We start from the raw sequence: 144,179 nt of genomic DNA, 5'->3' as shown, positions 1-144,179 counted from the left end.
TGAACCAGAGGGGAACCAGTGTATTGGGGAGAGGTAGTTATGAATATAGGTGGGGAGAGACAGAAAGCCCCAATTAATATTAAAAGTAGGCACTGTAAAAGACCTACCCTTTGCAGTCTATACTTAAAGGCTAGGAGTATTAGAAACAAAATTCATGATTTAGAGGCTTTAATTTCTCCAGACTCTCATGACATTATAGGAATAACAGAAACATGGATCAGTGACAATGATGGTGAGGAATATAATATGATGGTTACACATTGTTCCGTAGAGACCAGATAGGCAAGAAGGGAGGTGGTGTTGCAGTATACATAAAAGAAAACATGCAGGCAAGGGAGCTCACTTATAATAAATAAAAGTACAGAAGCTGTATGGGTAAAACTAGATGCTAAAAACTCAAATGGCCTAATTGTCGGTGTTTGTTTTAGAGCACCTGATGTAGCTGCAGAGGAAAGCAGAATGTTATATGACAATATCAGGATTATGAGTAATAAAAATGATGTGGTGGTTATGGGTGATTTTAATTTACCTGGGATACAGTGGGACATAGTCTCTGGCTCTTCTGTAAATGAACTTGAGATGGTGGAATTAGTACAGGATTGTTTTTTTACTCAGTTTGTTAATACTCCTACCAGGGGAGAAGCCCTTCTTGATCTTGTTTTCTCTAACAACCAGGATAGGATTGGAAAATTAGAGGTTTTAGACCCATTGTACGGTAGTGATCATAACATGGTTAAATTCGAGGTTAATTTTAGTGTCCGAAGAGCAAAGTCGAAATTAAAAGTATACAATGTTAGGAAGGCTAACTTTAATGGTATGAGACGGAAATTAGAAACTGTAAACTGGACAGAGTTAAATAGCAAAACAGTTGAAGAGGCATGGGAATTTTTCAAAAGCACATTGTTGCAAGTGCAAGAGGACTCCATACCGGTTTCCAGCAAAACTAAATCTAGGAAACTGCACCCAAGGTGGTTTACTATGGAAATTAAGAATAAAGTCAGGAGGAAAAGGGCTCTCTTCCACAAATGGAAATTAACTAGCAATTTCAAAATAAAGCAGGACTATCCAAGTCTACTGGTTCAGTTAAAAAATAACATTAGACTCGCCAAGAGGAATGTAGAAAGGCAGATTGCATTGGAGGCTAAGGATAACATTAAAAGTTTCTTCCAATATTTTAATTCCAAATGAGCTCTAAAGGCTGAAATCACCAATCTGCAGGATAGTTAGGGTATTATAATTGAAAATGAAATTGATATAGTAAATGAGTTTAATGATTATTTTACACAGGTGTTCACAGTAGAGAACACAAGTAACTTGCCACCATTTAGTACAAGTACAGCGTTCTCTATGACCAATATATGTATAACTGAGGCTGATGTGATACAAAGCCTAGCTAAGCTCAAAATAAATAAATCGCAGGGCCCTGATGGCATCTTACCTATAGTTTTAAAAGAGATGAGGGATATTATTAGCCAACCTTTAACATTACTATTTCAGAAATCCTTATCTACTGGTGTGTGATAAGGGTAGTTATTAGAGGCACAATGTCACAGTGGGCCTCCGTTCATAGTGGGGTACCGCAGGGTTCAATTTTAGGACCACTATTGTTCCTAAATTACATTAATGATATTGACACCAATACATACAGTAAACTGCTTAAATTTGCAGACGACACCAAGGTGGGTGGTGAAGCAGATACTAAACTAGCAGTACTGAGGCTACAACGGGATCTTGATTTAATTAGCAACTGGGCTGATACCTGGTGGATGAAATTTAACACAGATAAATGTAAGGTAATCCATACAGGGAACAGAAATTTAATGTACTGATATTTTATGGGTTCCATTGAAATAAAGGTAGCTGATTATGAGAAAGACCTCAGTGTGTGTATGTTGATGCTTCCATGTCCCACTCGCGCCAGTGTGGGAAAGCAATTAAAAAGGCCAATAAGATGTTGGGTTGCATCTCTAGGTGTGTGGAGTTTAAGTCAAGGGAGGTGATGCTTCGATTATACAATTCTTTAGTAAGACCCCACCTAGAATATTGTGTGCAGGTTTGGTCACCATACCTTAAAAAGGACATTGCTGCCTTGGAAAAGGTTCAATGTAGGGATACAAGAATGACTCTTGGTCTTAGAGGAATGAGGAGAGGTTAGCTGAGCTGAATCTGTTCAGCCTCATGCAAAGGAAATTAAGGGGGGGCATGATACAGGTATATAAGGTTCTAACAGGTCTCGATGCTGTTCAGTCAAATGGCTACTTCAATATTAGTATAAATACTAGAACTCATGGCCATACGTGGAAATTAGCAGGAGAACATTTTAAACTGAATTTCAGAAAACACTTCTTTACACAGCATGTAGTTAGAGTATGGAATAGTCTTCCTGCTAGTGCAAGCTAAAACCCTGAGTTCCTTTAAATCAGAGCTAGATAAGATTTTAATTCTAAGTTATTAGTTAAGTTCTCCCCAAACAAGCTTGATGGGCCAAATGGCCTCCTTTCGTTTGTAAATTTCTTATGTTCTTATCTTATATGGGATTGTGAGACCCTATATGACACTCCATTTCATTAATGCTACGGCTGCTCATATTAAACCTGGAATCACTTCTGACGGTTTGCGTATAGTTGCATATTAAATTATCAGTTAGTCAATCAATTTTTTCACTTGTGTAAATGACAAAGTAATGTAGTCAATATGGGAAGTAAATTTTTCTTAAGTAGTTATTTATACACATCAGCACAATAATACTGAATTCTAACTATTATTGCACAGTGTCATACGCATAAACTGAATAACTTTTAAAAATCTGACTAACGTTAACATGTTAAGTTGTTTTTTGACAAAAACTAGTAACAACACGGACTTTTTAAAGTAAGATTGGTATCTTAAAATCCTGTGTCGTTATTAAATTACATTTTTGGGTATTTATGGTTACCAGGTGGTTCCACAGTTTTACTGGATCTCTGACATTTGATTCCTTCCACTTCACTGAACTGAGAGCCTGCTGCTCTTTGCAGGGAGCTGTTGAGTCTGTCCATTCACCAAACGGTGTGAAACACATGCTCACTGAGCTTCTGCCTAGCTAGTAGGGGACCCTACAGCTCAATCACTATCAGTCAGCATGTCCGTGTGCATTGGATTGAGTTACAGTGTAGGAAAAAACTCAGCAGGGTGCACAGTGTAAAGGTGTGTAAAGAAAGGACACTGGGCTCTCCCATTACATAAATAATATGTGTATTTAACAAATAAAATCATTGACAGTAACACAATTAGTTGGTGCTTAATGTTAATGCTATATACAGCATATTAGTGTTTATGTGGGGGGCTCCCTGTGTAAGATGGAATAGACTCAGTTTAGTAGTGCAGTTAGTGTAATTCTCAACAAATTCCCTTACAATAAATATTTTTTTATTGTATTATATGACCAAGTAATAAAACAACAACTTTAACTAAATAGCAAAGCAGAGATAAGACAAACAAGGAATGACAAGAAAATAGAACAAAACAGTGAAATGCATAAACTAAGAAGTAGTTATATAATTATAATATAAATAAGTTATACTGAGTAAATTGAATATTTGAGGTGTAGTCATAACAGGCTGCTCAAATGATTAAAAAAATCTAAAAAAAAATAAGAACAAAATTAACTTTCATGGTAGCAATGAGTGAATTTAATACTGAATATTATGTGATGACAGTAGGGAGAAGTCAAATCTAAATATTTTTGTTCAGGTTGTATATCAAACACCAAGGACTAATTTGTAAAATTCCATGAAAGTTCCATGAAATTCTATTTGGATGCAGAGGTAAAACAATTTTCACCAAACATCAAATAGTTCCTTAATACAATGTAGATGAGTACCCAGGTAATAATATTATTAGTAGTATTTATATTGCAAGGAATTCAAGGGTATTGCATGATTTCCGCATATCCAATGGTTCAAATAAATCCAAATGTGAGAAATTTTTGATAAAGGAGCTCTACAAAATTCAGTTTGTTGCTTGCAAAAGTATGACTATTTACAAAAGGTATGAATATTTACATTATGTATAAGGGGATTTCTGTTTAGTTACATAGCAAACCCTTTTATCGAAGTAAAGTTATTTTATCTTTGAAAAATGTATGCATATAAAATATTTTTGTCAACAGTAACACCACTACGGGAACTTGAAACTGAGATTGATTTGATTACAAGGCTTATTTTTTAATCATTACACAACCTACTGCTCCTTACTATCTGCAAGAGTGGATGTTAAAGTATATAAGTGAATCACCAGTGTTGTGCTCAATGCTACAATGACAAATTATTGTCATTACAAATTTGCCTCCAGGGCATTGCTGGTACAGATGTGGCAAAAGAGGCCTCAGACATCATCCTGACAGATGACAACTTTACTAGCATCGTCAAGGCAGTCATGTGGGGCCGCAATGTCTACGACAGTATCTCGAAGTTCCTTCAGTTTCAGCTTACAGTCAATGTGGTTGCAGTCATTGTAGCCTTCACTGGTGCCTGCATCACCCAGGTACTGCTCCTTTGCACACAATTCTGATTCTCAAAGGTATAAATGTAGCATCTCTCTTGGAACTGATAATTATGCTGTTTTTCTTTTGTTGATATCAAGAGAACTAAATCAATACTGGCTCAGTAACTTGGATTTTGTAATGGCTTATAACTGGTTTGGATTTTGTAATGAAGCCAACGAGACTTCTTGAAGGAAACATCAATTCAGTTTTGAAACTAACTGCTTCGGTTGCCTTAAAGCACAGTGTTTACTTCAAACATGGTCTTGTCTAGGACTCCCCTCTGAAGGCAGTGCAGATGCTCTGGGTGAACCTGATTATGGATACCCTGGCCTCCCTGGCTCTGGCTACAGAGCCTCCCACAGAGTCACTACTTCTAAGGAAGCCATATGGTCGTGACAAGCCACTCATCTCCCGGACTATGATGAAGAATATCCTGGGCCATGCTGTCTACCAGCTGACCATCATCTTCACTCTGCTTTTTGCTGGTAAGGAGGACATAGGACATATGATTAAAGTACATGGCTTTTTTTCCCTGACCATGCTTAGTAAGTTTGTCTGGAGCAGAGGAAGCATGTGTTTAAAAATGCTCTTTTTTAAACATTTAATAGGATGTTCAATCTTGGGAAACATTGCCCTCTGTCTTATCATTTAATCGTTTTTATCCCTCTCCATCCACAGGAGAGAAGTTATTTGACATTGACAGTGGACGCAATTCTCCCCTTCATGCCCCACCATCAGAACATTACACTATTGTCTTCAATGTCTTTGTCATGATGCAGCTGTTCAATGAGATAAATGCCCGTAAAATCCATGGCGAGAGGAATGTCTTTGAGGGTGTTTATCGCAATCCAATCTTCTGTAGTGTTGTTCTAGGCACATTTTTTCTGCAGGTATCTGCCCTTTATATTATATTATTTATTGTACCATGTTATTATTCTTAATATCCAGACCAATAGTGGGTCAAAGCAAAGACAAAACAACCTAAAATATAGCACTAAAAAATAAATGACCATTTCATTGATCTGCAGTGTTATCATTTTATTGTATTTTGATAAGTTTGACTTTTCTGACTTGCTTGTTGTGCTGTGTATTTCAGATCATCATTGTGCAGTTTGGAGGGAAGCCATTCTCATGCACTGCCCTGAAAATTGACCAGTGGTTGTGGTGTATCTTCATTGGTGTGGGGGAGTTGCTCTGGGGTCAGGTGAGCACAATGGTTTAAGACAGGGGCCACATTAGTTCTCAAGTAAATACCAGGAGCAGGTGTGGCTCATCAGAAGCCAGGTAGGATAGAAAACCTACTGGATAGTAGCCCTCCAGGACCGGAGTTGGTGACCCCTGGTTTAAGAGAATAGCATGGTAGTATGAGATTCATGATTTATAGTTCAAAACAGTAGCATTTTTAGATCTCAAGGGCACCATTTCCAATATTATAATTAATCCTCACCTACACTGTGTGTCTTGTGAAAGCAGACATTTAAAAATTGGTTGTTGAGTGTAAATTTGTTCACTTATCAGGTGCTGTCCTCTGCAGAGCTGTAAAATGAAAGTTTTACATTGATGTAATATGTTAATATCTAAAATGCTAAAAATTGCCCAGCTTTAGCTTCACTTTGACAATGAGCGCAAGTCTCTGTGCATCGGGTGGTACAGTGTTAACATGTTCACATGGTAGCCAGCAGGCTCTGTTCACCTATAAGCTCTGTCTGCTTACAACCCCTGCCCTGCCCTTGGTCAACTGTGTCTGTCAGCCTCTATCTCTGTAATTAGCTGTGAAAGCAGTCAATATTAGTTATTAGACAAAATGATGTACAGCTGGACAGAACAGCTGTCCCAAAAATGCATAAGACCTTCAAAATGATTTTGTGAGAATACCTCCAGATTACCAAGATTATGTTATTAGCTGATTGTTTGGCATCTTTTTATCAGTGAAGGTAATTTTTCAGCCGAAACAAAAGAGCAGAAAACCAGCAACAAACCCCAATAAAACCCAAAGTTATGTCCGGACTTCTCCAAAGATGGATATCAAGTTATACACATACTATTGAAAATACTGTGTAACAAAAGTGCAAAAAACTTTACAGTTAGTCATAGTTCTTTTCTACATAGCAGTAGGAGAATGAAGCTCAGGATTCCAGTGATCTTCCTTTCTCTTCACAGTTCATCTCTGCCATCCCAACGCACCGATTGAAGTTTTTGAAGGAAGCTGGTCATGGTATCCCCAAGGAGGAGATCCCGGAAGAGGAGCTGACAGAGGGGGTGGATGAGATCGATCATGCTGAGATGGAGCTCCGCCGCGGGCAGATTCTATGGTTTCGTGGTCTGAACCGTATCCAGACTCAGGTAAAATCCATCTTAGGCTCTTGCCGAGCATGTCTGTGGAATTCCCCCACTGTTTCGATGCCTCCTTTGTATCTTGCTGAGGCGTTAGCTGGAGCTTGTGTTCTGTCCTTTACTGGCCAAAGCCTGTCTGTCCCATTGTCTAGGAAATACTGCCATGGGAACATTCTGGTTGTTCTGTGACAGCTGATCTGTTTTTCAGATAAATCTTTGCATTGTTAGTTATTGTAATTTTCTGTAAAGAAGAAAGTTGTTTGGACAAGTAGAACAGTTTGCCCTCATAGTGTCCTCAATAGACTCTTGGTCTGATACAAACATTGTATCAGGAGGTAAAAAAGATCTGAGAAAAAACAAGGACCAATTTCTTATTTCTGCTTATTTTCACATGCATTGAGATATACAGTTGCCTGTACCACACATATGGATCTGTTTGTATTGTAAAACAAATGGCAAAATTTGGGTGAATGAACCATTTCTGCGCACAGAATTTCTTACTTCTCATCTTTGTTCTTGGAGTTTTGAAACAAGCAGGGATTGTAAAAATCTAACCACCATTTTTTTGTTTTCTCAAGGAGAGTTATGGGAGTGTCCCTTTAGAATGTATGTTTCAATCATATAACATAAACTGAACATATTTTTTCAAAACATGCTGTCTGCATTTATATATTTATAAATAAAAATATAATAATATTTATTGTTATATTTATTCATGATTCTTTGGTATGTACTTTAAGTATGGCTAAGAATGTTTTAGTAAGTATAATGCACCTTTAACTGAGTTTCTCACTTGAAGCCTAGCGTTCCAATAAACTATTTAGTTTCTGAAATTAATGTATTCTGGATACAGTTCATGCAGAATTCTTTTATGTATCAGTATATTGTGATCTATTTTTTGGTCTACTTATGGGTTTTATGAAGCGTTTATCTTAGTTTTGCAGATCCCAGCTGGATCCATGTTATGCTCTATTAATTCCAATTGATTTGCATATTCTAGGTAAAAGACACCTGTAAGGTCACAGCAAACTGACGAAACAACCATTATAATGCTGTTATTTAATTTATTAATAATTAGATTGAAATATATTTCTATATAATGCACAGATAAGAGAAAATTTCAGGCATGTTTTTTCACTTATGCAGGATTTTGAAAAGTTTACAATCCCTGTGTGTACTTTTATTTCTCATTTTTATACAGTATTAACTAAAAGCACAAAAAAATCCCTTATGTTGTAATTAGGCTACTATGGAAGTTTAGACATTTGACCATTTTAAAAAGTACATTTCCACAGGCTTAAATTTACCGTGATCTTAGCCATGAATTCATCAGTGACCTCTTCCCAACAAGTGTCACTTGTGCCTTCAGTTCTTCAATCAACAAGAGCTTCCCGCGAGCAAGATCTGCTTAAATACCAGATATTATCTCCTTTTTCTGTTGCTACCAATTTGTTTACCAATTAATGAAAAAATTACTTTTGTATTTATTGTGTTTTTTTTATTATTCTGTTGTTGTGGATTGCAGTCTGTCATCCCCTACCATAGCGATCATAATTAAGGAACAAGTGACAGTTGTGTAGTCTTACAATATTGCTGCTTATCCAAATTCAAAGTTATTCTGAATGAACAGATGTATTTTAATCATATTTAATCAGTGAAAGTTATCCATATCACAAAATAAAAGGTTTATACAAGAAATTTGGAGAATTTGCGTACGGTTATAATTTTACTGCAGAAGTACACAAATGGATTTTGTCAACTTTTTTGATGTTTACAATTTTTATAAATTAAGGGTCTTGCTTTCATTGACTTTGGCACATCAGCATCCATAGGACACAACTAATTTCTCACGCTGCTCTGATTTGATTTTGTTCCACTCGTCACCCAGTTTCTTCTACAATTTATTAACTAGTAGGTTTGTTTGCCATAACTTAGTTGCCAATTACCTTCCAGATATTTTTTTGATAGGGTTCCAATCAGGAAATTGGTCGGCCATTTCATAAGCTTGATGTTCTCACTTTTAAGGAATTGATTTAGCTGTTTTGTAGTGTGACAAGGTCTATTGAGTTGTACAGAAATGGCGTGTCAGCCTTCATCTGAACAACCTGATGTCACAGGGTTTCAGTCACCTTGGAAAGGCCCATTATCTCGCAGAATGCCTGCCAAATAGATTGCCTTTCTAAATAGTTTGGGGCTGCCAGACATTTCAAAATATTTCAGATTAGAAATGAAAACTGAAAGCATAACCTATACTTCTCTAATTTTGATCGCAGACCATCTTTGAATTTCTTGTTTAAACATCTTGTTTTTTGTTGTGCAATCAATTTTTACTGATTAAATATGATTAAAACGTATCTTTCCTATTCATGTCAGAGTAACTTTGAATTCAGATAGGCAGCAGCTCTGTAGATTACAAAAATGTCACTCGTTGTCTAATTGTGATCCTACTGTTTAATGTCCACTAATGGGTTTTTCCTCAAGTCTTAGCTCCATTTGATTTTATTGTCCTTTTGCTGTATCATTCCCATTTTCGTCATATCCTCTTCTCTAAAATATAGAGTCAAATCCCTGGAGTAGTAGGAGTTAGAGGCCTTGCCCAAGGGATTAGTAGTGATATAAATTCTCTGCTGGCCACAGGACTTGAATTTGCAACTTCCAGTCATGAACACAGATCCCTAACCACCGAGCTACACATCACATTCATACTTTTTCCTCCAATCCCAAGAGCTGGCCACAAAGTAGTCATGGTAGTACTTAGCTCTTTGCCACCCTGTGGTTTTGCATTATACATGGGGAGTCACAGTAAAAAGAAATAAATAAATAAACCGGGTATAGCCAATAGGAACCAAGGCCTCATCTCAGCAACTTTTTCTCCCCACTTAATGTCAGATTCTCCTCTTTTTTCTCAAAGCTATTTCCCTTATTGTCTTGCCTTTTAAATCACCCTGAGTCTCTCTAATGCTGTTCTCTTTTTTTCTCAATCAACCTGCCCAAAGTCTGTTCCATCTTGCACTGAATTTTGGTCTTTCTCCTGTCTCTGTTTTACGCTCACTTTCTCTCTCTCTCTCTTCTCACTTTCTCTCTTTACCAGTTGCTCCCTCTTACACTACACCCTCAATCTCTGACTCTTGCTGTTCTTTGCAGATGGACGTGGTTTATACATTCCAGATGGGCCAAACTGCAGTGCCGGGGGCCCTGCGCCGGCAGCCCTCAGTGGTCAGCCAGCACAACGACGCAAAAACTGTTTCTAGTCCCACCCATGTAGGGATTTCCTCTTCCTCGTTGTCTGCCAATTCTGCCATGGCTGCTCCGCCCACCTCTGCCTCCGCTTCCTCTTCTGCTGCAGGCAGTGAGTGTGCAGCCTCTCTACAACCAGTGCTGCATGTAATAAATGACTTCATGGGCAATACTCACTGATAATAATCACTCCTCTTTTTATTGTCTCATTCTCCCATTCTCCAAATGTCCTTTCCTCTGCTGTTATGCAAAGAAACTTTTCCTTTTCCAGCTTGGCATTCTTCTCTAAATATTGCTGGCTAAACACCCACTTCATAGTTTAACCCTTATGTGAATCTTAAGGATATACTGAACAATATTCAGTTTGCAAAGCATCATTGATTTGAACTCAACTGTTATTGTCTTAATTGATTAAAAAATATTGCTGTTGGTTCTGGCTGTTTTTGGGCCAAATTTGATAAAGGTATCGTTTAAGGGTTAATAGCTGAGGGTGCCTACATTTTTTATGTGCTTACGTATGTATTTATGTGTGTGGGTTTGTTACACTTTCCCTCTTCTCAAACTGATTTGCTTAACATGGTAAACCATTGATTAAGCAGAATCCAGTGTACTGACATTTAACAAAGGCAGAAAGAAAAGAAGCTAGAGTGTTTGCCATTACAACTGCGAGTGACCTTGTTTGTGCTGTGTATAGAGCCCCTGCTTGGACAGTATGCTGCCTGTCCCTTTGTCCTGAAAACGGCTGCTGCTGCTCTGCCTGCTAACAGAGCCTTGAGAGAGATGTTCACTTTGAAGTCTCAGACTTCATGGAGAGCTGGCAGCTGCTGGAAACACCTCTCTTTCACACACTTGATTTCAGTGAAGTCCCCCTCCTCCACTCATGTATCTGCTCCCATTAATGGCATTTACTCTCTTTACATTCTGTTCCTTATCCTGCCTTTTCAAAAGAAGTTGTGCAGTTATGTGAACATGTATACACAGTATATTGAACCCCTATACCTCAGCATATATCCTTCAGTAATGCAAATGGTCTGTGTAATAGCATTAATAGCTTTGACAGATGGGAAATCAGAAAAAAATGCGATGCTTTTAAAAAGGCATATATATGCAAAGCTTTCACAGTAAAATTTACACTTCTACCCCTGCAAAGGAGTAATATTATATTTATTAATCAACTTCAAATTTACTCTGGGGCATCAGAATTCCAGTCTTCTTCATATGCTTTGTCTGCTGAATGAATGATGTTGGAGCCCAACCACCTGACACAGTCTGAGTTAAGTTTAGCCAATTCCATCATTCTGTCTCTGCCTTTTTGTCCCTGTCCTTCCTCTCCCCATTCTATTTGGTTGGAGTCTGGCAGATACATTCTGCACCTCACCTCTTGATTGTGTTTTTTTTTTTTTACTTTATTGAAAACATCTTTATCACATACTCATGTGAGTTTTGTGTCTTAGCTTTGAAAACTAATGCTGAAAAAATATTTCAAGGGCAGATGGGCTTCTGGTTAGGGGTACTGAAAGCAGTGTTTATGTATCATTTCATTTTAGGCACCAAGAATAAGTCAGCATGTAAATTAAATCGGAAAGTTCCCAAAATGCAAGAAATAATGATGTTGTCATTATCATGTTATGTTTTGGAAGACTTGGAGACATAGGGAAGTTTTCCACATCTAATTGCCACTGCTGTAATGGCGTACACTTCTGTTACTTTTCAACCATTGAGTTTATTGTGTTACCATTTTTCATTTTGTCTTATGTAATCATTTCAAATGTATTTTTTCTAGAGGAGAATTTTCATTTTTAATATTGCTGGCATTTTCAGAGGTTGCACATGACAGATATGCCAAACTAGGTATGACAATGCCTAGTTTGGTTAATGGAGATGCAACAGGCATTAGAAACCAGATGTCTGGTGCTACCCCAGATGAGTAATAGTAGATTGCCCTTCAGGTGACACTCTATGGCTGCTGAGGTAGAGATAACTCCCATAAAAACAGTACCTTTCAGATGAATTTGTATGACTCATTGTAAAAAAAAAAAAAAAAATCCAAACAACTAAAAGATTTTCTCAAGTAAGATCCCTCTAAGGATAGTGTAGGTGTTTCTCCAACATGCTGGTCTTTCTCACTGAGCTAGAGGCCCACATTCTTATGGCTTTCTTTATTTCCCCTGCAATAATCTCCCACCAAAGGCAGTCAGATCATATATTTTCCTCCTCCTCCACCTCCAGCTCCTTCCACTCTGTGTGACTTCCTCAACAGTATTGTGTTGTGAGTGATACTGCAAAGTATCTCTGTCCTCCGTAGCATGCAACTGGATGAGTCAAAACTGGATACAAATGCTGCCCCCCTCAGGAGAACCAGTTGTTTGCCTTAATATAAGCTGACATGTCATTTTGAAATGTCAATAGTATTTTTTTCACAGCCCGCTTTTCCATGGAGTTGGCAAGCACTTCCAAAAAACTGTAAATCAAAACTTTTTAAAAGCAGTAAGCATTTACACAAAGAATATGAAATACAACCCTGTTTCCAAAAAAGCCATACTGTCTAAATAAAAACAGAGTGCAATGATTTGCAAATCATATAAACTCATATTTAACTGAAAATAGAACAAAGACAGCATATCAAATTTTGAAACAAATTTTATTGTTTTATGACAAATATATCACCTCTTCTTTTAACAACACTCTGTAAATGTTGCTGGAGGTTTGAAAGTGAAATGTCCCATCTTGAGTGATACAGGATTTCAACAGCTCAACAATACGGAGTCTCCTTTGTCGTATTTCATGATGTGCCAAATGTTTTCAGTGCGTGACAGGTCTGGACTGCAGGCAGGCCAGTCTGGCACCCGGACTTTTATATTGCGGAGCATGCTGTTGTAATATGCACAGAATGCAGTTTGACATTGTCTTGCTGAAATATACAAGGCCTTCTCAGAAAAAGACGCTGTCTGGGTGTTAGTATATGTTGCTCCAATACCTGTATATATCATACAGCATTAATGGTGTCTTACCAGATGTGCAAGCTACCCAAGCTATGGGCACTATTGCACCCCCATACCATCACAGCAGCTGGGTTTTGAACTGTCTGCTGATAATAAGCTGAATGGTCCCATTCCTCATTAGTTGGGAGGATACAGCGTCTATGACTTCCAAAATGTATTTGAAATTTGGATCTGTCAGGACAGTTTTCCATTTTGCCTCTGTTCATCTTAAATGTGCTCGGTCCAAGACAAGTCAGCAGCATTTCTGGATGATGTTTAGGTATGGTTTCTTTGCATGATAGTTTCATCCTGCATTTTTGGATACAGACAGTGGTTTTTAGTAGTGTTCCTGGGTCCATGCAGTGATTTCCACTCTAGAAACAAGTTGAGGATCTGATAATCACTGCTATCCAATATTTGTTTTTGGCCTTGCCCCTTGCGATTCTCTTAATCTTTTCATAATATTATGTACTACAGATTATGAAAATTCCAAATTCTTTGCAATACTAAGTATGTTCTGTAACCATTTATTTGGTAGTGGGGTAGAATTGCAGATGTGTTGATCTTTGATGCCATCTACTGGTAGTTTGGGGATTGGCAGCCATGTCTGTTGGTATCTGTCTTTAATGATGTCATCAGCAAGCATCCTCGGTTGTTCGGATGAGCCAGCATTGTTGTCTCCCACATTTTCAACTACTCTAATTTTCATGCCAGTTTTAGGAGGCACCGTTGGTATGTCATTTACTTTACAATGCATATTTATGTTAATTAGAAGCATTACCCAAAAGCGTTTGACGTGAATGTTTCTAAAAGGAACTAATTAGGAAAATCTTGGTGAATGTAAATTATCAGTAATGTAAAGGTGAAAACTAATCATTGTTTATTTGCTTCTAATGGCGTCATATGTTTATTTTTTAGTTTTACCCTACTTCAAATGGCTACGATAAAGAGTGAACTTGGGATCACTTGTCTGCGTGGTATTTGGAGAGGAGTTATTCTAGCTGTCGACTTCAGCAAGGCGTTGGGGTAGAGGACAGCATAAACTACATTGTTCTTAAAATGTTGCACTATTTGCCTTTCACAGAGTGGTGAACCTTCACTGCACAGAGATGACTGACCTGTTGCCAGTGAACCTAATTAGTTGTGAGATATTCAACCAGGTGTTTTGTTTTAGCATTACACATCTTTTCCAGTCTTTTATTGTCCCTGTCCCAGCTTTTTTGAAATGTGTTGCTGGCATCCAATTCGAATTGAGCATGTATTTCTCAGTTTCAACATTTGATATGTTGTCTTAGTTCTATTTTCAATTAAATATGGGTTTATATGATTTACAAATCATTCCTTTCTGTTTTTATTTACATTTCACACAGTGACCGAACTTTTTTTTTTAAATGAGGTTGTAGATATATCAGTTTCTATGACATAAAATGTATGGAATAATACTGAGGATTGGGCATTGCTCCAATTGCTTTTCAATGTTAGGACTTGCAAGTGCCTGTATGTCTGCTGTTTTTTTTTTTTTTCCTTCTCCCTCATTGTGTTTATATATGTCTGTTTGGGGGCGTGTCTGGTATTTATACAGAAGGACTGACAACTAATTTCTGGCTTCATATCGAAATAGTTTTGAGCAAGATTGTTATTCTTGAATTAGAATAAAATACAAATGGAAATAAGAACGTAAATCTCAAACGAACAAACAATGATGCCTCATACTTGTAGTTGTGATGGAACTCTGATGGAACTGAGAAGAATGTCCTTTTCGGCACATACAGTCCCCTTTGAGAGTGTTCTGTGCTTGGTTATATATTAATGCAGCCCTTAAACAAACTATTTTTCAGGAAAATCAGTGAGAATTACTGCAATGTACCTTACAACAAATTTATATTGAAAATAATTTAAGTGAACTGAATCTGTAAGTTTTGTTTAAGTATTCAAAATGCAAAAGCATTTGTTACTGATCTACCACTATCTGTCACTGTCTTGAAGGTCCACACACGCCCCTTTAAATGGTATCATTCACCATTTCCGGCTGGTTTATTTGTTGTTTGCACAAATCATTGGGGACAATGAGATTCGTAAGGCTAAAGGCAATATCTTTTCAGCAATGCTGCTAAAAAAATCTTTCCTTTTTTCAAATATAAATGTCATTTTCTGTTTTTATTTTCATTTACAACCTTCCTGTTGATACTTCCACATTCTATGAATGTTGTTTTTGTTCCTCTCCATTTAGGCAAACAGGTAAGTGTGTTACAAGGCATCCTTCATAGTTAATATACAGTGTAAATGTATTCTGTACATGCTGTTTTGCAAGAGGTACAATTTCTAAGTGTGTGCTGGTACCTGATGCCTACACTGGTAGGAACTGAAAGTTTGTCAGACACATCACTCAGATGAGTGATGTGTCTGACAAGTTGTGGCACCACAGAGACTGAGTTAATTGGATCTAAAAGTTGGCATTTTGTATTTGTACTATTGTCACTCTAATTTAATGTGTATGTAATGGTGTGCCACACGTTTTTTTTTTTTTTTTTTAAAACAATGTCATTCCCTTTCACCCGTCTTTTTCCTCTCTCTGTATGTTTATGTTGACTCCAATAGCCAGAGAATTGTGTATTTTTACGCACTTTGATGGCTTTCTTTCTAGACAGGTAAAGAAAAGATGTTGCCTTTAAAAGTAGTGAGAATGTTTTTGCACGGGGTGTTCATGTATTAATTTATGCAAGATATAGTGATCCAAAATGTAATTCACACTTAATTTTCACATGGTCCTGGGATGTTTTGTTTTCTTAACATATTTCATTTGATTGGTTTATTTTTCCTTGCATTTCACTTTTTTTCCAGCAATACCTTTTTCAATCATGGTGCACATTTTATGGTTACATTTTAGTTTTTCCTGATTTTTCAGTGTGTTGTACTGTGTGTTGCTTTCTAAAAAATGCAAGTATAACCAAGGCTACAGTGATTGTAGTCATTTACAGCAATTGGTCATTCTTTTTCTGCAGATATAGCAACCCACCCCTCATTGCAAAGCAAAGTACACAGTAAAACTGTAAAAATCATCTGATACTAATTTTGCCTTTTTCTCTTTTTCTCTCCATATACTACGAATTCCACCTATCTGCGGATGCAACCGGCCACAGATTAAAGTGGTTAATGCATTCCGTAGTTCCCTTTATGAAGGTCTCAAGAAACCAGAATCCAAAAGTTCCATCCATAACTTCATGTCCCATCCAGAGTTTGTCCCAATATCTGAAGAGGCGGTTACAGTCCCTGTAGTTGAGGAGAGCACTGCTGAAGCTGAGATTGAGACTCTCCCCAGTTTCTCTAAAGAAAGACAAAACTTCCTCTAACCACCTCTGTAGTTTTCTGGTCTGTTCCACTGCCACCAACACTCTAGTAATCCTGATCCCTATTCTACGTCTTGGACACCGCATTCAGAAAATCTCTCTAGTGGACTTTTGGACATTCTGCAGCAACCAACTGTCTGCGACACTTTCCTCTATGAAGCAGGCAAAGACCCCCCCTCCCCCAGAGTGTGTATACTGTAAGTACTGGTGGTTGCATTACACAGTGTACACTAAGAGGTGGGAATGTCATCTTGGGCTGCATCTTCCACCTCACCCAAACACCACACAAACTCCATTCCTGTCTTTATTTTATTTCTCGTATAATCTATTTATTTTGTTTTTGTTTTTACCTAAAACTTTTTTTCTACACATTTTTTTCTACCTAGTAAAATGTGTTTTTAGATTTTTGTATTCACGTATATACTATATGCATACATAAACCTAAATAATTACATGTGTATATGTATGTATGTGTATATATTGTGCATGCATATGTCTTTATATTTCACAGTAAACCATAATGCTAATTGGCAGGTATGTGCTATACAATTAGGTGCTGTTATTCAATAGTTCTGTCACTGAAACATTTATGTAATTTTATTTGTGTTAAGACAAGAATGAGTCTCTAGCTGTGCTACTCCTTCAAGTGAATAAGTCAGTCAGTAAGTATATAAATAAATGTCCATAACAGTTCAAAGTCAATGAGCACCAATCTGCAGCTTAAAGTTAAGGTAAGGTTCAAATAAATCCTCCAAAATACTAAGTCAGGATATAGACTAGTGAAAAATCCAGTATGAATTCATGTTTGTCATGGAGATTTATAGTCTATCACAAACACGTTGTCTGCTTGCAACAATTTATCTAGATGAATATAATATTAAATATTATTTATTCATGATAGAACTTACTCTTTCATGCCTTTTAATTTAGGGAGAAAGTAAAATGGCACATTTTACCTTGGAATAAAATTGTGCTAAAATATTTCTGTTCAGGGCCTGTAAATGATGTATTGCAATTTTTAATTCCTGATGTAAAGAATCCTTTTATTTAGAAAAAGAAATGACATAAGAACTGAATAAACACACACTATCACCACTATGAAACATACCATAAGAAGCCTAATGATATAGCACACCTGTGCATGGTTAAATGTAAATTTAAGTAATACTTACCAAGCATTCGTATGCAACAAATGATCTTTGTTCAGTCCTGTAACTCTTCTGTTAGCCAACAGCTGCATAAATACTCTGGTCTCCTGGTTTGATGAAAATGTTCCTGAATGATGTTTTCTTATGGTTACCAATACTGCAGCACTGCCATGTTTAAACCATGCTTTTTATCTACCTATTGTTCTGTGAAAACTACTACTACTGTACTATTTAGTCATTAGCCATATTTTCAAATTAATTTGTATCCCATTCACTTAGATTTCTTCTTTCTCATCTTCCAAGCCGGCCAAAACAAAAATTGTTTCACTGCCCTCAGATGGATCACTGTTGTTTTTCAGACAAAGCAAAATGTAATGATTGACTTCTCTAAGAACATGTTGAGAAAAGATTTTTGTCTTTTTATTTTTTATTTTTTTTGTGCAATTTTTGCGAAACCTCTTGGATTTCATATAAACAAATTAACCGTTTAAAAATGTTCTGTATTTTTATATTTAGTATTTTTAATAATATTCTCTCTCATATACACATACATACACACAAAGCTTAGGTCACATTTAATAAATGAGATAAATGAGGAATACCAAAAAAAAATAAATTTAGCATATTACCCTATGGTTTGAAACTGTTCTTGATGTTTACCCCATTTGACATGACACTGGGCAGATTTCTTGAATTAGCACCATCCAACAAGTATACTATGACTGCATAACTTGCAGTACTATATTAATCTTTATTTATGTTGCTATTGCACCAACTTCCTACTATAAAGTATATGTGCGATATATATTACTTTCATAGAAACGTTACTGATTTTCTTTTTCTGCAATACATTAGTGAGTAGTTATCAATGGAATATAAAGCAAGAAACAGAACTTCATCAATATGGAATACTTTTGAAGTATTTTTATATATATATATTCTATATTTTTCTGTTATGATTGAATTATCAGCAGGTATAATTTACTGAGTAAGAGGAATGGTGCTTCAGATTACTGTTTTTGTTACCTTGTTTAGCAAAAAAATCTTTGATGTTGCCAATTATTAAATATTCCTAGAAAATACATTTTAAATGAGAGAACACCAAGGCAGTTTTTCACTGATGTACTTTGAAAGTAAAGTGTTACTGCCATAAGAGGGTGTAAAGCACACAAGAATCCATTTGGTGATTACAGTTACAGGCGTTAGAGATGTTATTCAGTGGGCCATTTGAAACAGAAACTAGCTTATAGTTCTATGAAAGCCTTAGATACGCAAAACTTTTCAAAATGACTCTTGCACATCCAACTTACTGTAAATAATGAAAGCGATTGTGATTTGCAGGTAAATTGTGAGTAATCAAATGTCAGGGACCACCAGCAAAGCTTTAGGAATGTTCTGCCAAAGTGTTGTGTACAGTCAAAGCTTTCTTTTTCCATTTTCTCTAACAAATTGCTATATATACTAATATTACTTGTGCTCCCTTTATTGTTTGCATTGTTGAAGTGTTGTTGATATAATCTTGTTTAAAGGCCTCCTTTTTAAAGGTTTTCAATGCGCTGCTGTGATCTGTTTTGACTTGATTGCCCTTCAAATATCATTGTTTAAATAATTTCTTTATTTGTAATCCCCACTAGGTGGACAGTATAACAGGAGTTACTTTTCAGGAAAGATGCGCAACAGTCAAATAAGTAAACTATGGTGAAAGCAAGGTATTGTTTGGTCTGCTTAGATGCCCTTGACAGCTGTTACACTTTTTCGCACAGATAATAGTTCTCTCTATTGTATAAAAATGCTTAAAGGTGTTCTGCAATAACTATTGAATGATGGTTACATATAAGAGCTAAATTTCTGTTCAGAGCATGACTCTGCTGATCTTTTATTTTTTTTTAAATTTCCCAATTTTTATTGAATTTGGTGGCATACTGGGGAACAAGATGCAACGGCTGTAAATAATATCATAATTTAAAATCAAAAATCCGTTGTTTAATTCATATTTACTTAAAACAGGTTGGCATAATTTACATCCTGTTTAAAATATATTTTAACATAATGTTTCTTGTGGGGGAAAAAAAGGATAACTTAGCAGTCAGAACATTTTAGTGATTTATAAGAAATAATAAGCACTGGTGTTTGTTTAAATCTTATATCATTTGTGTGGCATGCATGATAAAAATTTGATGGGTCAAAGCAATATATACACCTGGTGCAATTGGTGTTTTAGTGTCCTGTGTTGCCTATACCATGCTATGTATATATTAAAAAAAACTTTTTTGGGGGGGAAAAAGAAAACTAGAAAGGACTAACTGGTTAATATACAATATATTTTGTGTGTTTGTGTGTGTGTGTGTATACACACACACATGTATATTAGGGGTGTAACCGTTCAGTATGTGTCACGGTTTTAGGACCATGGTAACAGTTCGGTTTCGGAATCTTTGTATTTATCTTTATCTTTATATTTATGAAGAAAATAAAAACACATCACCCTAATTAATTTAATTAAACAGTGAACTCTGTTTCAATATAACAACTCTTCATTCAGAAAAATGGCAGCATGACTAACTAGGCACAGTTTGTGTCTGTACTGTATAAAATTAAGGAGAGAAAAGCATTAAAATTATAAGTGCTTCTAAACTTTAATAATCTGTAAGTACTTTTTATTTGAAGAGAATTTATATGAAGCTAAATGTGTCACTGTTAAAAAGCAAACACAAGCAGTTGCAACACAGTAAGTGTAGATGGATAATCAATATTACTCCACAACCCAAGAGAGCGTGTGTTTTTGATATGGTACACCCACATAAAGAGGACAAAAAAAAAATATTGCTCCGAGTTGTTGAGTAATTATAATAAAGAAGATGACAGCTGTTTTAAAACAAAATACTGTATTAACAGGCTTAGTAATAGCAATGGCACAACAAGGAAACCAAGAGTTTACATGACACGATTACACGCTAACAAAATGCACACATTCCACAGCAAATATTACACAGTTAAGACATTTGCAATTAACACAAATACACACTTTAATATACATCATTTAAAAAGTAGTGCAGTTCTGTACAAAGTATGCAGGCTGCTGACCAACCCCACGGCATTACTTTGTGTCAGCCATTTGTCAACAATGGGTGAGATCATTGCTCATACAACGTTGTATTGCTGAAATGACATAGAATATGAATATACAGCTACCTTTAGCCAGGAGGAAGATGACCCCACTTTTTATTAGTATTTTTGGGGAAAAAAAAACGTCTTACATTTGCGACAATACATGTAGGAAAATGACAGGCATATAGTAATACCACGGTTAATGTGTGTGTATTGAACCGTCGGGGCGTACCAGACAGTTTAATAATATGATAATATACCGTGTACTGTTACTACCCAAATGTGTATACACACACACACACACACACACAACTCTAGAACAAATTGACACCACTCCATTGTTTTTTTTTTTTTATTTGCATTGTTAAATTCTCATAAAATTTTACACAGAAGCATACCCATAAATTGAGAAATGAGTGAAACTAAAAATGTTGCTTTGGTCTCTTAATTTTTTCCAGAGCTCTCTCTGTGTATGTGAATGTGTGTGTGCATGCGTGCGTGTGTAAATATACAGATACACACTCACTGTCTGTCTGTGTTAAATGTTTGCTATGGAGTGAGACGCAACAAAGAGATGTACACATGTACATAAGTACACTTTAGGTATAGTTTTATATAGGGATACCTTCTAACAAGGTCTGTTTTGAAGCTTTTAATTTTACATGGCAACTTGAAGATATGTTTTTTTGGAAGTTTTAGTGGGATTTAAATCTTTGTTTCAAAGATTTAATGCCAAATGTTGTCTGAGATATGATGACAACTGAAATGTCTACTAAATTTCTTAATTAAAGGAAAACCTGCAAAATGGATGGGCTCGTCCATCTTCTGAGATGCACACATTCATCTGATTAACAGGCAGGCTTTGTACAGCCTCCTCCTTGTAGACTGTGCATTCCAGACGCACAGACAGAGAGCTATTCCCTGCTCGGGAGAAACCCACACTGCCAAGATGCTGTATGGGAGTTGGCAGCTGCATCCAATTTTAAAAGAGCAAGTAAAGTTTAAAGCTTTCCTTTTAAAATGTTCTCTGTAGAGATGCTTGTTTTGTACATTTCTTTGCTAAAATTCCATTCCTTCTTCCTTAAACTCTTCTTAGAGCTGCTGTCAATTATCATTTTTTCTGGTTGCAGGGAACAGTGTTTGTATTCATTTATATTATTGTGTCTAAAATTAATTTTCATAGAAGTAGGCATCATAGTTCTGTAGTATATTTGCTTTCAAAACATTCCTTTTAAACAAAATCTAGTGATGGGTTACAGATTACGTATTTTACATACGATTATTTTATTACCCTTAACCTCTCAATAACATGTAGTTTGCATAGAAAGTATTTGCTAAGTTTCATAGACGGATTTTCAAAGCCAGATGCTTTACAAGTTACAGAATTGGATGTAGGCTGTAAATTAGTGGTTCTCAACCTTTTTTGCACTGCTACTCAGTTTTTACCATGCCAGCTCAGTCGTGGCCCTATATCAGGTATACTGTAGGTTTAAATTAACCTTATGATCAAGCACGCAGTGCACTCTGCAATTTATGCCAATCAATGCCTATCGCACAATTATGATTGGATGTGCTATGGAATTTTAAATTAAGCATCTGTAGTTTGGTTTCTTGGATTGGTTGAATGTTCACTAGTTTTGCTCTAACCATTTGCAGACCCAAGACCCATTTCTGAAGGTTAGTCCTAGGATTGGGACTGGGAAATCTGATCGTGGATCAGCATAGGATTTTGCTGGTTTTAAAATGCTTACTTTTCCAACTCTGCTTGCAACCCTTTCATAACTTGCCGAGACCCAAATTTTGGTTGTGACCCATGTGTTGAGAATCCCTGCTTTAAATAATTGTTCTAAAGTTGGTGTGAGTATAAGTCCGCTTGGCAAAGGTTATAACAGTTATATTACTTTCTATCATAACATTAAACCATAGTTATTTACAGATTTACTAAAATGCTTTAAATGATGTAAATAACCCTAACAAAAGATTTTTTGTGGATAAAAGATTATCCACACATTAAACTTATAAAGATACATTGTCCCTGACGTAGTTATTGCATGTATGAAAACCTTTGAAAAGTGCAAAATATCTCTATATGATATACAAAACTAGGAGAACACTTGTTTAATCTTTTTTTTTTTTTAAATATACATGAAGGTTTACAAAAAGCTGCCTTTCATATTGGTTCCTGGCCTAATCTGAAGTGACAGCTTATTTGTGACTATGATGAGTATTGATGTACACAATGAAACTTTCAAAAAGCTATTGTGCTTTCCTGTTTGTGTCCACTGTTTACAATCACTGCCAATGCAGAGTGATGCCATAGGTATGGAAAAATAAGTGGGGCATCCATGTGTATGATTCAAATTTTGTTTGAGTGCTTTAGCATTTTAAGACATTTGATTTACCTAGTGAAAAATAAGGATTGTTCCCTCCCTGTTAACATACAATATACAATTCTGTGTTTCTTTCCATGCCAGATGTATGTGATGATGTTGCTTGAACTGCCAGCTGTCTGATATGGCATAGACTGATCTAGGTGTTAAAAAATGCTGTTTGACCTATAAGTTATAGATTAAAGATCTTGAAAGGGAATATAATTAAGGTGCTTTAGTAATATATGTACCCGTATAAAGGGTAAATAAGCTATGTTAAGGATTGAACTTGACACTGGTAGCATTAGAACTGCCAGGATAAAACTGTCATCCTCAGATGTAGATATCTTAATAAAGAGAACATGTTAGTAACCAGTTAGTAATCAAACCCGTCTTAAATACTTCTCATTTAATTTTAATAGTCAGTGTGAGAAAAGACTATAAATCACAGTGATCGTGCAGTCTTCATCATTTGAAAAACAGTGGGAAGTGAATGAGTATGCCATTGAAGAAATTTTAATTTCACAATGAGTTTTTTTCTTTTGTAACCATTTTATTCTAATTTGAATATTCCAGTGACAAGCCAAGGGAAAATAGTTTTACAACATTGCATTTTCTAGTTGCTGGATATATAGGTAGCCCCCTAAATGTCAAATTTGATTGACAGAATTAATGCTTTTTAAAAATGTCTTTTAATTATTGACTACAATGCTCTTCCTATAGCTGGATATTGAACTATTTTTGAGTAAGCAGTAATTAGACATAGGCAGTTCTTAAAGCAGCATTTACAGTCAGTGTGTGTCTCAACTTACAAAAGTATACTCAAACTAAATGTTGTCCTTTTGTAAATGCAATTCATCACCATGCCAAAAGGTCTGTCCTGTTTGCTTTTAACTATGCAACAAATTGCTTTGATATGTAAAAAACATTTATGAATTGTTCTTTGTCTTTGTGTGCTTATCCTTCCTTCTCAGAATATGCTATCATTCCCATCATTATCTTATTTATACTCAAAAAAAAAACAAAAAAAGTATCATTTATGTGTGTGTATAACGAAAATTCACAAATTTGTTTTTTTCTCTATCTTTTGTAATGTATCATGTGGAATGCTTGTTCGTTATGTCCTGTCATTTAAATTTAAGCAGAAGAAAAAAAAGTGATAATCCAAGCAATGATGATAATTATATATAAATCTATATCAATCAATATTAATAAAGCCATTTGGATTTAATTTTTTCTAGGTGTCTCATTGTACTGGTGTTGTAGTAAATGCATATTACAGTGCTCAAAGAACACCAACAAAACATACAATGTAATATAGTAGTATATCATTATGTTTTTGATTGTTGGGGTTAGATGCAATGGTTCCCAAATCTCCGAAACAGGAACTCTCCTAGGATTTTCACATACTACAGTGTTAGATTAGAGAGGAGGGTGTGATAAGTTCTGTTGGCAAAGACCTTTGAAAAGCATTTCTCAATGCAAAATCTTCAAACCCTGAGGAAGAGTTCACTTCTGGGATGAAGTTTTCTTGATCAGGTGATTACCAAAATGGACTGGTTCCAGGAATGTGACAGCGAGTTGAGTTCACTCCAAAATTGCCTACAGAAGTTTACGTACATATCTCAACCCAACAAAACATGCTATTGAGTCAGCATGAATCATGGTGAATGCTTTCAGCACCATGTTGAACCCATCTCTCAAAGAGTCCAGGCTGTACTGAAGGCATAAGCAGGTCTTGTATGTCCATCCATTTTCCGTAACCACTTATCCCATTCAGGATCACAGGGGTCCAGACTCTATGGCCACAAGGCAGGGAACAAACCAGGATGGGGCATCAACCCAAAACAGGGCACACTCACGTATGCACACCTATGGGTTATTAGGTAACACAAATCAATCTTTGAATTTTTTTGGACTGTGGGAGAGAAACTGGAGTACCCAGAGGAAGCCCCACAATGACATGGGGAGATCATGCAAACTCCACACACACACACACAGAGCTATAGCAGAGACTTGAACCTTGGTCCCAGAGATGTGAGGCTACAGTGGTGTGTTAGTGTGTGTGTGCACTTGCATGCATGCATGTATGAAGAGGACAATAAACGGTCTGAAAACGGAATATTTTTCTTCTGGTGTACATATACATAGATACTAGGGCTGTCAAATGATTAAAATTTTTAATCAGAATTTTCAGTGGATTAATCAGGATTAATCACTATTTGCGACTACACCTGAATCCTAACCATTTTTTTTTTCTGAAATGCATACCAAAAGATAAATAACAGGACACAGATACATAATTTTCATATTATGTCTGTTTATTAACACAGCCAAATAATGGTGGTTTAAATCAAGCTGAAACATACTACACATCATAATATTTGTATTTGCAATGTCCCACCGCTTCCTCTTTGGCATTCCTCTTAACCAGGATGTACAATTTACAGTATTCAATTGAACAGAAAGCAATAAATGTAGTCAAATCATAACAGTGGCCTACCACATTTTTATCATGCACAATTTGAGTCATCTGTTGTGTTTTTGTGTGGAAAAAAATATTTTCAATAAAACTTTTGAATCAAACCAAAAGAACAATCTTTTACCTTTACCTCCATTCTTTAATCCAGTTGCTCAAGCAAGCCTAACTACTATAACATGTTGCACTGAAACTGGTCTTTTTGTTTGCACATCACCTTTCAAATCTACTGAGCTTTATCATCTTTCAGCCAGTTGCTGAGGCAAACTAACTTGTTCACATTTTCCGAAAGTAAAGCTGACCTTTTCTTGTTCACAATGTGACCTGCAACTGAGAAAAGTCGTTCACAGGGAACAGTGGTTGCAGGAGAGGCTAGATATTTGTGAGCTAGTGAGGTCAGCTTCTCATGGGCTCCTGAATGAGATGCCCACCACCTCAAGGGGCAGTCCTCCAATTTAATGGTGGGCTCTGCTCTGTACCTGTGTATGGCAGGTTGGACCTCTTCATCTTCTGGTTCTGAATCTGAGCACATTTGCAGAAGGCTGATTTTCTATCTGGGTGGCCCATCATCATGTGTCTGTGAAGACTTTCTGGGTGATTCTTGTTGCAGCATTCCTTCAAGTGTGGTCCACACCTGTTCCCTGTCTGTCTTGGGCAGGCATTTCAAGTCTTTGAAACGAGGATCCAATACTGTAGCAATCTGGAGCCATGCATTGTTGAGCTGTTCTTGACGGGATGCTAGGTCCTCCTTGAACTTGGTCTTGAATCTCACCACATATGCAGGGTCCTCATCACAGGCTTCCATCTTGAGACGCAAGTGGCAGAGAGAAGGTAGTACCACAGAACAGGAGACATAGGCCTCCCCACCCAGGAGCTCAGTTACATACCTACACACACACACACACACACAGACAGAGACAGTGTAATATTAGAACAGAGGTTAGCAACATATACATATTATTATTATTAACATTATTTTTTTACATACATACTGTCACACCCAACTCCGTCCAATCCTCGTGTGTGCCACGCCCACCTCGTTACCTCGTGTTAATCCCGAATTGTCATCACCTGTGTCCTGTTCCTTTTGATTTGTCTGGTGTATATTAGTCCGCGTCTCCCACTGTCTCCCAGATCCGTCATTGTATTGTGATGTTTCGTGATGCTAGTTGGTGTGTGTTCATTGTCTGCCCTGCTAGTCCTATTAAACCCCGTTTGCCCATATCACCGACTGTGCTCGCCTGTTTCCCCGCTCGCCTGTCAGCACGCAACGTGACACATACATGTTATTGATATTTAACTTGGTTTAATTTATTCCAGAAAATAATCAAGGCAATGTTATTTGATAGGCTACAGACTGATTTACCTGCATGACTCTAGAAGTGTCTCCAGCTTCTGCAGTTTATCCCACTCTGCTGCGGTCGGCAAAACGAGTTTGTGCTCCTGATTGTCCTGGGCTGCGATGACAGCCTCTTTATTGCTGCTCAAGCGCTTGACCATTTCCAGCGTCGAATTCCAACGTGTTGGAACATCCTGGATCAATGGCTCTTGCTTCTTTCCCAGGCTGACTTGTTGTGCTTGAAGCTCCGCAGCATTTTCTGGGCTGTGCTTAAAATGACCGACAACTTTGCGAGCCTTGACCAAAGTTTTCACAAAGCCGCTGTCAGCAAGACTCACGGTGACACTTCTCTGCAGCATGTGAGCGACACAGTTCATGTGTTCATAGCGTGTAAGTCGAATTGCGGCAACCATGTTGCGTGCACTGTCAGTCCCAATGGTTGTCGTTTTGCCCTCGATGTCCCACTTATGTGCAACAGACAGGAACTGTCCTTTACAAGCCTCCGCAAAATGACGCTCCTCAGTTTTTAATATAGTCAGCGCAAAAGACTTCAGTTCCCACGTGTCACTGATGTAATGTGCAGTTACACCGAGGTAATTGTTGTTACTCACTGATGTCCAATGGTCTCCTGTCAGGGCGATATAATTTACTTGAGCCAAGACCTCTTTCCTTTTTTCTTTTTCGTTTTCATAGAGCTCGTGGATTTTCGTCATAACTGTGGCTCTTGACGGTGGCTTATAGGATGAGTCTTGACACGCCACTTGCAAAACATCCATGAAGCCATGCTACAATGCTAATGGGTCTACAATCCTTTGCAATCCATTTTGCTATTGTGTCGGTCAAATTATCTGAGGTTGATTTTGTTAATGGCCTGCGAAAATCCAGCGTGGTCTGGCGCAAACCACTTGCTGAACTTGATGGCCCAGCAAACGCATGTTTGGCGTTTACATGGTACCTCAAGCTTGAACAGCTCCGGTGAAATTGAAACTCCTTGTTACAAATCTTGCAAAAAACCTTGTACTTGTTAACTGTACCATTATCATTCTTTTTATATTTGAATCCGTCCATAGGCCCACCTTGCTCCATCTCGCCTTTAGCTCCCCAACCACTTTCCTGACAAATTATTCGTCACACTGCGCATGCGTGAAATGCATTAAAAAAATTGACGTAATTAACAACAAAAAAATAATTAACGTCGTTAACGCGTTATTTTTGACAGCCCTAATAGATACATAAAGAATAAACATAATGGAGGTGCTAAGTCCCGTTTCCCTCGCCCGGACTAGGGTCACCGGGGCCCCACCCTGGAGCCAGGCCTGGGGGAGGGGCCCGTTGGCGAGCGCCTGTTGGCCGGGCCTTGGCCCGTGGGGCCCGGCCGGGCATAGCCCGAAAGAGGCAAGCGGGACTGTCCCCAGGTGGGCCTACCACCCGCAGGGGGAATGTCAGGGGTTCGGATTAGCACCTCCAAGTCCGAGACCATGGTTCTCAGCCGGAAACGGGTGGTTTGCCCTCTTCGGGTTGGGGAAGACGTACTGCCTCAAGTGGAGGAGTTTAAGTATCTCGGGGTCTTGTTCACGAGTGAGGGTAGGCGAGATCGGGAGCTGGATAGACGAATCGGATCGGCGTCTACAGTTTTGCAGGCGCTTAACCGGTCCGTCGTGGCTAAGAAAGAACTAAGCCAAAAAGCAAAACTTTCGATCTATTGGTCCATCTTTGTCCCTACCCTCACCTATGGTCATGAGCTATGGGTAATGACCGAAAGAATGAGATCGCGAATACAGGCGGCCGAAATGAGGTTTCTTCGCAGAGTGTCTGGGCTCTCCCTTAGGGATAGGGTGAGAAGTTCGGACATCCGGGAGGGCCTCAGAGTAGAACCGCTGCGTCTTCACGTCGAAAGGAGCCAGTTGAGGTTTTCCGTGCATGTCCTACAGGGAGGAGGCCCCGGGGCAGACCCAGGACTCGCTGGAGGGATTATATCTCTCGGCTGGCCTGGGAACGCCTCGGTGTCCCCCCCGAGGAGCTGGTGGAGGTAGCTGGGGAGAGGGAGGTCTGGGTGCCTCTCCTGAAGCTGCTGCCCCCGCGACCCGAACCCTGGACAAGCGGTAGATGATGGATGGATGGATGTTTGAAACAAAAGAATTATGGCAAAAAATAGTTCTATTATGAACAACAGGGTCTATTTTCCCATGCGCAGGAATCAATAAAGGATGTAGCCGCCCTTAACTTCAACTGACTGACACTGAGTGCATCCACTTGTTTCCTGGTGGATCATGAAATGTTCCATTTTGTACCAATACAGAACATGATTTGTCCTGTATTTTCAAACCGATTGTTCCATAAATACACTGTCGGGGGCCCCTAACATAACATATAATTTGCCTAATTGGTAACAATTCTACGCTCATTGGTTTAGATATGTCAGTTTTTAGTGACAGTATGTAGCAACTGGTTTGGAATAATACATCGCAGCCTATGCTGTAGCACATAAGTTTCTTTGGACTATGCACTTGATTGCATTATTATTTTATCAGCACTGCATTCTAAAGTCTAAGCTACAGTCTATACTTTAGAAACATATTTACACCATATCTATTGTCTATTGCATATTTGATTTAAGAGTAAAAGAAGAAAGTTGATGGCCAAAAAGTATATGAATTTGTTTGTGGCTAACTTTGAATATCGGCAAAGATTAATAATAATTGATACTAGGGATGAGCGAGTACAGCATTATCTGTATCTGTTAACCATATGAATTATCTGTATCTGTATCTGTACTCGGAATGGGCGGGGCCTAACCCGGAAGTGGGCGGGGTTTGACCTGGAAGTGGGTCGGGTTGTCTTTAAATGGGTGGGGCTTTAACCGGTATGTTATTTTAAGCATGCAATTGATATGGGTTGATCAGAAATTGTTATATTTATTGCTGATTAGAAAACTATTTACATGACAGCATCAGCATTGAGCTTCAGATCAGTGGTTTTGATCACGATAACAAACGAACTATATACAGAACAAGTTTTGCAACAATGAATACAACACATGCGGTTGCAATTATGAAGTAAAATGTAATGAACAAGAGTTTTCATCTCAACATAACTTTCTTTTTTTAACTTTTAATTTTTTTATGATCAGTGTGATTTCTTTTTTTTTGGTTCTTTTTTATTTTTTTTATTTCCACACCAGGTATGTGTGAGTGTGTGTGAGTGAGTGAGTAAGAGAGAGACAGAGAGAGAGAGAGAGAGAGTGTGTGTGTGTGTTTGTGTGTGTAGCTTAATTTGTAATATTAATTATACCACAACTACCTTTATTTTTTTTTTATAAAATACAGCAAGAAAGTGTCAGACACTCAGTGCGTGAAGTAAAAAAAAACTGGCTAGAGCCAGCTGACGGTTAAAAAAGAAAAAAAAAACTCCGACAGGCAGAGATGCGAGTCGCATTCTACAAACAAACCTGAAGCTAAAGAAACCCTAAACGTTAACGGGAAAAAACCCGCGATCCTGAGTGACTGAGGGAGCGACAGAGAGAGAGAGAGCGCTGTTCTCTTCTCTTCTCAGTGTTCTGTGTGTGAGTGAGCAGAGCGGGACACAGCAACACAATAAATCTGTATGTGTGTAGGGGAGGGGCGCTGTGACTAGTCTATCACAGAACGCAGACACAGTCAGCTACCCAATGAGAATTTTTATTCAATCCGAGCACAGATATTGACTTGTATTACTCGTATGATACTCGTACTCGTCAAAAGTGCTTTATCCGTACCGGATACTCGTTTCAGCCGAGTATCCGGCTCAACTTTAATTGATACTGTATTAATCCCCGTGGGGGAATTGTGTTTATGCCTCCCTCAACTTGCTCTTGGGAGTTGGGGTTTAAAGGCCTTGCTCAAGGACCTGCAGACGTGCTGAGGCTGGGTTTGAACCGGTGACCTTCTGATTACAGGCACAGCCCACTGAGCCACACGCCGCCCCCCAAGTTCTTTGCAGCCTTTGTCGATTTTCATAAAGCATTTCACTCAGTTGATCGTGTTGCCCTGTGGGACATCCTGAGACTTCGCGGGATGCCCCTGAAGTTACTGGACATCTGGGATTGCAGGTGTAGTGGATAAAGACCAAGATCCAAGCATTTAATGACTTCTTGGGCACAGCCATCAGTAGTGTGTCTTTCTGCGGGGAGAATGTCGACCTTGTTGAGAGATTTACCTACCTCAGCAGTGACATTCATGTCTCTGGTGACTCTACCTATGAACTCAGCAGATGGTTTGGAAGAGCATGGGGGTCATGAAGTCACTGAAATGGGGTGTGTGGCATTCCTGAAATCTTTGCAAGAGGATGAAGGTCCATGTCTTTAGAGTCCTGGTGCTCCTTGTCTTGCTGTATGGCTGTGAGACATGGACACTATCCAGTGAGCTGAGACAAAGAATGAACTCCTTTGGTACTGTGTCTCTTCTGAGAATCCTTGGGTACCGCTGGTTTGACTTTGTGTCGAATGAGCGGTTGCTAGAGGAGTCCCGAATGAGGCACATAACCTGCATTGTGAGGGAGTGTCAGTTACATGGCCATGTGGCGCGTTTCCCTGAGGGTGATCCGGCTCGCAGAATCCTCATTGCTGAGGACCCAAGTGGCTGGACCAGGTCAAGGGCAGATGGATGGTCATTTCCAGAGGGTGGGACTGGATCGTGTATCAGCCTGGGGGATCGTCAGCCGGGATCATGAGGAGTTTCACTGTGTGGTGGGTGTGGCAACGTGCTGCATCAGCGCATGCTCTCCAACTTAACCTGACCTGACCTGACCTTTATGCTCTGCTCCAGCAAAACACCAAAACTCAAATCAACTGGGAGCTTGCATTTTAGTTAAATTATACTTTTAGGTTCAACTCAAGTAAAACACCCACATTCTAATAAGTTATTCAAGAAGTTAATGAAGAAAAACAAGCATCTTGGTTTCAACCACCTGTTTCTATGTTACGGTTATTAATATAAAACATTTTCTCATCTTATTTTCAGTCAAAATTATCAAAAGACAAATGGTGACAATGAAGAAAACTGATAAAAACTAATTCATTTACATTTACAATAGTTCTGTGTGTAGCACGTTTATTTTACTCTGTTTATGGATATCGTCGCGACTGGTGTCCGTACATACAACCGCCAGACACTTTTCTACCTAAACAACCCGGTTAACGACATCCACGATGGGCTGCGGGAAAAGCTACGCGACCTCGGCTTGCTGCGTGTACCAGGCCTCAAAGCCTTGGCGTTCCCTGATGCCGGAGGAAGGAGAAGGGGACATCGGAAACGGTGCGCGAGGAAGCGGAAGCGCGGCAAGCAGGCGGGAATCTGTGCTAGGCTAAAAACAAACCCAAGCCGGCTGACTCTCCTGTCCATCATCTTATCCAACGTCTGCTCCCTGGACAATAAACTGGACTACATCCGACTCCAGCAGGCTTCACAGAGTGAGGTTAGAGACTGCTGTGTCTTTGTTTTCACGGAGACATGGCTCAGCGACAGAGTACCGGATGCCGCTATTCAGCTAGACGGGCTAGCCTCGTTTCGCGCCGACAGAAATGCGGCTCTGTGCGGTAAGACTCGCGGTGGCGGCTTGTGTGTTTACATCAACACGAAATGGTGCAAGAACTCTGTGCTAGTTTCTAGTTATTGCTCATCGCTGGTGGAGTTTGTGACTGTTAGATGCAGACCTTTTTATTTACCATGGGAATTCACCACTGTTTTCATTATTGGAGTGTACATTCCACCTAGCGCTAATGCTAAGGAAGCGCTATGGGAACTGCATACAAAGATCAGTGAACTGCAAAATACACACCCGGATGGACTGTTTATTGTTGCTGGAGATTTCAACCATGCAAATCTCAAGTCAGTGCTTCCTAGATTCCATCAATATGTGGACTTTGCAACAAAAGGGGAAAACACGCTGGATCTTGTTTACACAAACATCCCCGGCGCATATCGGGCAGAGCCCCACCCCCACCTCGGCTACTCAGACCACATCTCTGTTATGCTAATTCCAGCATACAGACCACTCGTCAGGCGTTCAAAACCGGTTCTGAAGCAGGTGAAAACCTGGCCAGCAGGAGCCATCTCTGCTCTTCAGGACTGTTTTGAGAACACTGACTGGAACATGTTTAGGGTGGCTGCAACTTACGGCGACTTCACCGACTTCGAGGAGTACACGTCATCAGTGACCAGCTACATCAACAAGTGCACCGATGACGTCACTGTCTCCAAGAGCATCATCTCAAGACCCAATCAGAAACCGTGGATTACTGCGGAAGTGCGTGCACTTCTGAGGACCCGAGACTCTGCCTTCAAAGCGGGAGACAAGGTGGCCCTTAGAAGAGCAAGGGCCAAACTTTCTCGGGCCATCAGAGAGGCGAAGCGCTGTATTAGGATAAATTCACAGACGATTACGTCACCCACGTGATATGGAATTAATCCTTTTACTATAATATTAAGTTATAATTATGAATTAATTCTGATCGCGTGTGGACTAATCATCCTGAAATTTGGATCAATCGTCCATGATTCACCCCAAATGTCACTACACTGCACGAACAAGTTATTTACCGATCCCCTGTAAAACCTAATTTTGCCGTAAATAACTTGGGCTCATAAAAGAAGCCAGGATGCTCATCTGGGCCATTAGATCGGCATGCAGGATGCTTATCTTGGTTTCGGGAGATAGGGTGGGGGGTCGGTATACAGCACCCTATATTGCCTTTAGGGGGGAACAGGGAGGCGTTGCGCAAAGATACCTGGCGCCAGGACGCCCATTGTATTGTATTATCGCAAGCAGAATCACTCGGACTAAAGGGGGAATTGGAGCACCATATATTGCCTGGGGGGAAGGGGTGAGCCTGGCCAGCTTACCCCCTGCCCACACGCAACTCTAAATTTAGTATAAAGGAAGGGGGAGAACCCAGTACTGACCGGAGTTCAGCCGTGGGATAGAGCGCTCATCGCCCGGTACTTTCTCGGAACTCACGTGTTGGTCTCCTGCCAGGACTGAAAGGGCTCCCCAGTCCATGAAGGTGGGTGATGATGGCACGTCCGAGTGTAAATAGCTTTGCAACTGCTTATGCTTTCCCTTAATTGTTGCGAGTAAATTATCGCCGCTTGTGATAATATTTTGTAACTTTTTATGTTTCCTTGCTTCTTGTATATGTAATTGCTTCTTTTCTATATATATTCATACCTTTGCACCTAATACTATTAGCTATAAGATGTATATTATTTGATATTCGTTGTAGTACGAGATATTTTGCATTGCCTTCAATATGATAGCTCAGTATTGGTGTTAATGTGAGATCATTTTGTATTACTTATTAAAGTGTATTTGAGTGAACCTAAGCGTGCCTGTTTGTTCCTTGGAGAGCCGCCCTATATCCCTCTCTCATCCATTTTAAGACAAGCGCGCACACGCCCAGAGAATCCACAACCACTTCATAGACAGTGACACACGGCGCATGTGGCAGGGCTTACAAGCCATCACTCACTACAGGACGACATCACCTACCTGTGACGGTGACGGCTCCCTCCCAGATGCACTGAACAACTTCTACGCTCGATTCGACAGGCAGAACGACGTGGCGGCAAGGAAGTCCACCCCTCCTCCGAACGACCAGGTGCTGTGTCTCACTACAGCTGATGTGAGGAATACTCTACGCAGAGTCAACCCACGTAAAGCTGCTGGACCAGACAACATCCCAGGCAGAGTGCTCAGAGAATGTGCAGAACAGCTGGCAGATGTTCTCACCGACATTTTCAACATCTCTCTGAGCAGTGCCGTTGTTCCCACATGCTTCAAGGCCACTACCATCGTCCCCGTTCCCAAGAAGTCTACTGTGTCCTGTCTCAATGACTACCGTCCCATTGCACTTACACCCATCATCATGAAGTGCTTCGAGCGGCTCATCATGAGACACATCAAGAGCCTGCTGCCCCCCTCACTGGACCCACTGCAATTTGCGTACTGTCCTAACCGCTCAACGGACGATGCCATCTCCACTACACTCCATCTTGCCCTTACACAGTTGGACAAGAAGGACACTTACGTTCGAATGCTGTACATAGATTTCAGCTCAGCATTCAACACTATCATCCCCCAACAACTGATCGGGAAGCTGAGCCTGTTGGGCCTGAACACCTCCCTCGGCAACTGGATCCTGGACTTTCTGTCCGGAAGGCCTCAGTCAGTACGGATCGGGAACTGCACCTCCAGCACCACCACACTGAGCACTAGGGCCCCACAAGGCTGTGTGCTCAGTCCCCTGCTGTTCACACTGCTGACTCATGACTGTGTAGCAACACACAGTTCGAATCACATCATTAAGTTCGCTGATGACACGACCGTGGTGGGTCTCATTAGCAAGAACGATGAGTCAGCGTACAGGGAGGAAGTGCAGAGGCTAACGGACTGGTGTAAAGACAACAACCTGTCTCTGAATGTTGACAAGACAAAGGAGATGGTTGTTGACTTTAGGAGGACACGAGGCGACCACTCTCCACTGAGCATCAATGGCTCCTCTGTGGAGATCGTCAAAAGCACCAAATTCCTGGGTGTCCACCTGGAGAAGGATCTCAGCTGGTCCCTCAACACCAGCTCCCTACACAAGAAAGCCCAACAGCGTCTCTTCTTTTTGAGAAGACTGAGGAAGGCCCAGCTTCCACCACCGATCCTGACCACCTTCTATAGAGGAACTATCGAGACCATCCTGAGCGGCAGCATCATGGTCTGGTTTGGGAATTGTGCTATATTGGACTGCAAGACCCTACAGCGGATAGTGAGGACAGCAGAGAAGATCATCGGGGTCTCTCTCCCCTCTATTGGAGACATCTACACCACACGCTGCATCCGCAAAGCCACCATCATTGTGGCTGATCGGACACACCCCTCTCACACACACTTCACACTCCTGCCATCTGGAAAAAGGTACCGAAGCATTCGGGCACACACATCCAGACTGTGTAACAGTTTTTTTCCACAAGCCATCCGTCTTCTCAACAAAAAGGGACTGGACTAATAAAGGCACACACACACACAAACATTATTACTCAGCTCACCTCATCTACCTCAAAACATTGAGACTGGACTGACTAATCAACACAAGCGCAAACACACTGACCTACACTACCAAACTATCGTACACACCAACCTGTAAATGCTCTTTAGCACAATATTCAATACTGGATTACTTTTTGCACTAATTCCTAAATTCTTGCTGCTACGTTAAGGAACGTCTACTGTTTCTCCACTACCTCAACTCATCACCTCAACACCATATTATTATGTTATGTTATGTCGTGTTTATCGCACTTTTGTTGTTGCTCTTGTTTGCACATTCGCACGTACACTTTATTCTATGTTGGAAAATTATGTTGTCAATCTGTCTTGTCTCTGCTAGCCAGCTAACTAGGCCTCTTAGCTAGTTTTAGTTTTTCTGTTAATTTATGTTGTAAATTTATGTTGCATGTAGCACCTTGGTCCTGGAGGAACGTTGTTTCGTTTCACTGTGTACTACCTGTATATGGTTCAATAAAGCCTACTGACTGACAATATAATGCACTGCATCCACAAAGCAGTATTTCCTTGGTTCCCATGTCCGAAATTGTCAAATAAGAGCAGTGAAAAGTGACATTCTTTACATTTGGCTTATCTGGCTATTGCATCCAAATTTCAGTCAGTATACAGTTGCTTCCATAATCCGTACTTTCAGAATTGAGAACAGGTAAAGCACTTTAACTTTATGAGAATTAGCAGACTTACATTGCATAATTACAGGGGAAGTTCATATTACAACAATAAACTACACATAAATTATTCTGTACTTAGATCTCAAACCATGTTTTTTGTACACTGGATACAATATTAATGTTCATTGTGTTTGTTTTATCAACTGTCTGTATTTTTGGGGGTCAATAAAGCTCTATTTTCTTTAGTAAAACTCCTGTGTTTGTGCTGCCTTGGTGTTTGGTCCCTCACACTCTTAATGGCCAGAAATTCCAAATCCTACTGGGAGCGCTCTCAGTATATGCTGGGTCTGATCTAGGGGCTCCACCCAGTATAACATGTCCAGAACACTCCCTTAGGAGTCAACTAGATGCCATCACTGTATGAAATTATAACTGATCATTTACATTACATTTACATTTACAGCATTTGGCAGACGCCCTTAGCCAGAGCGACTTACATAAGTGCTTTAAGACTCCACAATGAATTTTTCCGGATACTAGCTCAGTAAAAACCAAGGCTATGAATACCATCGATTTAAGTAATGCAATTTTAATGCCAGAAGTGCTAATTCAGGTATTTCTGGAAAAGGTGTGTTTTAAGTCATCTTTTGAAGACATTCAGAGACTCAGCTGTTCGGACATCTAGGGGGAGTTCATTCCACCAACTTGGTGCCAGAACAGAGAAGAGTCGGGAGGTGTGTCTTCCTTGTGCCTTGAGGGGTGGTGGGACCAGTCGAGCAGTGCTGGAGGATCGGAGAGATCGTGGTGCAGTGCGGGGTGTGATGAGGTCTTTTAGGTAGGATGGAGCCAGATCATTTTTGGCTTTGTATGCGAGCATCAGTGTTTTGAATCTGATGCGGGCAGCCACAGGAAGCCAGTGTAGGGAGCGCAGCAAAGGAGTGGTGTGGGTGAACTTGGGAAGGTTGAAAACAAGTCGAGCAGCTGCATTCTGAAGCAGTTGGAGGGGACGAATGATGCTCAGTGGTAAACCCGCTAGGAGCGAGTTGCAGTAGTCAAGGCGGGAGATGACGAGGGACTGAACGAGTATCTGGGTAGCCTGTGTGGAAAGAAATGGACGTATCCTTCTGATATTAAAACAGAAGAAACCGACAAGAGCGGGAACGTTGGCGATATGAGAGGAAAAGGATAGACGATTGTCCATGGTAACCCCAAGGTTGCGAGCAGAAACCGAAGGACGGATCAGGGAGTTGTTGAGGGAGATCGCAAGGTCCAGGAGGGGGGATGAGTCAGCAGGGATGTACAGCAGTTCCGTTTTACTAGGGTTGAGTTTCAGTTGGTGAGCGGTCATCCAAGATGAGATATCAGCTAGACATGCAGATATCTTAGTGGAGACATGAGTGTCTGAAGGAGGGAACGAGAGGATGAGTTGAGTGTCATCTGCATAGCAGTGGTATGAGAAGCCATGAGAGGATATGACCTCACCAAGAGATTTGGTATAGAGGGAGAACAGGAGTGGGCCAAGAACTGAGCCCTGAGGGACGCCAGTGAAGAGACTACGTGGGGTAGATGTGAGTCCTTTCCATGTCACTTTGTATGATCGGCCTTCGAGGTAGGATGCAAGCCATTGCCAAGCCAAACCACCAATGCCAAGACTCCTAAGGATGGATAGGAGAGTCTTGTGGTTAACCGTGTCAAATGCTGCTGATAGGTCAAGAAGGATGAGGACAGATGACAGCTTAGCTGACCTAGCAGCATGCAGCTTCTCAGTTACTGCTAAGAGGGCAGTCTCTGTGGAGTGAGCTGCTTTGAAGCCAGACTGATTAGGATCCTGGAGGTTGTTCTGAGAGAGGTAAAGAGAGAGCTGGTTGTAGACTGTGCGTTCGAGGATTTTTGAAAGGAAGGAAAGAAGAGATACTGGTCGGTAGTTGCAAGTGTCCGAGGGATTTAGAGTGGGTTTTTTCAAGATGGGAATGACCCTGGCTATTTTGAATGCTGTTGGTACATGACCGGAAGTTATGGAGCCATTAATGATAGTGGTGATGAAGGGGAGAAGGTCCAGAGAGATTGTCTGGAGCAATGTGGAAGGGATTGGATCCAGTGGGCAGGTGGTAGGGTTGGAAGATGATGACTTTCATGATCTCATCAACTGTAAGACTGGTAAACTGGGTCAGTAAGGGGGAAGGGAAATCCTGGGTGTGTAGTGTAGTGGATGGGGAGGGAGAGAATGTCTGGCAGATTTCCCCAATCCTTTCGTAAAAGAAGGTGGCAAAGTCTTCAGCAGTCAAGCAGGATGGAGCAGGAGGAGTTGGAGGGTTGAGTAGTGATGAAAAGATATTATGGAGTTTACGGGGATCATGTGAGGATAGCTCAAGTTTTTCCTTATAAAAGGCAGTTTTAGCTGCAGTCACATCCGAAGAGAATTTGGATAGAAGAGTACGGTAGGAAGACAGATCTGCATCAAGTTTAGATTTCTTCCATGTCCTCTCTGCTACCCGCAATTCCCTTCGGTTGCTGCGCAATGCAGCTGAAAGCCAAGGAGCAGGGCGATTTTTCTTGGGGTTAAGAGACAGTGGGCAGAGGTGATCAATGGATGAGGAAAGTGAGGAGAGAAGAGTATCAGTTGCAGGTTCCAGTGCAAGGGAGGAAAAGGAGTTAAGGTCAGGAAGATAGGACAGGGTGCAGGAAGCAACAGATGAAGGGGAGACAGAGTGGAGGTTTGGTCTAGTGGGTGAGAAATGTTGAAAGCCAGGATTGGGTAAGACAGGAAGGGTGATGGTAAAGGATACTAAGTGGTGATCAGAAATGTGAAGAGGAGTAATGGTGATGTCGGTGGCTGGAGAGGGGCGGCTGAAAACCAGGTCGAGAACATTACCTCCTTTGTGTGTTGGAGAGCAGTTGTTGGATGTCAGAGAAAAGGAATAGAGAAAAGGGAGGAGACCAGAAGAAAGGAGCTTGTCATGGGGGAGATTGAAGTCACCAAGGAGAATGAGAGAGGAGCTGTCAGTGGGGAAGAGACTGAGGAGAGTATCCAGCTCCTCTAGAAAGTGGCCTAGGGGGCCAGGAGGGCGGTAGACAACAATGATAAGAATATTGAATGGAGAGGAAACTGCAACTCCATGGAATTCAAAGGATGAAATGTTGAGCTGGGGGAGAGAGAGGGGTGTGAAGCACCAGTTCCGAGGTAGTAACAGACCTGTGCCACCGCCCCTGCCAGTCTGGCGTGGAGAGTGAGAGAAAGCATAAGCAGAGGAGAGAGCAGCTGGTGTAGCCGAGTTCTCTGGGGATATCCAGGTCTCAGTTAGAGCCAGAAAGTCAAAAGAATGGTGGGAAGCAAAGGCGGAAATGAAATCAGCCTTCTTTACAGCAGACTGGCAATTCCAGAGACCGCCCAACACCCGACGTTGGGACTGGGATGACAGGGGAGGGTAGATAAGATTACTGGATGTGCGGCGCCTGGATGTTGGATGGGATCTTCTAGATCTAAGAGATAGGTGGACTGGGATAGGTCTGAGGCACATGTCTGCAGTGATGGTGTGAGTTCGCAAAATTGAGAATAGAATAGAAAAGGATAGAATGAGTAGTAACAGATTAACTGCGTTTGTCTCTAACCGCCACAGACACGTGTGTCTGTGGCGGACTCACCTTCAATATAACTCAGTTAGCCCCACCCCTAATTTACACCTTCAGCGAGACCGAAACTACACTTGATTGGCTACCTGAAACTACTGATTAACAGAAACTAGCAGACACTACAACAGTTTCAACTGAGTCCAAGACAGAAAGTAAACAAAGACAGAGTCCTACCTTACTAGCAGAGAAGAAATCCAAATCAGAGCTTGAAGCACACTATTCACAGATATTCTTTTTTTTAATCGAGATTAAACACAATTGACTTGTTTCCACCAAATCACCACACCAACCATGCTGCTCTTGACACTTGAGGCTGGAGTGCACCTTAGTCAAGATGCCACTCCTCTGCAGGGTACACATACGCTCATAAACACAAACACATTAAAAGCAATTTTCTTAAATGTGGTTTTTGTACTGTCAGAGAAACCCAATAAGCACAACACACAGACAGCAGGAATGATTCATCAAATACAGGTAATAAAAGTGAATTTGTGACAATTTAAGCAAGCAGCATAGGGTTGGAGTACACCCTGGACAAGATGTCTCACGTCTAAAACATAAACATCTGTATTTATTCTATACATGAACCACATTGACAACTGTAAGTAACAAATAATTTACAATTAACCAGCTGTATTGTAATCTCATGGAAACATATATTTATTTCTAATGGAATAGTTAAATGTGAATATTTACAACACAAAAAAACAGAAAAAAGCCAAATTTGACATCATTTCACATAAAACTCAAAATGGGCTGGACAAAATTATTGGCACCTTTTCAAAATTGCGGGTAAATCGTTTTATTTCAATCATATGATGCTCGTTTGAACTCACCTCTGGCAAGAAACAGGTGCTGGCAATATAGCAATCACACATGAAGCCAGTTAAAATGGAGAAAAGTTGACTCAACCTTTCTGTTGTGTGTGTGCCACACTAAGCATGGACAACAGAAAGAAGAGCAGAGAATTGTCTGAAGACTTGAGAACAAAAATTCTGGAAAAATACATCAACAATCTCAAGACTACAAGTCCATCTCCAGAGATCGTCATGTTCCTTTGTCCACTATGTGCAACATAATCAAGAAGTTCACAACATACGTCTTGTGGACAGATGAGATCAAGGTAGAGCTTTTTGGTAAAGCTCATCATTCTACTGTTTACAGAAAGCGGAATGAGGTCTACAAAGAAAAGACCACAGTACCTACAGTCAAACATGGTGGAGGTTCTAAGATGTTTTGGGGATGTTTTGCTACCTCTGGCACTGGATGCCTTGACTGTGTGCAAGGCATCATGAAATCTGAAGACTACCAAAAGATTTTGGGGCGCAATGTAGGGCCCAGTGTCAGAAAGCTGGGTCTGCGTCAGAGGTCATGGGTGTTACAGCAGGACAAAAACCCCAAACATACCTCTAAAAGCACCCAGAAATGGTTGAAGACAAAGTGCTGGAGAGTTCTGAAGTGGCCAACAATGAGTCCAGATCTAAATCCGATTGAACACTTATGGAGAGATCTCAAAATTGCTGTTGGGAGAAGGCACCCTTCAAATCTGAGAGACCTTGAGCAGTTTGCAAAAGAAGAGTCGTCGAAAGTTCCAGTTGAGACGTGTAACAAGCTTGTTGATGGTTATAGGAAGCAAATGATTTCAGTTATTCTTTCCAAAGGGCGTGCAACTAAATATTAAGTTGAGGGTGCCAATAATTTTGTCTGGCCCAGTTTTTGAGTTTTGTGTAAAATTATTTGTGTATTAATTATGTTTTCCCGTTTTTTTTTGCGTCGTTCCAATGCACATAAAGGAAGTAAACGTGTATACAAAAATACTTGTAATTGGAGCAATTTTCTGGGAGAAATGGTGCGTTTTCTGGAAAAATTCCAGGGGTGCCAATAATTTCGGCCAGGACTGCATAAGGACTGAATTGGTGAGCAAATCTATCCTTTTCAGTCTGTAAAATCAGCCCCCATTACGTATTAGTAATATAATGTAATTAGTACTCCTCTTAGTAAGAATTACTAATGGAGACCATGTACTGTATTCCAATGTAAATATATAAAACTAAATTCATTTACTGTACCTTTCCACATTTGCAATTTTTATTATTGCAACTGAAACCATATAAAACATCCTGTTTACTACCATTACTGTTTAATTTTTATCATTAGTATTCTTAAAAAAATAATTTTATTTATTTTGCAACCCTGCATCAAAAGTTGCAAAACTTGCTAACCACAAGGATAGCAGGGCAGTAAAAATAATTCAATAACAATCAAATGACTGTATTACATCATTGCTGTAATAACCAAACAAAATGACAGCAACAGAAGAAGAAAAGGTCATGTCATGCATGAACATCACAAACACCTCCCAGTAGGCCCCCATGGCTGTGCTATGTTAAATGGATGCCATCTTGCAGAACAGGGTGTCAAAACAAACCACTTGCTGGTGGAGATCCCTAACAACTACAAAGACATGCCTCATGAGTGGTAAACAATCTATTATATAACCTCAGTAACTGAAAGAATTAAAATTCAATCCCTGTCTTCTTGTTATCTGACTCATTCAGTGATACAGTAATACAACAGATTAAATTATTGACACAGTAATTACATTATTTTTAAACTATTATGATAATTCTAATACAGATTTACATAGCACAAATTGAAAGTGGTATGGACAGATAAATGAAAAGAGCAGATTAAAGTTTTCAGTGCAGATGTCAGTTGGAGAGGGACAAGATGGCAGAAGGAGAGCTGGAATAGTAGGTAGCAGAGTTAAAATGATATAGTAGCAATAAAAGGAGATGCATGGGGTTAATGAAACTGCAGAATGGCATCCTGTCATTTGCCATCCCACCCCCCAAAATATTGTGAATTATATAACAAAAGGTTAATGGTTGCTGTTTATTTGATTCCCACCCAAGTCTGTGGCCTCTTAGTTTTCATGTTTCATTATTATACCAATTGACAGTAGAACAGCAATTACAACCAAACTAGTATTCAGTTCCTAGTATTTCATTCTGACCACCAATGCTGTGATAATCAATTTAATTTTCACAACAAAGTTATTAGCATCATTGGCGGAGCGGGGGGGTGGCTTACTGGGCTTAAGCCCGGGTTGTTGTTTCAGAAGCCCAGGGTCTTTTGGAGTGTAATTTGTTTCATAATTAGATGCCTGACTGACAACTGTATAAAACAAAAACTACACACAATATTCGAAGCACATAGCGCACAGTCGTAAATTCCCCCTAATTTTGGTATGATCCGAGCTCAGGCACTAGGCGACTGAGCACAGCACTTACGCATGTGAGCGAGGGGGGAGAAGCTGCTGCCTGCGAGTTTGCTGTAGGAGAAGTGCAGACAGGCAGACAGAGGAGAGCTTAAGTTTGACCAGGTACCAAAGCAAATCATTCGTACTGTACAAATAATGTAAATATGACGGTGTATCACAAAAGATTGATATCAAACTGATCACTTGACCCATATTACGTTACTTGCTGTTCGAGTGAATCAACAAATGGAGTCTTTGCTTACATGTGTGTTTATTTCATATTTTCAGTTGTTACCCTCCACGGCTAAATAAAGCACTCTAAATTGGTTTCAGTTATGTACTGATGTACACAACAATGGACATAAGGGGCTTCTTTCAAAGAAAAAACTCAGGTAAATGTTATTTTATATATTATGCTTTGTATGTTATTCAATATATTTCTATGCAAAACAAGAGGAATTTCAATACACAGCAGTATATTCACAGTTGAAATCAGATATTTACAACATACACTTTAGGGAAAAAACATTTTTTTTTACTGTTAATCATCAAACTGTTTTGTTTTAGATAAATAAATATTGAAATATCTTTTGAATTAGTTAAATGTCAGAATAGAGAGAGAGAGAGATGTCTATTTTCTATCACTTTCATCAAATTTAGGAGTATATATACACTACGTTTATTGTGTCTTTAATTAATAAGAAAACTCCAGACGATTCCATTCTGAGCTTAAGAAGCTTCTGATAGGTTAGTAGAGTCACAGCCTAATAAATCTTCAACTTCACAGCATGTTTTTCAGTCATTTCTAACCGCCCCCCCGCCCCAATTCCACATGCATACTACCCTTTGGGGCTAAGCCCCGGGTGTATAAAATGTCTGGCTCCGCCTCTGATTAGCATATTAGCAAACCTATAAATGACAAAAAAAGGAAAAAAAATACTTGTTTGAAATACCACATAGATTCAACTACACTGTGTCACCAAAAGGGTGTGATTTTTTTTTACACTTTTACTCATGAACGATGTTCAATTTACCATTTTCAATATATAAGAACACAGTGTTGAGTTGTAACATTTTCCCATGGTCTAATATACAGCTAAGTACTAATATACAGTTCAGTTCTAATGAAACATACAAAAACACTTTAAAGTGTTTTAAATTGTTTTATGATAGGCCTGTTTTATATATTTGCCCACCAAAAAAAATAAAATAAATAAACACATCGAGAAAGCGGCCTTAAATTTCATAAGTCCATCGTGTAGATCCGAGACCGTGACACAGACACGTTGCTGAGAGTGAGTTTCTGCCCAATCACCGCCAGGCATTTCAAAAATGACCCGGAAGATTTTATCTACCATCTTGAATACTAATGTTCGAGCGCCGTTTTTCCTAGGCAGACTCGAACTACGCATGACATTTATAGTTAGGTGGTTGTTCCTGTACCTCTAATCATTTGCATAAATTTAAACAGTTTCCAGACGGATTGGTGTTACAATGTAGTAGAAATGCGATTTTAATCATGTAAGTCACTGTCTTAAAGATCAGACGGCTTAGTACGCTGAAATTACTATTATTTTTTCAAGTTCTCATGTCTGTAACTATATAGCAGCGAACTAGGATATCAGTTATTTTAGCAAATGAAATGAACGTTTATTGAAAAATTCTGTATGCTAAAGTAATATACTCAAACGTATACAATAATATGAACGTTGTTTTATTGTTGTTTTGTGTGATGTTCCACGAATGTTACCTCTGCAGCGCCCTTCCAAAGGGCAATAGAGGTGGAAAATAAGGGCGATTTACGTTGACTAAATCACGTCACTTATAGCAACGGAATGGTCCTCGTACAATGAATACATTTTTTGGTTTGTTATTTAACTTTATAATGCATATGTGTGAATTGCATAAGGTGCAAAATTTGTGTAACATTGTATACTACGTTCGTTACGTCTAAAGCAGGGGTGGCCAATCTTATCCAGAAAGGGCCGTTGTCTATGCAGGTATTGCCTGCTGGTCCCTAATTAGATTACTAATTAGAGAATTGATTGGCTAAAGAGTCCTCACGCATAGGCTTGAACAGCTGACCTAAAGGCTATCCCAAAAACCTGCATACACAGACTCTTTGTGGATAAGCTTGGCCACCCCTGCTATAAAGTGTTGCAATGATGACATCCGTCTTACCAGTATTGAGCAGCGCGGAAATAGTTGAAATTGATATAGAAACTTTTTGTTTCGCTGTAAGTGGTCGCACCATTTGTATATCGTATGGTATAAAATAACGATAAGTACAAGCCGACTGGTTAGCTTATTTATTTATTTGTTAATTAAACCATCAGTCAACGTGGCGTAAGATACAGCTCGAATCACGAATTACACCCATTACAGACTGGTAGCAGTATGCTGCTAAAGGTACGTAACTACCTGATACTCAGTTGTTCATAAAAACACAAAATTGGTATTTAATAACTTTAGTTTCTCGTAGTTTGTGTTTAGAAACTGAAACCATAATATTTCATAATAATCACGTTTTAGACATGATTGTCAAGTTGCCATTTCAAGTGCAGTTAATCTACTGGTTACAGTGGTACCCTTTTTTGAATTCGATAAATGGTTATAGCTACAATGATACCTATTTAACCATTTTTTCCCCCTTTTTATGTATTTTCCAGAGCTATCTCACTGCCCAATATGACCACACTATCAAACGCATCCCAGTATCCAGGATCAAGTTTGACATGCAGGCTACTACCAGGAGATGGGACACAGGTAAAAAAAGAAAAAAAAAAAAAAAAAGTAATTTTGCATTGTCATTAAGTGTAATTTTCCTGAGCATACTCTACTGAGTATTAATTGTGACTGCTGTTTTTTGTGTTTGGTGCTGTTAAAAGCAACACTAGCTCAGTAGTTTGAAATCTAACACGTAGTATATGTAAAAAAGCCAATCATAATAATTTGAGTCATAAATTTGGCCGGTCACGTCTAATAAGAGACGTGGGCTCATATCGATTATAGGTACTGGAGTCGAGAGTACCATCAAAACTGTGAAGACCAGATCATTGAGTGTATTTGCCACTAAATTTTCCCCAGACCTGGAAGCAGAGACGCTTGCCTTGTATCTTATAGGTAAACTTAACAAGGAGGTCACCTGCCAGAAAATCGACAATGTACGCAGCAGGGTTGGCTCTTTTAAAGGGACTGCTGAATGTAATGACGTTGGTGAAATGTACACTCCTGACCTCTGGCCTGAAGGGGCTCTGGTCTGGTGTTATTATGAACCACGTAAGGCCAGTACTGTTGGATTGAATACTGTGCCTCCCATAAGGGAGGTAAATGTTCCCTCTGGTGCTAATGTATTGGTTTAATAATGTCAATTAGGGTACTGTCTTACAACTGCCGTGGCCTGCATTTAGGGCAGAGTGCAAGGGATAAAGCTCGGTGTTCTGTTGTGGACAATTTGCTGACAGAATGTGACATCTTATGTTTGCAAGACACATTTTTAGCTAAACAAGACTTAGAAAAATTTTACTGTTTTGATCAAAACTTCCTGGGTGTGGGGGAGTCAAAGATTGATCTTAGTGAGACGATAGAGGTAGAATTCTAGGAGGGGTAGCTGTGCTCTGGGATAAAAAGCTTGATGGTGTGATAAAGCCGATTAGGCTCGATGTAGATTGGTGTATTGGTATACAATATACTCATGAATATAATAATTTTGTCATTCTAAATGTATATATGCCATATGAGTCTCGTGAAAATGAGGATGAATATCTCAATAAGCTGGCTTTTATTAATGCTTTTTTACAAGACAATAGCACCTGCAGTGTATATGTGGTGGGGGACATGAATGCTGATATTACAGATAGAAACTCTCAGTTTGCTAGTCATTTGATCAACTTTTGTAGAGAGAATTTTATTCTTTCAAGTAAAGTGTTGCTGCCCTCAGACAGTTAGACATACAGTTACGTGCAAAATAATAGCAGTCTAACATTACTAATGTGTTTAAGTACTGATTTTGGCCGAAATTATGATACAACATGGGAACAAAAAATGACTAGGTGTAGCAGAGTAATGGCCAACCAGCAGACTTAACAGACATGACATGCATGCTGCTAATTGGGGGTAATTGACTCATTTAATGAAAGGGGTGTGTTCAAATTAATAGCAGTGTGGAGTTAGGGGGGTCATTCAATCTGTGAAGAAATGGGTGTCAATTATGGCCCTTATTTAATGAAGGAAGGCAGCAGATGTTGTACCTGCTGGTTTTAGCCCTTGCGTAAAATTGGTCGTTCCAGACATTGCACTGATGGAGAAAGAACTTTGATCAAAAAGTTGATTGGAGAGGGTAAACGTACAAAGAAGTGCAGAAAATAATTGGCTGCTCAGCTAAAAAGATCTCAAATGCTTTGAAATGGGGAAAGAGAACCCGAAACACGTGGTAGAAAAAGGAATACTACCTAGATCATAGAATAATAAGAATGGCAAAGAAGCATCCAATGATCAGCTCCAGAGAGATCAAAGAAGATCTCCATTTACCTGTGAGTACTTCAACAATCAGAGTGAGTGACCTAAAAAATTCTGTTTTTGATGCAAAACCCAAGAATGCCAAAGATCTGTGGAATGTAGTCCAGTCAGCTTGGGCTGCAATTTCTGTTTGCAGGTGTCAAATGTTAGTTGACTCCATGCCACACAGATGTAAAGCAGTGATCAGAAATAATGGTTATACAACTAAATATTAGTTCAGTGCTTAAAGGAAAAGCTAAATCTTCATTTCATTTTCAGTTTATACTGTCAATATACTGTTTGTAAGTTATTTTATAAGTTGTAAATGAAAATGCAGACACTGCTATTTTTTTGAACAACCTAATATTCTTTTTCTTCATTTTCAGTAAAAAAAGAAGAAAAAAATGTTCATGTTTTCATTTGGAACAAGCCTTTGTATATATGGAAATAAATGCTATTAGGAACATGGAACTTTTCCTCTGTTTTAACCCCCTGGGTTCGGCGGTCCCACCGGCGGGATCTGACAAAAATTTCGCAAAACCGTCTAAATAACTCAGAGTTTTTGTCATATACACATTTTAAAAATACTCTCAGAAACCTTGGACGGTCTACTTTTCAAATATATATAGGTAGAGACTAGGGGTGGAGCCGAACCCGAATACGGTATTCGGAAAGGCACAAATAATGTGTTTTTTACGAATACTTATTTCGAACAAATACTTTAAAAAATATTTGTATTCGGGAACAAGAAAAACTTTATATCAAAAAGCTGCGTTTCCTCTTGAGACCGCAGTGCATGCCCGGATGAGTGAGTGAGTGAGTGAGTTCAGGAGTCGGGGGGGGGGGGGAGTAAAAGAGGTGACTGACACAGGCTGCTCCACACAGCAACAGAGAAGGCTCGGCTGAGCGAAAAAAGACTTAACTGTATCACTGTTTTTGTTGAATAGATTTTTGTACCTTAACTGGGTTCCGGAGGCAGTTTATAACTTTCGGGAAGCGGAGTTTGATCGGGAGATTATTCCATTACGCTGCATTATTGACGTCTGCAGTCAGGTGCTCTCATGTTCGCTCTATTTACGTAGCTCTGTTAGCTCGGTAATTTAGACAATAGGCTGTTGACAGAGTAACGTTAACGTTTGGTTAAAAAGGTTAAAACAATGCTTGTGTAGTTGTGTCGAATTGGATGCACTTGTAGGAGTTATATGGTACGTTTAAGTTACTCTGTCTACTGCATATCCATAATTATTATAATGGATATAATTAAAGAATACTTACACTATAACGTAAATTAGAAGTGCAACGCAAAAAAACTGGATTTTTACGCCTATTTTGAATTTTACTCGAATACGAATACAAATACAAATACTTTTCCCCCCTCAACAAATACAAATACAGATACAAATACCGGCTGCTTTGCACACCCCTAGTAGAGACTAAATATATTTTTACAGCTTCGTGATACGAATTGAAAGAACAAGAGTGACTGACTTAAGCGTCTGCGTCTCGAAGCGGCTCTGATCGCCCACCCACTTGCAAATCGCGCTATTCGCATGATAATAACATGATAATCCGACAGTTAGTATTGGGTAAAGAAATATGTGAATACGCCCATTGTGACCGAAATAAACAAGAGCACATGTCTGGGTAGTGTTTACACTGATCGGCTACAATATAGCACACGGATACGTCTCTGCCGCTGAAGCCAGTGTTGGCACTTTCAGCAGCGAAGCTCATACCTGCATTCATGTCTCAGTGGGCTAAGCCCATGTGCCTGCAATCACGTGGTCGCCGATTCAAACGCAGCGTATTTAGAACGTGAATAGCGATCTTCCGCTGAGAGCGGTCCTAAACGCTCGCGATACAAGTAAAACAAAGAAAGGTGACACGATTTGCTTTTTTGCCTATTTAACCTAATTTTAAAAACTTTAATACTTCTGACAATGGAAGTTTTGAAAAGAAGACAGATAACGGATTTAGTCGGTGTTTTTTTCATGATTTTACATAATGATTTCAGCGAGATATAAACTGAAATACACGACAAAGATACGCGGTCGACGATGCCCTCGTCCCCAGAGCGTTAATAATAGTCACTGCATCATATTTATCGCTTTCTATATTTATATAGTAACAGTTTTTCATTTTTCATTCCATCTACCAATAAACTGTGAAAGGGATTTTATTGTTGCTACTTTTCTTGCGTTTCAAACTGCCTTTCCAAAGTGATGGGTGTGGGGTGCAGTGACATTCCAGACTGATGGGCCATTGACAGCATGCAAACTACTACAGGTGTGAGGACACCTATCTCATCAATATTCATTTTGAAGGCCACTGACTTTGAGAAAAAGAGTCACTCTAAAGTACTAACACTTTAGTAATCAAACTACATAAAATTTCAGAATGTCACTTTCACCTATGTGTAGCCAACCCCTGTGTCTATAAGTTTCAGAGCTCAAAAGTCTTACCTAGAAATGTGTATAATGTGATTTTTTACAATTTCTCAGCATGTCTGAAAATAGGTTTTTGAAAAGTATATGTTTAAAGTTGATTTTAACAAAAAATAGAATAATAACATTCTAAGAGGTCTCAGATTATTGGTGCTGAGTTTGTGCTGAATAAAAGCAAATGTATCACTTTGGGATAAATGTTTTTTAGATAGGTGAAATATTTTAAAATGTCAAGGCATGTCAGACTACCCCGAAAGTGGAAAAGAGGCCTCAGACCCCAGGGGGTTAAACACACTGCTATTATTTTGCACATAACTGTACATAAGTGAAGCCTGGCATACTACATCATGGCTTGACCATTGTTTTAGCATGGCAGATAGGCATGCAGCTTTAGGGAATATGTATATTGGGTATGGGCTAGCACTAACAGACCATATACCTTTTGGTTTTTCAATAAATGTTGAAAAATTGCCGTCAACAGCTGGTAATAACAATGCTTCCAGTGGTGTTGCCACTGCAAAATTAGATTGGTCAATTCTCACTAAAGAGGACTTCTCGGTTTATTATAGCAACAGATAAATATTTAAGTAATATTTATTTACCTAGAGTAGCTCTTTTGTGTAGGGATGTCAACTGTCAGGTTGAGGAGCACAAGAGAGATCTCTGTTGCATGTATGAGGATGTAGTGGCTGCTCTGTTTGATGGGGGTAAAATTTTTCACAAACAATATAAGGGTAGTAGGACGTATAACATTAGACCTGGTTGGAAGGAGCATGTTGCTCTATATCATGCTGAAGCTCGTGAAGCTTATTATCTCTGGGCCTTGGCTGGAAGACCAAGGCAAGGCCCGGAGTTTGACCGTAAAAAACTTTCCAATGCTAGATTTAAGTACGCTGTTCGGTTTACAGTGGTACCTCAGTTCTCGAACTCATTAGAACTCGAATTTAAGTTGAACCAGCCAGTTTGAAAAAAAATTACCTAGAGCTCGATCTGAATCTCAGAAGTCAAACCGTGAACGTCGACCTAAGATAACTTGTACGCGGGGGGAAATGAGTCACGCAGCACGTCTCTCAGCGGAAACAAAGGGTAAAGCTTCAGTCTCAGCCTCGCATTTGCTGTGATAGCATCATGCATGTTTACACTAGCTGAATACATATATTTAGACAGTAAAAATACATTTAGACAAGGACAGTAACAGTATTATATAAAAAAAAATACATTTAAAAATAAAGATTTTATTCATTATTTTAATATTAATATCCATCCATCCATTTTCTCCCGCTTATCTGAGGTCGAGTCGCGGGGGCAGCAGTCTCAGCAGGGAAACCCAGACTTCCCTCTCCCTGGCCACTTCATCCAGCTCCTCTGGGGGAATCCCGAGGCGTTCCCAGGCCAGCCGAGAGACATAGTCCCTCCAGCGTGTCCTGGGTCTTCCCCGGGGCCTCCTCCCAGTGGGACATGCCCGGAACACCTCACCAGGGAGGTGTCCAGGAGGCATCCTAATCAGATGCCCGAGCCACCTCATCTGACTCCTCTCAATGCAGAGGAGCAGCGGCTCTACTCTGAGTCCCTCCCGAATGACCGAGCCCCTCACCCTATCTCTAAGGGAGAGCCCAGCCACCCTGCGGAGGAAACTCATTTCGGCCACTTGCACTCGCGATCTCGTTCTTTCAGTCACTACCCACAGCTCGTGACCATAGGTGAGGGTAGGAATGTAGATCAACTGGTAAATCGAGAGCTTCGCCTTTTGGCTCAGCTCCTTCACCATGACAGACCGATGCAGCGCCCGCATCACTGCGGACGCCGCACCGATCCGCCTGTCGACCTCCCGCTCCATCATCCCCCCACTCGTGAACAAGACCCCGAGATACTTAAACTCCTCCACTTGGGGAAGGATCCCATCCCCGACCTGGAGAGAGCATTCTACCCTTTTCCGGCTGTGGACCTCGGATTTGGAGGTGCTGATTCTCATCCCAGCTGCTTCACACTCGGCTGCGAACTGTCCCAGCGAGAACTGAAGGTCACGGTCCGATGAGGCCAACAGGACCACATCATCTGCAAAAAGCAGAGACCTAATCCTGACGTCACCAAACCGGACACCCTCAACGCCCTGGCTGCGCCTAGAAATTCTGTCCATAAAAGTTATGAACAGAATCAGTGACAAAGGGCAGCCCTGACGGAGTCCAACCCTCACCGGAAACAAGTCCGACTTATTGCCGCCCATGCGGACCAGACTCTGGCACCGGTCATACAGGGACCGAACAGCCCTTAAAAGGAAGCCCGGCACCCCATACTCCCGGAGCACCCCCCACAGGACTCCCCGAGGGACACGGTCGAATGCCTTCTCCAAGTCCACATAACACATGTAGACTGGTTGGGCAAACTCCCATGAACCCTCCAGAACCCTGCGGAGAGTATAGAGCTGGTCCACTGTTCCACGGCCGGGGCGAAAACCACACTGCTCCTCCTGAATCCGAGGTTCGACAATCTGGCGGACCCTCCTCTCCAGAACCCCTGAATAGACCTTACCAGGGAGGCTGAGGAATGTGATCCCCCTATAGTTGGAGCACACCCTCTGGTTCCCCTTCTTAAAGAGGGGGACCACCACCCCGGTCTGCCAGTCCAGAAGCACTGCCCCCGATGTCCACGCGATGCTGCAGATGCGTGTTAACCAAGACAGCCCCATAGCATCCAGAGCCTTAAGGAACTCTGGGCGGATCTCATCCACCCCCGGGGCTCGGCCACCGAGGAGCTTTTTAACCACCTCAGTGACCTCCGCCCCCGAGATAGGGGAGTCCACACCCAAGTCCCCATACTCTGCTTCCACATCGGAAGGTGTGTCGGTGGGATTGAGGAGGTCTTCGAAGTACTCCTTCCACCGACCCAAAACGTCCCGGGTTGAGGTCAGCAGCACCCCATCCCCACCATAAACAGTGTTGATGTTGCACCGCTTTCCCACCCGGAGCCGCCGGATGGTGGACCAGAATCGCCTCGAAGCCGCCCGGAAGTCGTTTTCCATGGCCTCGCCAAACTCCTCCCAAACCTGAGTTTTTGCCTCAGCGACCGCCGAAGCTGCATCCCGCTTGGCCTGCCGGTACCCGTCAGCTGCCTCTGGAGTCCCACAGGCTAAATAGGCCCAATAGGACTCCTTCTTCAGCTTGATGGCATCCCTCACCACTGGTGTCCACCAGCGGGTTCGCAGATTGCCGCCGCAACAGGCACTGACCACCTTACGGCCACAGCTCCGGTCAGCCGCCTCCACAATGGAGGTGCGGAACATGGCCTGGGAAAAGTTCTGCCGGAGGTAGGAGTTGAAACTCCTCCTGACAGGGGATTCCGCCAGATGTTCCCAGCAGATCCTCACTATACGCTTGGGCCTGCCAGGCCTGGCCGGTTTCCTCCCCCACCAGCGGAGCCAACCCACCACCAGGTAGTGATCAGTTGACAGCTCCGCCCCTCTCTTCACCCGAGTGTCCAAGACATGCGGCCGCAAGTCCGATGACACTACAAAGTCGATCATCGAACTGCAGCCTAGGGTCTCCTGGTGCCAAGTGCACATATGAACACCCTTATTCCTGAACATGGTGTTCATTATGGACAATCCGTGGCGAGCACAGAAGTCCAACAACAGAACACCACTCGGGTTCAGATCGGGGGGGCCGTTCCTCCCAATCACGCCACTCCAGATCTCACTGTCATTGCCCATGTGAGCATTGAAGTCCCCCAGCAAAACAAGAGAGTCCCCAGAAGGAGTGCTCTCCAACACCCCTTCCAGAGACTCTAAAAAGGGTGGGTACTCTGAACTGCGGCTCGGCGCATAAGCGCAAACAGTCAGAACCCGTCCCCCCACCCGAAGGCAAAGGGAGGCTACCCTCTTGTCCAATGCGGTAAACCCTAATGTACAGGCGCCCAGTCAGGGGGTAATAAGTATGCCCACCCCCGCTCGGTGCCTCTCCTCGCAGGCAACTCCAGAGTGGAAGAGGGTCCAACCCCCTTCAAGGAGACTGGTTCTAGAGCCCAAGCCGTGCGTCGAGGTGAGTCCGACTATGTCTAGCCGGAATTTCACAACCTCGCGCACCAGCTCAGGCTCCTTCCCCATCAGAGAGCTGACATTCCATGTCCAAAGAGCTAGCTTCTGCAGCCGAGGATCGGACTGCCAAGGTCCCCGCCTTTGGCCACTGCCCAGCTCACAACGCACCCGACATCTATGGCCCCTCCTATGGGTGGTGAGCCCATTGAAAGGGGGACCCACGTGCCTTGTTCGGGCTGTGCCCGACCAGGCCCCATGGGTATAGGCTTGGCCACCAGGCGCTCGCTATCAAGCCCCACCGCCAGGTTAATATTAATATGAATAATAAACCATTAATAAGTTTAATTATAATAATATTGTTGTGGCGAGCGGGGACGGAACGAAGACGTCAGGGTATCAGGGAATACGGGGTTTAATTACAGGTAAGGCAGGCAAAACACAGACGGACAATACAATGACCGGACAGGGGAAACAAACTGAAACGCGGACGAAATACAGAGGACTAAAGACAACAACCAGAAACAGCTAATAACACGGGGATTCCACACGGGGTTAACAAGGGGCCGTGGCACATGGAAGGAGCAGACGATCGGGGCAGGACACATATTTTTTTTTTTTTTTTAACTTTACACATTGTTTGGATACATTTATTTTCTTACTTTACAAATGATTGTTTTGGTAAATGTGCTTAGATGTGTTTAGTACAGTATATGCTGCTCTTGTTTTATCCGTTTCATTTTGTGTTTAAATGCTAAAAAAAACACATTTAGGTGCAATTTTTTTGGGGCCGGGAACCAATTAATTGGGTTTTCCATTATTTCTTATGGGGAAAATTTGATCACAACTCAAACTTTTTAGGATTCGATCCGGAGTTCTGAACGGATTAAATTCGAGTGCTGAGGTACCACTGTATTTCTAAAAATGAGCAAACTACTCTATACTGCCCAATTGTGATCATCTTACAAAAAATCTAGCATGCAGAAGTTACAAGTTGCATATAATGACACAATGAGAATCCTCCTTACGAGTCCCAGAAGAGGGAGTGCCAGTCAGATGTTTGTAACTGCAGGAGTCAGGACCTTTAAGGCACTATTGATAAATTTGATGTTCACGTTTATGCAGCGTTTGGATCAATCTACTAACAGTATCATTTTAGCCCTATCAAATCCTAGCGTGAGTTGTTCCTGTTATGCATCCAAACTGAGGGTGCATTGGCTGAGATGTCTGTATGTTATTTGATTTTCTTCACATTTTTATCTGTCCTTTTTTGTGTGTGTATCTATAGACCTGAGTCTCAATAAAAGTAATTGATAAACTGTGGTGCAATCAGGCCAGGCATAACAAATTTGGAGCCCTAGGCAAGATTTTAGGTGGTGCCCCCTTGCATCGCAGTAAATTCCACTGCTAGTGTACATATACAGTGGTACCTCAGAACTCGAATTTAATCCGTTCAGAACTCCGAAACGAATCCTAAAAAGTTAGAGTTCTGATCAAATTTTCCCCATAAGAAATGTTCCCGGCCCCAAAAAATTACATCTAAATGTTTTTTTTTTAGCATTTAAACACAAAATGAACCGGATAAAGGAAGAGCATACACTGTACTAAACACATCTAAGCACATTTGTCAAAACAGTAATTTGTAAAGTAAGAAAATAAATTTATCCAAACAATGTGTAAAGTTTAAAATAAAAAAAAAAACAATGTGTCCTGCCCCGATCATCTGCTCCTTCCATGTGCCACGGCCCCTCGTTAACCCCGTGTGGAATCCCCGTGTTATTAGCTGTTTCTGGTTGTTGTCATTAGTCCTTTGTATTTAGTCCGCGTTTCAGTTTGTTTCCCCAGCCCGGTCATTATATTGTCTGTCTGTGTTTTGCCTGCCTTACCCGTAATTAAACCCCGTATTCCCCGATATCCTGACGTCTGCGCCTTTGTCTCCGTTCCGTACCCCCTCGGCACAACAATATTATTATAATTAAATGTATTAATGGTTTATTATTAATATTAAAATAATTAATAAGATCTTTAATTTTAAATGTTTTTTATTGTATAATAATTACTGTTACTGTCTATCATTGTCTAAATGTATTTTTACTGTCTAAATATATGTATTCAGTTAGTGTAAACATGCATGATGCTATCACAGCGAATACCAGGCTGAGACTGATGCTCTAATCGTTTCTGCTGAGAGATGTGCCGTGTGAGACTCTTCCGCGTGTGTACAAGTTATCTTAGGTCGGCGTTCATGGTTTGACTTCTGAGATTCTGATCGAGTTCTATGTAATTTTTTTCGAACTGGTTGGTTCGACTTTTAAGAAATTCGAGTTCTAATGAGTTTGAGAACTGAGGTACCACTGTACTTACAAAAAACTGAATAGCTTTGTCTTAGACATTCTTTTATTTAAATAAACCAATTGCATATTCAAAATACTTTAGAAATAAATACAAAAAAATATTAACTGAATATATGAAATACAATATAAATAGCTTGCATAAAGTATTAGATTTAAATATTCTCAAAATAAAAAGTGACAATTTAAATTATAAATACAATATAAATAAGGCACTGCACAAAATAACACAAAGAAAATTTAACACCAGTCTAATAATAAACACATGATTTCAAGAATAAAATTAAATTAAATAATATAAATGAAACAAAAATCTGAGATGTGTGCATGATGTAGACTGTACTGTATAATATACAATGTGCTTTTTTTCTGATATGCAAATTATATTAGTATAAACAATGTCATAACATATTTACTACTACGCTACGTTACCTCTGTCTTTGTTGCATTTTTCCTCCTCTTCTATTCTTTTTTTCCTCCCCCATGCACCAGATAATTTAGGACGTTTAGGAATGTTCCTCATAGGAAAGTTACGTATCATTATTATTATTATTATTATTATTATTATTATTATTATTATTACTACTACTACTTAATAGGCTTTGCTAAGCAGGTAAATTCATGTGGGCTTGTTCTTTTCATATTAAGACACATTAATACCAACTAGTTTTAAGAATAGTGGAATGTTACACTTTTTTTCTTCCTCCGTTTGTGGCACCCCCTGGATGGATGGTGCCCTTAGCATTTGCCTTTATTGCCCATGCCACGGGCCGGCCCTGGGTGCAATTATGATAAATTTAACAGGAGGAGAAAAGTTAACAAGACCTGGTCAAAAAGACAGTCACATATGGAAACATGTTTGACTCCATAAGGATGATATTAGGCAAATAAAAAGTAACGTGCAATGCTTTGTGTCAGCATAACTGGGGGCAACATGAACAACTTGACAGACTTATTTAAAATAAATTCCACTAAACTTAGCTTATGTTTCATTATATTGAAAATATCGGTCATGTAGTATTGAATTGAATAGTATCGCAGTAGCATTTCAAATATCGCCAGATATCAAATTGCTGCCTTGCAAAATCAAAATCAAATCAGCTTGCAGTTTACACTGCTGATTTGATTCTGTTTTATGTTGATTTTTTTCCTGTTATCCTGTAGGTCCAGCCCAAGGCAGCGCTCCTTCAGCTTCTATGTTTGGCTGGGGCCCAAGGCGAAACATTTACACTAAAAGAGGTGAGTGCAAATGGTAAAGCAGGCTTTTATTTAGTTTGACCAGTAATTTCAAACATTTACAGTTGCTTTAAGAGTGTAGAATTTTGCTTTTGATTTAATTGTCCTTGCTAAGTAAAAGTTTGCTAATCTTCGTAAATAACCTAGCTGAGAATGTAAGTTAAATGCTTCTTTTTGTGGTGTGGGGCAGGTGATGCACTATCTGGGTCAATATATCATGGTGAAGCAGCTTTATGACAAGCAGAGGCAGCACATTGTGCACTGTCAGGATGATCCTCTTGGAGAGCTACTGGAAGTTGAAAGTTTCTCTGTCAAAAACCCAAAGTGAGTCACTGTCCATGGGAATATGTTCACTTGCCTTACCTCTACAGAATTACATATGATTCTGGTTATTGATAGAATGTCATTTTTATGATTGCAGTCCAGTGTATGAGATGCTGAAGAAGAACTTAATCATTCTGAATAATGCCGGTAAGCTGCATTTTAGTGATTCAAGTTGTACATGTCTTTCGTACTCATGTTCTTGTGTTTTTTTTTGTGTGGCATAATGTATGTTGATAATGTCACTGTTTTTTGATGCAGAAGTGTCTATCTCTTAACTTTTTTTAATGCTGCTTTTTGTTAGATCCTGGTTGTCTGCTATTACTGCCAAATTTCCATGGTAAAGTAACTTACAAGAGTGGGACCACATTTCATTTTTGGACAGTATATTTTTTTCTTTAGTTACTCAACAGCATGGTACTCCACAATATCAGCAGAATGGCTTCTTTGTTGAATATGTCTAGGGGTTTGGTTTCTGTTTGTTTTACTTCTGTTTTGCATCTGTCCCTTGTGTCATCATAAGCTCAGTAAGACTGTTTTTTTCTTTGATGCAACTGGGTTTATTTTCAGTTTGTATCATTTAGTGAATTTTGCTTTAATCATTTAAACTGGCTATTAGGCACAGTATTTCTGTCTCTCAAAAACCTGGCTGTCGCTTTACCCAAATGCCGGTCTTGTTTATCTGTGGTGTTGTGAGGTGGAGAGTGTGTTGTGTAGTTGATTGATACTTATATGCTTGGTAAGTTGACTAGGTGTTGAAAGAGTAGAAATGTTGCAGTGGGGATCAGAAGTATTGACTTCAGAGTAATTTCTTAAAATGGTTTATCTGGATGAGAGCACCAGTTAGGTCAAGTTTGCAAGTGTGTCTTCTCAAAAGCTTAGTTACAATTTTGAGTATATAAACCAATTCTTTTCTGCTTCGCTTGGTCAACATAAGACAGAACAGTACTAACTAGAGGTCGACCGATATGGGTTTTTTAATGGCCGATACCGATATTTAGGAGTCAGGGTCAGCCAATGGCCGATGTATGCTGCTGATTTTTTTTGGCCAATAATTGGATGTTTTCACCTCTATTTGCATGGTAAAATATCACACTAATAATAACAAGCGATACACAAAATTTCTCAACTTAGCATTTTTTGAATACTGTGTAAATTTAAATATAAACTTAAATAACAAAAACACAATACAACTTGTGAACAATAACTTAAACTTATAAACAATAAAAATAGCAGCATCAGAATTCCAAACTGTCAGAATAAATGATCCTTAACATTACCTGTAAGCTACAGTTGGTTGAAGGCTCATCATTATGCCAGTTCCTGACAGCGTAATTCGCCATCTCTTTCAAAAGCGTTCATGTTTTCTTTTAAAGCAGCATTTCATAGCAAACCAGTTAAATAAATAGGTCTTTGAAAGATCAGAATTTAAGTCTTACCGTCTTTCCAGGACTCTTCCAAAACTTCTGGTTGGGGTCCTGCACAAGGCAGCATGGGCCGCGTGTTCCACAGCAAGAATAACACTGGGCTGCCCACAGACGTGCCTGTCTGTAAATCGGCGAACTACACTCGGATATCGGCTAATGCCAATACATTAAAAAATGCCAAATATCGGCTTGATATATCGGTTGACCTCTAGTACTAACCCAAATGTTATTTAGCATCTATGAACTGTAACTTGGTTAGCTCCATTGTGTGTGTGTGTGTGTGTGTGTGTGTGTGTGTGTGTGTGTGTGTGAGAGAGAGAGAGAGAGAGAGAGAAAGAAAACAAGAGCGCTTTATAGTAGTGCTGTACCAAACGTTTATTTTTTAAACAATTAATCTAGCGATTATTTTTTTGATAATTAATTGTTAGATTAGTCGAATATTTTGGTTGATCTGATGATAAATTTATTGATGAGCAATTATTTTCAAGTTAGTCATTTCATAGAACAATTCACCCTCTCCTTAACTCATTCTCATTAACATTTCAATTTATTGAAACATTTCTTAAACATTAGAGCAATATTAACAAAAAAGGCAGATCTTAAGAGATTCAATAGGATTTCTATGTTAGACTGAAGTTAATAATCACTGCAATAGTTTTTACTTATTTCAGTACACCAAATCGACTTTAATTTTAGCAAATAGATGCTAAAACATGTTTTTAACAAACACTAGCAAAGGTAGCTTATAATTAAGCTTATTTCAGTGAGCAAGGTACGATTTAGGCTACAGTGTGTAAGAGTAGTAGTAAACGTTAATTTGTCTCAGTCTTACATTACAGAATAAGTAAACAGAAAATATAAAATGGCTGATAAAGCGTCATTAACGTCAGCTACAGTAGAGGTACAGAAAACAGGGTCTTAAAAAGTCTAAAATTCAGAAAGTTACATTTAAGGCCTTAAATTGTCTTAAAAATGCCCAGATTTTCATCCTAGGTCTTAAATTTAATTAGTCTTAAAATTCTTACCTCAGTTCATTCCCAAAAAGCATTGTCCACAGAAAATAAAATAGTAAAATGCTGTAAAACTAATCCGTTGGTTGTGTTTTCTGGTCTGCACCGGTGTCTGCGTGGTAATAAAACTCCCAAAATAATCCCATTGCGTGATCACTGCAGCTAGGCAAACAAACAGTTTGAGAAGGGTCTTCAAGCGCTAACTTAGTAGTTGAGGCCAATGTGAACGGTATGTTGTTTTATTATTTGTATTACTGAATGATATAGTTACAAGTTTATTTCATGCCATACATGATTGCAACGTAAATGTTTTGATGTAGTGCGTTAGTAACTTTTTTCTCTGACTGGAGTGAATTTTCAGTTAAAAGGCAACTACTAGCCAGTTGGCTCATGTTATCTTATCATAAAATAAACACATTTCTACTTTTATAGAGCTTTTCATGGAGTTACCTTGTGAATGTCTGTTTCCAGCATATAGTTTTTAGTTGTTTGTAGAACGTTTCTCGGTCTCTTTATGGTAAGGCAAGGCAAGTTTTTATCATACACAGGGGTTATTTAATGTGCTTTATAAAAACAAGATTTTAAAAAGTTAAACCAAGACAAAAAAGCAAAATAGAGATGAAAAAAAACTTATTTGAATAAAAATTGCTTAGAAAATCTAAAAAATCTGATTAAAATTGCAGTATGTCCTGCCTCGCTCGTTTGCTCCTCCCGTGTACCTCGCCCCCTCGTTAAACACGGGGAATCCACATGGGGTTATCAGCTGTTTCCAGTTGTTTTCATTATCGCTGATGGGTCTGCAACGTAACTTCCGCGATAGGCAGGGGATCACTATATATTTTAAGGCTTAAATTATAAAAAAGTTTATGTATATGGTCTTTCTATATCGTGGATTTTCATCTATGGCTCATTTCCTTTTTGCAGGGTGAAAGGAGATGTCTCATTAATATTTGAGAGAAGAGCTACATGATTGGCCAGTGCATACCTTACAAAATAGTGTTGCACTGCTGGCACCAGCGATATTACACAAAACTATATTGGCCTTATAAAATAGTGTGGCACTGCTGGCACCGGCGATATTAGACAGAACTGTATTGGAACTCAGTCTATAATTGATATAGTTTTAACAGTGCCAGCAGTGAAACAAATAGCCAGCTTATTAGCGGAATAACTTTGTATTGTAAATGAAAACCATGCCACAGGTCCAATAAATAAAATATTGTAGGTCTCGATTGGCGAAGAGATCACGAGGTAGACAGTAAAGTTCAACTATTAGCAGACTGTTTTATTGTGCAATTCGTAAATGGACAGCGGTAATCTGCTCATGAGGGGATAAAGCAGGGTTCCCCCTGGAGTTTGATTTCAATTCTTCACTTTTCTTTGTATTTTTGCTTCTACTAATCAAATTCTTCACTTTTTTTCAGCATCCGTTTTTTTTAATCACTCTCTCTCCGCTTTTTAATAAATTAATCATTAAACCTTTTCCTTATAATGGGCGTCAATGGAAGGGAAAACGCTTAATGTAAAATAAAGTCCATATTCCTTGTATTTCAGTTTTGATTTTTTGTCAGGTGAAAGTCTTTATGACCAGATGTGTGTGTGCGAAATTTGGTGATTATTGGTCGCTATTTTGGTACATTAAACCACATTAAGCGTTTTCACATTAAGCGTTTTAGAATGTCCCCACACCGATTGATAACATTTGCTACTTTTAGAACGGCCCATGCTCATTTGACATGGATGATCGACGATCGTGTGTCCGGGGCTCCGGGCCAGTTTTGATTAGGCCCTACGGGTGCTACGGTTGAAAATTGGGTAAAAATGAAATTCGACTTTTCAAAAATTCAAAATTCGTCATTTGAAAATTGAATTCACCAGAGTGACGATTTGATGCCGTTTTTCTTCGTCACCATGGGTTCCGTTTTCGTCAATGACGACAGTGACGTGCGGCAGCGGGAACCCTGGGATAAAGTACTTTCCCTTACAATACGTTTAGCTTATCACTTGCATTGCAGTTACAACACATTTACATAGTTTTACACAACACGTCGATTTACATCGAATAATCGTCCCTGCCCTAGCTTATAGTCCTCATCTGAATTTAGTTGTCATCAGTTTGTTTACAATCTTTATTTGAAACTGCACAATTTTTTGGAATGTTCTGACATAGACAGCATTGCACTATGCTGGGATCTGCAGAGAGAAGGAAACTTTCTTTCTTACTTGCACACACACTTTTCCTGAATCCTAAGAACAGTTTCTAATCAAATGGAACTTTTTATATTGTTTTAAAATAATTATCAGAATAATTTCTTATTGAAATAAGGTACAAATAATAGTATTTTATGATGTTTTATAATGGCTGCCATGCAAGATATGCCTTCCTGTTTATTAACATTTATAACACAGCACGACCTCTCAAAATACAGTAAAACCTGGGATTGCAAGTAACTTGGTCTGTGAGTGTTTTGCAAGACGGACAAAAATTTAAAATAAGTTTTAACTTGATATACGAGCGAGGTCTTGCAATACGAGTAGTACGTATATGCTTTGTCTGCCAACACCACCCAAATAAAGCTGTAGCAGTGTGAGCGATGCAATGTCACATTTCCATGAAATCTTCAAAATGTGGCAAAAGCAACTGTCATTGGATAGGTTTCTTGTAAAAATGGCACAAAAAGAAAAAGATTCCAGTAAGCCAACAGATAGCAGTGATTCTGTTAGTTATACTAAAAGTCATCCCACAAAATAACCCTTCTCCTCCCTGTTCACTTATGTCCCTCACACCAGCCACGATTCTTTTCAAAGGTAAAGTGCAGGTTAATTTGTTTTTATCTATTTTTACTTTTATATTTTGTATTAATAATTTTATATGAATATTTATGGGTTGTGGAACGAATCATCTGAGTTTCCATTATTTCTTATGTGAAAATTTGCTTTGATATGAGTGCTTTGGATTACAAGCACATTTCTGGAGTCAGAATAGTGCCATATGTACTTGTATGTGTACTTTCCAATTTGCACCCGTAAAAAGAAATTTGCTCGCACTGAACACAATTTTCATTCGCAAAAACAGATATTTTGCAAATGCAAGTCAATATTTTTTGTAAATGCGAAACCAAACATCTTAATAAAAATATTTTTTACAAAGATATAATGATTTTCAAGTACAAAACCTGTATTGCAAATCCAAGTCCTCTTGCAAATACCAACCTGCGAGTGCAAATTCACACTTGCGCATATAAATAATTTTGGCACTAATTTGCCTAGCGCTTTGCAGATAAATATTTGCTCGCATAGCCACCAATCAAATTAATTCATATTGTAACCAATCATAAAGCTGCAGGTAAGGTAACAACCAATCCTGGCCTTCCAGCAAAAAAACATGCTGAAGAAGAATTTTATCTTGTTTCCGTGACATTCTAAATAATTCTGACTATTGAAGATGAAATAATGGCAAAAAAGAAAAACACGTTTTTGTTCAAATGTGGTCTATAAACTCAACTTTTTTCAAGTAGCTAGCAACACATTGCTTTTTGGGCAGATAAGTGATTTTGCCATAAATTTCGTGAAACCGGTAAAAATAAATAAATAAATCAATCAAATTTGGTGAAATTTTTGCGGAAGAAAAGTACATGACATACCTTGGGAACAGCCTCTTCACTGAATCATATTACCCCAGGGGTAATTCTGCGAAGCATGATTTTAGCTGGGTTAACTTAGGGCTGGGTGATATGGCCTAAAAATAAAGTCTATGATTTCTTTTCAGCCTTTACCCAATTTATGATTTTTTTTTTTTTAACCAAAGGCATCTTTTAGATAAGCCTTTTTAATATATACATAGCAAGTTTGTGGAGCTACACAACTCCAGCCACTAAGCTGCATGCCTCTGTCTGAAATGCTGAAATAAGTTTGATGTGCTGTTGCCTTTAGTAGCCACAGATTTCTGATAAACATTACAACAGGCAGTGGTTTGTTCTATGTTGGACTTCGGATAATCAAACCCCTTCCAAACCACAGAGGAGTCGCTGGCAGTTTTCGGGATGAGCTCCTCTCTTACTGACGTGCTGCCTTCTTGATTTTGTTTGTTGGTGTCTGAGGGGGTGTGGGGGATTGACAGAGCGGTCCAGCATGCTGTCATTCATGGAAGTGGAGGGAAAAAAAATCTTTTTCGTATTAAAAAATTTGGGAACTTTGCAATCTCCATGTTAATTTGCTAGTTTAAAGTAAATCACAACATTCATTTTACACATCGCCCGGAACCAAAAATTCAAATTAATCGATAAATCGATTTACTACCAGCTGTAGGTTAACTTTAAGATAGAAGTCTTGATTGTCCAGAATTTAGGTAAAGAGCATTCCTCTTGGACAATCATTACTTCTAGCTTAAGTTAACCCAGTCCTGGTGTGAGAATCATTTTGAGTGAAGAACAGCCACTGTTGAGATATAGGTAATATAGGTAGATATAGGTAAGTGTAATGTTAACTAGTGATGGCACGTAAAATGCAATGATGCTTCTGTTGCCTGAGCACCAGAGGGTAAATATTTCAATCATCTCTTTTAATAACGCATTTAATACATTTTATATCTTAGCTGGGTAGGTAGCTATGAGTAATGTACCAATTGCTAAATTACTTTTTAGTTTTTAGGTAATTTGGCAGGTGTCTTTTTAATAATAGTAAAACTTTTGGAAATCCTGCTGTTGCAGTGCCTTTTAACTTAAAAGGGAATATGTGCAATCAACAAGTTAGTTAACAAAAATTTCATGTTGGGTAAATGCGTTTCCTGTATTATCCAGTTATATGGTTGAAGTTGGTGGGCAGCAGGAAGTTACAGCATGCATTCACTTGGAATAGCTTATAAAAAGTTGCCCTAAAAAGTTTCACTACACAGAGCTCTTACCCCTGATTTAAACTGGATGCGTATCCGCTGCGGTGCGTTTCCGACACGGCAGCCGCAGGCAATCGCCGCCAATAAAGTCAATGCATCAGTTTACACCAGATCCGCTGCGTTGCGTCTCCGCTACGTCTCTGTTCCGTCACGCATCCGGCAGTCCGTCGAGATGTGCATCAAGTCTATTTTTGACAGATACGGATCAAGAACGCAACACAGAGCGCATGCACCAATTCTCCGTCACATCATGGACGAGGAAAAATTAATTTTGGAGGTGGAGAAACACGGAATTGTGTACGACCCCAGACATCCTTTTTACAAGGATAATAGTAGAAAGGAGAAGGCGTGGAGTGAAACTTCAGAAGTTTTGGGATTTGACGATAAGTTGAATCTTGCAATTAACTATGTATATACTTGATTTTTAATGAAAGTAACCTGTACTGTGAAGTACTTGTAAACTCCTAATAAAGTGTTCAGTAACCTATATGGGAGTGACACATTATTTTATCCATAGAAACATAGATACATGTTATGTTAAATGCTATTCTCCCGTGGTCATGTGATCTCGCAAACCAGCTGCGCGCCGGATCAGATACAGACCACAAACGCATCCAGTGTGAATTGGCGGACGGCCTCGGACGGAATGGGAACGCAGCGCATACGCATCCAGTGTAAATCAGGGGTTACACTGTCCTTCAGTTGTTTATTCCAGTTAATAGAATTTTGAATGTTGTAAATTTGGTCAGTTTGCTATTTTTATTTTTTATATTTCTTTTTGCATTTTGTGTGGATTCTAGTGGTGGCTACTTAGTTTTCAATTAAACTATATCTTTCTGCAAGGAAATTTCTAATGTGAGTAATTATAAACTGGGAATTAGGTGCAAGGAATCTTGTCGTTAGTGGTATTTACAGTTCCTATCCAAATAGCTGAACATCGTATTTAAACTAAGATTATAAAAATAGAAGTTTTGGGCTCTGCTTAAATCTCTATAGGCTCCTAAAAAGTGTCCTGGTTAATATATTGCTTTGTGGCTGCAGGCCTCTCTCGTATCTTTCAATTCAAACTGAATTTGTGCAGTGTCCTGTCTCATTGGTATTTGCTAGAAGCTGCTAGGAAGTTCAGTGTATTGAGGGATGCGTCCAGAGTGAATGTACTGTGTCTGAAGAGTAATTATCTGGAGGGGTGTTTCTGTGTTACTGTGTCTTATTTGAAACGCAGACGCTGCAAAGAATCTTTCTGTCGACAAGGATTCTAATGAGCCTACGAGTGAAGATCCTGGTCAGGTAAAACTCCAGCATGGTGCTGCGGAGAAATGGCCCGCCAATCCTTTTTCTCGGCAAACAAACTTAAATCAACCACACATATCTTATTCTAAAGGTTTTACCGCATAATAACATTTTAATTTAGCCTGTTGTATCTAATTTTTTTAGCAAGCAATGTTTATATTGGAATTGGAGAATGCTTATTATTATTATTATTATTATTATTATTATTATTATTATCATCATCATCATTTATTTCTAATTGGGCTTTGCACATTAAGCTGACCCTGAAGCAATGTCTCCATTTAGGCATCATGCTGATTAATTGTTTGCCGTGAAAGAGAGGACCGCTGTCTCCATCAGTATACCTGTACAGAGTGGCACCGTCTCTGTACTTCCTCACACTTGGACTACCCTTGCGGTTTTGGACAAGCCGCCAGAGTAGCCTGGTTGGTGGGGGACAGAGTCAATGTCTCTGTTTGTCGCTCAGAGTTACCTTCTCTGTTCCACTTATTCTTCCGGGGGAGTCGCAGTTTCTCTTCCAATCACAGGCTGGCCTTCAAACCACACCACACCCAACCCCTGACCCACTCTAGCCCCCAAAAATTGCACCACTCTTGGCCTTACATCCACAGTTTTAGGTTTGGTGTCACTGAATCTTTATGTAGTTTGGCTTCACGATGAATAGCATTTTACGGTTTTTTTTTATGAATGTAAAGGCATGTATTTAACATAAGCTTTGTGTCGTGATATGGCAAGAGGTTTAAACGTGCCAAGTGATGTATAACCTATGCATATTTACAAAGTTTTGTTAGTGATCAAATGATTATGTATTTTAAACAGTTAACATCCTGTTTATGAAGTTCACTTCAGAATAACTAAAAGAACAATTGCTTTCCTTTAGGGGTCCATGTTAATTCCTATGCTCAGTATTGTGTTCAGTCTGGCACTTTAGTGCTATGGTGTCCCCTCCCAGCCTTTCTTCCTCCAATATTTCTTATGGAACTGCGTGGCCCTTTGCTGCCGCACAGTGAGACCTCTGATATGAAGACCCTGCTGCTCCCCCATGTCTACTGCTGCAGCCGCTCCCACTAACTTGCTTTATGTCCTTGCGCAGACCTCCAGTGGTCCATCCGAGTTGGGCCGGGCACCAGCGGGCTCTGGATTAAGCACATCCAATACTACATCACAGCGCAGACAGAGAGAGCCAGATGGAGGTAAGATGACAATGCATTTACTCAGGTTTCTTTCTGTAGTGTAGCTTGCTAAGTAGCCATAGTTTGGTAGTACTTTTGTCTGATCTCATTCAGTTCATCTTTGTGCTGGCAACATTATATGTGGCAGGCTGCTACATTACATGAGCCAGGAGGCTAAACTGCAGACACAACGTTCTTTTTGTTTTTGCTGTAATTTTTTCATCTTTTCACTTTAGAAACTAGGGCTCCTTTTTAACGCAGGACTTATTTGCCTGTTGAGTTTCTTTTGATGATAAATATGTTCTCTGGTTTGCTTTTATTATTTTATATTCTGTTCCATTTAATGTGGTCATAGGTTTCCACTATTTGGTTTGTATGCTCTGCAGTTATGATCCTATCGCCCATATGTATTATGGATGTATATCAGTACACAAAAATCATGGTTTGGTACACAGTTTGGTTTTGGGTTCGTGGTTTGGTGCAATTTTGTTACAACAGGGAAAACAATTATGATATTGTTTATTCTTAAAACTACAAAGACAATTAGGAACAGTTGTAAATCAAACAAAAGGCAATGTTGAGGTCTTTTGAATAACAAAACATAAAAGATGCTTAATTGTACATTGTAAAAATAAATATATAAAATAAATTAAATTCAAAATTAAACTGCATCATAGCAGTCATAATGAACTGAATCCTGTGTTCTTTACTACTGTGTATGGTCGGCTATCTGTAAACACCCTAGTGTATCAGTGACCTCCTGATACGATATCATCACCATATCTATTGTGATTCTGTAAGTATTGAAATTCTATGAATATCCTAATTCAATACTATAATTTATTTTATTTTATTTTATTTTTTTAGCATCTTAAAACCTTGCAAAAAAAGCTCCTCCCGTTTAAATTTTGAAATACATTGGATTTAAACTGTGAAGGGACAGCACAAATCTCTGCTATGTTGTCTGCCATTCTCGTTATTGCTAAGCAAAATTACAAAATAATTGGCTCCTACCCTACTACATGGGATGCTGTGCTGCTAATCAATGTGGGAATACTTTTGAGTGCGCCACCTGTAGAGGAACTGCAGTGTTTCTCCACCTCAAATCTGAACACATATAAATGAATAAAAAATCGATTTCAGAGTTAATGTGACGATGCATGAATCACCGCACCAAAGAATCACTATACAAAGCCAAATCGATTTATTATTAAATTTATTTGTTTTAAATTATGCGAGTCATACCCACGCTGACATAAGCAGGGCCAAAAGTGTGACTAATCCAAGCTGTTTGTATCAATGTCATCCGATACTGGTGATATGTGTCGATATAGGTGGATTATACTTGGAAAAGGGCATATCCTTATTGTTCATTATTAGTAGTACGGTAGAAACCGCTTATAGTGATCACAGTTACTATAAGTTACAACCACTTATATGGATCAAAAAGCTTGGGACAGAATCATTCCTGTACAAATTAAGTGAAGTGAAGTGAAACTTTATTGTCATTCACACCATACAACAGTACAAAGACGGATGCAGGCAGAACGAAATTGCATTTCTCCAAGGCTCAATGTGCGGACATAAGGGACAAGTGCACTCAAGACAACATACATACAACATGCAGACATTTCACTTTACAGAGGCAGTTAAGACAGCATGGCAACAAAAAGCAGCAAAGTACAAACAATAAATATATATACACGAATATATTCAGTGGGTGATATATAGTATGAAAAATTATTGCACTACGTTTCACAGTGAATTAGTTATTGCACTATATAAGTAGAATGAAAACTTGAGACCTATCAGTGGTTATAAAGTGCACAATAGGTAGGAGAGTAAAAGGTCAAAAGGTTATTTAACAGAGTTTAGTATTCTGATGGCCTGGGGGTAGAAACTCCTGTTAAATCTGGCTGTTCTGCAGTGTATACTGCGGTGGTGTTTTCCAGACGGCAGAAGTTCAAACAGTCCATGTGCTGGGTGTGTAGGATCTTTTATGATCTTAATGGATCTGCTATGGCAACGTGAGTGGTATAGTTCTTGAACAGATGGGAGTGATGACCCGATGATGTTCTCCGCCGTCCGCACCACTCAACGAAGTATCATCTGTTCAGTGGCAGTGCAGCTACCATACCAAATAGAGGTCGAACGATATGGGTTTTTCAATAGCCGATGCCGATGACGATATTTAGGAGCCAGGGTCTGCCGATGGCCGATATATGCTGCCGTTATTTTTTGGCCGAAAATTGGACGTTTTCCCCTCTATTTGCATGATAAAATATCACATTAATAATAACAAACGATACACAAAATTTCTCAACTTAGCATTTATTGAATACTGACTTGTGTAAATTTAAATATAAACTTAAATAACAAAAACACAATACAACTTATAAACAACTTAAACTTATAAACAATAAAGATAGCAGCATCAGAATCTCTTTAGCAGCAAACTCATTCTTCAGCTCCCAAGCTCACCAGTCTGCTGCAGATATTGCACCTGGCTTTTCCTGGTGTTGGCTTTGTGAAATGCTGCCATACAGGATTAGATTTTTGTTCAGCCATCAGACAGCAATTACTAAAACAGAAGAATAAATGCAAGGTTAGAATTTTTATTATAGTACCTTCATCTTCAATTCATTCTACAATTTCAGTATTCCATGCACATTAAAACAATTACACTCTAATACATTTTGAAACAAAAAAAAACACTAAGTGCATCATGGTATGATGAGTAGTGTACACTAACATGTTGTTTCTGTTGTTAGCAGACAGATAGCTTAAAGCCAAATTCACAATCAGAATCTAGTGATCCCGGAAAATAAAATAAAATAACTGTCGTATTGCACAGCCTTGTATGCAAGGACAACATAAGCCCCTAGTGATTGTGACGTTGTCTACGTATAAGCCCGTATAAAGGATAGACATGTTTAATGAGGAAACTAACTGCGCAAAGTCATGCACTTTTTATCTAGACGTCTGACAAATTGTTTGAATCTCCGGTCTCAAATGAAAAAAAGTTGCACAGAAGGACCATTGTCAGCATCAGCTCAAGTAAATGGTAACCACGCTTTCGAACAAACACTTTTCTCCGCCATGCATTGTTCTTAGCAGCTCTGTGTCTCTGAGGACGGCGCTGTCTGTGATCAGGGCAGAGTAACGCAACTCTCACACACGCTGCAGTATTTGAGAGCTGCCTGCTCCGCCCCACACACTCACAGAGTGAAACTCTCCGACACAAGAAAAAAAACAGATAATAACTGATAACATCGGGCTGATATGGTAATAATTAAAATGTTAACAATTAAAATGATTTTTAACGATTAAAAAACGTCTGTGAGCCCACCAATAAGCGCACAAAACGAACTCTATTAGAATCAATGATCCTTAATGTTACCTGTAAGCTACAGTTGGTTGAAGGCTCATTATCAGTACCCCAGTTCCCAATAGCGTAATTCGCGTTTTCTTTTAAAGCAACATTTCATAGCAAACTACTTAAATAAACAGGTCATTGATAGATCAGAATTTAAGCCTTACCGTTTTATCCCAGGACTCTTCCAAAACTTCTGGCTGTGGTCCTGCACAAGGCAGCATGGGTCACGTGTTCCACAGCAACAATAACACTGGGCTGCCCGCAGACGTGCCTGTCTGAAAATCGGTGTAGTGCACTCGGATATCGGCCGATGCCGATACATTAAAAAATGCTAAATATCGGCCCGATATCCGAGTGCACTACACCGAAAGTGGTGCTTTCTTCTGAAGTCGACAACGATCTCCTTTGTCTTGTTGACATTCAGCGCCAGGTTGTTTTTACCACACCAGGAAATGAGTTGATCAACTTCCTCTATGTATGCGGAGTCATCGTCATTTCTGATGAGGCCCACTACTGTTGTGTCATCTGTGAATTTTATGATGTGATTCGAGTTGTGATTGGCACAGCAGTCGTGAGTCAACAGGGTGAACAGTAGGGGGCTTAGAACACAGCCCTGGGGAACTCCAGTGTTCACGATGATAGTCTCAGAGGTGTATTTTTCCAAGACGTACTGTCTGGGGTCTGTTCGTGAGAAAGTCTAACAACCAGTTACATAGAGAGGTGCTGATGCCTAGTGACTCCAGTTTTTTTACCAGGTGCTGTGGGATGACCGTATTGAAGGCGGAGCTGAAGTCAATAAAAAGCATCCTCACATGACTGTTTGTATTTTCCAGATGAGCCAAAATCAGATGCAGTGCAGTTACTATGGCATCATCAGTGGAGCGATTTGGGCGGTATGCAAATTGAAGTTGATCAAATGTGGCAGGCAGACTGGATGAGATGTGTTTTTTGACTAACCCTTCGAAGCACTTCATCATGATTGGTGTAAGTGCTATTGGGCGATAGTCGTTCAGTGATGATGTTGGTGATTTCTTTTGCAGTGGAATAATGTTCGTGGCTTTGAAGCACTGAGGAACGATGGCTTGTCTTAGGGAGATGTTGTTGATGTCAGTGAGAACAACTGTAACTGTAAGTACACACCCTGGTATGTTGTCGGGACCCGCGGCTTTCCGGGGATTGACCCTGCTCAGGGTCCTCCGAACATCACTGTGGTCGACACATAGTATTGCATCGTCCATAGTGAGAGTGGCTTTTTTGCCGTTGTGTTGTTGTTTTCCTCAAACCGGCTAAAATGTGTGTTAAGTGCGTTGAGGAAGTCTGTGTTGTCATCACAGGGAGGGGGGGAGGGTTTGTAGTCTGTAGCTGCCTGAATGCCTTTCCATAGGTGCTTGGAATCTTTTGAATCAATGAAGTGACTGAATTTTATGTCCATAAGCACGTTTTGCTGCTCTCACGCCACGGTTCAAGTTAGCTCTAGCTGACCTAAGAGCGTCTCTGTCCCCGGATTTGAAGGCTGTATTTCGTGCTCTCAGGAGGGCATGCACCTCCCTGGTAAGCCACGGTTTCTGGTTGGCACGTGTGGTGATGTTCCTAGTCACTGTCACATCTTCCACACACTTGGATATGAATCCTGAATACTGTTTACATTAAAATTATATTATATTAGGGCTGCACGATTTGGTGAAAGTCATATTGCGATTATTGTGAACAATATTGTGATCTGCGATTGCGACATAGTAAACATATGGTATCATGAGTCTACCTGCTTGGTTATCAAGGAATTTGCACAGATTACTGATCATTTTGAAATGTGTATTTCTCAAGCTCAAACATATAAACTTAAACTAGCATAAAAATACAAAAAACTAAAACATTTGTACAGTACGTTTTACAAAAATCTTTTTTTCAAAATAAAGGCATTTCTGCAAACTTCTTTAAACTTGTTTTCTCAGTTGTATAGCTAGATAAAATAAATTGGGCAATAAATAAGAAACTACAACGTTTCATTAAAATAAGACACATTTTGAATGCTCAAACAAATGAGTGATTAAGTTACAAAATGGGGCACTACTTTGTAGAACCCCTTCTACAAATTAAATTAATATAAAATGCAAGTGATGCTTCAGGTTGTTCACTCAATCAAACCCAAACCCCTAAACCAGTTGTCTGTTAGAGCTGTAACTAATACAGAGGGTAGGGAATACAAATAAACATCACGATACTTGGAAGCGAATATGAATATTTATTCATGAATATGGATATAAGTTGTGTTCAACAAAAATAACCTCACAAACTAAACAGACATTTAAAAAATGTAAGCTATGGCAACCTGTCATGACAAAAATTGTCATAATAAGAAATAGCAAATCATAAAATCTCCACCACCTTAAGGGTAGTCTGACATGCCTTGACAATTTAAAATATTTCACCGATCTAAAAATCATTTATCCCAAAGTGTTACATTTGCTTTTATTCAGCACAAACTTCGGCACCAATAATCTGAGACCACTTAGAATGTTGTTATTCTATTTTTTGTTAAAATCAACTTTAAACATAAGCTTTTCAAAAACCTATTTCATATGCTGAGAAATTGTAAAAAATCACATTATAGACATTTCTAGCCAAGACTTTTGAGCTCTGAGGCTTATAGACACAGGGGTTGGCTACACATATGAAACATTGAGACATTATGAGACATTATGAAATTTTATGTGGTTTGATTACTAAAATGTTAGAACTTTGGAGTGACACTTTTTCTCAAAGTCAGTGGCCTGCATAATGAATATTGATGAGAGGTGTCCCCACACCTGTAGTAGTTTGCATACTGTCAATGGTCTGGAATGTCACTGCACCCAACACCCATCACTTTAGAAAGGCAGTTTAAAACGCAAGAAAAGTAGCAACAATAAAATCCTTTTCATAGTTTATTGGTAGATGGAATGAAAAATGAAAAACTGTAACCATATAAATATGATGCAGTGCCTGCAGAGTTAAAATAAATAAAATAATTCACTATTAACGCTCTGGGGACGAGGGCATCGTAGACCTTCGTGTGTATTTCAGTTTATATCTCACTGAAATTTTTTTATGTAGAATTATGGGAAAAAAACACTGACTAAATCCGTAATCTGTCTTTTCAAAACGTCCATTGTCAGAAGTATTAAAGTTTTTAAAATTAGGTTAAATAGGCAAAAAAGTAAACCATGTCACCTTTCTTTGTTTTACCTGCATCGGGGAAGTGTAGTACCGCTTTCACCTGAAGATCTCTATTCACGTTCTAAATAGCTGCATTATTGCGTATTCAAACCGCATTCGCGTGCGAATGAACAGCGCTGACATGAACACTGGTATGAAATTCGCTGCTGAAAGTGGCAACACTGGCGCAAAGCTTCAGCAGCAGAGACGTATGCATGTGCCATTTTGTAGCCGATCAGTGTAAACACTACCCAGACATGTGCTCTAGTTTATTTCAGTCACAATGGGCGTATTCACATATTTCTTTACCCGATACTAACTGTTGGATTATCATGTTATCATGTGAATAGTGCGATTTGCAAGTGGGTGGGCGATCAGAGCTGCTTCGAGATGCAGACTTTTAAGTCAGTCACTCTTGTTCTTTCTATTCGCTCCATCCATCCATCATCTGCCGCTTGTCTAGGATTCGGGTCGCGGGGGCAGCAGCTTCAGGAGAGGCACCCAGACCTCCCTCTCCCCAGCTACCTCTACCAGCTCCTCGGGGAGGACACAGAGGTGTTCCCAGGCTAGCCGAGAGATATAATCCCTCCAGCGAGTCCTGGGTCTGCCCCGGGGCCTCCTCCCTGTAGGACATGCACGGAAAACCTCTCCGGGTAGCCGCCCAGGAGGCATCCGCACCAGATGTCCAAACCACCTCAACTGGCTCCTTTCGACGTGAAGAAGCAGCGGTTCTACTCTGAGGCCCTCCCGGATATCCGAACTTCTCACCCTATCCCTAAGGGAGAGCCCAGACACCCTGCGGAGAAACCTCATTTCGGCCGCCTGTATTCGCGATCTCATTCTTTCGGTCATTACCCATAGCTCATGACCATAGGTGAGGGTAGGGACGAAGATGGACCAATAGATCGAGAGCTTTGCTTTTTGGCTCAGTTCTTTCTTAGCCACGACGGACCGGTTAAGCGCCTGCAAAACTGTAGACGCCGCTCCGATTCGTCTATCCAGCTCCCGATCTCGCCTACCCTCACTCGTGAACAAGACCCCGAGATACTTAAACTCCTCCACTTGAGGCAGTATGTCTTCCCTGAAGCGAAGAGGGCAAACCACCCGTTTCCGGCTGAGAACCATGGTCTCGGACTTGGAGGTGCTAATCCTCATCCCTGCCGCTTCGCACTCGGCTGCGAACCGCCCCAGTGCATGCTGGAGATCCCCAGCAGATGAAGCCAACAGGACGACATCGTCTGCAAAAAGCAGCGAGGCAATCCTGAGGTCACCAAACTGGACACCCTTAACACCCTGGCTGCGCCTAGAAATCCTGTCCATAAATATTATAAACAGGACCGATGACAAAGGGCAGCCCTGGCGGAGCCCAACCCGCACTGGGAACACGTCCGACTTATTACCGGCAATGCGGACCAAGCTTCTGCTCCATTCATACAGGGACCAAATCGCCCACAACAGCAGACCCCGGACCCCATACTCCCGAAGCACCCCCCCACAGAGCACCTCGGGGAACCCGGTCGTAAGCCTTTTCCAAATCCACAAAGCACATGTAGACTGGATAGGCAAACTCTCAGGCCCCCTCCAGTACCCTTGCAAGGGTATAAAGCTGGTCCAGTGTTCCACAGCCAGGACGAAAACCGCATTGTTCCTCCTGAATCCGAGATTCAACTATCGATCTCACCTTAAATCGCCTTACATCAGAAAACAAGTGACTGCTATAAACATTACAAAAGACCGTCGATTGCATTTTTGTTTTTTGTTCTTTTGCTAAACAGACAAGAATGAGTTCTGATTTTACGAATATTCAAATATTTACCATGCGAATAATGAATATGTATTCGACTACCGGCAATATTTGGTGCACCGAATATTCAAGTGTAATATTCGTAATGGCTGTATTGTCTGTACATTTTTTTTTTTTTTAATTATCGAGCAGTACTTCCACATCTTTCTAAAAGGTTCCAGCTATCACTTCAGAGGTTCTTTACCAAAAAACAGCATGTTCACCTTGTCTGGTTTCAGACAGGAGTGACTGGCTGACACAACATCACTACCAGTGCTAAATGCTCTCTCTCTGATGCAGAGCTTGTTGCTTGTATGCACAGATATTTCTGTGATTGTATGCACCGCCAAGGCAATTTTATTTTGTGGCCTTTCCACCATTTCAGCAAATCTTCTCCATGGTCTTCATGTAACACATACATGTAAATGTTGAGTTCAGCAGTCACTAGTTCCCCAAACTGTACTACGGGATCAAACGTGGATGAGGCTGATGTTGGCATTGTGTGTGAGCTGTTCTTGAAGAAACTGGCCAATGTTTTCTTATTAGCTTTAGGTGGATTTTCCCCATTCAGGCTCTCCACCGTTGCTGCAGTGCTTTGTGCTAGAGGCTGCTGCTGGTGAATTTCCAAAAAAAATACACAGTTTACAGTGTTTCCCCTAGGTTTATAGCTTGGAGGGGGGGGGGGGGGTGCAGATGGACACGGACAGGATTCATGGTGTTCATGTGTTTCTTTTAAAACAGCAGTCAATAATACAACTGAACTAAACATCAGAACATTTCTTTTCTTTTTCGTGAGATGGCGAGCGAACTTGAAATTGAGGACCCACCGCCGGGCAGCGTGGTGACACAGTGGTTAAGCGCTGCTGCCTCACAGCAAGAAGGTCCTGACTTAGGTCCCAGCTCCTTTCTGTGTGGAGTTCACACGCTATTCACGTGTTCACATGGGTTCTCGCCAGGGGCTCCGGTTTCCTCCCACGGTCCAAAATCGTGCAGGGCAGGTTGATTGGTGCGTCGAAATTAGCCCTGTAGTTGTGTGTGTGTGTGTGTGTGTGTGTGTGTGTGTACCCTGCAGTGTGTTGGGGACTGTCCAGGGTTGGTTCCGTCTGCGCCCATTGTTCCTGGATAGGCTCCGGTCCCCCCATAGACCCCAGTTAGAATTAAGCGGTTTCAGAAAATGGATGGATGGATGCGCCACCCGATCTTAAAAAGACAGATAACTTACACAAATAGCACAACGAACATGCTTCAGCATGTCCACTAGCACCACAGTGAGCTCAGTTTACCACCAGCAGAGCGAAGTTTATTAAAAGGGCAAACCACGCTAAAAAGCACATGCAAGCCTTAGTTTTATTTGAAGATTTTTATTTATTTATTTATTTTGATTTGGGATTTTTTTAAAAGCAGTATTCAATTTTTATTCAAGAGGACACATTTTACACAGTTTAGAAAGATAAATAAAGGAATATTTTTGAATAAAACTCAGAATCGCGAATCGTGAGTTGAGTGTATCGTTACATCTCTAATAGGTTGTAACAAACATGCTAGAATATCTGAGGCAAGCTGAGAAAAATCATTGTCAATGAAGTGCAGAGTTAGGCTGATGTATGGTTCAGTCGTCCTGCTCGACCACAGGTCCGTAATAGTTGAATAGAAATTCACCACAGCCATTTCCACTTGAACCTCTCCACAGCATTTGTTATAAAGCTCAGGGATAGCAACTTGAGATAAATAGTTCCGCGAGGGTAGCTGGTCCAGGGTGTGAATCATTTTTTGAAATCCGTTTTTTCTAGTGGTGTACATGGGCACCATGTCTTTTGCCAAGGAGAGCGTTATGGAGTCAGTGATGTCTTTATATTTTCGCAGGGACTTGTATGGTGTTAACACTCACAAACACATCTGTAATTGTGCTTTGTTTTGTTTGGCTTTCAGCTAGGGCTGCTCGATTATGGGGAAAAATCATAATCACGATTATTTTGGTCATGATTGAAATCACGATTATTTTACACGATTACTCATTGACTTTGGAAATATGTTGCATTTATTGAACAAAACAGTGAATTCTCCTTAAAACAGATCAAGACAGATAAAACAGATAAAGGCAAACAAGATCAACAATGTAGTGCACTTCCACAATCTTTTGAAAACAAGTAATACATAAAATATAAATATTAAATAACATAAATTAGTCCAAAATAAATTTGCTCACGTATGTGCCTTAACAAACTGAAAAATTCAAAACAACATTTTACAACATTCTACATTTTAAACATAATTAACAATAAAATTCCGGTCAGTAACTCAGTCCAAGAATATTTTAAGGCTGGCACACTATCGCTCAGAACTAACAGCAAATATGTTTAACTTCAACTTTAGCCTATGTAAACATGTTTCAACATGGCCAAAATGCTGATAGGGTTACAGATCTAAACCTTAAAGGTTTTTAGCCAGAAACACCAGCCTATTCACATGATCTGGTTTCAGTGATGAACGCAAGCAGGAGACAATATTTCCGCTAGTGCTAAAGACTCGCTCTGATGAAGAACTTGTGGCTGGAATACAAAGATATTTCCTTGCCAGGTTGGAAAGACGTGGGTAGATTCTCTGAGATTCCTTCCACCACTTCAGTGGGTCTTCCTCAGCATCCAGTGTCTCTGTCTGCAGGTACGACTGTAGCTCAAAAGTTATGGCCTGGTCCTGTTGCAGAGGAGGTCCAGCAGCTTTGTCTGTGGTGACCTTGAAGAAGCTGCCCAGGCCCTTCTTCTTCTTTGGAGCAGCAGCAGCAGCATCCTCTGTAACATCAGCAGACATTGCTGCTGTCACAAGAGGGGCATTCTCCTTGGAGGGAACATATTATAAGAAAAATAAGAATTAATGTCATGGTATTTCAAATTATTTTGTCAACACATTAATCCAGTTAACTTTTCATTATCACCATCATTATCATCATTATTATTAATATTATTATTACTACCATGGCAGTCATCACACTCTGCATCTCTGCTGTCAGTCTGTCTTCAATAGACCCCTGGTTGTCTTTATTAACATATTTAAGCTTGAACCTTGGGTCCAGGGCAGAGGCCATGTCGAGTAACTCTTGTGTCTCTGGGTCACTGTATTTGTCATTGAGGTAGTCTACTATCTTCTGTTTGATGCTTTTGACAAGGTCTGTGTCATCCTCCTGCACTTCCAATATTGAATTTCTGAAGAGATGGAGGGTTGGTTTCAGAAAAGACACACTTATGTATTTCTCTCCAGAAAGTGCGTCAGTGAATTCAACAAGGGGGCTAAGAGACTTATTGATGGCATCCAGTACGTCAATATCCTGCCAAGAGAGGGTGAGATGTCTGAGTTTTCGGTCGCTAGAAAGGACCTGGGCAATGGCCTTATGCTGCTCAAGAACTCTGTCTATCATGGCCTGCCTAGATCCCCATCTGGTTGGGCATTCTGTTTTAAGGGAGTGTTCAGGTAGCTTCAGCTGCTTCTGTGCCTCTGCAAGATCCCTCTTTTTTTTCCAACTATAGGAAAAGCTGCTGACAAGCTTCTTGCAGACCCCCATTGCACGATCGATCCTAGGATCCTTCATTGCATTCTCTAAAATTACAAAAAAATACTATTTAGTATCAACTATATGACAGTTGCAACCCTCATCAAAGCAACATATATTAAGACAGATTAAGAAAGCATCAAAGAGTAGTTCAAGTGGTAATAATAATAATTATAATAATAATGGTAAAATGCTAGTGAGAGACAGTGACACAGAATTTTTTATTTTTTTTTGCCATATTATTCCTAGTATTGTTGTTACTGTTGTTAAAATCACTTAATTACATACAATTAAATCACCACATTGCATATAATCTGTATGAAGGATTCCTACTCACCTATGGCCAAGTGGAGTCTGTGCCCGAAACACTGAAGCCTCATCCATCCATTTAGCTCAGCTGCCAGCTTTATGTTTGCAGCGTTGTCTGTTGTGATGCAGGTGAGCTTTTCCTCGTTTAAACCCCATGCAGCCATAGCTTCCCTGAGTCCATGGGCTATGTTTTGCCCGGTATGGTCTTCAGGAATGAACGCAGTTTGGAGACATTTCGTATTCAAATTGAAATCGGCATCGATAAAGTGTATTGTTAAGCTTATATATGGCTCCAATGTGCGGCTAGACCAAAGGTCTGTTGTGGTGGCGAAGTACTCTGCTTTTAATACTTCATTAGCCACTTCTGAACGGCATTTTTCAAATAAAGCAGGCAGAGCAACTCTCGTGAAATGGTGTCGAGATGGCAAAGCATAACGCTTGTCCAGAGTATTTATCATTTTCCTGAATCCTTCGTTCTCAACCGTGCTAATAGGGCACATGTCTTTGGCTAAAAAGTATGCAACGGCATCTGTTATTTTTTTGTGCCTTTCTGAGCTGGATGGATACGGAGTTGCACTGAAGAGCGTGTCTTTAATGGATGACTGTGTTGCGGAGGATGTTGTAGGGGTTGTTCGTCGTTCTTTCTGTTTCTTTATTAGTTGGTCATATGTCGGTCTGTGTTTAAATTTTAAATGGTTAAAAAGATTTGTGGTGTTACCAACCGGTGCCGACACAACCGCGTAGCAAATCTTGCACCTAATATGTTTTTGATCCACGTCCGCTTCTTCGAATCCAAACTGTTCCCAAACAACAGAATTGCTTCTACCTCTTTTGTTGACCAAAGACTTCTGTGGCTGCTCTTTTTCTGCCATCTTCACGCTGATTTTTAAATGCGATCAGATACCACATACGCAACTTCTTCGCTGACAGTATAGAGTGAGAGAGTTCGGGCTTCTGGAAGGGCGAAAGTGCGGATGCGCGTGCGCGTCAGAACGCAGGTCAAAATAACTTAAAAAAAAAGTGAATAATCGTTTTTTTCGATTACACCATTTTTGTGATCGTTGAGACCCGAAATCGAAAATCGATTAATTGCACAGCCCTACTTTCAGCTGTCTTTACTAGTCAGGGCTTTTGCGATCATGCATTCAATATACTTTTCTCTGTGCTGTTTAAGGTGCTGATACAAATTTGTTGTGTTGCCGCGTGATGTAGCGACTTTCATTTAGCATGTTTTACACAATACCTCTTTCTGCTCAGTATCACTGAACTTGAATCCAAAATATCGCCAAATAAGAGGTTGCGTTTTTTTTGGTCACCAGTTCGGCCTGCTCGTTAGCATCCATTTCCATCTGCTGTGCACACCAAGTAATCATGTGACCATATACTGTGCATGCTTTACCACCTAAACATCTCTTGGTCATCTCTTTATTATGGGCGTAGATAATGAGCAGATGGCATGTAAACAGAGAATAGGTTATCACATTTACACACGCACATTTTTTATTTAAATTGCAGCCATTTGCGGTTATACAATCGCTCCAGCTGACATCGCGATTGCGATTAGTTTAATCATGCAGCACTAGTCCAAATTAAATAATTCACTTATTGTAATCAAGTAGTCTGCTTACAGTGTTCATTTTGGGTCTTTTTAAACATGACAACACATGGGGAAATAGTAAAACTGCAGATTTTTTTTATTTTTTTTTAAAACTTTGATCACCCTACTTTGCCTTGCGTTAATCTATCTGCTTCTGGCTAGCTACTTGAGGCTAATGCTCATCAAACCGCAAAAAACAAGCCGCGATACCCCAGCAAAGCTATAATTAGCATTTTCAGTCACAGTTCAGTAATTTGTTACAGTACAGTAATTTGAAAAGCATTTGAAACAGCTGTACTATATTTTGAAATACAGTGGTGCCTGCGGTTCACGGACACAATCCGTTCCAGGAAAGTGGTTGTGAACCAATTTGTATGCGAACCAAGGCAATTTTTCCCGCAAGAAAGCATTGAAATTCGATTAATTTGTTCACAAGCCTACCAAATAATATTTTTTGTTAATATTCTGGTTTTTATAGTAAAAACTACAGAAAAACACAATATAGTGTGGCGACGGGCGGATTGGGGCAGTGCGGGAGCAGAGCGAGACATGGTGATTTGCATGGTGGGGAAATCACACTCTTTATTAACAGTCTTTAATCCTTGTATTGTTTTGTTGTTAATGGTTGCGTTTCCCTATTGTTGCGTGTGTGTTTGCCTGTGTCTTGTGTGTACCTGATCCAATCCTCGCATGTATTTAGCGTGTGTGCATCTTGCAGTTCAGCATCTTACAACCTTGTGCTTCTCGTTTGTGTATTTAGGTTTGGTGCTTGTTGGGTGCCTGTTGTGGACCTTCTATTTATAATTGCATGTGGTGCATGCTGGGACATACACCCCGCCGGTGCTACACTAGTATAAAGGAATCTGGTCGAGGAATCTGTTCGTCAATCAAATTTTGTATGCAAACCAATGCATTTTTTTCACAAAATTTTTGGTCGCGAACCAAATTGTTTGTAGACCACAGCGTTTGTGAACCGCAGACACCACTGTACTGAATAACATTGAGTGAATAGTGAAGCGGTCTGTTTTATTACTTTATATTCATGTCATAAATGTACAAATGTCTATTACATGGTAATCTGTCTAAGACGGGAGGAAGAAAATCAGTTATAATGATCATCTGCTTATAGTGATATTTCTGTAAGCAGTTTCCACTGTATTTGACTGTATTTGGATGCATTCCCGATAACTGGAAACTTGAAAACCTTCAACCTACTACTAAGGAATGGATTTGTAATACAAATTTATGTAAACTACTGCTAATTTTGCTAGCATTTGATGCTAACATAATGCAGTGATTCTCACAGATGTGCTAGCAGAAATTAGCACATAGTAAATCATGATGTACACTTCCAGTCAAAAGTTTGGACACCTTCTCATTCCATGGTTTTTCTTTATATTGTTTTCTACATAGTAGATTAATATTGAAGACTTCAAAACAATGAAGAAACATGTCGAATTATGCAGTAAATAAGTGTTAAACCATAATTTGTTTTATATTTCTTCAAAGAATTTTTTGTGTTGATGACAGTCTTGCACACTCTTGGCATTCTCTCAATCATATTCATGAGGTATTGACCGAGAATGGGAATGGAAGGAGTTCCCATTGGTGCTGAGCACTTGTTGGCTGCTTTTCCTTTACTCTGCGGTCCAACTCATCCCAAACCATATCAGTTGGGTTTTGGTTGGGTGATTGTGGAGGCCAGGTCATCTGACGCAGCACTCCATCATTCTCCTTCTTTGTCAGATACACCAACTAGTGTCTCCTCATGGTATGGGTCGGGTACAACCTGGTTTCTGTATGACTGTTATTATCAGTTATAATAACTACTGTCGCCAGTGTTGGTGCAATTTATTGAGAAGCAAAAATGTTCCCAAGCTACTGATTTAAGAGATGTGGGAGGGTCTTCAAGTTCTTGCTTCACCAATATATTTGATTTACTAGCAATAACCATAACCAACTTCAGAGTTTAGGTGTCAAGAAATAACGTAATAAAATAAATTTTATTGTGCTGTCCGAAACAAAAATGATGTAACCAAATGGCACACAATCAATTCTTGTACCATTACACCCCTAATATACTGTGATAGGGATATTCCTGAATTCTGATGCTCTTAATCCATAACCGCCTATGGCACTTATCAAAATCATTGGCATGGTGAAGGCAGGGTGAAATGGACTTCACATTCTTTTGCAGTATTAACCCTTTCAGGCTCAAATTAAGTTTTAGTAACAGGACAGGACAACCAAGTCCTGTGGTACTTCTGAGTAAAAAAAACTCATAAAATATGTATGTGGGGTAATAAGGTAGTTAGTTTGTAACTGTTGCAAATCAGCAACGCCTGCCTTGAGAGGGTTAATGTTTGTTTTTTCAGTAAATTCAGAATTTTGTCGTCTTTCTATGAATAATACAGAAGCATTCATGAAATTACGAAATTAACGACTTTTAAAGTCCCTCTGCTTCCTGCTTATGGATGTCACTCATTTAATGCTAATTTATTTTTTCCTTTCAGAGTCTCTTGATGGTGTCCCTAGGTCTGCTTGCAAGCGGCCAAAGCTGGATGTTAGTCTGGATGAATGGGATCTGACAGGGCTGCCATGGTGGTTCCTGGGTAACCTGCGGAGTAACTATGCCCGAAAGAGCAATGGATCCACAGACCTCCACACAAATCAAGTAAGATTTCTAGAAATCTAGATGGACATGATCTTTAGAGGTCTTTCATAATAGTTGGTCATAAAAATGTATAAACTTAAGCTTGGAATATAGTGTTATGAAATGGGGCATTTTCTTTTGACGTGGAGTATTTGTAATTTGTGGTAGTATATAGTAGGGCTCTCACTTTTTTCAAAAATTAGGAAATCGGGTTCGAACGAATTTCAAATGTCACGTAATTTGTTGGAATACATTTGAATATCTGTGACCCCCCCACTAAAAAAAAAAATGCAACACAGAATCAATCTGTCCAGTATTTTATTAACATCCCGTATACAATACAGTATTATTAAATAAATTACTATGGAGTCCCTAAAAGTTCAGGGTCAAAAATATATTTTTTAAATAATTTGCAGTCCCTTGCAAAACTTTTGAACTTTTGAGCTATTGAATGTGAAGTCTATACACAAACTTTGAAATATATTACAAACATTAATAAAAAAATTGCCTGTAAAGAAATCTGGAAAACCAAGAGCTGTTGCTTGTTTTTGTTGAAAGATATTACAACAGAGCCACTTTTGGATATACCTCCCTGGTATTCTCGCTAGATGATGTATGTGAAGATATGTGGCTCTACACTGAAATATTCCAGAAAGCAGATTCGATTTTAAACCTTAACTCCAAAACAGCGATAGTTTTGCTTCATGTGCAGTTTTCCAGCTGTAACATTTAACATTTCATTGTTTTTAATATATTTCAGTGTATGCGTGTGTGCACTTCACGTTAAGTAGTCGAGCTGCCTTGCTTAAAATCCCTAGTGGAGAATAGACACAGTGCAGTGATTAATAAATATGTATAAAAACACCTAATATTAAAGTTACATGGTAAACATTGTCCCCCATAGTTTACAGGACTTTGAAAAAAATCTTTCCTCCCTGACCTTTCAGGGGCTCTGTAGACAGCAAACAACAAAATTACAACAGTCTAATGTGCCTTTGGCTACAGTGACATTTTAAAATTCGAATGGGTTAATTATAGTTTTCACATTTTTGAATGACTGTTGGTATATTGCTTAAAGATCGGTTAAGAAGTGCCAGCCCTAGTATACAATCATGTGGAAAAAGTACATTCTCTTTCAGTTTTGTGGTTTTACATATGAGCACATAGTAAAAAATCATCTGGTCCTTACCAGGTTCTAAAATTATTTAAATCTAACTGGAGGTGTGAAACAACATATTCTACCATGTCATTATTTATTTAACAAAAATGAAGGCAAAATTGAGAAGCCATGTGTGAAAAACTAAGTACACCCCATGATTCAATATCTTGGACAACCACCTTTAGCAGCAATAACTTGAAATAATCATTTTCTGTATGATTTTATCAGTTTTGCATGGTTGTGGAGGAATTTTGGACCACTCTTTTTTAAAGTGTTGCTTTAGTTCATTGAGATTTATGCACAGTTCTCTGAAGAACCTGCTACAGCATTTTAATTGGGTTGAGGTTTGCACTTTGATTGGACCATTTCTAGGGCTGGGAATTTTTCAATACCAGTACCAGAACAAGACCTTGATTTTGATACTGGTTCCTGAACAATACTTTTTTCAATACCAATATGTTCCTAAATCAATTTCAACAACAACAAAAATATGTTAATCATCGAAACACAATTGTTTTATTTTTCTGGTCAATAGGGCATTCAAAGCAGTTCAATAAAAAATTAACCTATTTACCACATTGTGGTTAAACAAAAAATGTTTCAACCTGAACTTTTTCCACTCGGCATAAAAACAAACCCCAAGATGAACATCTGTTAACATAAATAAACATTGTCTAAAAGTTACAATAGATGTAATTGTGTATTTTTCAGTGCAAAAACTGCAACTCCAATTTTCACTGCTGCTTACATGACACATTCACTCAGTTTTTCTCTTCAGAAAAATCAACAGACCTGATATCCCCAGCAGTAGAAAATGTATGGGGTGTGGATGATACTTGCACAAAGAGATACCAAGTCTGAAAGCACTGGCCGAGTGTCCTTCATGTACCACCACCAAGTCACTGAATTCACTGAGGATAGTACAGATGGTAGACCTCTGTAGATCCTTATCTCTTCCTGAACCTTTTCTGTAGTTCTTACAGTGTGGCTTCATCAGATGAGTTGTCATCACAGTTACCAGCTATCTCTACAGTGTCCTGCTGGGCCTGGGTCATTTTCCTTTATTATGTATTCAACATATTACAGGTGTCATATACATACAGGGTGTCCGCGTGGTAGTAAATGAAATCAAACAAAATTAAGGCCCTTGAAAGGTATTAAAAGGTAGTAAATGGAATTTGACTTGGTAGTAAATTTTTCATCATCCACCTCAATATATTATCAGTTTCCCATTTGTCTATGACAAAGAGATACCAAGTCTGAAAGCACTGGCCGAGTGTCCTTCATGTACCACCACCAAGTCACTGAATTCACTGAGGATAGTACAGATGGTAGACCTCTGTAGATCCTTATCTCTTCCTGAACCTTTTCTGTAGTTCTTACAGTGTGGCTTCATCAGATGAGTTGTCATCACAGTTACCAGCTATCTCTACAGTGTCCTGCTGGGCCTGGGTCATTTTCCTTTATTATGTATTCAACAGATTACAGGTGTCATATACATACAGGGTGTCCGCGTGGTAGTAAATGAAATCAAACAAAATTAAGGCCCTTGAAAGGTACTAAAAGGTAGTAAATGGAATTTGACTTGGTAGTAAATTTTTCATCATCCACCTCAATATATTATCAGTTTCCCATTTGTCTATGTGTTTTAACTTCACGTAATTAAAAAATATACACTCACCTAAAGGATTATTAGGAACGCCTTTTCAATTTCTCATTAATGCAATTATCTAATCAACCAATCACATGGCAGTTGCTTCAATGCATTTAGGGGTGTGGTCCTGGTCAAGACAATCTCCTGAACTCCAAACTGAATGTCAGAATGGGAAAGAAAGGTGATTTAAGCAATTTTGAGCGTGACATGGTTGTTGGTGCCAGACGGGCCGGTCTGAGTATTTCACAATCTGTTCAGTTACTGGGATTTTCACGCACAACCATTTCTAGGGTTTACAAAGAATGGTGTGCAAAGGGAAAAACATCAAGTTTGCGGCAGTCCTGTGGGCGAAAATGCCTTGTTGATGCTAGAGGTCAGAGGAGAATGGGCTGACTGATTCAAGCTGATAGAAGAGCAACTTTGACTGAAATAACCACTCGTTACAACCGAGGTATGCAGCAAAGCATTTGTGAAGCCACAACACGCACAACCTTGAGGCGGATGGGCTACAACAGCAGAAGACCCCACCGGGTACCACTCATCTCCACTACAAATAGGAAAAAGAGGCTACAATTTGCACGAGCTCACCAAAATTGGACAGTTGAAGACTGGAAAAATGTTGCCTGGTCTGATGAGTCTCGATTTCTGTTGAGACATTCAAATGGTAGAGTCAGAATTTGGCGTAAACAGAATGAGAACATGGATCCATCATGCCTTGTTACCACTGTGCAGGCTGGTGGTGGTGGTGTAATGGTGTGGGGGATGTTTTCTTGGCACACTTTAGGCCCCTTAGTGCCAATTGGGCATCGTTTAAATGCCACGGCCTACCTGAGCATTGTTTCTGAAGATGTCCATCCCTTTATGACCACCATGTACCCATCCTCTGATGGCTACTTCCAGCAGGATAATGCACCATGTCACAAAGCTCAAATCATTTCAAATTGGTTTCTTGAACATGACAATGAGTTCACTGTACTAAAATGGCCCCCACAGTCACCAGATCTCAACCCAATAGAACATCTTTGGGATGTGGTGGAACGGGAGCTTCGTGCCCTGGATGTGCATCCCACAAATCTCCATCAACTGCAAGATGCTATCCTATCAATATGGGCCAACATTTCTAAAGAATGCTTTCAGCACCTTGTTGAATCAATGCCACGTAGAATTAAGGCAGTTCTGAAGGCGAAAGGGGGTCAAACACCGTATTAGTATGGTGTTCCTAATAATCCTTTAGGTGAGTGTATAATATATGTGCCAGGGTGATCTAACGTGTTGATATTAGGAGAGCCTCTGAAATGAGCTAGTAGCCACTTGGCGGTGAAATGGGGAAATGTAAGATTTCTAAAAGTTGGCTTGATAACCCGTCATTTAAAGACTGGCTTAAGCCGGTCATGGGGAATGACCAGAAAGCATTCTGCAGTATATGCAAAAAAAACTCTAAATCTAACCTGGAACGGCGTTACCACCAGAGGCGGAGCCAGACATTTTATACACCCGGGGCTTAGCCCCAAAGGGTAGTATGCATGTGGAATTGGGGCGGGGGGGCGGTTAGAAATGACTGAAAAACATGCTGTGAAGTTGAAGATTTATTAGGCTGTGACTCTACTAACCTATCAGAAGCTTCTTAAGCTCAGAATGGAATCGTCTGGAGTTTTCTTATTAATTAAAGACACAATAAACGTAGTGTATATATACTCCTAAATTTGATGAAAGTGATAGAAAATAGACATCTCTCTCTCTCTCTATTCTGACATTTAACTAATTCAAAAGATATTTCAATATTTATTTATCTAAAACAAAACAGTTTGATGATTAACAGTAAAAAAAAATGTTTTTTCCCTAAAGTGTATGTTGTAAATATCTGATTTCAACTGTGAATATACTGCTGTGTATTGAAATTCCTCTTGTTTTGCATAGAAATATATTGAATAACATACAAAGCATAATATATAAAATAACATTTACCTGAGTTTTTTCTTTGAAAGAAGCCCCTTATGTCCATTGTTGTGTACATCAGTACATAACTGAAACCAATTTAGAGTGCTTTATTTAGCCGTGGAGGGTAACAACTGAAAATATGAAATAAACACACATGTAAGCAAAGACTCCATTTGTTGATTCACTCGAACAGCAAGTAACGTAATATGGGTCAAGTGATCAGTTTGATATCAATCTTTTGTGATACACCGTCATATTTACATTATTTGTACAGTACGAATGATTTGCTTTGGTACCTGGTCAAACTTAAGCTCTCCTCTGTCTGCCTGTCTGCACTTCTCCTACAGCAAATTCGCAGGCAGCAGCTTCTCCCCCCTCGCTCACATGCGTAAGTGCTGTGCTCAGTCGCCTAGTGCCTGAGCTCGGATCATACCAAAATTAGGGGGAATTTACGACTGTGCGCTATGTGCTTCGAATATTGTGTGTAGTTTTTGTTTTATACAGTTGTCAGTCAGGCATCTAATTATGAAACAAATTACACTCCAAAAGACCCTGGGCTTCTGAAACAACAACCCGGGCTTAAGCCCAGTAAGCCACCCCCCCGCTCCGCCAATGGTTACCACAATCAAATCTCACCGAGAATCCGCCAGTCATCAACAGCGGATTCGCGTACGGGGGGAGCAGTTCCTTATTTTGTTGTCCGGTGATGCTACACGAACCGGTGGCCTGTACTACGAAGGGGGTTTAACCAAATCATATTTAATCCGGAGTTAATTTGCGAACGCAGGGTTGACAAAATCAGGTTGTGTCAATCGGTGCTAATCAGTACTACGACACCAGTTAAGCAGTTGATTTGTTACATCGGTGTTAACTGCATTGGAGTTTGCGCGCGTTCACATAAATGGAGCACATTCAGCAGCGCAAGTCACCGTTTGACTCATGGTGTGATCTCCATATTTCATGGAAGAAGACTGCATGCTCATTATGTAGGGTTATGAGGAGCTTATATCAACACTGCAAAGAAAGTCCGATACCACTGCAGGCAGCAAAAGCAGGCAGGCTTGTTGGCAACATATTGCTGACCGAGTAAATGCAGAAGTACATTTTCATGGTCATAAAATGTGGTATAAAATATCTCACGACCGAGTATTAGACTATGAAGTGTTTTCTGAAAAGAATTGAAATACTGTTAATAAATACAAAGGCTCACAGTTGCGACACAATTCAGAAGTCACCTATTATTTGCTGTTAAGTAATGTAATGCTCCCTAAAATTCCATTACTGCGATGTTACTCATAATGTAAACCTAATTTTAACAATAACTTAACTGACCTGATTTCAAATGCAATAGTAGTGGAAAGCGTACATGGCAGCAAGTCGAGATGAAATATAAAAACATTATGTCAAGTCATAGGGCTATGTATTTATATTTTTACTCTAAAGATTTATTGTGTCTAGCCTCCACTTAATAGCGTGTTTCTATGTTTTACAGCTAATAAGAAAAAGGTGTCTATTCATATTACACTTAATAGAAGGTAAGCCATTGTTTAACAAACAAACGATTTACAACAGGACAAAACAGAAGCATATGTGTAGTGAGAAAACGACTAGGAACCTCTCACCGCGGTTAAGTTAGCCTCATATTCCATATTCAGTTTTCTGGCTTTAATAACTTTTAACGTAAGGTGGGGCATTTTTAATGACAGAATTGTGATGTCCAGTACCCAGACAACGATTCACACCGATTATTTTTGCGCTTCAAACCATTTCGTGATTTGTGCTAAATCGTGTTAATAGCTAATAAGATTGGTCCTGTCAGCTGTAATGAGAATGGTGGTTTAGCATTTTGGGCTCATGGCAACTGTTGCACACCCCTTTGTTTCCCAGATTGCTTTACGTACAAATTTTAATTCATTTTTGAATGTTCGATTGTATCCGTATAATGTGCAATGGGACAGTACATGAATGGGTTAATAACTTTAAAACTAGACAAGACACATCCAGTGGAGTGTGCTTTGATCAGTGGACAACAGGGAACAATGCAATGCACACCCCATGGGTTTTCAGAATAACTCCCTCTCTAACAGTTATTAATTAATACATTGTAAGCATGTTATATGCCATTGCTCCATTTCATACATATTGACACAGAGAGCCCCTTACGATTCGCTCTAATGTCATACAGATCATCCAGGTACACAGGCATTGTCTTCGGAGAAATTAAATTTGGCGAAGCGGTGCTCAAATAGGGCTGGCTTACGCAGAAACCTTGACTTAACCAAGAACAAAAACTGCTCGGAGCAGGTTTGAGATAGCGTAAATTGCCATAGCAGCATGCCTCGAGTAAAACCTACCCCCCTTTCGTAGTACGGGTTAATCGCGAAGTTACACCACACGTCATCAAGTTACTCGCAAAGTTACCCCGATAAGCCAGTAACCCCACTTCGTAGTACAGGCCACGGGGCAAATGCAAACATGTCAGCTACGAGCACAAGCATTGCCATCACACCACCTCAGCAGCAAACGGCTGCAGCAGACAGACAGCAGACCTTACTGTCACCAACGTCAGCTCTCAGAGCTGAAGTTCTCTGGTACCTGAACACCGCAGCTAGCCATCATTCTTACAATTCGAATGAGGGTATTGGGGAACTATTCGGAAGCATGTTCACTGACTCCGGTATAGCTAAAAGTTTCGCACGTGGCAAGGATAAGACTGCATATATGATTCGATTCGGCACTGCACCACATTTTAAGAAATTACTTATCAACAATACAGGTATTGTGTATATACAGGTAAAATTGTTAAACTTCTCTCAAGATTTATTTTGGGACATGTTCAAACTTTTATCTCACGTTCAGTGCTTGAAGTGGGCCGGAACGCAGCGGAACGCAGTTCCGGAACTTCTGTATTTTCGTCTTTTGGGTTCCGCCACTTTTTTTCTGCGTTCCGGTACTTACTGAAACTGATCCGACGCAGCGACAGTGGCCCGAGAATAGACAATATCACATGACCGATAAAAGACTACATTACCCACGAGCCACGACAGTGCCCTATCATATGCATCCACTGAGTCCCAACCAATTGCATCAGCTTTAGCCCTAGTCTATTGTTAGGCCTACAAGTATCACACTGGTCTGGTTCATGTTGTTTTAATGGTTTTTCAGTATTCCATTTGTGAATTAGAAAAAAGTAGCCTATGCCTATAGGTTATTGCTTGGAAGAATGATTAAATTAAAATAGTTTTTGAACCAACACATCCTAAAGACTTGATTTTTTTTTTCACCGCACAAATGTCAAATGTCGGAAAATTAGAGTTCCTGCACTTATTTTTTCCCACTTCAAGCACTGCTCACGTTGCATCAACCAATAAATACCAGTGGTTACCACCCATTACCATTCCATGGACTCTTTGGACAGTTTTTTAATCCACAGTGTAAGTTATTGTTACAAGTTACCCCGTGATGAAATAATTTACTACTTTAGTCTATGTGTGTGAGAATGTGTGTCTGTCTTAGTGTGTGTGTCACATGACACATTAAATTTTATTAATGTTTATGGCTATTGTCAAGTGTCATTTGTTTTAAGTGTCAAGTTGACTTTATTAGGTGGGGTTAAGGGTTATGGTTAGGATAACCCAAGGGCTACAGTTAAGGTAAGGACAAACGAAACTCAACTTGACACTACAAAAAATCAATATTTAATGACTATACTTAATAATAAGTTAAACATTAATTTACCTAATATTTATGATGGGTATGAAGATTCCCCCCCTCCCAAAAAAAAAAGAAAAAGGCCACTGCCCTGTTGTTGGTAGTAAAAAATATTGTGGAGGTAGTAAAAAAAAAAAAAAGGTAGTAAATTCAACTCTAGGATTCCTACATAAACCCTGACATTTGATTTACATGGAAGAGGAAAAAAGATAATAATTAGAATAAATACCTGTTGTGGGGCAGTACTCATCAGCTGCTCCTCTACTCTGTTTCACACTGCATCTGCAACTTTTTTGTCTTTAATCTTGGGTCCAAGGTCGTGCCCTCCTCCAAAAACTGCTTGATGCTCTTAGCCTGCAAGACAAGAGCATAGAACAGAAATTAGGTTTCTGAGTATACCAATTGAAAACAACTGAAAAATGAATACGATTATGATACACAGTTGGTATCATTTTGAGTGGTCACCCCAGATCTTATCCTTGATGATCTGTGTAAAAGAGGAGTCCTCTGCAATAACAGTGAAGTGGTGCTGGAGTTTCCCTAAGACTGGCAGAATCTGACCCAGGGTTGGACTCCTTTCAGCTGAGATGCAGATTGTTGAAGTATAAAGCATCTTCAGAACTTTGACAAACTTTTCTGCTTTTCTGAAATCCTCATCAGAAATTCTCTCCAGTCTGGAAAATATGCACAGTTTTATTAGAGAGATTAATCTTATGAGCAAAATAGCTAACACTGATAATGGAATAAGCCAAAACTGATCTCCATCCCTCTCTACAATAGCTGTCCTTCTCCATTGAGTTCTTTAACCGAGGGTCCATGGATGCTGCATGGAGGGAAGGGAACTGTTTAAGCTCCATCATTAGGAACAGGCTGTTCCACCTGTTCTTCATCTCCAGGGTGACCTAGATGTTCTGGAAGGCCTACAGAGACAGAAAGGAATATTGTGTCTCACACTGGTTATCCGTTTGTAGTAATTTGTAGGTTTAATACCTGATTTAGCCAATAAATTTGGTGGATTTTGATTTCTATTTACCGAGAAGTTGCTGCTTTTCCCTTAGCACATTGTTTAGCCAGGTTGGACCTCTTCAATCACACTACCATTGCTCTGATTCTTCCTACCCACTTTGGCACTGAGGGTGTGGTATTTTGAGCTTTTGAGCAGCAACACTGAGTGTGAGCAAAGCAGCTAATTTTACTTATACTCATCTTTTTCACTGCCACATCCATACTTTCTGCATTATCTCCAGTGAACTCTTTGGCTATAACATCGTATGTCTGAGATGTGTGCACTGCCCTTGTATGCAGGATTTTTTATTTCATGAATCCCTTTTTCACATAGTGGACTGCAACTGTCAAGTAGTGGTCCTGTGCCAACATGGTCCACCCATCGGCAGACACAGCTGCATCTATCATGAATTTCAACTCTCTCTGGACATTTTCTTTCTGTGCTGCATGCCATGCAGGAATGAGCGTATTTGACATGCTTAGGGTTTAGGGTTCTTATCTACCTGTAAGGGCGCTTTTCCACCGCACAAAGTGCGGTACTTTCGATACTTTCGCTTTTCCATTGACTTCCGGTCAAGTACCAGTACCAAAATCTCGAGTACCGAAAGTGCCAAACCAGTTGGGGTACTTCTTTGGTACTTCGGTACTTTGGGGTGGGACTTGCAAACGTATTTACTGTCGATTGGTTATGCAAATAGCCTGCCGCTGAAACACAAAATACAACCGCCATCTTTTGAAATACACAGCGAGAAACAAAATAAAAAGCAGTAGAAACAAAAATATAAAAAAGTAAAATGGAAGGATGGACAAACGAGGAAACAGGCTTTAATCGCCATATGGTCGGATGAACAGATCCAGTGGGATTTGGATGGGCACCTCTTTTCTTTAACATTAGGGGAAACATTATTTCCCGATAGACAGGACAAATATAGGGAAACTGAATTGCCCGGAACGCCGTAATACCAAGCCGCTTGGAAGAAATGGGGCACACACGAAACACCGAACAGTGCCGCTTGAAAATCAAAAAACATAATTAAATAATTTGTTTGCTTTCAAAAGACTAAATTAGCAGTAAGCTAATTCTTACTGCTTTGATTGGCTTAGCCAAAGTAAGTGTACCTACGTAAACGTAATTGATGGCAGCATGATTTGGATTTTACTGAATCTTATACTGTGATAGAAGCTGACATAACAATAAACCACATTTTCCAGCCTCAACTGTTAGTTTTAATTTTGGGCTGTTAGTCAGGGGCGGTCACTGATGATGTCATTTAGCGCCGGTACCATTTTTTACGCCAGTGGAAAACCGACATGAAAGAAGTACCAAACTTTCGACACTTTATGAAAGTACCGAAAGTACGGTACCTGGTGCGGTGGAAAAACGCCCTAATTGACCTTAGAAGATTAAGCATTAACAATAGTATGGTTTCATTATTTTTCTTACAATAAAAGTATAAAACATTATCTAGGCTAAAATATTACGTAGGCTACATTGGCCAACTACCCTTAAATTAAAACGACACCCTTTAGAGCTTACTCACCTCCACCAAGGGGCCTCCACTGTAGAAAAAAGGTAGCAAACCTTTAACAATGATGTTGGTGACTGCCCTGTTGCACTCATCTTAGTTTTCCTTGGGCATTTTTTCTTTTTCTGCCAGTGTGAAGGGATTGACACTTTCTAGCATTGTCTTCCTCACACCAGGGTGGACTGCGGCTAATGTGAGGAGAAAAAAAAGATAACTCTACTGTTTAACCAGCCGACTCAATGGACAAGCACAAGCTAACCTACTGTGTATTAAAGTTGGCCCGTTACTGTCAATCTTAATGCATTTCACTTTTTGATTCACTTAGCTAGTTATAACCATATAAGGAGTTGAAGATATACTCAAACAATATCCCAGGTAATGTTACATCCTAATGTCATTGGCGCAGCACCCACGTTAAATTCAGTAGCCTAAACAACAATGTACAAGTTGGCTGAATTTGTTTGCTAAATGTTAGCTTACCTGCTACAATCCCAGTCATAGCACTGTCCTCAGTAATATCAGATAAGGAATCAAGTGGTGATGTTAAAGGAGGAAGACTTGACAGAGAGGAGGAAGGCAGTGGTTTGTTGTTCTTTGACTTGAACACGGAGGAACTTACTGCTCTTAAATTGATGCAATGAGTTAAGTGCTTCATAAAATTTGTCGTGTTGCCATTCTTGGCTTCAAAGACCTTTGCACATATGTTACATTTTGCATTATTGGCATCAAGCCTAAAATAATGGAGCCACACTTTTGATTTCTGGGGCATTTTTTATATACGCAACAACCAAAAACAACAGCACATACACACACGAGCCTGTTCATGACTTTGGACATACGTTTTTCTGTCCGGTTTATATAATGGGTTTATATAATGTTACATTAGACAGCTAATCACCAGCGACTTTAGATCTTTACACAAGATGCTGAGATTTACTTTTTGGGTATCGGAATTTGGCATCAACATGATTAATTTTTCAGTCCTTGGTAGGATTGGAGCATTGGAGTACTGAAGTTCAGTATTTTGGTATACAGAGGAGTTCATGGTCAATTCAATGACAGCAATGTGTGCAAGTCCTGTGGCTGCAAAACAAGCAAATCACCCCTCCACCACTGTGCTTCACAGTTGGTATGAGGTCTTTGTGCTGATAAGCAGTGTTTTTGCTTTCTCCAAATGAGGGGCTGTGTAAACATTTCCACTTTGGTCTCATCTGATCAAAGGACATTATTCCAGAAGTCTTGTAGTTTGTTCAGATGCAATCATGCAAACCTAGGCCATGCTGCGATGTTCTTTTTAGAGAGAAGAGACTTTCTCCTGGCAACCCTTCCAAACAAACCATACTTGTTCAGTCTTTTTCTAAATGTACTATCATGAACTTAAACATTTAACATGTTTATGGCCTGTAGAGTCTGAAATGTAGCGCTTGGATGTTTTGTAATTTCTCTGAGCATTGCATGGTCTGACCTTGGAGTGAATTTGCTGGGACTTCCACTTCTGGCAAGATTGGAAATTTTTGAATGTTTTCTTCTTGTGAATAATCTTTCTCACTGAAGATTGATGGACTTCAAATTGTTTGGAAATGGTCTTATATCCCTTTCCAGGTTGTTGGACAGCAACAATTGCTTCTCTCAATTGTTCAGTGCTGATGTCTTTCCTCCTTGGCATTGTGTTAATATACAACTGAATGCTCCAAACCAGCCAACACTTCTGTTTTTATAGAGGTGGTCACACTTACTGATGATCAGTTAATCAAGGGCATTTGATTTGCAGCACCTGGCTGCTATTTACCATCTTAATTCCTATGGAATTAATTAAAATCCTATGTACTTAATTTTTCACACACTACTTCTGCATTTTAGGTTAGTTTTTGTTAAATAAATAGATACAACCTATTGCATTGTTTCTTATTCACGTGACTATATGTAGGCACCTAGAGGGATCATGCGATCTTTTCATTTCTTTGGCTTGCAAAATAAAGGTGTAATCTCTAAGTAGGCATATATAGTTGCTCCCAAGCTAAATCAAGCTAATTATTATGTATTTTACAAGTAATAATTGACTGAAATGGTCAGGCTCCTTATACACCATCTCTGTTCCAAAATAAAGTCTTTAAACCCTTACCATCAAGAGTCAAGCTGAAAAGATGAAAAACACAAGCTTTTGAAAGCGGTACTCAAAAACCATGTAAATGCTGCAGAGGTAAAACTATTGGATAGGGTCCCAAAATTATGCATTGATGTTTTAATTGCTGCTAAAAGTGCAGTTATTTATTCTTACTAGGGTTTAGATGTTGCATTGCTTTTGTTATTAAATAAATTCGTTGGATTTCTTTTTTACTTGGGCTTTCATTAGTACTGTTTGAAGATTTGATGACACAGTACGCAAATTTAAGAAAAATATTGGTAACACTTTGTTTGGATAGTCTGTGTACAGAGGGTTAACAGAGTAATTGAGATTCAGCTGTTTCAATTTAGAACAATTTAGCTGTTTCACTGTGTCTGAAGTACGGATGTCACCAGAACAAATACGACGATATGTTTTGATGCCAGAATTGCTGAAAATGGAACAGTACTTTTTTTATTTTATTTTTTTTGGAGTACCATAGATACCGTAGGCAGCATAGGTACTGGGCTGTAATTCTTCCTGAATATATACGCATACGGGTGATCTAGTTTATCCTTACAGTGGATATAAAAAGTGTACACATCCTAGTTAAAATGGCATCATTTCAGAACTTTTCCTACCTTTTAATGCTGTACAATTCAATTGAATAACAAACAAATCTGTTACAGGGAAAAATATAAAAGATAAAAAACACGTGCAATAAGCTGGTGGTACAAGTGCACACCCTTTAACTAATACTTTGTTGAAGCACCTCTTGATTTAATTACAGCATTCAGTCTTTTTGGATACACACCTGCCATTAATTACAGTGACTCTAACCCCAAATGAAGTTCGGCTCTCCTAGTAGGATTTCCCTGACATTAACTCGATTGCATCCTACAGCAAAAGCTATTGTTCACAGACATAAGAACATAAGAAATTTACAATGAGGAGAGTCCATTCGGCCCATCAAGCACATTTGGGGATAACTTAACCAATAGCTCAGACTTGTTAAAATCTTATCTAGCTCTGATTTAAAGGACCCCAGGTGTTTAGCTTGCACTACACCAGGGGTCGGCAACCTTTTTGACATGGAGTGCCAATTATATATTTTCTTGTTAGTCTGCGTGCCATGTTAACGACGTGGGGGGGGGGGGGGGCTACCATCGAGTAGTCAAACCAAAGCAGCAGGCACGCCAAGCAACAGCCAATGACATTTCAACATCATAGAAGACGTCTGAAAAATTTTAATGTGTTTAATAATTAGGGTTGTGATCTAGAGACCTGCGTGGGACGAATTTTTCAGTCCCGCTCCTGCCCGCTCCCGTAAGATTCTGTCCCGCTCCCGCAAAAAAATATATATTATTTTCTCCAGCTCCCGCCCACAGTATTCAAGTTTTGTCCCACTCCCGCCCGCAAAATCCCGCAGGTAAACATATAAGTAGTTTTATTTTTAACACTTCTTACCCCTACTCTGTTATTTGTTTCACTTGCTTCCCTTTTGAGTGTAATACTGCTTCAGAGCGTTAGCCTTTAATTTAGTCATAATTGTTGCTTTTGTGCAGTAGATAAATAAGTGTACTTGTTTTTAATAAATTCATTTTAAGATAATTCCATTTTGCGGGAGTCCCGCGATTAATTCTATTCTCCCGCAACACGCACATAAATGAGGACCTTACCGCCCGCACCCGCATTCACCCATCAAATCTTGTCCCGCGCCGCACTCGGTGCGTTGGGTCCCGCGGGAGTGCAGGTCTCTATTGTGATCATCGTCAGCGTGCCACCCGAAATTCCTCTGCGTGCCAGTTGTGGCACGCGTGCCTAGGGTTGCCGACCCCTGCACTACACTAACAGGAAGGCTATTCCATACTCTAACTACACGCTGTGTAAAGAAGTGCTTTCTCAAATTCATTTAAAAATGTTCTCCCGCTAATTTCCATTTATGGCCATCTAGTATTTAAACTAATATTGAAATAGCCATTTGGCTGAACAGCATCCAGACGTGTTAGAATCTTATATACTTGGATCATGTCCCCCCTTAGTCTCCTTTGCTTGAGGCTAAACAGATTCAGCTCAGCTAACCTCTCCTCATAAGACATTTCTGTAAGACTAGGAATCATTCTTGTAGCCCTATGTTGCACCTTTTCCAATGCAGCAATGTCCTTTTTTAGGTACTGTATGATGACCAAAGCTGCACACCATATTCTAGGTGTTGTCTTACCAAGGAATTGTATAATCGCAGCATCACCTCCCTTGACCTAGAGATGTAACCCAACATCCTGTTGGCCTTTTTAATTGCTTCCCCACCATACCTGTCAAGTTTTGGATTTGAAAATAAGGGAAATTTTCCGGCACCCACCGCGAACCATCCCACCCCCCCCAACCCAACAAGCTCCAGTATCCCTTACATTTTAAGACAGGTGTACAAGAAATCTAAAAATAACCACTTGTCATTTACATTTTATTTTCATTACACATTTTCTTGTAATTTCTCATGTTCACTCATGTGGCTCTCTGGCATTCACTAATGACTTTACAGATTTGTTGCAGACTTTGTATCTTCACAGAAGGTGAAAGTAACATTGTTTTTGGAACACAGCATTGCCATTTTAACCTCTGCATTTATGACCTGGTTAATGTTGTAAATGACCTGCAGACTACTGCAGGTGGCAGTTCTCGCGAGGCTACTGACAGTTCAATTTGGAGAGGCAGAGGATTTTTTTTTTTAATGATATTATAATACGGGAGATTTATGGGAAAATACTAATACGGGAGGATGGCGGGAAAGAGGAGTAAAATATGGTAGTTTCCCGGCTAAAACGGGAGACTTGACAGCTATGTTCCCCACACTGGTGAGAGTGGGACATAGAAGCATCAACATACACACCGATGTCTTTCTCATAATAAGCTACCTTTGTTTCAGTGGAAACCCATACAATATCTGTACTTTATATTTCTGCTCCCTGCATGGATTACCTTACATTTATCTACGTTAAATTTCATCTGCCAGGTATCAGCCCAGTCACTAATTAAATCAAGATCCCATTGTAGCCTCTGTGCCGCTAGTTCAGAATCTGCTACACCATCCACCTTGGTGTCGTTTGCAAATTTAACCAGTTTACTGTATGTATTGGTGTCAATATCATTAAATGTAAATTAGGAACAACAGTGGTCCTAAAATTGAACCCTGCAGTACCCCACTATGAATGCAGGCCACTGTGACATTGTGCCTCTAATAACTTCTCACTGTGTCCTGTCTGTTAACCAGTTTTTGGTCCAAGGGGACAACATCAGATCCCTTCTGGAAATCTAAGTTGATCACATTGTAGGTCTTTTTGTGATCAGCTTACAAAGCATGAAAGGGATCTCATTGTTGAAAGGTATCAGTCAGGATAAGGGTAGAATTTTTTTTTCCACAGCATTAGATATACCATGGAACATAGTGAAGACGGTCATCAGGAAGTGAAGAAAATATGGGACAATAGTGGCGTTACTGAATACTGAACGTCTCTAAAATTCATGAAAAGACAAGATGATTAAAGCGGTCAGGGGGGCTACAATAACTCCTACAGCAACACTGAAGGAGCTGCAGGAATTTCTGGCAAGTACTGGTTGTGTGCTACTCTGACCGCAATCTCCTGTATTCTCCAGGGTACTCTGGACCCTGGGGTAGGGTCACAAGATGGAAGCCTTGTCTAACAAAGAAAAACATCCAGGCCCGGCTAAATTTAGCAAAAAAAAAATTCAAGTCTCCCAAAAGCATGTGGAAAAATGTTTGAGATGCACCAATCAGCCAGAAACCAGAATCTGCTGATTTTCAGTTTGCTCAGCACGGACTGGAGACTGGCTGGTCAGTCTCATGTATTTCTGATATCGAACCGGCCTGTTTTACAAATACGCCACACATCGTCATATGCACAACAGTGCAGGAAATAGCCTCACAGCTGCATCCGCACTCATAGCCACATGCTAACATGTCATTAGTATGGACGTTTTCCACTGTGAGTGAAGACAACACAAAGTTTGCAGTTTGTAATACATGTAAAGCCAAATTAAACCATGGGGGAACCACCACGAAAACATGATGAAACATCAAAAGTAAACTTTAAATTGATTATTAAACATACATTAGATGATCTTGAAAATAATCGTTGAAATTGCAAAGCTAGCTAAGGATTTTTCCTATGACAGTAAAAACGTAGAGTATGAATCTATGAAAAAGCCTGATCTTAACCTAGCTTACTGACAATGTAAGAATTGTATGTGCATAACATGTGATGTTGGTATTAATAATACCCTACACCTACACTTCAGTTTTATTTGCAGGTTTGTAAAATATGGACTTTCTTTTTTCCCCCCACTCATCTTAAAATTAAAAAAAAAGAGGTCATTGTTGTGTTATCTGGTGAATTTAAACATACTGGGAAATTATGAGTAACTGACATTTGTTTTATTTAAATCTGTTGTACCTGCTCTTGTTTGGCAAAGTAAAATATGGCACATAAAGTTGGATGTACAGCAACTCAAGTTGATCGTTATTGGTATCTCTTTCCAGTCTCAGAGCACACTATATTTTTAAGTGGGAGAAGATCCTGTAACTTTGGGGGAAATTTAAAAATGTAACTTTCTTTTATTATGAAAAAAAATGTATTGAAGAAAAGTTTTTTTTTTTTTTTCTTTTTGTTTATGCTGAATTATAGTTTTTAGAAAGAAAATCAGCAAAAATCAGCATTGGCAGGTGATACTTGCATAAAAAATCAAAAATTGTAATCGGCCAAGGAAATTGCAATCGGTGCATCTCTAGAAAAATAAAGGGTGAACTTTTTTGGCCACAATTCCAAAAGGTATGTTCGGTGCAAAAACAACACTGCACATCACCAAAAGATCACCATACCCATGGTGGTGGCAGCATCATGCTTTGGGGTTGATTTTCTTCATCTGGAACTGAGGCTTTAGTGAAGGTGGAGGGAATTATGAACAGTTTCAAATCCTAGTCAATTTTGGCCTGATACTTTCAGGTGTCTGCTAGAAAGATGAAGAGGAATTTCACCTTTTAAGCACGACAATGGCCCCTAGCATACATTCAGATCAACAAAAGAATGGCTTCACCAGAAGAAAATTAAAGTTTTGGAATGGCCCAGATAGAGCCCAAACCAACATCCATTTGAAAATCTGTGGGGTAACCTGAAGCGGGCTGTGCACAATAGATGCCCTCACAATCTGTCAGATTTGGTGCGCTTTTGCAAGGAAGAGTAGGCAAGATGTGGTCTGCTGATCCAAAAAGACTGTATTTAAATCAAAAGGTGCTTCAAGAAAGTACAGTAGTACCTCGGTTCTCGAACTCACTAGAACTGGAATTTCTTGAAAGTCAAACAAACCAGTTTGACCTAGAACTCGATCTGAATATCAGAAGTCGAACCGTGAACGCTGACCTAATATAAATTGTACGCGCCAGGAAATGAGTCACACGGCACATCTCTGAGCGGAAACAAAAGGTAACGCTTCAGTGTCAGCCTCGCATTTACTGTAGTAGCAGCGCTTGTTGGTGATACAGTATTTTCAATAAAATAGCATTATCAGGTAATACATTGTACTTTATATAATTTTGTTAGCCATTGCTCACCAAAAAGTTACGCAATAGTTGTACAAATGTTACAACCTAAAAGTCTGCTATTCACGAACAAATTAATGAATACAGAGTAATAATAAAAATAAACAATGGACTGGATTCAAAGTTTTTATTGTCATGTACAGTCTACAATGCAATTCTTACTTGAATGCCTTCTTCACAGACTGGACGATTAACCAAATAAAGCAGCGCAACATTACAGTAACTAACAATAAATAAACCACTAACTTACGTGTACTATTAGAGCATTTATGTAATTTATTTAAACTTTATTTTACCAGGTAAATTAACTGAAAACCAGTTCTCACTGCTTTACGAGATAATCGGGAGAAATAGCAGATTACGCATCGGAACTGCCTGGGATACAAATGTCATGCGTGTAACTAAACTCTTCAGCCAATAAGGGCAAAGGTGTGTCGTCACGGAGGCGGTTTCAGTTTGTGCAGCCGGGTGAGAGGTCGCAATGCATCTAACCGTAATGCATTGCGTCAGGATCAGAATGTGTTGCTTTAAGCCAGCATTGTAAGCAATTCGAATGCACCCAATGACCGGACTGGGGGAACAAACTGAAACGCGGACTTAATACAGAGGACTAATGACAACAACCAGAAACAGCTGATCACATGGGGATCCCACACGAGGTTAACGAGGGGGTGTGGCACACGGAAGGAGCGGACGATCGGGGCAGGACAGGGGTAATGTTGGGATAAGATCTTCATCGTTTTGGAAGCCATTAAGAAAAAAGTGCTCTTCTTGTTGTATCCTGTTCATTTTGTGTATTATTTAGGTGTAATTTTGGGGGGCTGGGAACCAATTAATTGGTTTTCCATTATTTCTTATGGGAAAAATTCGATCAGAACTCAAATTTTTTAGGATTCCATCCAGAGTCCAGAACAGTTTAAGTTTGAGAACCGAGGTACCACTGTATTAGTTTCAGGGTGTGCACACTTATGCAACCAGCCTATTTGATTTTCAATTTAATTGTACAGGTTATGGGTCACATTAAATTGGGAGAAGTTTTGAAATGATTTACCGTGGTCACATTATTTTACATTACAAAAATCTGGCATTTTATCAGTGGCGTATACACTTTTTATATCCAATGTACATGCTGAAGAAGAAGGATGCCTACAAGCACAGGAGAAACTACACATGGCTAATCATTTGCATTTAGCTTGATAGCACAACCAACGTTTTATTAGATTAGTATACATTTAGCTTGATAACGATAAGTTTTATCCCGTAGAACTGCAGTTAATTCATAATCTAATAAGAGGTTGGTTGTACTTTCAAGCTAAATGCAAATAATTTCTTAATAAAGACACACTTTTAAAAAATTGTAAAATTGTAAATGTGTTTTATAAAATGTGAACTCTTGCTGCAGCAGTAAGGGTGAACATTGCTATCAAGCTGACTTTACATTTACAATCTAATAAAATGTTTGTTGTACTGTCAAGCTAAATGTAAATGATTTAATAAAATGTGTATAATTTTTTAAAAGTGTTTTAATTAATTATTGATGTGACCCTTGCTGCGGCACTTAGGCTGAACTTCATGCTTAAAACTGCATCATCAGCCTACAGCTGAGCAATACGTCACAGGGGAAGGAATTCGGAGAGTGGAAAAGATTTGGCATAAGTTTTAGCCCGATTAGTTGTTAGGCATTGTTAGCAATACCATGGGGTGCATGGTAATTTGCAAATTAAAAATACCATAGTTCGCAGATAGTGGTTGGAAAGTACTGTGTGTGTGTGACCCATTTAATGAGACACAAATATGATGAATAAGTTAAAAACTGCAACTTTCAACTGTTCAAAAAGCCATAAAAAAATGTTGTAATTCATAGGAGTCATTGCTGCATCAACAAAAAATTGTTGTAGTACTAGTACTGTACTAGGGCCGGAGAGGTGGCTGTGAGGCTAAGGATCTGTGCCGGCATTTGAAAGGTTGCTTAATTCGAATCCCATGAATGCTAGGAGTGGTTCTACTACGTTGGACCCTTGAGCAAGGCTGTTACCCAGGATGAAGCAATTGCAGGTTATGACATTAACCTACATCCAGCCCTGCAAGCAGGTCCTCTGGCATTCAAGGAAAATTTGGGGGTTGGTGGCAGGATTGGCACTCCAGCCACTGGAAAAAATAAAGAAGTTTAACTAAATGGGTTTTTTTTTTTTTGGTATTGAATTCTGAGACTGATCGAGAATCATGTAACTAATAGTATGGGTACCGGCAACTAGATTTTCGGTATCGTGACATCCCTCGTCTGTAGATGTTTAAAAGATTATACATTATATAAAGTATATGTAATGATTCGTGAAAGTACCTTCATATAATTTCAATTTGACCTCACTGAACTGATGTTTTATGAATTATTGAATCTTAACTAAGTTATTGAAGTGTTACAAATACTCTGTACACATACGCTCTGTAGGCAGACTATCCAGATAAAATGTTACCAAAATATTTGTGCCTAATTTGGTTTCTGCTGCCCCAAGGTGAGTATAAATGGCAGTTTTTTGGCAATGGTCACACAACTAAACTGAGGAAAGAGCTCTCCCTTGCGCAGGATGAAGACACGGCCATAGTGTCTGACACCACGGACGATCTTTGGTTCTTGAACGAAGCAGAGAGTGAGCAGGTGAGTGTAGAGATGAAGGAGACTGTGCTTCATCCGGGGAGTGACGGCGAGCTGCATGAGGAAGAAGAAGGGGCAAAGGAGGACAAGGAGGTGTGTAATGGCTTTGTGTCAGTTCAGCAAATAGTCAGACTTTGGCAATAGATCTGCCCCTGTAGGATCTGAGATTGAGACCTTTGGATCACAGTTGACTTATTTCAGATGCAAGAAGATTTAGATGAGGACTCCCAGTGCCTGAGTGATGATACAGATACAGAGATCTTGACCCAGGTCTGTTCTCCTGTATACTTCCTTAAAAATGGTTGTGAGACTGCATAATATTTACTATGTAGAAAGTATCACTACTTAAACCCTGCTACTTAATCCATTTATATAACCTTTATATACCATTCAGAAGTTTTTGCACACCACAGGTTTTTATCATTCTTCCAATTATTTAATTCTTGTTAAACATTGGAGAGTTGAATGGGAACTATAAATTAAAATAAAAATCAAATAAGTTTCCTTTATAACATGGAAAGCGAATGTAACAGTGCACATCTAACATCCTATTGACTGGTTGTGTGGTGATGGCATAATCAAATTCTAGGCTTCCCATTAACTTGAATTGCACTAGTTAACAGTTTCATCTCATGAAACAGCAATGTTTCTTGTCCGTTGTAGAAAGAGTGCCACAAATTTTCTCTGCTGTAATTTCTTAAGGAGGTTACTTTGATGAATCAAAGTACTCAAATGGTGACCATATTGTAAATTTATTTGTTAGCAAAGAATATTGATATTGTGCATTTTTATTAAATGTTAAGTGAGTAACATGCAAATGTAGGAAATCTGTGTGCAAAAACTTTTGACTCTGTAGTGTATATGTATAAATTGTCTTATTATAAGCAGTGTTTATTTGAAATGGTAGCCACTAAACAGTATTGTTGTTTAATTGATATCGATTAGACTCAATGTCATGAATCCCATGATTCTCAGGATGCTTGGCAGTGCACCGAATGTCGGAAGTGCAACTCTTCACTGCAGCGGTACTGCATGCACTGCTGGGCTCTGCGTCGGGACTGGTACAAGGACTGTCCCCGCCTCGCTCATGCTGTATCTGTGCCTGACCTGCCCATCACCAGCAGCAGCCAGGAGGCTGCCAAGAGTAATGATGATATCGATGTGCCTGACTGCCGGCGGACGGTGTCTGACCCAGTGATCCTTCCCTTGCATAGTTCTCTCAACCGACCACTTTCCTACAGCAAGGACAGGAGTTACTTACAACTCCCAGGTAACCCAAAACGGGGTGGCTCGGAGGGCCCGGGGAGCTCAGAAGGGGACAGCCAGGACATGTTGGAGATGGAGATGGATGAGCGGCCGGAGGCCCTGCTGGAGCCCTGCAAGCTATGTCGTGTGAGACCCCGCAATGGCAACATCATCCACGGCCGCACGGCACATCTCATCACATGCTTCTCCTGCGCTCGCAAACTGCACAAGTTCCATGCTCCCTGCCCTAGCTGTGGCCAGATTATCCAAAAGGTCATTAAGACCTTTATTGCTTAGTGGAAAAGCAATGCCCACTTTACTTTTGCTTTGTTTACCTTTTTTGAGATGGTTGAATTAAGGTATATATCTTTACTTTATTTGATCCTCTAAAGGGAATTGCATCCTATGTTTGCCAAGCGCCACCCTTGATATGTTAAAGGTAATTTATAAGATATTTATTTATTTATTTGACACTTTTATAATTGTTTTCCTGACATTGGGGTAACTGCAGCATTTTTTTCTACAGATTATAGATATTTTACTGCAGATTTCTTTAGCAATCAAAAGTATTTGATCATTTTAATCGTATATTGATGAAAAATAAAAATTACTCATACATAGTTACATGCAAGAAGGAGCTGTGTTTTTTCTAATGACTATATTCTTTTTGATAAACAACACTACAAAGCTTCAAGCTTTCAGTCAATATTGGCAATTAGGCAGTTGTAAGGTTCAATATCGTGATGAAAATAAGTATTGGTGAGTTCATTTGCCGTTATAGTAGCCTGCCTCAGTGCTAACTAGTCTCTGTATTGACTAGCTTACTGTATAATATCAAGTGGCCATGGTGTGAATTGTAATATGCTGTCCTGGTGCGGATCAAGTCGCTTTGTTGATTATCATGTCAGTGTTAGTGTGAGCGCATGCTGTCCAGTGTGTATGTTCTGTCACACATTGTGTTTCTTTGGATTGGCTCCAGGCTTAATAAAATAGTTATTGATATATATATATAACCTGTTAGGATAAAATTATATAGGTTGGACCAAATCCCATCTCCAAAAGTTAATTATCTGTCAGGGAATGTCTTCTACAGTTAAGGACTAAATTGTTAACCCCCCCTTTCTGAAATTTCAAAACAGCCTTTTTAGCTTTTCAAGGAAATTACTAGTACCAACAAATTTACAAGATAATTACTTCCAAAAGAAGAGAAATTCTTTGCATCTCTAGATCTTCTGCTAAAATTGATGAAATTTTAATGACGTATTATATTTTAATGATGTTTTTTGAAACAAAAATGACCAAGCCAAAATTATTACCCATCTGACAATTAAGTCAATAGTGTACCCATTCTGACTTACATTTGGGGGCAGCCTCTTACTGTATATCCTAACAATGTTGACAAATGTCTCTTGAGGGATCTTAGCCAGTCCCTCTATAGCAGATTGCTCCAGCTCATCCACATGAGATGATTTGAGCATAAACCTCAACCTTGAGATCCCACCAAAGATTCTCAGTGAAATTGAGATCTGGGCTTTGAGAAGGCCACTCCAGGACCTTGATTTTGGTGTCATTCAAAAAGTTCTGGACCAGCTTCGATGTGTACTTTAAGTCTGCAGACTGGCGGCATATTTCTTCATATTATCCTTCTAAATGTTTTTTTAAAAATTTCTTCATGATCCCATGACAAGGTTTCCTGTGCCCGAAGCAGCAAATCAACCCCATAGCATTATGCACCCAACACAATGTTTACCTTGAAACACTGCTTGTATGATTGAAGGCTTCCCTTCCATTACCAGATAAAAGCAACATCCGTGTGCCCAAACAGTACTGGTTTTGTCACATTGGACTAAAGGGGAGAATTTCAAAACTCTTCACCATGTTTCAAATAGTCCCAGGTAAAATTCAGTCTGGCTTAAATCTGCTGCTGTGTGAGCAGTGGAATTTTCCTTGGGTGATGACCTAGAAGCCCACCATGATGAAGTGTCCTCACAACAGTAATTTTTGAGACTTCAAGCCCAGAAGAGACTAGTTCAGAGACTTTCTTTACAGAGATCTAGGGATTCTTTGTGAAATCTTCCTCTCCAAATTCTTTGATATTTTGCACTTCCAAACATGTCCAGGTTTAATTCTAACAGACTGTCTCCTTGTACTTTGTGATGATGCACCATTCAGCTGTTTTAAATGCTTTTAAATGCTTGGAAATGGTAGTATAGCCATACCCATTAAAATGGGCACCCACTACCTTTTTTCTGAGGTGCAGACTTATTCCTTTGGTTTTTGGCAAGATGAAATTACTTGCTACAGAGGATGTCAATCTTTCAAGTGCCACTAGCCCTGGTCATTTCAGTCCATTTAGTAGAATTTAGTGCTGATTGATTGAGCTAATCAAGTCATGGGGTTCAGTTTGCTACAGTTTTTCCTAAAGAATTCTTGTGGGGGTTAAATTTTGACTGCATTTTAAATAAATTTCTAATACAGCAGTCTAGCAATAATTTTTAAGAAGTCCAATATGTAACCAATGGGGGTCTTTACATCGATACCAATTAACTAAAATGGTCGTCTTTCTCCTGAGTTTCTTATATATAATAACTATTAGAACCCACCTCCCCTTGCTCCCTTGGTCCTCTACCCCCACAGTTTGCTTGGCTACAAGAGATGCGACGTGGATAGCAAATGGGCAGTCAACCTCATTGATGTTATCAAAGAATGACGTTTGATCTTGGGGCTGCTGTATTATTTTTTGGTGCTCTCTGCATGAGGTCTTTGAAGATTGGTGATACATGTGCATGCAGACAAAGCAGAGTAGAACAAAGCGCTAATTTTGATCATCCCAATTCACTGCCACCCACCTTCACATTGGCATACTCCATCCTCTTCTGGTTAATGGCCATGGCAAGACTCTGCCATGTGTTTGTTTAAACCTTATTCCTTTACAGCTGCAGTCTCATGAAGTACCTTTATTGACTGGACTTTGCTTTAAATCTTCAGCAAAAAATTTATTCTTTTACAGTTTACAGTTTGAGGGTATTTTTAGGTGCAAATCTTCTAAGAACTTAAATCTAATTCTTTGTATTTTTTGGTGTACTCAGAAATTACTTGTTGCTGTAAATGCTGAATGGTATATCGGGTATGGTGAATGAACATACCTTCATCCACAAAAAAAATCTTGGTTTCTGTTTATTATTATTTGCATAATGAATAAGCGCGATGATCACATCAGATGTGCAAGTCACTATGGAGGCAAAATAGACAAAAAAACGACTATTAAAAGTATTAGTTGACTAATCGGATTATAAATTGCATAATTATAAAATGGGTCCTATTTAGCTACCAGCTTTTACATTTAGCATGAGGTTATTTAAATTATGTGGTAAATAATAAAGACAAGATACTTCACTCACAAACATATTTTAATAGTTTGCTGCTGATATAAATAAAACTGTCAATTTTCCAAACAACGTAAAAAAATAACTTTTTTTTCTATAAGCCAAGGACAGGCACATTAGCAGCAGTAAAACAGTGCAAAACATTCTGTAACAAGTTACAACATAAGGGTATTTCAATAACAATTTATTCATACTAAAGAATGTCAGCATTTCAACCTGGTCTCGGGTCAGGCTTGCTCTTTTCTGAGAGCAGATATTCCCTGTTGCAGAGAAGATTTGCTCTTGAAGTTTCTTCTTGAAACCCTTCACCATCAACCACGGAGAGTGGTCTCATGTCTTTTATCAACATGTTTAGTATTGACTCAGTGAGCGCAGTTGCCTGCTGTGGAGTACACGTCTGCTTCTTTAGCAGAAAACCATCCATGGTCGTCTTTTGTACTGCATAAATGTCATAAAAGACAAAAAACAATGTACAACGTACATTCACGCCACAATTTAGCGTACAAGCTAATATCTTACCGTGGCAAGTCCAATTCTGATTCGTCCAGATATCCAATGTGCCTCCTCTTCAAATGCTCATGCATTACTGAAGTAGTCCGCTTTGCAAATGTTGCAAATAAGTTTTTTCTTTGCCTTATCTAGGGTGAAATTGTCCCAGACTTTAGAGCGATGATGCCAGATTTGTGGCCACCATTTTTATACCTGTCGCTGAATGCTATTGCGCAAGAGCGAATCTCACCAGAGTGTGGTGTATTGGTGCACTCTATTGGAAAGCGGTAGTATTGCACAGGTAGAAAGGAAGGAAAACGTCTCTCCATTTAAAAATACGTCTTGCAGCAATTATCAACAATCAAATTCGTTGGTGAGTATTTGTTTTGTCGACAATGTCGAATAATCGTTGCACCCCTAAAGCAAAATGCTTAAGTGTATCTACTGTTTGTGCTTTTGTAAAAAAAAAAAAAAAAAACCTTGTTCAGCCTCTGTATTGTTTTTAAAGCTCTTAACTGTTGCTATTATGCTATTAGTTCACAAATAACAGTTAAGGGAATGTCCTATTCATGTGCTTGGGGCAGAAAAGTGTGGTCTTTCCCCATCAGGTGGCATTATGTTCTGATTCCTAATTGTCCTGTGATTTTTTTTTCCCGCTTTTTACTTTTCTTTCTAATTTCTGCATGTGCATATTTTTAAGGCAGATTTGAGAATAGCTACATAGTGAAGGTGCCATCAGACTGGTTTGCCAGTGAAAGGATTGACTATGCTTTTAACCCTAACCCTAACTCCTGGTGTTTAGTAATAAGTTGGTCTATGTTTCCATTTGATAAATTCACTGCCACTGTGTGTGCAAGGCAACATATGATAAAGAATATTGCCATTGTTAAAAATCCATGTTTTGTGAATTTGTGCTGTAAAATCACTGTATATCTGGGAAAATCTAATTTTATATTAAAAGTATTTTAAAAGCATATGGCATGCATACCCATATGCATTCCCATAATGGCGGTGTGGGGGTGGGTTATTAGGGCATTGTGGTTTCATAATTTCAGTTTCAAGAAAAATTGTGCTTTGCATTACCAAGCTCTTCCTCCCTCTTGTCACTTGCTAAGTAGGCTGAAATGCTGTTTAAAGTGATACAATACAGCTGTCAGCTTTTTAAGTATTTTAACATCATCAAAATGATCATCTTTGTAATTTTACTAAATGTTCAGTTATTGAAATGTTTCATGGATAGAATTTGGACTTTATCAGATCTGAGGGTTTTATTCTAAGTTTAGGATGATCATTTATTATATTTATATTAGGGTTGTCAATAGATTAAAATATTTAATCGTGATTAATCGCACAGCTGTCCATAGTTAATCACAAATTAAATCATGAATTTATTCAACGTTTACCGTTAAGGGATTTTTTCAGGTGTTAATATTACGTATTACTTAGTCATATAGATCAGACATCGGCAACCTTTTTAAAGCAAAAAGCCATTTTATTCTAAATGTCTGACCCAAGATTTACAAAGAGCCCCAATGGATAGAGAAGAGGGCTTGAGATATGACTTTAATGCAATATCAAAACTTCAAGCACAAAAAATAAAGAAATACAATTTCGGTGGGGGGTCTTCAGTTTTAAATTACTTGGATGCGTAACAGCACAAAGGTGACTAATATCACAATATTATTCAGTTCCGTAGCGATAGTCTTCACCCTCACCCAAGTTCGTTTGGCTCTGCAGTTGTCTGCCCTTCACTCTCCACTACTTGTAACTGTGCTAACCGAGCAGTGCAAAATGTCCTCACCACTGCGAACTCAGTTGGTTATAATATGTAAATTGGAGAAAATATAATAATTTTACGAAGATGTGGTGATGATTTACTACAAAAAGTATATGAAATAATTACAAATCCCAATGAACTTAATAAGCCTACATCCAATCTCGGACACTGAAGGAAACTCCGGAAACAATACCATTTGACCGGAGACAGACTCTCGTAGAGAATGACTTTGAGGAAGATGTAAGTTATGCAGTTATGACATCACAGAAGAGCGTGACTGACCGCCTCATTCACATATGAAGAAATACCTAAATCAGGGGTGCCCAAAGTGGGGCCCGCGGGCCAAGGTTGGCCCGCCGTACTATTTAGATTGGCCCGCCAATGATTATCTAAAATTTTAAATTATACTGTACTAAAATTTGTTACAAAAATTCTTAAAGCAAGAATCCCAGTGTAGCTATCAGTGCGTTTACTTTTTAGTGTACGTTGGCTAATATACAGTCGAACCCGGTTATGTCGCCGGCCTAAGGGGTTGCCAAAAAGCGTCGAGATAACCGATGATCGAGATAACCGAAAACCAATATGGCGCCAATATACTGTATTAAGATATGCTTGAAATGTATTTATGTGCGTTAATAAATTAGAATGTACATGCACGGGTTTTTGGCGTTGCGGTGATTTGTTTGATGACGCGATCGGCATGCTTTAAAAATGCATATACATGTCGGCTAACAACAAAAGGCATATGTGCACCAACTAAAAGCGGAGATTTACCAGTATACAATAAAAACCACCGTCGATTCTCGATACAAACCTTTAATTATATTATCCAACATTGCAAACACAAAGATCGCTCACAAAATCACAAAACAACCTGCGGGGTGTAGTCCGTTGTTACAAAAAGCAAATCTGCAGTGTCAAAATTACATTCACAAGTCATTTTGCTCTGACAGCTCTGAAATGTATCGTACACGCAGTTAATATGGTTTCTTTACAAAGTCTAAAATGCTTTGTTGCTTTTTGCCTTTAACAGTCTGCTTGAAAACAAATGCTTCGATATTATTTATGCTGTCTAAAACAGTCCATCCCCTACAAAAGAACCATACTCATGATACTGTCGAAGTTTTTGTAGCATTTCTATCACCTCACCGGCAGAGGGAATTGGTTCCAAATCTTCGTCCGCATCTTCTTCATCTTCATTGTCATTGCCGCATGCAGATATGCTTGGCTTTGGTTTTGATGGGGATTTACCTAGATCGCGTTTCACCTGCATTGTTCAGCGAATTACCATGCGAATGCGATTTGAATACGCGCTGTTTAGCACTTGTGATACATTTTAAAAAGCCGGCGATTAGTCACGGGGATCGAGATAACCGATGTTAAGTGGCGATTTTGGCCCTCTTTCGTGCTCGAGATATTAGGGTTCGGCGACGTAAAAGAATCGACATAACCGATGAGAAATGCTATTGCAATAAGGGAATTTGGTGGTTCCACTTCAAAAACGTCGACTTAATAGGGTTGGCGAGTTAGCCGAGGTTGAGATAAGTGGGTTCGACTGTATATTATACAGTCCTCACTCATGGTGCTTTGATTACATTTGAAATATCTAAGACTAAAATTGAAATACAAGCAACTATAAGGGTAATGTAAAGTATATCTGTGCACATATGTACATTTCCACACTTCATAAATAGTCATATTTTAACAATTTACAAAAAGTCCCATGAGTCTTTGCTGCCGCCAGACGGGATCAAACCAGTTTGTGGCGGGTCACCACCGGGCTGCTAGCTTAAGCAACTATCAACATGGAGCGGCATCGTCAGTGGCACACAGACAAAAGACATTTTAAAAAATGCTGGGAGGAAGAATATTTTTTCACTGACATAAATGCTAAAGCGGTCTACCTTATTTGTAACCAGTCTGTTGCTGTACTAAAGGAGTATAATATTCGTCGTCATTATGAGACGAAGCACGCAGGACATCCTCACCCTCTCAGTGAGTCAGCTGCAGCCTAATATTAATAGGCTGGTAAACGCCAAAGAACAGCTTCATGTTTCTCACTAGTGGTGCAATTATATTGTTGCTACTGTTGTTGTGTTGCTGTTGGGCATGCACTCTTTGACATTTTGCACTACATGTGATTACAAAAGTTTAGACGTGCTCTAAATGCCTATATATGACTTATTTGTCATATTTTGTTTAATGTTATTTACACAGAAAGGAAGGTTAGATAACTGTTTGATAAATAAAAGTACTTTACTTTACTATTAGTGTTTGTATTTTGTGTAAAATATTACATTTGGCCCGCGGTCCTCCGATAGATTTTCATTTTGGCCCACTAAGGGAAAATGTTTGGGCACCCCTGACCTAAATGAAAAATAATAAAAAATAATTAACCCATAAATTATTTATATTTACGAAAGTATTATCATAATTTAAGACACGAAAATGCGAATGCGTCTATCTTTCTGAGAAGAGCCGCAGCCTGGTATGGTATTTAACCCTCTGGGGTCTAGGGGTAGGAAACACTTTCACTGACTGGGGCATGATCACACATTTCTTCAAATATCATAAACTTAATTCATGGCAAATAAATTATTTCTTATATATTTGTTTTGCCATTACACTCATCTTAATTTTAATGTACTTTGTACATATGTCAGATTTTTAAGTTTGTAATTTGACATCAAAGTATAGACATTGCAAAATGCAGTTTGGAACACTTAAGAAACATTATAAAAGTACATAGTAAGCAATGGTGGCAGTTTGTTTTGATCCCAGATATCTGATCACCAAAGTCTTGGCTACATGAAGATGACTAAATGGTGTAGTTGGAACATTCAGTTGGATAAATAAATAAGAAAAACCTAACTCATGTCACTATTTCTGATCTCCTTCCATTGAATATGTAAGAACTCTCATGTGTAAACAAAGAAAAGTAACATGGTTTACTTTTTGCCGATTTAACCTAATTTTATAAACTTTAATACTTCCGACAATGGATGTTTTGAAAAGAAGACAGATTACAGATTTAGTCTGTGTTTTTTTCATGATTCTACATGAAGATTTCAGCGAGATATAAACTGGAATAGACGCGAAAAGTATGCTGCATCGCCGACAATACACTCCACCCCAGAGGGTTAACACTAGATGTAGGCCTACTTCAGCGGTAACTTATTTCACATCGACAGTAACTGCAAATAATTATGGTCTAATTATTTATAGTTTTGAAGCTGAACCTGCCATTCAAAATACTTTTTTCTTTGTTCATAATTTTTCCTGAGATGCCATCCGACTCAACATGTATTAATGGCGCACGTTATAATGAATTTCCATTGACACGCTATTATCGCGTTAACTTTGACAGCCCTAATTTATATCAATTTTGAATGTGTCTGATTTGTTTTAGTGAATCAAGAAGTCTACAAATTTTTTCTGGAACATCTGTTAAAAGTGTTCCAAGAAATCAGCAAAAGTCATCAGAATGAAGTGTCCATAGTGTTGCTTTGTGCAGTTGAAGAGCACCACGCAAGTCCCTATAATTAAAGCATATAACCATTGCATTCTTGAGTAAATCAAGTGAAAATGACTTCAAATGAATTACCAATCTTGGTAATGATGTCCTTATGGTCTGAGCAGGTAAGTATTCTCTGAATTTGAATGTAAATTTGCAAATTCTACAAATATAAATATTCATGCCATGGGAAAGAATTAGTCTGACAGTCCCAGAGGCATGACATTATACTGCTGCCTATTCATTCAATTTGCTGCCCTTAATAAATATGTAGTTGTAAATAAATGGTAGATTGTTGTAATGATGTAGTGATTATGCATTAAGCCACTTTTTCAAAATTGTTTTTAGCTGAATTTTTGTAGGTTCAAAGGTTATAAACAGCTTTTATCCAGAAAAAGAAATGCAAACGGGCAAGGCTGAGCATATTTAGAACCACTAGAGGGAGGTAGATAATGAGTTATATAGTTTCAGGGGTCGGCAGATCATACCATAGTTTGACAAGATCTCATTACTATCATATGCTTTGCACAACAGGAACAACTGATGGGGGGACTACATCCCCAAAGAAATAATTAAATTTCCCTGAGGCTTGTAAATTACTTTTGGAATCACATGGTGGTGGTAGGGGGTCCTCAGCTCCAGTCTGTTCATTTTGGGGTCCCCAGTTTAAGAAAGTTTAAAACCCTCGGCTTTATGGAATTGGTGTTGAGTAAAAAGGAAATATGTGTTAAAATATGTAACATGCAGCACAGTTGAATACAGTATGCACTCGTGGTGGAACACATATCATGAGGTGCTATTTGCATATAATAATTGGAGAAATACTGATGCCAGATGAAATTTATTCTTTTGAAAATAACAAATTGGATTTTTTTATTGGGTTCTTGGCATTATAATTCATTGACATATAACCTGACAATAATTCAATGATATCTTGTGCTGAAGGACTTTTGAGTTTGTCATTATTACTATAAAATAACATTTCTACTTCAGTTTTTAACATGAATCTTGCTTGCACCAAATCTATATTATCAGTCCAATTGCATTACCTGCAGAACCTGGGTTTAATGAGGCCTCCTGGGCAACCATGCTCAGCTATGTGAGACTCTTTTCTTTAATGAAGGAACTCATCTCTCTATTGCAACTAAGTGTTTTAATAATCTCCTTTGTAATTTGACCCACTGACAGAGGCCAGTCCCAACCATTTGCTCACCAAAAAATAGGGGTCAATCCATCCATCCCTCTAGCACCCCCATCAGGCCAAATTTCAAGATGTGTTTTTGGTTATAATTTTTGAATTTTTTGACCTACAATTGTGTTCTTTGATTCCTCTGAATCCTTGGCTAGTCCAAATTCGACTAAACCCAAGACCGAGACCAAAAAAAAAGACTCCCTTAACTTTTGTGTGCTGTCGAGGACTGACATGACGGGTACTGACTGGTCCCAAAGTCATCTGACAAAACAGCTAACACCTCCAACAACTGTCTAAAGGATGGGAAATATATAACTGATTTCAATTATACTTAATTTGTAGATGAAATTGTAACATCAAATTGAAGATACACAATTATAAACTTGAAATTGCATCATGTCCCATTGTAGTAGTACTAGCCAAATGACACTGTATATCAACGTCCCTGAAATGGATTAGGCCTGTTAAGTCAACACAACTTGATATGCAGATGTTATTTAAAAGTCAATGGTCACATTTATTTAGTCAAACAAAACCATTTTAAGTAAAATACTGTAATCAAACAATATAAAGACATGTGCACACGTCACATGAATCAAATGCAAAGTACAAATACTATATACCAATACAAACTACACAACAAATTGTGCATTAATAAGAATAAGGACAAGTGCTTAATAGATTCTGACATCTTGATGTCTGCAGTGGCATGTGATTACACATTTAACTAGGGCTGGACGATTTATTGATTTCAAATCGAAATCGCGATTTGAAACAATGCGATTAGCAAGTCGCAAAAATTGCGATTTAGGATATACATTATACAGGACGTCGGACCCAGGATTTAAAACTGCTGTGAGAATAGTTTTACAAATTCATGCAGTGCTCCCTGTGTGACAGTCATTCTCACCAATCACAAGCGCCTTGCTTCTCACGTGCCAGTCATGCTCACCAATCAGAAGTGGCCCAAGAAGGTGTATAGGCCCACAAACAGCAAACACGTGAAACCCAAGGAAAATGTTACATTCGCGGTGCGGAAAAATACTGATTCCGCTACTGAGCTATAAGTGAATTGCCTTCCTATTTCATGGTCCGAGATTGTTTCAGAAAGGTCCTATCATCAATAGAACCAGCGAGTTCCTTTTAAACACCAGCTGCAATATTCTTCAGCGTATCATACCTTTGGTTTTTGCTAATAGGCAATAGCATTTGTATACCGCTAACCCATCAAAACAATGAGACAGTCAGTAAAGATCTCACAGCAGCGGAATCGGTGACCTCCAAAAAAGCTGTAAAACCCACAATACAGTCGTGTTTATGTCATATGTTTTTGTGCTTATTAAATTGAAGTGTTTCCAACACAACAGTAATAAAATAAAAGTCTTGCTTTAACATAAATAAAAGAATAGATCACTTTAATCGCTATTACTGTAGTTGGGTATGGGCACACGGTCTTATTTAGAAAACATACAAAAAGAGACACATATAATGTTTAATCATTCATTTTGTATTTGTCTGAGTAACAAAGCAAAGGAATGATAAGCTGCTTCAGTCGAAAACTGCATTTTCTCATTTAAAATAAAATGCAGGGTTGGCAACTTTGGTTAGCTGCATGGAGTGAGATTTTCTGTTCTCTGTAGGCTGATTTTGATTATTAGTCATGGCATCCTGGTGGAACATGTATCTATTATGCCTCAGAGTCCTCTGCTCTCAGATCATTACTTGTTAACGTTTGAAATCCAATATAGCCTCCCGTTGACCACAGCTCCAAAGTACAGAATCAGACGTTCCATTGCCTCACTAACTACAACAACATTTATGAAACAACTTCCACAGTCCTTCAGCCTTACATCTGAGGCATCGTGTATACAGTAAATGAACTTGAACAGGCAACTGCAAACATGGAAAAATCCCTTCGTAGCACACTAGATCTTGTAGCCCCACTTAAGAAGATAAAGCACAGAGATAAGAAACCTGCCCCCTGGTACTCTGATCATACACGTGAACAGGCATCACGCAAGCTAGAGCGCAAATGGCACTCAACTAAACTAGAAGTTTTCAAATCTGCATGGAAAGAGAGCCTGTCTAAATACAGACAAGCACTAATGACTGCTAGGTCTGTGTATCTCTCCAGATTAATAGACGGGAACAAAACCAATCCAAAATTCCTATTTGAATCCGTGGCTAGGTTAACACAGAATTCTCCATTAAACTTGCAAGTCCCGCAAGCTCTTAAGAGTGATGACTTTATTAAATTTTTTAAGGGTAAAATAACTAAGATTAGACAGACCATCCAGTGCACGTCCTTAGATACCTATGACTGCCAGACTCCTGCTAGTCTTATAATGAGACTTTTGAATCTTTCATTCCTATAAAACACTCCAAACTCTTGAGCTTAATTTCCTCCTGTAAATCCTCTACAAGCCTCATAGACCCAATTCCTACAAAATTCTTCCAGGAAATTGCACCGCAGATTAGCAATACCCTGTTAAGTGTGTTAAACTCATCTCTTAAGCTTGGATATGTTCCAAAACCTTTTAAAATGGCTGTTATTAGACCTGTCCTAAAGAAACCAAATCTTGAACCTAGTGTTTTAGGAAACTATAGACCTATCTCAAATCTTCCTTTCGTTTCAAAGATCATGGAAAAGGTTGTAGTTTGTCAGTTGTCTTCTTTCCTACAAAAAAATAATACTAATGAATTATATCAGTCTGGCTTTAGACCAAACCATAGCACAGAATCTGCTCTAGTCAAAGTAATGAATTATTTACTTATGGCTTCAGACCGTGGCTGTATATCGCTGTTGGTATTACTAGATTTAACTGCAGCATTTGATACTGTGGACCATAATATCCTCTTGGACCGATTAGAAAGTGTGGTTGGCATTACAGGGACAGCACTCTCTTGGTTCCGCTCATATTTAACTGATCGCTATCAGTATGCCCATGTGAACAACGAATCATCTAAGGCCACCAAAGTCACATATGGTGTCCCACATAGATCAGTACTGGGCCCACTACTGTTTACCCTATACATGCTACCTCTTGGTAACATTATTAGAAATCATGGTGTTGGGTTTCATTGTTATGCAGATGATACACAGTTATATATATCTGTTAACCCTGATGATACATCACTCCTATCTCGGTTAGAAGACTGTCTGAGGGGGCGCTGTTGTGCTTTATGGAGTGAGACGTGTTTTTCTTGGGCTCCCGCTCCTCTCGGTTAAATTCATTATGTAATTGTGTTTATGTTTAGGCATCCATCCCAATTTTTTATCATTTTGTATTCAGTGCACTAGTTTTTGTATTGGTTTGAGAAAATGGCTGGAAGAAGTACTAAGACTCGCAACGTAACCCAAGAGAGGCCTAGTCAACAGTCCGTATCCGCGCTTTCCACTGAAGAATCTACCCCGGCGGCTTCGGGTTCACCCTCCTCGGTAGCGACAACTGAGGTTCATGCGCTGAAGCTGGAGATAGTAAACGCAGTGAGAACAGAGATTGCGGACATCATCAAGCTTGAGCTCCAAAAGGCCCTCGCCGAGACTCTCTCCGCTATTATCCCTGATTTACAGACTTTGAGGTCGGAGTGGGCTTCGGACAAGGCTACCGCTAACGCGAAGTTCGTGTCCTTAAATGAGACCGTTCGGGAAATGGAGCACTCTCTGACGAATTGTTCGGACGATGTTGTTTCTATGAAAGCCACTATTCAATCTCTCACTGCCACTGTGGCTAGATTGGAGAACAAATGTGAGGATCTCGAGGCCAGGTCGAGACGCAACAACATAAGGATTCTCGGGGTTCCCGAAGACCCTAACTCTGCCACTACTACTGCGATTGCAGCGCTGCTAAAGGAGGCTTTCGGTCTGGACAAAGAACTCGTTCTCGACCGTTCTCACCGTGTTTCTCTGTCTAAGCCCAAAGATGCTTCGAGACCTCGTCCTATAGTGGTCAGATTTCACTATTTCACCGATTGCGCGGACATTTTGCGACGGGCCAAGGAACAACGTCAACTCAAAGTGAGGGGCTGGGCTATCAGTATCTTCCCCGACTTCACCGCTGGAGTGGCTCGTGCCCGCGCCGCTTTCAACGAAGTTAGGCAGTTTCTCCGGTCGATCGAGGGGGTTCGCTACGGACTGTTTTATCCAGCTCGACTTCGTATCTCTTATAATGGGGTGGACAGAGATTTTCTGTCTGCTCAGGACGCTAAAATCTATGCGGAGAAGCTGACCAAATCTTGATGTACTGTATGGCGAGTTTTCTTCGGTCTTTTCTAAAGCACTTTGGTCTTATTAGCTTTAGCGTGTTAAGCTACATGCGAGTTTGGTAGATCTCCAGCTGCTTCGGTCTGTTTTGTTATTGCACTGTGGTAAGTTGGATTGCTATGGGATGTTTTTATTAATATTATCCTATTGTTCTAATTCTTTCACTATTGCCTAAAGGTTGTGAGGGCGGGGAGGGGCGGGAGGCTCGGCGGGGGCCAAGGTTTTTCCTGGTGGACGTCAGTTCCCGAGTTCAGCTTTTCCCCGGGTTGGCCTTTAACTGGCCCGCGTTTATGATTCTTTTTTGGGAGTGGAGTAGTACACTGCAGTCTACGTTTTCTAGGTGGACGTTGAGGTGTGGGTTTGTTAGTATTTTGAATTATTTTTGGGGTTGTGGGGTTGGGGGGGGGGGGTGGTGGCTCTTGGTGGTCGGGTGCAGCTGAGGTTTTCTTTTTTAACAAGTGGATTCATTTATTTTCCTTTTTATTTTGGGTGTTAAATGGATGACAGAGGCACAGTTCCTAATACTGCTGGGATGAGCTCTTCGGTCAGGTTCACTAGTTGGAATGTTAAAGGACTGGGTAGCCAAATTAAAAGATCAAAAGTTTTTGCCCATTTGAGACGTTTAAAATCTGACGTGGTGTTTCTACAGGAAACATATCTTCGTAATGGGGATCATATGCGGTTACGTGGCTCTTGGGTGAACCAGGTTTTTCATTCGGATTTTAATTCCAAATCTAGAGGGGTGGCCATTCTGGTTCATAAGAAACTACAGTTTACACCTACTAATGTACTTGCTGACAAACATGGGAGGTATATTATTGTTTGTGGTCTCCTGTTGCAGCAGAGGGTTACTCTGGTGAATATATATGCTCCGAATTTTGACGACCCAGGTTTTGTGGACACATTGTTGAATTCTATCCCTTTTTTAAATACCCATGCGTTGATCCTAGGTGGGGATTTTAATTGTGCTCTTGATCCTTTATTGGATCGTTCCAATCCGAGTTCTATACTTAGGTCAGCCATGGCTAGGAAGTTCGCTGATTTTATGTTAAAATACCGTGTCATTGATCCATGGCGGCTTAAGTACCCCACAGTCAGAAAATTTTCCTTTTTTTCCCCCGTTCACCATTCTTATTCAAGAATTGATTATTTTCTAATTGATTTGGCCCTTAATCCATACGTCTCCAACGTTGATTACTTAGATATTGTAATTTCTGACCATGCCCCAGTGGTGATGGACATCTCTTTAGCCTCTCATAAGCGTTGTCGGCCCCCCTGGAGGTTTAACTCCCTTTTTTTATCTGACAAAGATTTTTGTCATGTTGTCGCCCGGGCTATAGACGATTTTCTGCTGCACAATTGCAAAGAGGGCACCTCCAGTTCACTGCTCTGGGAAACCCTCAAGTCTTATGTTAGGGGGCAAATAATTTCTTATTCTGCGCATCGCAATAAAAATATGCGATTCCCGAAATTAGGTCTGCATCCGATAGAATTATTACCGATCCCATTGAGCTCAATGCGACCTTTAAATCCTTTTATTCTGACCTATATACATCCGAATCTCCCACTGACACTACAACTATTCATGAGTTTCTGCATGATCTTAATACTCCGGTTGTCCCCTTGGAATTGGCCTTGAAGTTAGATGATCCTTTTTCACTTGAGGAGCTGCTTGGCTCCATCTCCAAGATGCAGTCCAATAAGGCTCCCGGACCTGATGGGTTTCCTGTTGAGTTTTATAAAAAAATTTAGTAGGCAACTGGCTCCACTGCTTCTTTCTATGTTTAATGAGTCTTTGGAACGAGGTGTGTTGCCGACCACTTTGACCCAAGCCTCAATAGTTTTACTTCTCAAAAAGGATAAGGACCCGCTTTCCTGCGATTCCTACAGACCTCTGTCATTGCTCAATGCAGATGTTAAGGTACTGGCTAAAATGTTGGCGTTGCGGCTTGAGGAGGTAATGCCGCGAATTATATCTGAGGATCAGAATGGGTTCATAAAAGGGCGGCAGCTGTCCTCTAATCTCCGTATGCTCTTCGACATAATCTACTCAAAACCATTTGCTGATGAGTCAGAAATAGTGATCTCTCGGGATGCGGAGAAAGCCTTCGATAGAGTGGAGTGGCTATATTTATTCGCAGCCCTCCGCAAGTTCGGTTTTGGAGATCGTTTTATTTCTTGGATCCGCCTGCTCTACAAGTCTCCTTTGGCTAGTGTCCATACTAACGACGTTCAATCTGTTTACTTTCCCTTAAATCGTGGTACTCGTCAGGGGTGTCCACTTTCACCTTTGCTTTTTGCCATCGCTATGGAGCCACTCTCCATTGCACTTAAAACATCATCCTCGTTTAAAGGTGTTCTTCGTAATCATGTTGAATATAAGGTTTCATTGTATGCTGATGATCTTTTATTATATGTAAGGGACCCAGCCTTGTCAGTGCCTGCCATTCTTCATATTCTGAATAATTTCAGCTCATTCTCTGGATACAAACTTAACCTGCGTAAGAGTATCTGTTTTCCGGTTAGTAAATTCTCTCAACGAGGTATTTATATTGATTTTCCCTTTCAGATTAGTCATACGGGATTTAATTACTTAGGGATCCATGTCACACGCTCATTCCCTGATCTGTTCAAGGCCAACTTTACCCCACTGATCTCAAAGGTCAAATCGGATGTAAGACGGTGGAATGGTCTTCCCCTTTCATTGGTAGGTAGGATTAATGTGATCAAAATGAACATTTTGCCTAAGTTTCTTTTCCTTTTTCAATCCATTCCCATTTTTTTGCCTAATTACTTTTTTGCTTCTGTTGATAAATTATTAAATCCCTTTCTGTGGGGGGGCAAGGCTCCCAGAATTCGTAAAAGTCTTTTGCAGAATTGTAAATTTAGTGGTGGCTTGGCCTTACCTAATTTTCAATTCTACTACTGGGCGGCTCATATTCAAAAAATATGCCATTGGGTCACACCTCTTGGCACCCCCTGGTGCCAATTTGAGCTGTCCTCTTGTAAATCCTCTTCACTTCCGGCTTTACTTTATTCAGCGTTGCCAATTAGGCCTGCCAGGTATACAAGTAATCCTGTTGTCTTGAATTCTCTTAAGATATGGTCCCAGTTCAGACGGCGTTTTAAATTTTGCTGCGGTTCAGCAAGTATCCCGATCAAGGACAACCATCTCTTTACCCCTTCACTTTTGGACTCAACGTTTAGGTTATGGCATGACAAAGGTATTACTTCTGTGAGAGATTTATTTGTGGATGGGGTATTTGAGTCCTTCTCTAATTTGTCTGCTGCCTATGATTTACCCAGGTCCCATTTGTTCCGCTACCTTCAAATCCGTAATTTTGTCTCCAAAACTTTCAGGAGTTTTCCTCTACTTGCTCCGAAGCAGGCCTGGGAAGATTTGCTTTTGATGAGTCCTTATGTTAAAGGTGTGATCTCGAAGGTTTACAATTCTCTTTTATCCTTGAATACTCACCCACTCACTAAATTAAAGTTAGCCTGGGAAGGTGAGTTGGGTTTGAGTTTGTCTGAAAATAGCTGGGAAGCTGCTGTTGATAATATAAGTAGCATTACTTCCTGTGCTCGACTCGGATTGATACAGTTTAAAGTTTTACATAGGGTTCACCTTTCTAAAGCACGTCTTTCCACTATTTACCCTGAGGTATCTGATGTGTGCGATAAATGTCATGGATCTCCATGTCATTTGGCTCACATGTTTTTTCTATGTCCGGGACTGAATATTTTCTGGTCGTCTTTCTTTGAGATCATGTCTAAAGTATCTGGCTTGCATATACACCCTTGTCCATTGATAGCGATTTTTGGGGTCACCAATGAATCAATTCCACTTACTTCCGTGCAGCGTGACGTTCTTGCCTTTGTCTCCTTAATAGCTAGACGTACAGTTCTATTCAGCTGGAAGTCTGCTAGGGCACCGGGTATTTCACAATGGCTTAGTCAAACCATGTCCTTATTGAAATTGGAAAAGATCAAGTATACGCTGAGAGGCTCTACGGCTAGGTTTTATCAGAAATGGCAACCTTTTATTTCTTATTTTACTGAATTACCGGTGTTGCCTGACTAATCAGTCCTCAACCAGCTTCCATTTAGGTATTTTATATTTACACCCTTTATGTTTTTATGTTTATATTTGTATAGGTCTTCCCGGCTGCGCCTTGACCACACGGAGCCAATATGGAGTGGGGGTTGAAGGGGGGTTGTGTTTTTTCCTTTTTGTTGTTTTTCGTGTTTGTTTTTATTTGTGTGTCTATGGTTTTCTGTTTGCAAAATTGACTGAAAAATGTGGATTGTACTGTGGAATGTTATTTCGGGTGTTATTTTTCCAATAAACAGAGTTGGAAAAAAAAAAAAAAAGAAGACTGTCTGTTAGATATCCGGTGCTGGATGGCAAAAAATTTCCTAATGTTAAACACAGAAAAAACAGAAGCACTGGTGATTGGTCCCAAGGCTGCAAGAAATACGTTGCACCACCTCAGCATTAGTGGCCTTCCTACACAACCTAACACGGTGGTTAGAAATCTTGGTCTTCTAGTTGATTCAGATCTATGTTTTGATGCTCACATAAGAAGTATTACTAGAACTGCGTTTTATCATCTACGGAACATAGCCAAGCTTCGTAAGATGCTCTCACTTCGTGATGCAGAAAAATTAATACATGCCTTTGTAACTTCCAGACTGGACTACTGTAATGCCCTCCTTTCAGGTTGCCCGTCTGGATCCTTACATAAACTTCAGCTGGTACAGAATGCAGCAGCCAGAGTTCTCACAAACACTAAAAAATTTGATCACATTACACCAGTCTTATCCTCCCTTCATTGGTTACCAGTTAAGTCTCGGATTGACTATAAAATACAGCTATTAACTTATAAAGCACTGAATGGCCTTGCACCAGAATACCTTAGTGATCTGCTGACCTCATACAACCCCCCGCGCTTGCTTCTTTCTCAAGGTGCGGGATATCTGTTAGTACCTAGGGTAGAAAGAGCTACGGCAGGCTGCAGAGCTTTCTCCTATAGAGCTCCTCACCTGTGGAATGGTCTTCCACCGGATGTGCGGATTTCAGGCTCACTCTCAATATTCAAGTCTAGACTAAAAACACACCTGTTTAGTTTAGCTTATAGGGACACTAGTTCTAGCTCTAGCTAACTTCTCACTCCCAGTTAAACCTATAGTGTGAGGTGTAGAGCTGAGTGGGGATCGGTGCCATTGGCTTTGGATAAACTGAATTGACAGTGCTGTCACTCTAGCTTCACAATCGCTTGTGGGATTGGAGTGCTGTCATTTCAGGGACTACCCATGCCTGCATTCCCACCTGCCTCTCCCTCCTACTTATGCTGCCATAGCCATATCTGCCAGAGCATTGCACTTCATATTGCACTCATCTAACTTTTGGCACTGCCTATAGTCTCCCCTACTTTGACTAATTGCATATTTTATTTCCCCTACTTCTCCTGGGGGGTGCTGCCTGGAGCCCTCAATCTATCAAGATGTCCAGCACACCCTGCTACATGTGACATCGCCTCTACCAATGACGTCCGTGCATCCAGCTCGCCGTTCTGCCTGTGTCATCTTCCTTGTATGACCCGCTCCCTGCCTTCTGGTTGCCTGGCGATTGGAGGGAGCGTTGGCACCTGCTTGCCATCTTCCCCCTGCTCCCTGTTTGTGTCTCAAAATTTACTGTATTTGACTCTCCCTGCCGGCCCCTGGAGGATGGGCTCCCCCTTTGAGTCTGGTCCCTCCCAAGGTTTCTTCCTTCTAGGGAGTTTTTCCTTGCCACTGTCGCCTATGGCTTACTCACTGGGGGCTTTGGGTGGGGATGCTGTAAAGTGCTTTGAGACGATGTAATGTTGTGATAATGCGCTATACAAAAATAAATTTGTTGTTGTTGTTGTAAGTTTTATTACCTTGAAAATAGTCTGTAGGGTTTGCAAAACTGCAGTAACGTTTTTGATGCAGCTAAGTCTAAGTTCATAATGGAATAATTTAGATTTGCCATAAGATTTCTTGCGTGAGAGTCTGAAAGCGTGTTACCCAAACCCATGAGAGTTTGCAACCCTGAACACATTTTTTGTTTCCCCTGAATTGATTTGTATAAAAAATAACCTTATACAGTTGTTAAAAAGCGGAAACGTAGACCAACATGACAACCAATAAACTACGTCTATGTATTCAACATTTTATAAAATGCATACTACGTTTAAAAATTTCCAGCTTTACGGTTTCAGGACAGAACAACCACTCTTATGAACATTACGGGTTTTTGAGTGTGTGACGACCTTGAGTGTGGGTTGTGGATTGGTCATCAAGTTTTGGCAATTTTTATTATCATGACTCAGAGCCAGTTATACCTGATGCATGTTAAGGCTGTAGTTCATTTGTTCCCTTTTAAAATGGCTAGGTTTTGGGGGAAATGGGGCTCGTGCTTAGGCGCCTGTTGCACGTTGCCATTTGTTTTGCTTTTTGTTTTGTATTTGATTTTCGTTTTCTGTATTTAGTTTACACCACATGAACATTGCATGCCTGCACTACTGACACTACTGACAACCATGTGTTATATATGTTGTGTAGCATTCTTTTTTCTTTTATTCTTATTAAATTCTTTAATTATTTAGTCCTGTGTCTTCTTTTGGATTTTCTTTTTTTTCCCCTTTTTGTTACGGTTTTGAGCTAGATCGTAAAAAAAATGGGGGTTCGTCCGGGATCCAATATAACTTTTTTTTTTCTTTCTCTCCCCTATTCCGAAGCTAATGATCTTTTTGCAGCACTTGGTCTTCCCCTGTTGGAGCGTTTGGTAAGTAAGTGTGCACAAGTCCAAAGTGATTTCCTCTGAATAGGAAAAGTGCTGTGTTTCCTTTGAGACACGACGGATTTGTTGTGTTTTGTAGTGTTGTGGTGAACGCGAGTAGTAGCTTTGCTCGGGAGCACCTCCGCTGAGTTGTAAGACCGTTGCTGATTATCAGTCGCGGCTTGCGCTCCGCTGGATTTAGTGCGTAAGTACCACTCGCTGGTAACTGCATGAAGACTAGGGTTGGTGCAATTAGGGCTTCTGGTGCATAGTTAGCTGGGGGAAGTATTTTTTTATTTTGTGCTCACTTTGTTTGTTTATTGTTCTAACTATGGAAGTTCGCTAGGGATTTGCGAAAGCATTTTAATCGCTGGTGTTCTGCAAGTAATACTGAGTCGTTTGATGATTTGACTAACTTAATGCTTGTAGAACAGTTTAAATCATCTGTTCCAGAGCGTGTTGCAACGTTCATTTCTGAGCATAAGGTTGAAACGCCAGAAGATGCAGCTATTTTGGCCGATGAATTTGTTCTGATTCATAAAAACAGTTTTTGGAACTTTATGGTGCAGAATACCGGCAGTGGCGCCTCCAGAAAATTTTCATAGGGGTGGCCAGATGGGGCCACTGAAAATCTTGGGGTGGCACACCAAAACCAAAAGTCGAGCTGAATTTCAGGAATTCTGACATAACATATATACCAGCACCAGCTAACATTAGTTAAGTAATTAAATTTATCATGCCAAAAAGCAAGTTAAATAGCATATAGCACCAGCTAACGATAGCAAGGTAATTAAATTCGGCACTAAAAAAACATCACTACAGCCTCCAAAGTTTATTGAATAAATAGTTTCCACTCTTCTTTTTAGAAATTATGACTTACTCAGTCACGGTAGTGTTCTTCCTTAACTCCGCGCGCGACCGGCGTTTGTTGAAGATGACCAGAGACGTGCTGAGCTGCTGCTTCCTGTGAGCACCCCCACCCCCCGTGTGACTGGAGAGCGCTTTGCTGACTGTGCATTTGTTGAAACGCATAATTAAACATAGAAGCATATCTGGCATATGGGGGGGCCAATGGGGGGGCCAACAAATTTATCAGGGGAGCCATGGCCCCCCCTGGCCACCGCATGTTGGCGCCACTGAATACCGGGCAGGGAGTCTATTATGAGTTTCTTCTGAATTTCCACCTCCTCGACAACATGAGGCCGATCTGACCTGTAATTATTGTCGTGAAATTGGGCATTGGAAAGCTGAGTGTCCTGTGCATAACAATAAACAGAAGCGGTCTAACAATCAGGCTAGACCGACTGTTTTAGCGTCGTCTTTGACAATTAGCCCTGAAGTAAAAATGGTTGACATGTCCTGTAAAGATGATTTGGCTGCTAATTGTTTAATGTCCTATCTGCCTTTTATTACAGATGGCCGTGTTTCTTTGCCTGGTTGTGATGATATTCCAGTGAGAATCCTGCGTGATACAGGAGCAGTTGATTCTTTTATATTGCAGTCTGTATTGCCTTTTTCCAACCTATCTTATACTGGTGAAAAAGTACTTATTCGTGGCATTGGGATGAGTACTGTATCTGTGCCCTTACACAAACTTAACATCCAGTCAGATTTCATACAGGGAGAAGTGGTTTTGGGTGTGCGTTCAGCTTTGCCTGTGGATGGGATTCATGTGATCTTGGGAAATGTGATTGCGGGCAAAAGGGTTTGGGGTGATACTCCTTCACCTGTTGTTTTTGTTCCCCAGAGAAACTGTGCATCTGAACAAGAGTCTTCCCATGCAGCTTGTGTGGTCACACGTTCTATGGCTCGTTCTGAACGGGGGCGCCGCAAATGCTGAAGATCAGAAGGAGAGTGCGAAGTCCGTGTTGTGTGTGCCTGATTTGTCGTCTGCCTTTTCCTGTGACAGCTGAGGAGTTGGGTGATGATCAGGCTAATTATTTGACGCTGGCTGATTTTGTTTAACGCCCTTTCCCCTACAGATGCACTGAGAGCAGCTCGGGGATATTTTGTTGATAACGGAGTATTATTTCGTAAGTGGGTGCCACAATTTGATAGGTTTGTGGGAGAAGCTATAATCCAGGTGGTGGTTCCGACTAAACATCGTAATTCAAAAAAATTCAACCTTGTTTCATGTTAATATGATTAAGCCTTATTATGAATCGGGTTGCGTGAAACCTGTTTTGACTTTTGTTCCGGGGCTTGATTGTGGCCCAGGCAGTGAAATTGAGAGTGAGTTTGTTTCGCCTAATGATGGAATTTTAAGGGGGCGTTTGAAAAATTCGGAATGTTTGTCCCAGCTGGATAATTTGCTTGCGTCTTTGCTGCCGTTTCGGCGGGTTGAGCTGATCCAGCTTATTAATAAGTATCCTGCTCTGTTTGGTGACACTCCTTCCCAAATAAGATTGATGGAGCACGATATTGATGTAGGTGAAACGGCCCCAATTAAACAACGTTTCTATTGCGTGTCTCCTGAAAAACGAAAGTTGATGGAAGCTGAGATTCAGTACATGCTTGAAAATAATATTGCTGTACCGTCTTTTTCTGAATGGAAAAGACGTATTCTTGTTGATAAAACAGATAAAACTGTTTGTTTCTGTACTGATTTTCGAAAAGTTAATAGTGTCACTAAAAGCGATAGCTTCCCATTGCCTCGAATTGAAGACTGCATTGATGAAGTTGGACCAGCCAAATTTGTAATGAAATTGGACCTTTTAAAAGGTTATTGGCAAGTGCCGCTTACAGCTAGGGCGCTTCGGGTTGCATAACGCGCCAGCCAGTTTTCAGAGGCTTATGAATCATGTAATTTCTGGTTTAGATGGGTGTGCTGTATATCTTGACAACTTGGTTATTTTTAGTGATACTTTGGTTTCACACTTGCAGAGACTCGAGTCAGTGTTCGATCGGTTGTCCGAGGCCCAGCTTACGGTGAACCTGGCAAAGTGTGAGTTTGCCAGGGCCACGGTAATGTACCTTGGTAAAGTTGTTGGTAATGGTGAAGTGTGTCCAATTCATGCGAAAATCCTGGCTATTCAGTAGTATCCGCTCCCTGCTACAAAGAGAGATTTGCGGCGATTTTTGGGTTTGGTGGGTTTTTCGCTGTTTTTGCCGTAATTTCTCGACGGTTGTGGCCCCTTTGACCACTCTTTTAAGGGATGGGGAGAAATATGTATGGACATCGGATTGTCAGAGGGATTTTGAAAATGTGAAGTCCATTCTTTGTTCTGCCTCTGTTTTGGCTGCTCTGCGGTTTGATAAATCTTTCTTGTTACAGGTTGATGCCAGTAACATCGGGGCTGGTGCTGTCCTAATTCAAGCTGATGATCAGGGAGTTTTTCATCCAATTTGTTTCTTTTCTAAGAAATTTTGTTCATATCAGCTTCACTATTCAGTTGTGGAAAAGGAGGCTTTAGCTTTGATTTGGGCTTTACAACATTTTGCAGTGTACATTAATTCTGGGGTCTCATTGATGGTCTTTACTGACCATAATCCTTTAACCTTTTTGAATTCTTTGAAATGTCCAAATCAGCGTTTAGTTCGTTGGTCTTTATTTTTACAGTCTTATTGCTTGGACATTAAACATATTAGGGGATCTGATAATATCGTGGCTGATGCTCTGTCCCGTGTATGACTGATGTGGTGGTTTTTGTTCTTTCTCTTTGGCCTTGGTTCTTCTCTGTCTAGGTTGTTTTTAGGTGACATGGCTGCTGGTGGATGGGGAAGTGGCGAGATGCAGAGAGGATGGCATGACGTCACACTGGATGGGCCGGTTTTGATCTATGTGTTGGATGATTGGGGATTGACCTTGCTTCGAAAATTACGATCCCATGGGGCTCTCCGTTTTTTTTTGATGGGGGGCGTGTGACGACCTTGAGTGTGGGTTGTGGATTGGTCATCAAGTGTTGGCAATTTTCATTGTCATGACTCTGAGCCAGTTACACCTGATGCATGTTAAGGCTGTAGTTGATTTGTTCCCTTTTAAAATGGCTAGGTTTTGGGGAAAATGGGGCTCGTGCTTAGGTGCCTGTTGCACGTTGCCAATTGTTTTGCTTTTTGTTTTGTATTTGATTTTCATTTTCTGTATTTAGTTTACACCACATGAACATTGCATGCCTGCACTACAGTGCCTGACAAAGTCTTGTCACTTAACCAAGTTGTAGGAACAACAAATAATAACTTGACCTGTAGTTAATCAGTTGGTATCAGAAATGGCTTATAAGAAAGGCAAAGCCCTCTAGATTATGCTTATTATACCAAAATAAAGTTTTTCATCATTCATTGAGATTTGTCATGTAATTAGGACAGAAAGGTCAACTTTTGCCTGGACAAAAGTCTTGTCATATACAGTACAAAAATAATGTAGAAATTATACATATACTTTATTTAGAATACACAAACATGCTACAATAATATCAGAACATAAAGTCATGGTGCCTTGGAAGAAAGAACTAATAACATGTATGACTTCCATGAGCTTGGAGGACCGCATCCATACGTCTTGGCAATGACTGAAATAACTTGTTGATGAAGTCATCTGGAATGGCAAAGAAAGCAGTCTTGCAGGACTCCCAGAGTTGATGTAGATTCTTTGGTTTCATCTTCCAAGCCTCCTCCTTCATCCTACCCCAGACATGCTCAATAATGTTCATGTCTGGTGACTGGGCTGGCCAATCCTGGAGCACCTTGATCCTCGTCAGTTTCAGGAACTTCAATGTGGAGGCTGAAGTATGACAAGGAGCGCCATCCTGCTGTAGAATTTGCCTCCTCTTATGGTTTGGAATGTAATGGGCAGCAAGAATGTCTTGATACTTCAGGCTGTTGATGTTGCCATCCACTCTACAGATCTCTCGAACACCCCCATACTGGATGTAACCCCAAACCATGATTTTTCCTCCACCAAACTTGACTGTTTTCTGGGTGAATCTTGGGTCCATGCGGGTTCCAACAGGTTTCCTGCAGTATTTGCAGCATTTGGTATGCAGTTCAATGGATGATTCGTCAGAAAAATCAACCTTCTGCCACTTTGCCACTGTCCATCCTTGCTGCAAGCTGTGGGCCTTGGCAAATTCAACACGCTTTTTTTGTTGTGTTCTCATTAATGCTGGTTTCTGTGCACTAATTCGGCCATGGAGACCACTGCGTGCGAGAATTCGAGAAACTGTTCTTGTAGACACAGCGGTTTCTGGTGACCAGTTCTGATGTCGCTCTGCTGCAGTTGAAAAAGGGTTGGCCCTGGACTTTCAAAGCAACAAATGGTCCTCTCGAAGAGTTGTCTTATGTGGTCTGCCTGACCTGGGCTTGTCATGAACATCACCAGTTTCTTCATATCTTTTTTTAATCCTCTCCACTTGATGTTTGGATACATTAATGACATCTGACACCTCAGCAGACTTGGTCTGTGGTTGAATCTTTGGCATGTTGTCAGAAGTCAGGTTGCACTTCAAGTGAAGGTCTGGTTTGCTGGGGATCTTCTTATACACACCTGGGATTATGTTAATTACAGTATTTGTCACAGGTGAACCTCAAATCTGTGATTGGTTGAATCATTAAAAGATATGACAAGACTTTTGTCCTTGCAAAAACAGGTGTTATGGACTTTAACAAGCTGTGAACATCAGGACACTTTTTGACTGTTTCATTTTGCACCCAGTTATTAATGTGAAAGTCCTTGGCATTAAATTGATCCATTTATCATAACAATTGATTGATTAGAAATAAAGTTATATGCCTTTTTAAGTTACTATGTCCTTATGTGACAAGACTTTTGTCAATGACTGTACTGACACTACTGACAACCATGTGTTATATATGTTGTGTAGCATTCTTTTTTCTTTTATTCTTATTAAATTCTTTAATTATTTAGTAAGCTTGGGTCCCGTGTCGTCTTTTGGATTTTCTTTTTTTTTTTTTTCCTTTTTGTTACAGTTTTGAGCCAGATCGTAACAGACTGTTATTAGTGTTAATAACAGCATTTAACAACACAATAGCGCAAACAAAAGGGCTGCATACACCGAAGTAGTTCTTGCTTTTTCATTGGTGTGGGAAAAGGCGGTTCTAGTGTTATTAGGAGGGTAATAAGCGTTACCTGCAAGATCCCTATTTTTATTATAATAATAAGTATAATATAATTATTATAATATATTAATATTATAATTATAATTGTTTTCATTATTACTTTATTTAACTTGACACATCACATCTTTAAATTCTCATCCTTACATTAGAACGTATACCAGTTAATACTGATCGATGGTATCTTATGCTGCGTCGTTTTAAAATGACTACACACTGAATATTGAACTGAAGCTTGACATAAAAAAATTTAATCGCAAATCAAATCGTAATCGCAATTTCTGTCAGAAAAATAGCGATTCGATATTCTCCCTAAAACGTGCATCACTACATTTAACTGACGTTTAACTAGCGCTACACTTATTTTGTGCGTATTACACGTATTTTGATTGGATGAGTGCCAATGTCTGAATCACAAAAAAAATGCATGTATGTCATTGATTGGTTGCATTTGAAGGGCGCGAAAGGTGAAATAATAATAATGTTGCATTATGGAACGTTACGTTGTGTGTCGGATACTTTTCGCTCCAAATCTCCACTATGTCAATCTGAGACGGCAAGACCAAGACAGCGAGACCAAGACCATAGACCGTCGAGACTGTGACGAGAACAAGACCGGTCTCGAGACCAAGACCAGTCTCGAGACATCCAACTCTACATTGATCCAATAACCACCAAACTTGGTGTGCATGATCTAGAGAGGGTTGGGACAAAAAGAATTATGCTAAGTCAAACTGTTTGGCCACTCTCGTCCAATGAATGAAACCACCAAACGGGAAGTGAGGCCATATGTCTGAAAACCTTTGATATATGAAACTATATATACTATGCTATATATATGAGCGACCTGAGACCATCATGGCGCGGCCACGTCCAGATGCCTTCCTGACAGCTCTGTGCAGACTGTGCACTTTTTTAGTTTTTTATTTGGCTTTCGTTTTGTTTTATATGTGCTGTTAAAGACTTAACCGGGGATACAGTATATGACCATGATAGAATAAACAACACTTTCAGGGACTTTTACAAATCTTTATACTCACCACAGATAAACCCATCTAAAAATGAAATTGACCAGTTTCTTGATAGTATAACCCTTCCAAAATTATCAGATAATCAAACGATGGCACTGGATTCTCCGCTGACACCAAGTGAACTCCAGGAAGCTTTGAACAGTATGCCCAATAATAAGGCTCCAGGCCCAGATGGATTTCCAGTAGAATTCTATAAAGAATTCTGGACAATTCTGTCACCAACATTCTACAGAATGTTGCAGGAAACCAAGGAAAATTCTAGACTACCACCAAATATGAATTCTGCCAACATTAGTCTCTTAGTAAAACCAGGCAAAGACCCTATATTGCCTACCAACTATCGTCCAATATCCCTTATTAATGTTGACCTTAAAATAATCTGCAAAGTTCTCTCAAAAAGAATAGAGAAGATAACCCCTCACATAATTCATCCTGACCAAACTGGTTTCATAAAAGGGAGGCACTCATCAACAAACACACGTAGATTACTTAATTCGTACAATAAAAACCTTCAAATTACAATATTGTCTCTAGATGCAGAAAAAGCATTCAATAGAGTTAACTGGAATTTTTTTTTGCAGCATTACACAAATTAGGTTTTGGAACCTCTTTCATAAACTGGTTAAAAATATTATATAGTTCCCCAACAGCATGTGTTAAGACAAATGACCAAACATCCTCCAGCTTCTGTCTCAAGAGGGGCACCAGGCAGGGATGCCCTCTCTTCCCCTCACTGTGTGCAATTTTTATTGAACCACTAGCAGCAGCAATTAGACAGGCTATAGTGATTAAAGGCATTAAATGCAAGAATGTAGAACATAAGGTCAGTCTTTATGCCGATGATGTGTTACTCTTTCTCCAGCATTCACAAACCTCAGGTAATTAAATTAATAAACTCTTTCTCAAGAGTCTCAGATTATTCAATAAACTGGCTAAAATCTACAGTTCTTCCAATTAACTGCTCCTTTCAGAACTCTTCCTCCACTCCACTGCAATCTGGAGATATTAAATATTTAGGTATTAATGTTTCACCTAGACTGGCAGATTTAACTAAATTAAACCACATTAGCTTAAAAACGCTGCAAAGGACCAAGGACAAAGGAGGACTAGATCTGCCTAACTTTCACCACTACTTCTTAGCCAACAGGCTTCAAAACATCTCAGGGTGGCTAAAACATACCCTCTTAGATGAACCTTGGCTAGACGTAGAACAGGCACTATCAGGGGCAGACTGGGCATCTGTGGATTCTGGAGAATCACAGAACGGCCGGTACTTCAGGAAGGCCGGCGGGCCGACCCACCACTCTCCACGCATGCTTTCAACACATGTTTTTTTCCACCCACTAATCTCTTTCACACTCCAGTACTCTAGGGGGCAGCACTGCACCTCTAAGTTGGATGCCAGCTGTATTGGCTGTGGCCGCCAGGCAAGGAGTAGAAGTAGTGGAGTAGGAGGCAAAGACGGTGGAGTGAAATGATGCAAAATGCGGGAGAAATGTCCAATTGCAGCGCCGCACCACCGCCAGTTCTAGGCCACCACTTCTAGACCACCAGCTTCTGGACGGAAGTTTATGGGTGGGGACAAACCACTATTTACAATGGCGGAGGACTGTACGGTAAGTTTCAGTCTTGTGTTAAGCTTTAGATTGCTGATATGAAACTGTGCAGTTTGTGACACGTTTCAACATTTTAGATGTACAAAGTATGTTATTATTAACATGATGAATCATGTTAATAATAGTAGTTTGATAGGTTAACTAGCGAATTCTGGCAAGCGTTTTTTATGCTATCTTGCAGGCTATTGTGGAAGCATATTAAGTTAAAGATTCCTTTTATTTATAAACGGGCCATCGACGTTTGGCAATTTATTGCCACTAAATGGCTATGAAAATATTTTGCTCATGTTGTAAAGAAAGAATCACAGTCTTCCATTGTGCCTTTTGTCTTTATTTTAGAAGCACATCACATTTCAGAAAGGGCAGTGCATTCCACAGCTTAACCAGTGCACAAAATGTTGTGACTGGTTTCATTGCCCTTTCTGCAGTGCCACGGTCTTTAAATCCACAAGAATGGACAAATTAAAAAATCACTTGAAAACTCACTTTAACAAGGCTGTTGTCCATGAAGGTGAGTGATACTTTAAGACGTGTTCAATATACACTCACCTAAAGGATTATTAGGAACACCTGTTCAATTTCTCATTAATGCAATTATCTAATCAACCAATCACATGGCAGTTGCTTCAATGCATTTAGGGGTGTGGTCCTGGTCAAGACAATCTCCTGAACTCCAAACTGAATGTCAGAATGGGAAAGAAAGGTGATTTAAGCAATTTTGAGCGTGGCATGGTTGTTGGTGCCAGACGGGCCGGTCTGAGTATTTCACAATCTGCTCAGTTACTGGGATTTTCACGCACAACCATTTCTAGGGTTTACAAAGAATGGTGTGCAAAGGGAAAAACATCCAGTATGCGGCAGTCCTGTGGGCAAAAATGCATTGTTGATGCTAGAGGTCAGAGGAGAATGGGCCGACTGATTCAAGCTGATAGAAGAGCAACTTTGACTGAAATAACCACTTGTTACAACCGAGGCATGCAGCAAAGCATTTGTGAAGCCACAACATGCACAACCTTGAGGCGGATGGGCTACAACAGCAGAAGACCCCACCGGGTACCACTCATCTCCACTACAAATAGGAAGAAGAGGCTACAATTTGCACGAGCTCACCAAAATTGGACAGTTGAAGACTGGAAAAATGTTGCCTGGTCTGATGAGTCTCGATTTCTGTTGAGACATTCAAATGGTATCAGAATGTCAGAATTTGGCGTAAACAGAATGAGAACATGGATCCATCATGCATTTTTACCACTGTGCAGGCTGGTGGTGGTGGTGTAATGGTGTGGGGGATGTTTTCTTGGCACACTTTAGGCCCCTTAGTGCCAATTGGGCATCGTTTAAATGCCACGGCCTACCTGAGCATTGTTTCTGACCATGTCCATCCCTTTATGACCACCATGTACCCATCCTCTGATGGCTACTTCCAGCAAGATAATGCACCATGTCACAAAGCTCGAATTATTTCAAATTGGTTTCTTGAACATGACAATGAGTTCACTGTACTAAAATGGCCCCCACAGTCACCAGATCTCAACCCAATAGAGCATCTTTGGGATGTGGTGGAACGGGAGCTTCGTGCCCTGTATGTGCATCCCACAAATCTCCATCAAGTGCAAGATGCTATCCTATCAATATGGGTCAACATTTCTAAAGAATGCTTTCAGCACCTTGTTGAATCAATGCCACGTAGAATTTAGGCAGTTCTGAAGGCAAAAGGGGGTCAAACACCGTATTAGTATGGTGTTCCTAATAATCCTTTAGGGGTGTGTATATGCAAAGTTGAACACAGTCTTGAAACACTCTGTTTTACAGAGCATCACTGCACAGTATATGTTATGTTATTTCTTGTAGGTTTCACAATCCACAGATGTGGATTAGGCTGTCGACCATCACTTCATTTTCACTGTCCCCACTGTCAGACAACAGTATTACGGAAAAGAGACTTTGAAAACCATTTGTCTGTTTGCAAACACTTTGATGTCTTAGCCACTGGAGCTCAGTCCATGATCCAGGAAGTGCCACAACCAACTCGAACTACAGGGCCAATTCCACCAATCCTGGAAATACGATTACCAGCAGTAGCTAGAGCTGTAGAAGCCATTCCTCAAAGCATGGAAACACCACCACCACCATCAAGAGTTACTGAAACCTGTCCTCTAAGCCTGGAAATACCAACACCACCACCACCCTCACCACCAGCCAGAGTTACAGAAAACTTTCCACCCAGCCTGGGAGTACCAACGCCACTGGCCAGTGCTACAAGTAAACCGACCACAGGAAGAGTTCGTGCTCGTGCAGTGATTAGAAAGAATTGCCCCATTTGCAATATACTTCTGAGCAAATGTAACTTAAAAAAACACATTGATCGCAAACACACAGAACAAAAAATACAAGATATTAATTTGAAATGCCACCTTGTCAGTGAATGCATTGACAAGAGAAATGGCATTTTTGCTGTTTTAAAGTCATTTAAAGGGCACAGCCTACCACTCCATGTACAGTGCAAAACATGGGGGGATGTTCACAGTGTGTTATGTGAGTCAAATGAGTGCCAGATCAACATGGAACTAGCTCAGAGGAGTGGTCTTCCTTCTTATCATTGCCATCATATCAGGTCAGTTAGCTATTGCGCGTCCTCTGCCAAAGACTTTTCATTTTCAGAAGAGGTGCTGACGGAAATGGTACGAGCAAAGTGGTTTAGCGAGGGAAAAAAAAGGACCTGTCTTGCTCGGCAACTTCTTGCTAACACCAACAACGTGCCATTATCAGTTCACACAAAAATTGGGATTCCACAAAGCAAGAAGTGCATTTCAGTATATGAGCCATCTGTGTCTTATTACAGCCGTTTGCAACGTGTAATAGTTGTCTATGATTCAAAGTTAAACACCTGGCATTGTCCATGTGTCAAATCCAAACGATCCTGTATTCACAAATATATAGCCAAATGGCATTTGTTTGAGACCGACCGTGAACTTTTCAGATCTGTGATTAGTACAGAGGAATCACTAACGAACAAACAGAAACTCTTGTGTGAGGAAAGGAATGTGCAGGATAAGCATTCTCTTTATCCACCTAAAGGTGCTAGACTAGAGATTCTGGTAACCTATATTCTTAAGAACAAGAAGATACCTGCTGTACTGCCGGAGAATGTACGTGTACCAATTCCAAACAGAGACTACCCACGGAGCCTTTCCCCTGATGAAACAATTTGCCAGAGATGCCCTGGAACTGTCCCACTTAGTGATCCTATGCTTATAACGCAAAAGGCAAAAATACTCACTAACTGGTGCATTATTGAAGGTAAGCATTGAAGTCACACACCTTGTATGACTTCCTTTCCACTAAAATAATCCTAAATAATATCATCTTACATTTCAGGTGTTGCTACCTACTGCAAGCAGTGCCCTGAGTGTGGAATGCTTTATCGTTACCAAGAGTGGAACAACCACCTCCACAACTTCAATGATTACATCATTCTAGATCTGGCATTGTGCCTGACCCTAAGAAATCTTCTCCAGGTGACCATAGCAGTATTGGTTATAATCAAACTCTGTACACAAGTTTAATAGTGGCTTTGAATCTGGCAAATTTTTTACATTTACTCATAAATGGTAAACTGCCTACTGAGGGCAGTGGTGGCTTGATGGTTAGGGAAGCGCACTTGTAATTTAATTGAAAGATTGCATGTTCAAATCCCCGACCAGCAAGGCACCACTGAGGTACCCTGAGCAAGGTACCGTCCCCGAGCACTGCTCCCCGGGTGCTGAATTAGCTGCCCCCTGCTATGTCACGAAAGTCACATATGGATTAAATGCAGAGGACACATTTTGTTGTTGCGCACTGTGTGCTGTGGTGTGGTGATACTGATCACTTTATTCTAAATGACATCTTTTGCTATTTATTTATAATTCTTAATATTATATATTTATTGTGGAATATGATAGTTACAGAGTGAGAAAATTTTAACTGTCCTGTTTTAGGTCCATACTGCAGTGAGCAGAGCTGTTGAATATTTACAACTCACAACCGGTGTGCAGTTTCCACCATCAGACACAATCCTGCATGACTATCTACATTTTGAGGCCTTAACAAACCATGATTACAAGTACTCCTGTGCTACTTGTGGTGACCATCCTTCTGTGGTGATCATGGATTTGCACAAAAAGGGTGTTTTTAAATTGTCAGGTATTACAGTTTAGCTCTTTGTTTATATAATTGATGCATGAATTCACATTGGTTGAACTCCTACATTAAACCATTCTATGATCTTAGTGAGTGATGTTGAAAAACCACCAGAAAACTTCAAGGGAGAGGTCAGTTTGGAACGTTTTGGGAGGCAGTGTCAAAGGAGATGATCGGTCGAGGATTTGTTGCAAGTACAGTATATTGTGTTGGCTAGTTTATAGCACATATATATATAAAACCTCGAACCTGCTTACAGAACTATTATTTTTGTTGTAGGTGGAAGATGTAATCCATTTGCAGTACCACCAAGTTTTCACTTCTGGGCTCCTTGGATAGGCAGGAAGACTTGCCGTTCAGGTCTTTGTGCTAAACACTGAATTTGAAAAAGTTAAGAACATAAGAACATAAGAAATATACAAACGAGAGGAGGCCATTCGGCCCATCGAGCTCGCTTGGGGAGAACTTAACTAATAGCTCAGAGTTGTTAAAATCTTATCTAGCTCTGATTTAAAGGAACCCAAGGATTCAGCTTGCACTACGTTATCAGGAAGACTATTCCATACTCTGACTACACGCTGTGTAAAGAAGTGCTTCCTTAAATCCAGTTTGAAATGTTCTCCCGCTAATTTCCACCTATGGCCACGAGTTCTTGTATTTGAACTAATGCTGAAGTAACTATTCGGTTGAACAGCATCCAAACCTGTTAGAATCTTATAGACCTGGATCATGTCCCCCCTCAGTCTCCTTTGCTTGAGGCTGAACAGATTTAGCTCAAATAACCTTTCCTCGTATGACATTCCTCTAAGACCAGGAATCATTCTTGTGGCCCTACGCTGCACCTTTTCTAAGGCCGCTATGTCCTTTTTAAGATATGGTGACCAAACCTGTACACAATATTCTAGGTGAGGTCTCACCAAGGAATTGTACAATCTTAGCATTACCTCCCTTGACTTAAACTCCACACATCTGGAGATATACCCCAACATCCTATTGGCCTTTTTTATTGCTTCCCCGCACTGGCGAGAATGAGACATGGAAGCATCAACATACACACCAAGGTCTTTCTCATAATCAGCTACCTTTATTTCAGTAGGTCCCATAAAATACCTGTACTTTATATTTCTGCTCCCTACATGGAGTACCTTACATTTGTCTTTGTTAAATTTCATCTGCCAGGTGTCAGCCCAGTCACTAATTAAATTAAGATCCCGCTGTAGCTGCTGAGCCGCTAGTTCAGTATCTGCTACACCACCCACCTTGGTGTCATCTGCAAATTTCACCAGATTACTGTATATATTGGTGTCTATATCATTTATGTAAATTAGGAACAAAAGTGGTCCTAAAATTGAACCCTGCGGTACCCCACTATGAACGCAGGCCCACTGTGACATCGAGCCTCTTATAACTACTCGCTGCTTCCTATCCGTTAACCAGTTATCAATCCAAGTCGCTACAGTTCCTAAAATACCTGTCGCTTTGAGTTTAAGTGAGAGCCTCTTGTGGGGAACAACATCAAAAGCCTTTTGGAAATCTAAATAGATGACATCATAGGCCTTCTTATCATCAACTTCCTGAGTAGCTTCCTCAAAAAACTCCAACAGATTTGTTAAACAGGATCTACCTTTCCTAAATCCATGCTGGCTATCCCTCAAAATGTTATTTGAGTCCAGGTAATCTACCATTTTCTCTTTGATTATAGCCTCCATAACTTTACCAGTTATACAAGTTAGACTGATTGGCCTATAGTTTGACAAATTACTTCTATCCCCTTTTTTGAAAATGGGCGTTATGTTGGCATGCTTCCAATCAGAAGGTACCACACCTTCAGATAAGGATTTTTGAAACAGTAATGTTAAGGGTCGGCAAATAATATCCCTCATCCCTTTTAACACTATAGGTAAGATGCCATCAGGGCCCTGTGATTTATTTATTTTGAGCTTAGCTAGGCTTTGCAAAACATCAGCTTCAGTTATATATATATTAGTTATAGACGATGTTGGATTAGTAATAAGAACTGGTAAGTTACTAGTGTCCTCGACAGTGAATACCCGTGCAAAACTATCATTGAACTCATTTACTATGTCAATGTCGTTTTCAATTATAAGACCCTTACTATCCTGCAGATTAGTAATTTCAGCTTTTAGAGCTCTTTTAGAGTTAAAATACTGGAAGAAACTTTTAACGTCATCCTTAGCCTCCAATGCGATCTTCCTTTCGACATTCCTTTTAGCTCGTCTAATGTCATTTTTTAATTCAGCCTGTAGATTTAGATACTCTTGTTTTATTATGTCATCATCAGTTATTTTCCATCTCTGGAACAAAGCCCTTTTCCTCCTTACTTTATACTTTATTTCCCTATTAAACCACCTAGGTTGCAATTTCCTAGATTTATTCTTGCTAGAAACAGGTATGAAGTCCTCTTGTACTTGCAATAATGTGCTTTTAAAAAATTCCCATGCCTCTTCAACAGTTTTGTTAATTAACTCCATCCAGTTCACAGTTTCTAGTTTTAATCTCATACAATTGAAGTTAGCCTTCCTAACATTATATATTTTTGATTTGGACTTTGCTCTTCGGGCACTAAACTTAACCTCAAATTTAACCATGTTATGATCGCTACTGTCAAGTGGTTCTAAAACATCTAATTTACCAATCCTGTCCT

At 39.8% G+C, this 144,179-nt stretch overlaps 2 protein-coding genes, 1 long non-coding RNA gene and 1 pseudogene across 8 annotated transcripts in view; 2 read left to right on the top strand and 2 right to left on the bottom strand.

Annotated features, from left to right (window-relative positions):
* Positions 1-24,280, top strand: part of atp2b4 (ATPase plasma membrane Ca2+ transporting 4) — a 129,817-nt gene extending 105,537 nt beyond the window's left edge. For 4 of the 5 annotated variants that reach the window (XM_023795778.2, XM_023795776.2, XM_023795775.2 and 1 more), the window contains 6 exons: positions 4,333-4,524; positions 4,797-5,010; positions 5,204-5,415; positions 5,622-5,729; positions 6,686-6,868; positions 16,218-24,280. In XM_023795778.2, coding sequence (XP_023651546.1) covers positions 4,333-4,524; positions 4,797-5,010; positions 5,204-5,415; positions 5,622-5,729; positions 6,686-6,868; positions 16,218-16,427 — 1,119 coding nt within the window. In that variant the 3' untranslated portion in view covers positions 16,428-24,280. Of the gene's footprint in view, positions 1-4,332; positions 4,525-4,796; positions 5,011-5,203; positions 5,416-5,621; positions 5,730-6,685; positions 6,869-10,003; positions 10,209-16,217 lie in introns of all 5 variants that reach the window. The other variant, XM_023795777.2, reaches the window with a different exon arrangement.
* A 1,125-nt stretch (positions 24,281-25,405) lies between these two features.
* LOC140592350 (E3 SUMO-protein ligase ZBED1-like) lies at positions 25,406-28,037 on the bottom strand (annotated as a pseudogene).
* A 16,785-nt stretch (positions 28,038-44,822) lies between these two features.
* Positions 44,823-107,813, top strand: mdm4 (MDM4 regulator of p53). Of its 2 annotated transcripts, XM_023795782.2 has the most exons (12): positions 44,823-44,981; positions 45,797-45,869; positions 46,130-46,226; positions 57,944-58,018; positions 58,206-58,339; positions 58,437-58,486; positions 66,887-66,951; positions 68,048-68,147; positions 84,444-84,604; positions 105,876-106,037; positions 106,146-106,214; positions 106,920-107,813. In XM_023795782.2, exons 3-12 carry the CDS (start codon positions 46,149-46,151, stop codon positions 107,484-107,486), a joined length of 1,461 nt encoding a protein of 486 aa, XP_023651550.1. In that variant the 5' UTR covers positions 44,823-44,981; positions 45,797-45,869; positions 46,130-46,148; the 3' UTR covers positions 107,487-107,813. The 2 variants fall into 2 exon arrangements, with proteins under 2 accessions (XP_023651550.1, XP_023651552.1); XM_023795784.2 differs by lacking the exon at positions 45,797-45,869 and having other exon boundaries at positions 44,824-44,981.
* Positions 107,814-110,581: 2,768 nt separating this feature from the next.
* Positions 110,582-111,290, bottom strand: LOC111835446 (uncharacterized). Its single transcript, XR_002836225.2, has 2 exons — positions 111,095-111,290; positions 110,582-111,013 (listed from the first exon to the last, which is right to left on the bottom strand). It is a non-coding gene; the product is annotated as an uncharacterized lncRNA (long non-coding RNA).
* Positions 111,291-144,179: the final 32,889 nt, after the last annotated feature.

Source organism: Paramormyrops kingsleyae, chromosome 8 (assembly GCF_048594095.1).
Source record: "Paramormyrops kingsleyae isolate MSU_618 chromosome 8, PKINGS_0.4, whole genome shotgun sequence".
NCBI classification, from domain to species: domain Eukaryota; kingdom Metazoa; phylum Chordata; class Actinopteri; order Osteoglossiformes; family Mormyridae; genus Paramormyrops; species Paramormyrops kingsleyae.
The sequence above is the reverse complement of the archived record's forward strand: the minus strand, read 5'-3'. Positions and strand labels throughout refer to the sequence as shown.

What these genes read in the sequence shown, in the direction of transcription:
- mdm4 (XM_023795782.2), top strand. Translation starts at nt 46,149, where the DNA reads ATGACCACACTATCAAACGCATCCCAGTATCCAGGATCAAGTTTGACA. An exon ending in TACCAGGAGATGGGACACAG is followed by an intron (nt 46,227 to 57,943) that starts GTAAAAAAAGAA and finishes GTTATCCTGTAG; the next exon opens with GTCCAGCCCAAGGCAGCGCT. An exon ending in ATACAGAGATCTTGACCCAG is followed by an intron (nt 106,215 to 106,919) that starts GTCTGTTCTCCT and finishes CATGATTCTCAG; the next exon opens with GATGCTTGGCAGTGCACCGA.